The sequence below is a fragment of the Dendrobates tinctorius genome, unplaced genomic scaffold, assembly GCF_039654945.1.
Source record: "Dendrobates tinctorius isolate UK_male_01 unplaced genomic scaffold, ASM3965494v1 ptg000028l, whole genome shotgun sequence".
Lineage (NCBI taxonomy): Eukaryota > Metazoa > Chordata > Amphibia > Anura > Dendrobatidae > Dendrobates > Dendrobates tinctorius.
In genome coordinates this window covers 36,493,539-36,637,717 of record NW_027361696.1, presented here as the reverse complement: position 1 = coordinate 36,637,717, position 144,179 = coordinate 36,493,539, and the positions used below count along the sequence as shown (strand labels likewise).

General features: G+C 45.3%; 1 protein-coding gene across 1 annotated transcript; it reads right to left on the bottom strand.

The window, feature by feature from the left end:
- Nucleotides 1–25,571: 25,571 nt before the first annotated feature.
- LOC141085291 (phospholipase A2 inhibitor and Ly6/PLAUR domain-containing protein-like) lies at nt 25,572–92,361 on the bottom strand. Its single transcript, XM_073570568.1, has 5 exons — nt 91,802–92,361; nt 54,266–54,397; nt 51,206–51,352; nt 49,102–49,245; nt 25,572–26,361 (listed from the first exon to the last, which is right to left on the bottom strand). The coding sequence occupies exons 1-5, from the start codon at nt 91,842–91,844 to the stop codon at nt 26,174–26,176; spliced, it is 654 nt and encodes a 217-aa protein (XP_073426669.1). The 5' UTR covers nt 91,845–92,361; the 3' UTR covers nt 25,572–26,173.
- Between the last annotated feature and the right edge of the window lie 51,818 nt (nt 92,362–144,179).

The window sequence follows — 144,179 nt, the reverse complement described above, 5'->3', positions numbered from 1 at the left end:
ATTTTGGATAACTAGAGGCGGAAGACCTGTGAAGACTCAGACGTCAAGGTTAGATTTCAGAAAGGCAGATTTTAAGGGATTCAGAAAGAGAATTGGAGGGATCCAATGGCTGGATATCCTTAAAGACAAAAATGTCCAGGAAGGATGGGAAATCTTGAAAAATGAAATTCTCAAAGCACAGTTGTTAACAATTCCGAAAAGAGGGAAGAATAGGAAGCATTTAAGGAAACCAGGATGGATGAACACAGAGCTTAAGCACATGCTAAAAAGGAAGCAAAAAATGTTTATAAAATGGAAAGAAGGAGGCATATCTAAAGAAGAATATAATGCTGTCTGCAGAACCTGCAAGGCACAAATCAGATTATCTAAAGCTGAAAATGAATTGAGGCTTGCAAGAGATGTCAAAAGCAATAATAAAGGATTTTGGGGATATGTCAAAAGTAAAAGAAAAGTCAAAGATGCTATAGGATTTTTACAGGATGAAAATGATGAAATGGTAAGACAGGATGTTGAGAAGGCTGAACTTTTAAATTCCTATTTTGCATCTGTTTTCTCTCAGAAAGGAAATGTAACATCAACTGTTATTCACTGTCCTATTAAGGGAATAGAAGAATCCAGGATATCTATAAACAGAAAGATAGTGAGGAAACACTTAGCTAACCTAAATGTATTCAAGTCTCCAGGTCCAGATGAATTACACCCCAGAGTACTGAAGGAGATAGCAGAAGAAATTTTTGAACCCCTCTCCATAATCTTTGAAAATTCTTGGAGAACAGGAGAAGTGCCAGAAGACTGGAGAAGAGCAAATGTTGTTCCTATCTTCAAAAAGGGGAAGAAGGTGGACCCAGGCAACTATAGGCCGGTGAGTCTGACTTCTATACCAGGAAAGATCTTTGAACAAATTATTAAACAACATGTATGTCAATACCTGGATAAGAATGAAGTGATTAAACAGAGTCAGCATGGGTTTGTAACTAATAAGTCATGTCAGACTAATTTAATTTCCTTCTATGATGGTATTACTGATTGGGTGGATCAAGGAAATGCTGTAGATATAGTATATCTTGACTTCAGCAAAGCATTTGACAAAGTCTCTCATACAATCCTTATTGAAAAAATGACTAAGTATGGAATGGACAAGGCAACTGTTAGGTGGATTCATAACTGGCTTAGTGATCGGACCCAAAGAGTGGTCGTAAATGGCTGCACATCCAGTTGGAAGAATGTCTCAAGTGGGGTACCACAGGGCTCTGTCCTGGGCCCTGTATTGTTCAACATCTTTATCAACGATTTAGATGAAGGAATTGAGGGTAAACTGATTAAATTTGCTGATGACACAAAGCTAGGAGGGATAGCTAATACTAGAGAAGAGAGAGAGAGGATTCAAAAAGATTTAAATAAACTGGAGAAGTGGGCAGCAACTAACAGAATGGTTTTTAACAGGGAGAAATGCAAAGTACTACATCTGGGCAATAAAAATGAAAAAAGCATATATAGAATGGGAGGAATAGGGCTAAGTGACAGCACATGTGAAAAAGACTTGGGTATACTAATAGATCACAGACTGAATATGAGTCAACAGTGTGATGCAGCAGCAAAAAAGGCAAATGCAATTCTAGGATGTATTAACAGAAGCATACAGTCTAGATCACGTGAAGTAATTATTTCCCTCTACTCCTCTTTGGTCAGACCTCATCTGGAATATTGTGTCCAATTTTGGGCACCACATTTTAAAAAAGACATCAACAAACTGGAGCAAGTTCAGAAAAGAGCGACCAGAATGGTGACCGGTCTGCAAACCCTGTCTTATGAGGAAAGGTTGCAGGATTTGGGAATGTTTAGTTTGCAAAAGAGAAGACTGAGAGGAGACTTAATAGCTGTCTACAAATATCTAAAGGGCTGTCACATTGTAGAAGGATCAACTTTATTCTCATTTGCACAAGGAAAGACTAGAAGCAATGGGATGAAGCTGAATGGGAGGAGACACAGATTAGATATTAGAAAAAACTTTTTGACAGTTAGAGTGATCAATGAGTGGAACAGGCTGCCACGAGAAGTGGTGAGTTCTCCTTCAATGGAAGTCTTCAAACAGAGGCTGGACAGACATCTAACTGGGATTATTTAGCGAATCCTGCTTTGAGCAGGGGGTTGGACCAGATGGCCCAGGAGGTCCCTTCCAACTCTACGATTCTATGATTCTATGATACATAAAAAGATGAGAAAGGCCAGTAATTGACATTTTAGGTAGATGCCAAATATGAGAGTAAAATGAGAAAACAAATCCAAAACATCACCTTGTCTGAGTTGCCAAGATTTATTTTGCAAGTTATGGTGGAAAATAACTATTTTTGGGCATTAACAAAAGTTCATCTCAATATTTTGTTATATATCCTTTGTGGGCAATGACAGAGGTCAAAGTTTTCTGGAAGTCTTCACAAGGTTGGCACACACTGTAGGTGGTATGTTGGCCCATTCCTCCATGCAGATCTCCTCTAGAGCAGTGATGTTTGGGGCCTGTCGCTGGGCAACACGGACTTTCAAATCCCTACAAAGGTTTTCTATGGGGTTGAGATCTGGAGCCTGGCTAGGCCACTCCGGGACCTTCATATTCTTCTTACGAAGCCACTCATTTGTTGGCCTGGCGGTTGTGCTTGGGATTATTATCATACTGAAAGACCCATACACGTTTTATCTTCAATGCCCTTGCTTATGGAAAGAGGTTTGCACTCGAAATCTCACAATACATGGTTCCATTCATTCTTTCATGCACATGTGAGCAGGTAGGAAGATCCAGTAACGGGTAAGAGGCAGAGCAAGCGTTAACGTGGGGTTTAAATTAATAAGTATACTCCTCGCAGGGAGAAAACAGATAAAACAGTATATAGGAACACAGGGGACGTAACTCAAGGGAAGTGGGTGTGAAGCATATGGTAGGAAGTTCAAGGATAGCAAACTTATCAGTTTGATGACTTCAGAATGCAGTTAGTTCATGATGTGGACGTTGGCACCTTAGCAGTGGCGCAAGGGGTCCGGCATGGTCCTGGATCCTGGCGGCGGCTGTGATTCCTCGTGGTTCGGTGTAGTCCTGGAAAAGATGACGTATTGGTTCCTGGCAGCAAGTGATTCCTTGTGGTCCGGTCGGTGATCGGTGTGTCAGGAAACGAGCCGGACAGAGCATAGTCTTTCCCCCTGTCAGCGTACAGGGACAACGAGCAACTCAATTCAGGTGCAAAGGGAAGCCCCTCACAGTAGGTGTCACTATTCTCCCCTTGGTGCATGCGCAGGCTTATGTCCTGACTGGGAGTCCTGTCACTCACAGTCAGTGATGTCAGCAGGGACCAGGAAGGTCATTGTCGGCAGTCTCTGTTAACAGCTTTTAGCCTCTGCTGGTTTTTGCCCGTTCTGGCAGTTGGCCCCCCTCAGAAGCCCTGACACTGCCCTCCTGCACGATGCACGTTCCCACGGCAACTAACTGATTTGCCGTGCGCTGTGCCCTTTTATCTTAGCCACACACCCTACTCCTAGGTGCAGAGGTCGGTCCAGTGCTTTAAGCTTTCCCTCCTGAAACTTGGGTGACAGCCCCAACAGTTCCGGATCTGTCATGAAGTAAGTAGGTCTGGTCCGGATCTTCTCCTTACATACACAGATCAGTCATCCTGGTCCCTTTGCAGAGAAACACCCCAAAGCATGATGTTGCCACCCCCATGCTTCACAGTAGGTTTGGTGTTCTTTGGATGCAACTCCGCATTCTGTCTCCTCCAAACACCATGAGTTTTGTTTCTACCAAACAGTTCTACTTTGGTTTCATCAGACCATATGACATTCTCCCAATACTCTTCTGGATAATCCAAATGCTCTCTAGCAAACTTCAGAAGGGCCTGGACATGTACTGGCTTAAGCAGGGAGACATGTCTGGCACTACAGGATCTGAGTCCCTGGTGGCGTTGTATGTTACTGATGGTAGCCTTTGTTATGGTGGTCCCAGCTCTATGCAGGTCATTCACTACAGTAGGTCCCCTGTGTGGTTCTGGGATTTTTGCTCACCATTCTTGTGATCATTTTGACCCCAAGGGGTGAGATCTTGGATGGAGTCCCAGATCGAGGGAGAATTTCAGTGGTTTTGTATGTCTTCCATTTTCTTATAATTAATCTCACAGTTGATTTCATCACACCAAACTGCTTACCTATTGCAGATTCAGTCTTCCCAGCCTGGTGCAGGGCTGTAATTTTGTTTCTGGTGCCCTTCGACAGCTCTTTCGTGTTTACGAAAGTGAAGTTTGGAGTGTGATTGTTTGAGATTTTGGACAGTTGTCTGCTATACTGCTAGTAAATTCAAACAAGTGTCATTACTATAGGTAATGAGTGGAGGACAGAGGAGCCTCATAAAGAAGAAGTTACAGGTCTGCAAGTGCTAGAAATCTTGCATGTTTTTAGATGACCAAATACTTATTTTCCACCATAGTTTGCAACATAAATCTTGCTTAATCAGACAAGGTGATTTTATAGATTTGTTTTCTCATTTTGACTCTCATAGTTGTGGTCTACCTATAATGTAAATTACAGACCTCTCTCATCTTTTTAAGTGGGAGAGCTTGCACAAATGGTGGCTGACTAAATACTTTTTTTTTCCTCACTGTAAGCAATAATGTGATATTGTCTCAGCCAGTGGCGTCACAAGACTCTAGGCTGATCCGCCTCATTGCAAAATTTGGACCTGGGCCTCTTTTCATGTTGGTCAGATATATGGGCACTAATACTTTTTTAAATTCTACAAGGACAAGCATTTTGGTCTCCCCTCCCCCATTATGTAGTAATGTATCCCATCCTAGGCCCCTTCCAAGTATATATGTCCACAATCCTGGTATATATGTCTTCAATCTTGGGCCCCTTCATGGTAAACTGTTCCCCGTCCAGGTATATGTGTCTCCTATCCTGGTATGTATGTCCCCCATTCTCAGCCCATCCTGGTATATAGAGTTTGTCCCAAATCCTGGACCGCTTCCTGGTATATACAGTATGTTCCCCATTCTGGGCTCATCCTGGCATAAAGGTGGCTCATTCTGGTATATATGGCCTTCTTATTAGTAAATTTGACCCCCATCCTGGACCCCTTCCTGGTATATATGTCCCCCATCCTGGTATGCATGTCCCACATCCTGGTACATATGTTCCCCATCCTGAGCTCATCCTGTTACATAGGTTCCACATTCTGGTATATATATAATTTTTCCTAGTAAATATGACCACCATCCTGGACCCCTTCCTGGTATATATACTGTATCTCCCATGCTGGTAATTATGTCCCCCATCCTGGTTTATATGTTCCAAATTCTGGTATATATGTCCCTCTTCCTAGTAAATATGACCCCATCCTGGACTCTATCCTGGTATATACAGGTGCATCTCACAAAATTAGAATATCATCAAAAAGTTAATTTATTTCAGTTCTTCAATACAAAAGTGAAACTCATTTATTAAATAGAGTCATTACAAACAAGAGTCATCTATTTCACTTGTTTGTTTCTGGTAATGTTGATGAATATGACTTGCAGTCAATGAAAATTAGAATACTTTATAACACCAGCTTGAAAAAAATGATTTTAAAATCCGAAATATTAGCCTACTGAAGTGTATGTTCAGTAAATGCACTAAATACTTGGTTGGTGCTCCTTTGGCATCAATTACTGCATCAATGCAGAGTGGCATGGAGGTGATCAGCCTGTGGCACCGCTGAGGTGTTATGGAAGCCCGGGTTGCTTTGATATCAGCCTTCAGCCAGTGGCGTACCGTCAATAGTAGCAGACCACGCAGCTGCTATGGGGCCCGAACAGGTGAGGGGGCCCGGATGGGTGAGGTGGCCCTCGATGGCCGCTGAGGTTTGGCAGCTGTGCTGTGCTGACACAGTACTATCTCCTTTAATTAAATGTAAGCGCCAGCCGCTGTATACCCCCTTGAAGCTCCCCTTTCCTTGTTTCCTGGTCAGCAGTTGGCTGAAGTCTCTGGCTGAATTTGCATAAGAACGCCACGCCTCCTGTCAGCCAGAGAGCAGCATGCAGGAAGCAGGAAGCAGAAAGCAGAAAACATTCATGAGCCTCTCTCACTCAGGGAGAGGGTGGACACACACACAAGATGGTGAGCCCAGCTGGGGGTGGATTTTTTTTGTTAAATGTGTTCCCTCACTGTGCTGGCAGCCTGGCACTTTGCACCTTAGGGAGGGGGGCCCGGCTGCATGCACTGTGGAGGGTGGAGGGGGCCCTGCATGCACTGCAGGTGTGTGTGTGTGTGGATTCCTCTGTGCTTCTGTGGCTGGGCCTCTCCTGACGTAATCTCTGCTGCTGTGGCTGCCTCTCCTGACATACTCTGTGCTGCAGTGGCTTCCTCTACTGGCATCCCTTGTGCTGCTGTGGCTGGCTCTCCTGACATCCTCTGTGCTTTTGTGGCCGTCTCTCCTAATATCCTTTGTTTTGCTGTGGCTAGCTCTCCTGACATTCTCTGTGCTTTTGTGGCTGGCTTTCCTGACATCCTCTGTTCTGCTGTGGCAGGCTCTCAAGACATCCTTTGTGATGCTTTAGTAGGCTCTCCTGACATCCTCTGTGCTGCTGTGGATGGCTCTCCTGATATCCTGTATGCCGCTGTGGCTGACTCTCCTAACATCCTCTGTGCTGTTATGGCTGGTTCTCCTGACATCCTTTGTGCTGCTGTGGCAGGCTCTCCTGACATCCTCTGTGATGCTTTGGTAGGCTCTCCTGACATCCTCTGTGCTGCTGTTGGTGGCTCTCCTGATATCCTCTGTGCTGCTGTGGCTGTCTCTCCTTACATCCTCTGTACTTTTATCTCTGGCTTTCCTGACAGCCTCCGTTCTGCTATGGCTGTCTTTCCTGACATACTTTGTTCTGCTGTGGCTAGCTCTCCTGACATCCTCTGTGCTACTGCAGCTGGCTCTCCTGACATCCTCTGTGCTGCTGTGGATAGCTCTCCTGATATCCTGTATGTTGCTGTGGCTGGTTCTCCTCACATCCTTTGTGCTGCTGTGGCTGGCTCTTCTGACATCCTCTGTGCTGCTGTGGTTGTCTCTTCTGAGATCCTCTGTGCTGCTGTGGCTGTCTCTCCTGACATCCTCTGTGCTTTTGTGGCTTACTCTCCTGACATCTTTTGTTCTGCTATAGCTAGCTCTCCTGATATCCTCTGTGCTGCTGTGGTTGTCTCTTCTGAGATCCTCTGTGCTGCTGTGGCTGTCTCTCCTGACATCTTCTGTGCTTTTGTGGCTGACTATCCTGATATCTTTTGCTCTGCTGTGGCTAGCTCTCCTGACATCCTCTGTGCTGCTGTGGCTGGCTCTCCTGACATCCTCTGTGCTCCTGTGGATAGCTCTCCTGATATCCTGTTTGCTGCTGTGGCTGACTCTCCTGACATCCTTGGTGCTGCTGTGGCTGGATGTTTGACCTATAACATGCAAGCCTGGAGCTAAGAGCACCTGTTGATTTTTTTTTCTTTTTTTGGGGGGGGCCCATTCAGACTTTTGCTATGGGGCCCCATGATTTCTATGTACGCCCCTGCCTTCAGCTCATCTGCATTGTTGTGTCTGGTGTCTCTCATCTTCCTCTTGACAATACCATATGGATTCTCTATGGGGTTAAGGTTACACGACTTTTATTCTGACTCCTCCTGATGACTGCGAGTCCCAAGTGTTCTATCTATCAGCTTCTTAGATAATTGTATAACTCGTACTCACAAAACCAGCCGTCCTCAGATAGTTTTAACTCAACTGGCAATGCAACTGTAGAAAGACCAGGAGAAACAATGCTGATTTCTTCCAAAATCTTGTATTAGTTTACAATGGACAGTAGGTAAAAAGGGGTAATTTGTACAGGGGAGTACACATGCATCTTGAGTAATGGCTGCTGTAGGCTAAACTGAAGAAGAAGGGAGGAGGAACCTAATACAGAGCTTAACTACAGGAGGGACATAGGGACAATTTTCACACAGTCTAATTCTACCTAGCAACAACAGGGAATTTTGCTGATTGGAAGAAGAACAAAACAAAGAGAAATATGCATTACAGGTTGTTCCCATTCGTGGGACACAGCACTCCCCGTCTGAAATCGTCAGATTTCATAAGTCCTTGTGCGAGATAAGGAGAATCTATCCCTCGACATTGTGAAACCTGCAATGAGAGGAGAAAAGAAAAACAATGCAACACAATGCAGAAATCAAGTCCATACTTGTAGTAAAAACGTAGAGCTTGAATAAAAAATGAAAAATGAGTCCAATAGAAACCCGTCTTCAGATTAGGGAAGCCGCAACATGCCAACTCTTCCACCAACCCAACAGTAGACGTTCCAGTCCATAAGGGGAAGTTAAAGTTCAGTTGGGTTCTGATAATCCTGTGTCCTAGCACAGCAGTAGCATGCGAAGGTATGCTCCCCACCATGGCAAAGTCCAGTGACTAAGATACATTCATGTGACTCCTGTTCGAAGGAGCCAGCAAACTGAAGCACTTGGAGAGGTTCCTGCAGCTGTAGTCTTCATAGATGCATCGCAAGAAACATAGACTTGTCTCTTGATGACGGTTGAAAGAATCTTTAAAGAACTACGGTGCAGGACTTGGGGTTGCTGTAAGGCCTTTAGGGACTTCTTCCCCGTCTCCCACCTTTTCTGTCTCTGAGATGGTAACATAGTGTTCCTGTTGATGCCCCGAGTAGCGAGCTGTCTCAGTGATGCCCTGCCTTGAACTGCAATGGGTGTTTTGAACCCCAGAGGACCGTGGATGCTGTTTTGAACAGGCGAGGCTCCTCGTTCGATAGGAAGTTCAACACAGGGTGATGCTTGGGAAGTGAACGTGCCTTGTTCGACATCCGGCAGTATGCTGAAGCTGCATTGTGTGGGGCATACGCTAGCACCATCGGTAAAAGGAAGGCTGTTGAGAAAGAGGCTCTCACTCTGAGCACTGAAGTCTAGCATGGATTCGGCTTGACCAGGTTTGTGATGGAGATAGGCGTCAAAGGTTGAGAACTCAGCAGATTCTTGCTGTGAATCCTTTGGCAACTCAGTCTTTGTGGGAAGGGAAGGTGAGGGAGCTACCCAGCTGTTATAGTTGACATTGGTGGGTTTGATGCTCGTGACCCTGATGATCACCTTGTCTTCCTCTGTTGGTGGTGAGTTGTCCTTTGTTGTAGGACCAAGTGTTGTTCTCTCAAGGTTGTAGTCTCGAAGATAACGCAGACTTGAACTGTCAGATGGTTGTTGCTGACATTTAGTGTCATTTGATTTCTCCTTCGTCCAGTAATGGCCTGGGTCTGGCAGGGGGGACAAGTCATGGTGATCTGACATGATAAGCGTTTTGTAAGAGGAGATGTTGCTAGGATCCTGTGTCTGGTCGCTACAGACATTGCCGATGATAACCCAGCCTAGCTCGAGGCGCTGAGCATACGGTTCATTGAGTAGTCCGTGGATTTGTTGACGCATCTTGTGCAGTCGTATAATGTCTCTGCCAAGGAGAATTAGGATGTCTGCCTTGTCGTCCAGGGGTGGCATCTCTTTGGCTATCATTCTGAGGTGAGGATGCTGAAGAGCGACTTCTGGTGTTGGGATTTCCTCACTGTTGAATGGAATTTGGTTACACTTAACAAGCATGGGTAGTGGTATCTCCATGGCGTCCTTCTCAAGAGAAGTTATTATGAGGCCACCGGCCCTTCTTCCAGAGGTTTTTATAACGCCGCTGCAGGTGCCCAAAGTGTAAGGATAGACGTCTCCTTTTAAGTCGAACAAGTCTAAGAGTTCTGACCTAGCCAGTGATTTGTTGCTCTGGTCATCCAGACTAACGTACACCTTGACTGCCTTCTCTGGATGACCCTTGGAATACACCGTTGCTAGGCAAATCTTCGCGCAGGACTTGTCTCGAAGACCTTCTCCGCAGACTTCGGTGCATGAGGAAGATACCGCAACTTGGCTTGTAGCTTGGTCTGAACTCTCCCCGCCATGGCTTGTGGTGGGAGAAGGTGTAGACGCAGAGTCATGCTGTGATGGATGGAGCGCTTGTACGTGGTCTTCGCTGTCGCACTCTAGACACTTGATGGCGATGACACAGTCCTTCTCAAGATGTTCAGTGGAGGCGCAGCACCTGAAGCATACTCCAAACTTCTTCAAGAGCTCCTTTCGTTCTTGAAGGGGTTTCTTCCTGAAGCCAATGCACTTCTTTAGGGGATGTGGCAGTTTGTGAATTGGACACTTGCGGTTCAGATTTTCAACCTTCTCACCTTCACTGCCTTTGTCTGGCGCTGATGTCGGTGTTGGCAGAACTTCTGTCTTTTTTGCAGACACCGGACCACTGCGGTTGCTGTCATGAGAGCACGAACTCTTGTACTTAGGGAATGGTGCAAAGCCGCTAGGTTCTTCATAGCAGAAGCTGGGGTCAGTTTTGCACTCTGCAATTTCCTTGATGAAGTCACAGAAGAAGAAAAATGGAGGAAAAGAGACTTGATTGGCTTTTTTGTACTTTGACCCAATAGTGGCCCACTTCTCTTGTATATTGTATGGCAGCTTAGAAACTATCGCGTTAATGCCCGAGCAGTATCCAGATAGCTGAGACCAGGTAGGTGCATGTCCGCCTTGGCTAACTGGAGCTCTAGGAGTATGTCACTGAGCTCTAGGAATTTTGAACTCTCCTTGCCAGATATTTTGGGGAAATCCTGCAGATGCTTAAACAGTGCATTCTCTATGGCTTCAGGACTGCCGAAGCTACTTTCCAGTCTTTCCCATGCAGCCATGAGTCCAGCTGCTGAATTACTGATGTGGACTGATCTGAGCCTCTTGACCCGCCCCGTGGATTTAGGTCCGAGCCACCTGAATAGCAGATCCAGCTCTTCAGCAGCAGTGATGCCAAGGTCACTAATTGCAGCTTTAAAGGTATATTTCCAACTTCTGTAATTCTCAGGCTGGTCGTCGAACCTTGTGACACCGGTGTTGGTGAGTTCTCGGCGTATCATGAGCCTCGCAAAATCGGCTATGTCTGTTCTTTCTGACTTTGGAGAAACATTTGCTGGCTGAGTGATGCTGTTAGTGTGGGTATTAGCTTCTTGGTTCAACATGGCAAGATATGGAGTGGCGTAGGCATTTAGACCAGCAACCGGTTTGTGACATATGGTCTCTGTTGTATGCGGGACTGGAACCACATAGTTATCAGGGGCATAGTGCCTTGACGGCATGTTAGGTTGCATGTAGACATTGGCGTATGGCATTTGGTGAGGTGTAGGGTCAGGCAGCATATTGACACATGAAGGAGGTTCAGGTTTGAATGTTTGTGGTCCATTGGACTGACCTTGAAAGCTGGAAGCTGCAGGCGGATCAATGTTCTGATGCTCTAGGGAGAGGTCAGTGCTGACGGGAAGGTTGTTGATGTTCAGGGTTTTGTTGGTTTGGCTCAGCACGTAATTTCTCATGCGCTTAAGTGGGTCTTCTGTGTCGAGTTTGTATGAATTGAGGCTGCCTCCTTGGCTCCCACCTAGAGCCTGCTCGAAGACCTTTAGCTTTGCTATGGCTGCTGCATGTTCGTATTCCTTCTGCAGGACTTCTATTTCCGCCTTCTCACGTGCAGATTTGGCTTCCATCTCTGCTTTCTTGCATGCGGATTCAGCTTCTGTCTCTGCTTTCTTGCGTGCGGATTCAGCTTCCATCTCTGCTTTCTTGCGTGCGGATACTGTTTCCTTCTCTGCTTTCTTTTGGGTGAAAATGGCTTGCACTTTCATAGATTCTGCTTCGGCACGCGCTCTTATGAGTTGTTCACTGAGGGTTGAGTACCTTGATGAGCTTGACTTGATTGAGTGTTTTGAGCTCCTAGCAGACCTGGATCTGTGCGATGTCACTTCTGACATTTGTGGGATTTTTACTTCTGTTTTGTTCACAATGTCGCGCACGGTGCTATCTCATTCGGCATTGAGCTGTTGGAAGACCTCGCATTCTTTTAGCGATTCTGGCATATTTAATTTCCGTAGCGTTGAGATGTATTTTTTACAAGTGTCTTTATAAGCCTGGTATGCAGAGTACAATTGTTCAATGGCTCCCTCTGGTGGTAACTCATGAGAGGCATACTGGGAGATGCTGTTAATGTGACTCTGCAGTCTTTGCCATAAGATGGATATATTACAAGAAAGTTCATGTTTAATGATTTCAAGGTTCTCTGTAGCTTTCAGTGACGGCTTAGCAGAGCGCTTGGGTCTGTTAGTGGCTGAGTCCTCATATACAGATATTGCAGACTTTCCTTCAGCCATTGTAACTCACAGGCAGATGAGTTCAGGGTAATATGAGCTGCAAAAAGCTACAGTCTTTGCAGTGAAGGGTGGGGGCTGTTCTGCTCCTGATTGTCAAGGAGACCAATACAAAGTTGCAACAAGCCTGAGCTGGAGAGCACAGAATGATACAAGTCTATGTAAACTGCAGCTTCTCAGTAGCTTATAGATTGATCCTTTCTCTGGATTACAGACTGTGAACTGTTTTTAGTAACAGGATAAATCCTTCACTGTGCAGTTTTCTGAAGTGAAGAGCACAGAATGTCTGCAGCCATGTAAGCTGCTGTTGTTGTGGCTTTACATTAGCCTTATGTTAAACAGTCCTCTTCTTGGATTACAGCTGTTTACTGTTCCTGGTCACAGCAACCCCCTTTTTACTATTCCGACTCCTCCTGATGACTGCGAGTCCCAAGTGTTCTAACTATCAGCTTTTTAGATAATTGTATAACTCGTCCTCACAAAACCAGGCGTCCTCAGATAGTTTTAACTCCACTGGTAATGCAACTGTAGAAAGACCAGGAGAAACAATGCTGATTTCTTCCAAAATCTTGTATTAGTTTACAATGGACAGTAGGTAAAAAGGGGTAATTTGTACAGGGGAGTACACATGTGTCTTGAGTAATGGCTGCTGTAGGCTAAACTGAAGAAGAAGGGAGGAGGAACCTAATACAGAGCTCAACTACAGGAGGGACATAGGGACAATTTTCACACAGTCTAATTCTACCTAGCAACAACAGGGAATTTTGCTGATTGGAGGAAGAACAAAACAAAGAGAAATATGCATTACAGGTTGTTCCCGTTCGTGGGACGCAACAACTTTGTTGGCCAATCAAGCACAGTATTTTTCGCAGTGTGGACAGGTGCCAAGTCCTGCTGGAGAATGAAATTTCCATCTCCTAAAAGCTTGTCGGCAGAGGGAAGCATGAAGTGCTCTAAAATTTCCTGGTAGAAGGCTGCGTTGACTTTGGTCTTGATAAAACACAGTGGACCTACACCAGCAGATGACATGGCTCCCAAAAACCATCACTGATTGTGGAAACTTCACACTAGACTTCAAGCAGCTTGGATTGTGTGCCTCTCCACTCTTCCACCAGACTCTGGGACCTTGATTTCCTAATGAATTGCAAAATTTACTTTCATCTGAAAACAACACCTTCAACCATAGTGCAACAGTCCAGTTCTTTTTCTCCTTGGCCCATGTAAGACGCTTCAGGCATTGTGTATTGGTCATGAGTGGCTTGACACAAGGAATGTGACACTTGTAGCCCATGTCCTGGATATGTCTGTGTGTGGTGGCTCTTGAAGCAATGACTCCAGCAGCAGTCCACTCCTTGTGAATCTCCCCCAAATTTTTAAATGGCCTTTTCTTAACAATCCTTTCAAGGCTGCGGTTATCCTGGTTGCTTGTGCACCTTTTTCTACTACATGTTTTCCTTCCAATCAACTTTCCATTAATATGCTTGGGTACAGCACTCTGTGAAAAGCCAGCTTCTTTAGCAATGACCTTTTGTGGCTTAGGCCTCTTTCACACTTCCGTTTTTGACAATCTGTCAAGATCCGCCAAATTTGAAAAAAAACGGATCTGCCATTTTTCTTTGCGGATCTGTTTTTTTCCCCATTGACTTTCATTATTGGCGGATCCTGACTGATTGCCATCCATTGCATCCGTTTTTTTGAGGATCCGCCACAATGTTAGTGTCTGTCAACATCCTCAAAGTTTTCCAAATGGAGCTTGCAACGTTTTTTTGGCCGGCGGATCCTCCAGACACTGAATTAACCCCAAAATCTGTCTGGGTGCCGGACAAAAAAAAATTCTCTCTCTCACTCTCTCTCTCTCTCCTTCCCGGCCAGCGGTTCCGTTAAATTTCCTCATTTTCAGGATCCGTCTAAAAACGGATCCTGTGCCATCCATTCACATCAGTTGAGAACGGATCCGCTTCTCTGCCTTTTTGGCGGATTTTAACTGATGCAAATAACTGAAGTGTGAAAGAGGCCTTACCCTCTCTGTTGAGTGTGTCAATGACTGTGTAAAGTTTCCGGATGTTCTATGAAGCCTGTTTTGCCCTTGTCCAAGATGGAGTCTGGTACTTCACCCTGTCCTTGAACTTCCTGTCAGTTCTGTTACGTAAGTCCATGTCAGGAAATACTCCTTGCCTGAGTATTTTGTTACTGTTGGCTTCTGAGCTTCCTCCTGGCTTGCTTCTGGAGTTCCTGCTGCTGTTCGTTTACTCTGTGCTCTGCCTCATCACTTCCAGCTGCCTTCAGTCCTCTCTGCTGCTTCCTGATCCTGATGTTGGTTACCTTTTGTCCAAACTTCTAAAGAGAGGCGCTATACATTTCTGCTTCTGCTGTGGTCCGTAAGAATTCCTGACATTTCTATTAGCTGAGCACTATTTCTTGGACTGCTCTTTGCGGGCTGCGGTCCTGGACTTGAGCGGAAGTTTTCAGCCCAAAAGAGGTACACTAAAAAACCTTCTCCTTCTTGTGCTCCACCTGCATATTTCTGGACTTCCATGAAAGGCGTTGGCTCCACTGTCTGTATACTTCTGGACCACCACGTATAAGTGCCGGTCGCACTATTGCTTCATATAACTACTGGACTTGCTTGTATTAGTGGTTGCGCCCTGCTATCATAGCTGCTGTAATTTGAGGATTGTCTCTGTTAGTTTATGTTTTACTCCTTGCTTTGTTAAGCACAGTTTGTTTGTCTCAACTTTGGTCTCAGATTAATTTTATCCCACGTAATCAGATTCCAAAGTACATTCATAATTGTTACAGACTGCCTACTGGACATTTGTCAGATGAGCAGTCGTCCCCATGATGGTGGAGCCTACTGAAACAAACCAAGGGACCTTTATAAATGCTTAGGAAACCTTTGCAGATTTTTATTGTTAATTATTGTAAATTACTGAGATAATGGCTTTTGGGGTTTCATTGGCTGTAAGCCATAATCATCAACATTAGCAGAAATAAGGAAAAAAAAGAAATTGCAGCTCACCCTCAACTGGCGTAGTAGAGCACGGACTGCAACGGACCACTTGTACACAGCATGGAAAAAAAGGAAAAATGTCCAGCTGATATAAAGGCTTTAAATTTTAATCCAAAATTTTTAAAAATGACATCACATCAAGATACCGCAGCAACGCGATTCGAACACTGGCTGTGTTCTTTGTCAGAGCTTCACTTATAATGAACATCCAAGAATTTAAACAAAACGCTACAAGAAAAATGCCTAAAAATAAACCACATGATTTTAAAACTGCCGATAGACATTTAAAAATGCAAGACACAGAACAAATATGGGGAATACGGGGAATAGAATTATTAATAAAGATCACACAAAAATGGAAACAATAATGGAATAACAATTCTCTTCGAAGGTTCAATCCTTGCGGGCTGTACGTATTAAGATTAAACATCCAAAAAGCTTCACGATCTTGAAGATGCTTCCTGATATCTCCTCCTCTTTGACTCATAAAAACGTTGTCAATGGCATATGATTGAAATGAGGAAGTATTTCTTTGGTGCTGTTGTATAAAATGTCTGGAAGCCTGGGACATCGCACGAAAAGAGTCAGAAGTATTATATATATATCATTTAGATGTTCAGAATTACGTTTAAGATTTCTTGTAGTGCAGCCCACATACATTTTGTTACATATGGAAAAGTTAATAATATACACAACATTTTTGCTGTTACAATTTAAATATTGTTTGATAAAGAATTGTATAGTCGTATTTGAGGTTTTTTTACTGTTAATACAAATTTACACATCCTACATCGGTTTTCTCCACATCTATAAAACCCCTTACAATTAAGCCATGTATGTCTATCAGACTTATTTTAAACTGCGGATTTCACAAAATATTCCCTATGGTTTGGACTCTCTTGGCCACCACTGCACAACCCGGTTTCAGAATTTTCAAAAGAATATTATCCTCCTCTAACATAGGAAGATATTTAAAATTATTTTTTAAATGTTTGAAAACTGGGGGCTATATTGCAAAGAGATTATAAGTTTGTTATCCCATTTTTATATTTTTGTTTTTATGGGAGACATTGTCCAATAATTCAACACAATTTTTTGGGGCTACAATTTTTTTGGCTCTGTTTAGCATCCAAACAAGGTATCCTTTATTTTTCAACTTGCTCTCACAGTCTAAAAATTCTGCCTGCAATTTAAAATTGTTGTTACAGTTACGCTTAAGTCGAGTGAACTCGCCTACAGGTATTGACTTTATGGTGTGCATGGGATGGCAGCTAGTTGCGTGCAGAATACTATTTCCAGAAAGTGGTTTACAAAATGTGGAAGTAGTAATACTTTTATCAGCACCTACCAACTGCAAATCTAAAAAAGAAATTGTAGATTTGTGAGCAACAAATGTAAATGAAATACCGTATCGGTTACCATAGATATAATTAACAAAGTCAGGTAAGGGAGTTACATCACCCCTCCAAATAAATAGGAGGTCGTTGATGTATATCCCATACCCAAAAAAATTGGAAACAAAAGGGTTAGTACATGTATATAACCAATTCAACTCCCAATACCACATAACCAGATTTGCAACAGACGGCGAGAACTTGGCCCCCATTGATACTCCCTTGCATTGGAGAAAAATCTCTGTCAAATAGGAAAAAATTGTGTCTCATGAGAAAGAAAACCAAGTCCAAAATATATCCAAATAAATCTTGAGAATACCCACTTAACCGGTATAAATGATATTTTAATGCCTGTAATGCCACCTCATGAGGAATACAAGTGTAGAGCGAAACTACATCACAACTTAGTCAGGAGCAATTAGCATCCCAGGTTAATCGTGACAATTGGTCTACCACGTCACGGGAATCTTTCAGAAATCCTCAGGTTCATTGGATTAAAGGTTATAGCATAGAATCAAGCCATTCCCCACCATTCCCCAGGAGTTATGGGACAATACCCCCCACAAATGCAAAAATAAAAAATGGGATAAAAGACTTGTACTCTCATTGCAATTTAGCTCTCAGTTTTCAGACATTAAAAATATATTTTTTAAATATCTTCCTATGTTAGAGGAGGATAGCATTCTATCAAAAATTCTGAAACCGGGTTGTGCAGTTTTGGCCAAAAGAGCCCAAACCATAGGGAATATTTTGTCCATTCCACAATTTACAAAAAGTCTGGTAGACATATGACACGCGCACCAGGGCCGCGGGGTACTCGGAGCCGGGTCAGACAGTTCTTTTTGGTAAGTCACGGGACCGTGACTCGACTCTGTGGCCCTGGCTGTGCCATAAAATGGGGAATATGTATATGAAATTTAACATGACACCACCTGTGGTGTTTGACAACAGATGGCTGAGGCTGCAAAAGGAGACCGCCGGGGCTGATCGAGAAGCAGCTGGGATGGTTCTGTTCCCCACAGGTGGAGTGGGGCCCCAGGGCTACTGGTTCTGTTTATGTCAGGCTTCTTGTACCTTGTGGTGCAGGACTCAGGGCTCACGAGATCACTGGAGGACACAAGGACTGTAGTTTTCTTTTCCTTTACTTGATGGTTGATAGTACAGACCGGGGCACTGGTAACATATTGTGATGGAGAGCCAGGCAGCCTTGAAGCAATTTTGGATACACCTGGCCTGGTAGGTACAGAGCCCTTCCTTCCTTTTTCCTTGCTGCCTAAGAGCTCACCCTCTTGCTGCTAACTGTCTTTCTCTTTTAAAACAAACCATTGCCCGCATGGCAGGCAGCTCGAGCTCATGACAAGTTCCGCTCCTTTGTGCCGGCTCCAGGCTCTGGTATGCTGCTGTGCCACCGGGTATTAGATTGGGCCAGGAGACCTGCAGTCCCCTGCCCTCCGGATTTAGCTGCCGGGACTTCAGTACCCGTGCAACCTCAGACTCTGGTATCTGGTTCTTAGTGCTCAGCTCTGGGGTGAGTTTAATCACAGCTCCACTCCCCAGGATCTGCTCGGCTTCTCTCTTACTGAAATCTGGTAAGAGAACCCCTCCTGGCTTCCCGGCATGACATTACTCCCTGTGAGGGAGGCAATGTCACGGCAACCGGGCTCCTGGGGTGCCACACAAACATGGCTCAATTGTAAGGGGTTTAATAGATGTGGAGAAAACCGATGTAGGATCTGTAAATTTGTATTAACGGTAAAAAAATTCTAACTCAATTCTTTAGCAAACAATATTTAAATTGTAACAGTGAAAATATTGTGTATATTATTAACTGTTCCATATGTAACAAAATGTGTGTGGGCTGTGTGGTGTCCCCAGGAGTATGGTCGCCACACTGGCATTGCCTTCCTCCAGGATTGAATGGTCTCTCGAGCAGTTTACCATGTCATGCAACACAGTTCCCACTCCAGGCCAGCAGAGGGAGCTCTGAACCAGAATTGGGGGAGGAGTGCTCTCTGAGGGCCAGGAAGGGAAGTTAGGAGTGTAGATGTGTGGAGAGAAACTGGAGGTTGAGCTGGGGATAGAGAGCTCCCTCCCCATGATAGCGCATGATCTGGAGCCTGGTCTCCACGGTTGTATGGATACTGAAGGTCCTGCAACAGAAACCAGAGGAGTAGGAAGCTGTAAATGTTCTATTCCCACCTAAGACTCAGAGGCACAAGAGCGACGGGTGAGCCAAGAGAGATAGATGGCTACAGCTGTCTGCCATATGAGGTAGTTCTACAAGATGATAAGAAGGAGGAACTTCAGTGTTACACAGTGCTGCATGTACCTCAACTAAGCGCTAGGAAGGAGACTACACAACCCATCTGAGAGAGAGGTTCCTGAGTTGCTTCCAGGCTAGCCTGCTCCTGTGCCATTTGTAATCGGGACCCTGGACTGCATTTGCCAAGTAAAGGTAAAGAAACTGCACCCTGTTGTGTCCTTGCCTTCTTCCTATAAACTCTCCGGCACTGCTACATCCTTGTGCTATACACTACACCCTCATCCCCAAAACCTATCTACACTGCCCTGGGACCAACGGCACTGACTGTGGAGGGCTATAACATCACTGCTGCACTCCACCATCTGTCCCAGAGGATCTGTCTGCAGCGTCGGCTTAACACCTCCTTTGCCGAACACCACAGGTGGCGTCACGAATCATTCATAAACTTTATTCCCATCACTCAATCCCCTTTTACATGGGCGCCCAGGGCCACGGACCGGGTCACCGCTGCTGTGACATTCCCCTCTGAAGGACCGGCCCGGTACCGAGTACCCCACAGCCCTGGGAGGGCGACCCAGCTGCACTACAAGAAATCTTAAAAAACACATTTTTGAACATCTAAATGATATATATAATACTTCTGACTCTTTTCGCGCGATGTCCCAGGCTTCCAGACATTTTATACAACAGCACCAAAGAAATACTTCCTCAATTCAAGCATATGCCATCGAGAAAGCTTTTATGGGCCAAAGAGGAGGAGATATCAGGAAACATCTTCGAGATCGTGAAACTTTTTGGATGTTTAATATTAATAGATACAACCTGCAAGGATTGAACCTTCGAAGAGAATTGTTATTCCATTAATTCCATTATTAATTGTTTCCATTTTTGTGTGATTTTTACTAATAATTCTATTCCCTGCATTTATATATATATTTGCTGTGTGTCTTGCGTTTTTAAATGTCTATCGCCAGTTTTAAAATCACGTGGTTTTTTTGTAGTGTTTTGTATAAATTGTTGGATGTTCATTGTAAGTGCAGCTCTGGCAAAAAACACAGCCAGTGTTCGAAACGCGTTGCTGCAGTCTCTTGATGTGATGTCATTTTTAAAAAATTTGGATTAAAATTTAAAGCCTTTATAACAGCTGGACATTTTTCCTTTTTTCCATTAATAGAAATGAACACTTGAAATAGATCACTCTGTTTGTAATGATTCTATATAATATATGAGTTTCACTTTTTGTATTGAAGAACTGAAATAAATTAACTTCTTGATGGTATTCTTATTTTGTGAGAAGCACCTGTATGTCCCCCAAACTGATTTACATATCCCCAACCTGGGCTCATCTTGGTATACAGTATATGTCTCCTATCTTGGTATATATGTCCCCCATCCTGGGTTCATCTTGGTAAAATGTTCCACATTCTGGTGTATATGTCCCTCTTCCTAGTAAATATGCCCCCTATCCAAGACCAAATCCTGGTATATATGTCCCCCATCCTGGACCCCATATTGATGTATATGGACCCCATCCTGGTTTATATGTCACCCATACTGGTTTATATGGCCCCCAACCTGGGCTCATCCTGGTACATAGGTTACACATTCTGGTATATATATATATACAGTATATATATATAGTTCCTAATTCTGGTATATATGTCCCTCTTCCTAGTAAATATGACCCTGGTATATACAGGTGCATCTCACAAAATTAGAATATCATCAAAAAGTTCATTTATTTCAGTTCTTCAATACAATAAGTGAAACTCATATTAGATAGAGTCATTACTGAGTGATCTATTTCACGTGTTTATTTCTGTTAATGTTGATGATTGTGGCTTACAGCCAATGAAAACCCAAAAGTCATTATCTCAGTAAATTAGACCCCAACCTGGGCTCATCCTGGTAGACATGATCCCCATTCTGGTATATATGAACCCCCTCTTGGTCACATCCTAGTATACATTATACATCACTCGTGCTGCCACTGTCTTTTAATACATAAAAAATAAACAATGCTGCAATACACCTTCCTCTGATCCCACGATGTGCAATGTCCTTTACTGAAGCTAAAGCTAAAGTCATCAGGCGATTTCAGCATGCAGGTGACGGCCAGCGCATGATGTCACTGCCATGTGCAGCCGGTGACGTCAGCTGCTGGCCTGTGATTGGCCGGTGGGGTGCATTGCCATGTACGGACATCATTTCAGCTGAAATATGTGTTATTGGGCCTCCAGCACCTCTGGGCCCGGTCACACTTGCCCAATCTGAGACCGCGATCTTTACGCCCCTGGTCTGAGCAGTATATTCAGTCCAATCAGTATATAGCATATAATGATATGTGATGAGTTGCTGCATCTAAGCCCATTAGTTGTGATACTCTAGTGAGCAGGGCCGTCTTGAGCATTTTTTTCAAGCACATCGAAAATACTCGATTAGGTCACAGCTTAGCCGAGCATGCTCGCTCATCACTAGTGGGCAGCCTTCTGGATCGGCAGCTAGCCATACATGATGGCTCAGTGGCTAGAACTGAAACTTTGGACTACTGGGTTCTAAGGTTCAAATTCCACCAAGGACGACATGTGCACAGTTTGTATGTTCTCCCCGTGTTTGTGTGGGATTCCTCCCACACTCCACTGCCAGGGAAAGTAGATTGTGAGCCCCAATGGGGACAAAGATGATAATGTCTGTCGAATTAATGGAGTTATGTGAGTAAAATAAATAAAGTGTCTACAATGTTTCTACTTTATTGATTTATTTAAAAGCATTCTTCATGATGAATGTGAGCTGCGTCATTCCTGTGTGACTCATGAGGTTTGCTCTCAGCGGCGCGGAGCCGTAGACAGACTGGATCACGCGATCTCTGCTGAGAGCGAGTGACTGTGTGCTGCACCTGTGAGAATCACCGCCGTCCACAGTCATGAAATACCCTGATAAAATAAGTCTGAACTTGTCCTTCATGATTCATTTCAGCGGCTCCTGGAAAGCTGTCTGACATTGACTTATATAAATTAATAAAACAAAATCACCACCTTTATCATCAGAGACCTTCCAAGAGCTCAGCCGAGCACCTGTAATGCAGCGGGGAAGGTCTGCTTCACAAGAATATGGGATTACTGTAGAAGAGAATTCCCAAAGCTGAATTCAGTAGACACTATGTATGTACATAGTGACTGCACCAGCAGAATAGTGATTGCAGCTCTGGGGTATAATACAGGATGTAACTCAGGATCAGAAATGTAATGTATGTACACAGTGACAGCACCAGCAGAATAGTGAGTGCAGCTCTGGAGTATAATACAGGATGTAACTCCGGATCAGTAATGTATGTACACAGTGACTGCACCAGCAGAATAGTGAGTGCAGCTCTGGAGTATAATACTGGATGTAACTCAGGATCAGTAATGTAATGTATGTACACAGTGACTGCACCAGCAGAATAGTGAGTGCAGCTCTGGGGTATACTACAGGATGTAACTCAAGATCAGTAATGTAATGTATGTACACAGTGACTGCACCAGCAGAATAGTGAGTGCAGCTCTGGGGTATACTACAGGATGTAACTCAAGATCAGTAATGTAATGTATGTACACAGTGACTGCACCAGCAGAATAGTGAGTGCAGATCTGGAGTATAATACAGGATGTAACTCAGGATCAGTAATGTATGTACACAGTGACTGCACCAGCAGAATAGTGAGTGCAGATCTGGGGTATAATACAGGATGTAACTCAGGATCAGTAATGTATGTACACAGTGACTACACCAGCAGAATAGTGAGTGCAGCTCTGGAGTACAATACAGGATGTAACTCCGGATCAGTAATGTATGTACACAGTGACTGCACCAGCAGAATAGTGAGTGCAGCTCTAGGGTATAACACAGGATGTAACTCAGGATCAGTAATGTAATGTATGTACACAGTGACTGCACCAGCAGAATAGTGAGTGCAGCTATGGGGTATACTACAGGATGTAACTCAGGATCAGTAACGTAATGTATGTACACAGTGACTGCACCAGCAGAATAGTGAGTGCAGCTCTGGAGTATAATACAGGATGCAGCTCAGGACCAGTAATGTAATGTATGTACATGGTCACTGCACCAGCAGAATAGTGAATGCAGCTCTGGGGGATAATACAGGCAGTAACTCAGGACCAGTAATGTAATGTATGTTGTGATGCAGTAACCCCTGTTACAGCTGGAGGGGGGGCTGTATGTGCACCTCAGGATATGCATGTGGGCGTTTCCTTTCATTTTGATGGTGAAACCGGCATGATTGTAAATGGCCAGAATGTGTCGCAGAGGTCCTCTGCATTGTAAGCCCAAAATATGATGTTGTTGTGCTGGGACTTGTAGTACATGAGTTTATTTACCTATAAGGGGGCTTATAGGGCTAGTCGGAGAGCTGGTCGGGATCGACTAGCTACACATACACCGCCCACATATGGGGGGTGGTTTGGGATATATAATGTGACTGAGGTCTGGTCACATGGTCGTGTGTTTTGAACCTGAGTAGTCAGAATGCAAGGTCCTGGAAGGCCTGGGTGTTGGGAGCTGCTAACTTCCTGAAGAGCACATGGTGAGGCCTTGCACCAGGAGGCCGGTATGTTGGGAAGTCCTGGCAGTAGGATCGGATCCCTGAATAGCACCCGGTGAGGCCTGTGTGTTGGATGGTCCCAGAGGGGACAGACATCCTGAATAGCACCTGCTGAGGTCAAGTGTGAGCAGAGTCTGTGGCGGCCCTGCGCTGGGAGAAAGAGATAACAGCTCCTGTAAGATACCTCGACAGACTGTTGGTGCTTGTGATGTTCTCTGAATGTTAATGAATGGTTTTGGCATGCGGTCGCCCACGATCATTGGACAGAGAGGTCCAGCATGTCTAGGGACTGCACGTTAAAGAAATAAGTTGAAATATTATGGATGGTGGTAGGCCTGTGACGTGCAACAGGGCCTACCTTTTTTATGTGCAAAACCATGCCATTAATCCCATGCCAAGCGTTTGTCCCCCTACACACTCAGTAGGCGAAATGCTACAATGTACACAGTGACTGCACCAGCAGAATAGTGAGTGGAGCTCTGTGGTATAATACAGGATGTAACACGGGCTCAGTAATGTAATATATGTAATACAAAGTCCAGAAATAGAAGGCGAGCACCATCACAATAGTCCACACATCCGAACCATCATACGTGTATGAAAGAGACGCAGCCGGCAATACTACTGTTTTACCCTTAGGTGCACATTCATGGAAATTAAGCTAATCCACATAGCAAAAAAGAGTAGAAAAGAGAACAGCACTTACTGGGTAATGTAGTCAAGGCTTTATTATAAAAGCATATCAACGGGAGAACGGGTGCAAAAAGGAAATAGCAACGACGATCGTTTCGCGCTACAAAGGCGCTTCCACATGTTGTAACCTGTGGAAGCGCCTTTGTAGCGCGAAACGATCGTCGTTGCTATTTCCTTTTTGCACCCGTTCACCCGTTGATATGCTTTTATAATAAAGCCTTGACTACATTACCCGGTGAGTGCCGTTCTCTTTTCTACTATTTTTTGCAATGTAATATATGTACACAGTGACAGCACCAGCAGAATAGTGAGTGGAGCTCTGGCGTATAATACAGGATGTAACTCAGGATCAGTAATGTAATGTATGTACACAGTGACTGCACCAGCAGAATAGTGAGTGGAGCTCTGGCGTATAATACAGGATGTAACTCAGGATCAGTAATGTAATGTATGTACACAGTGACTGCACCAGCAGAATAGTGAGTGCAGCTCTGGGGTATAATACAGGATGTAACTCAGGATCAGTAATGTAATGTATGAACACAGTGACTGCACCAGCAGAAGAGTGAGTGCAGCTCTGGAGTATAATACATAATGTAACTCAGGATCAGTAATGTAATGAATGTATATACACAGTGACTGCACCAGAAGAATAGTGAGTGCAGCTCTGGGGTATAATACATGAAAATGGGGGAAATAGTTGGTAGTATGAGAACCTCTTTCCTCTATAAGATGGAATGTGAAGTTGTGTGAGTCACTGCAAGTTGGTGATAGTGAAATATTAATAAGCATTTAAAGGGAATGTGTCTTTTTTGTTTAAATCAAAATTTGATTACAGGGAACCAGTGATGCTGAAAATTGCATCTGACCTGCAGGCAGGATGTTATAGTGCAGGAGAACCTGATTAGTTTGATAAAAATGTTTGTGGGAAAGTTTTATTAAAACTCATATTAAAATCTCTGGAGTTTGTATACTTTTTAGTCCAGTGGAAGGCTCTACTCAGTGATTGACAGTCTGCCCCATATCACTGTGTATGCAGTAATAGCTGTCAATCACAAAGAGGACTGCCCGCTGGACTCATATGCAATAAAATCCTTGAAAGGAGCACCTACGTATATATAAAACAGGGTCCATATTTCCTAACGTGATGTCGCCTCGATGAGTTCTACACAGGTCACAAAGTATGCTCACTGCGCCCTCCCATAGAAGTCAATGAACAAGTACCAGCTATTGCTATCTGGTCCACGTGGCTGCTGTAAAGCATAACCCTCAGTGCTATTGCCAACAGCTGAAACACCTATCCTAAAGTCAAGAACAGAAAAAAAACAAAAAAAACAAACCAAAATAGAGATTGCCAAAAAAATGTTTAGTTTCACTGTCTGATTTTAACTTGTCTAATAATACAGGTGATACATTCCATTTAAAGTGGTTTTCTTGCCATTTCCTGGCTCACCCAGATGGTAGAAAGTGCACAGGGAAAATAAAATTACTGTTACAATTTACGACATTAGTAACTAAAGTCCATTAATTCTGTATTAATGATTAGTCTTTTTAATGAAAAAGCAGCGCAGGAAACATATATATTAAATATTAATCTTTCACATTATGTTTTCAGTGTCCTACATAAGTGACAAATATATGGAGTAGGTTCCGATCAGTACATACATACATTGCTTTGGACAGGGACCGACTGTCAAAAAAGATACAAAAATTTTATTGATTGGCTTCCAAATGAGCATACTGGTAGATTGACTTATGAAAGACCCAATCCCCCATTGGTGGTTGTATCTAGGTCTAAGAAGACTAAGCTTTGGAGATATGGGCCTACAAAATGACGGAATGTGAAATTTTCATTTTCTAGGTACTTTATGAAGCACATGATAAATGAAGTCTTTGAGACCAGATACAATGAGGAATCCAACAAGTCAACATCTCCAATCAATGTCCCTAGTGCGAGTATATCGATAGGATGAGGAGCATAGCCAGGGACAGTGGAAGAGCATCTTGTCTCAGTGGCTTCACGTTATTTCTGTTCTCCATCCCATGCACAGAGACCGAACATCCACGGAAGGCAGCTGCTCCTCGAGATTTTTCCATGCTCTCCGAGGCACAACCGGCCACTCTGATGGTAGATCCTACAAGAGAACATATTAATCAAGCATAATTCTACTTTCTTAAGTCTGATATTACATAATGGAGGAAATGATCTAGGTCACAATACATTAAGCAAACGAAAAAATGGAATACTGACGGAATTTTCACCCATAAAGGCATGTTCCAGTGATAGAGAATCAACATTAGTTTTCATTTTTCTACCAGACAAGGCTGATTGGTAGATCGTTGGGGATCTGATTGCTAGGACTCCACCAATTATCATAACACAGAGCCTGAAGTGCTTGTGTAAATGGAGTTATGGTTGAGCATACGCCTTCGCTCTATTTACTGACAATGGAACACTAATAAAGATAGCCAAATACAATAGTATCTCCATCAGTTCCATATACTGTGAATAGAGTGGTAGAGCTCATTCTCAACCTCTGATCTATTAAAGGGAAGGTGCCATCAAAAAAAATTTTTCCAATAATTGAAAAAATCTAAAGAATTAATGTTTAAATTTTCTTTAAAAATACTATGATTTGTTTATAATTTAGTAAAATATGACAAATAATTTTAAAAGGTTTGGTATTTGCACTTTTAAACACTAGGGGAAGCAGCTACTGCAATTTGACAAAAACCTAGTGTACAACTAGCTCACATTACTGCCCTGCAGTAAATATGGGCTGAGTTTGCTGACATGGGTGTGATCGCGTCACTCCTCTCCTACCCTTCTGGGTGTTTGCTAAGGGATAAGAGAGGATGACATTTAGGAACACAGTGAGCCGCCATTTTGTTGGTGACTGCAAGATTATACTGACAAGTATAATCACCGAGGATGCAGGCAGCAAGGATTCAGAGAGATATATAGTGGAGGGAGCAGGGTGACAGCAGCACAGAGTATTTCAGGAGAACAGTGTGCTGGTCTATGGGGGGGCACCCTGTTCGGTGTGCGGAGCAGGCAGGGATTGTACATAGAGCGCTGTCTTTTATACACATGGCTGGACCATTGGCTTGTCTGGTCGACAAATCCAGGAAACATTTCTGCTGATTGATGGCCTGTTCTGATCCAGACGTTGCATGCAAAGACCCCATTCCCCTCCTCAGATCCTGTCTTCTCTAACCTGTCCTGGCGATGTGTGAAAGCGAGGTGACAGGCGCAGTTTGGGGTTACGCTGGGAAGCAGGCTGGGGGAAATGTAGCCATATAGTGTTAATAAAAATGAGACCCCACTCTTCAGCTGCCTCACCAGCCCTCCCCTGACTGTGTGGTGCCCCTGAGGGTTCAGTTGCCACAGAGGTACTACACCTCCTCCTGAGGTGTGGTGCCCCATCATCCAGGTAAGTTGGAGGCTCCTGACCAAATTCCAAAACCTGCACCCATCATCACAAAGTAGTGTAGCAAAGCCACATTGCGGCTCCCTGCTTGGAGTGTAGCAGAGCACCTTTGGTGGCTCCCTGCTTGGAACACGAAATGTGCTGGGAGGCGGGTGGAGTTAGAATACATAAAAGAGTGGGAAGGTTTAGAAGTTCAGGCAGTCAGTTCAGTCGAGTTGAGTGGAGAGAGTGAGGAGTGAAGATCCCCGGGAGAGAGATGGAGGAAGGAGGTGCTGCAGCAGATCTCAGTGACCTGGGTCTGCTGGCACGGGAAAGGAAAGAAAGAGAAAGACATTGAACAGAAACCTGATCTTCCATGGGACGGAAAGACTAGTACGGAACGTAGGAGTAAAAGGGAACAGAGGACGTGGGTTAGAAGAGAACCCTGCCTAGAAGTTCTAAGCGCAAGGCGGGGCCCGGTCCCCGAGGTTGCTTGGATACTAATGGTCCAACAGCAGACACCGGTGGAGTAGTGGGCTGTAAATGCACTACTCCCATCTAAGACTTGGGGGCACAACAGCAACTTGGATAGTGAGCCGGGACTCAGGAGTAAGGAGTCCTCGAAGCAGGCTACAGCTGTCTGCCGTACAAGTAGAGTTCTTGGGAACATCTGTCAGGAGGAACTCCAGTGTAACTCATTACTAGGAGTACTTCACACCAAAGGTGCTATAAGAGGAGACGTTCAGAAAGGCACATGTTGGCGGAGTGTTGGAAGGGAGCATTCCATTTGACCTGGAGGTTGACTGAGTCCCTGACCCAGAGGACACGGCGCAGAGGCAGGCACCGGTGTGTACTACAGACTGATTAAAGCTTTGGAACTACAAGCCCTGGTGTCCTCCATTTATTTGTGCGCCAACACCCCCTGTACCACTACATGTGGGTACCCGCTTCTACACTGCCTGCGCCTCGCCTCTACCCGTACATCTACACTGCCCTGGGACTACAGCTCCACCTGTGGGGAGCTTCACCATCTTGGCTGCAACACACCACCAGCCCCAGAGGATCTGCATGCAGCGTCGGCTTAACATCTCACTTGCCGAACACCACAGGTGGCGTCACAAACTATTCATTCAAACAATTAAATTTCACCATTTCAATTCCCCCATTACTTGGGCGCCCAGGGTCACGGACCGGGTCTCCGCCGCTGTGACACATCCTGCTGATACCGGCCCGGAATCGAGTACCCCACAGCAGGGCCGCAGCTATAATGAGCCAAGTTGAGCCAGGTGCTGAAGTGGCAGGCAGCAAGGGGCAACATTATGCACTCCTCTACCCGCAGCACCTACAATTTAGCCTCTGCACGCTGGTGCTGCGGTCGTGCAAGAAGCTGTAATTGATGAGATCACAGGAGGGAAGTAGTCAGGGGCCCTCTGATCATGTGACCCATGACTCGTCCCCTCCTGTGACCTCATCACAGGTCCTGTAGTCGCTCCTCTCCTCATCTGTAGCGTCTTCAATCCGGATATCATGTGACCCTGACTCCTCCCCTCCTATGACCTCATCACAGGTCCTGTGTGCATCAGCCCTTGTTTTATGCAGGACTCTGCTGCTGTCTGTCATCGTCCTGGATGAGGGAAGTTTATTTGTGGGGTCGGGGGGTTTACAGGGTGTATGTGGCAGAGCCACAAGTGTGTGAGGTGTATGGAGCAGAGCTGCAAGTGTACGAGGTGTATGGAGCAGAGATGTGTACGTTATGGAGCTGTGTGTGTACATGGAGTGGAGCCGTGTGTGTGTACGAGGTGTGCAGAGCAGAGCCGCGAGTGTGTGGGGTGTGCGGAGCTGTGTGTGTGCGAGGTGTACGGAGCGGAGCCACGTGTGTGCGAGGTGTAAGGAGCAGAGCCGCATGTGTACGGAGCAGAGATGTGTACGGAGCAGAGATGTGTGTGTACACGGAGTGGAGCCATGTGTACGGAGCGGAGCAGCACGTGTGCAAGGTGTACGGAGCGGAGCAGCGTGTGTGCGAGGTGTGCGGAGCTGTGTCTGTGCGAGGTGTATGGAGCGGAGCAGTGTGCACGAGGTGTAAGGAGCAGAGCCGCATGTGTACGAGGTGTAAGGAGCAGAGCCGCGTGTGTACAAGGTGTAAGGAGCAGAGCCGCATGTGTACGAGGTGTAAGGAGCAGAGCCGCATGTGTATGAGGTGTAAGGAGCAGAGCCGCATGTGTATGAGGTGTAAGGAGCAGAGCCGCGTGTGTACGAGGACCGAGGTGCACGGAGCAGAGCTGCACGTGTACGAGGTGTACGGAGCAGAGCCACACGTGTACGAGGTGTACGGAGTGGAGCCGTGTGTGTGTACGAGGTGTACGGAGCAGAGCCTTGAGTGTGTGAGGTGTACAGAGCGGAGCCGCGTGTGTACGAGGTGTACAGAGCGGAGCCGCGTGTGTACGAGGTGTACAGAGCGGCGCCGCGTGTGTACAAGGTGTAAGGAGCGGAGCCGCGTGTGTACGTGGTGCAAGGAGCGGAGCCGCGTGTGTACGAGGTGTAAGGAGCGGAGCCACGTGTGTACGAGGTGTACAGAGCGGAGCCGTGTGTGTGTGCAAGGTGAGCGGAGCCGCGCGTGTGGGAGGTGCACGGAGCAGAGCTGCACGTGTACGTTGTAGAGATGTGTACGGAGTGGAGCTGTGTGAGTGTACGGAGTGGAGCTGTGTGTGTACGAGGTATACGGAGCAGAGATCTGTACGGAGTGGAGCTGTGTGTGTACACGGAGTGGAGCCGTGTGTGTGTACGAGGTGTACGGATCAGAGCCGCGAGTGTGTGGGGTGTGCGGAGCTGTATGTGTGTGCGAGGTGTATGGAGCGGAGCCACGTGTGTGCGAGGTGTAAGGAGCAGAGCCGCATGTGTACAGAGCAGAGATGTGTACGGAGCGAAGCCGCGCGTGTGCGAGGTGTACGGAGTGGAGCCGCGCGTGTGCAAGGTGTACAGAGCAGCTCATGTGAGAGGTGTACAGAGCAGAGCTGCACATGTACGAGGTGTACGGAGCAGAGTCGCGTGTGTGTGAGGTGTATCGAGCGGGAACGCGTGTGTACGAGGTGTATGGAGCAAAGCCGCATGTGTACAAGGTTTACGGAGTGGAGCCATTTGTGTACAAGGTTTGCAGAGCGTGGCCACGTGTGTAAAAGGTGTACGGAGCAGAGCCGCATGTGTACGAGGTTTGCGGAGTGGAGCCATGTGTGTACTGAGTGGAGCCGTGTGTGTGCGAGGTGTACAGAACGGAGCCGTGTGTGTATGAGGCATAAAAAGCAGAACCGTGTGTGTATGATGTATGCGGAGCCATACGTGTACAAGGTGTATGGTGGGGAGCATTCATACCTCCCAGCGGGACAGTCCCGATTTTGAGAGAGATTCTGCCCCACTGCCCCGCCTGGGAGCTTACTTTTCCCGCGGACACAGGAGTACACGGTGGAGCCTCGAGGAGCACTTTATAATTCACACGTGACGTTCCACTGGAAGTGACGTGCTAGAAGCTAACTGGAAATTAGGTAATTTCAGGAGGAGATTGTGACGGAACCATGGAGGCACTTCAGGGAATGCTTCAGATCCATCACCGTATCCTCCCCCAACAGCACGGACAGCAGGATCGCCGTGGAGTCGGGATGCCGGCCAGGTGAGCAGATCATGATATGTCCTGCATCGGGAGGCTCAGGTGGGCACTACAGTGGGAGCCGGGCTGCTGTAGTATCTTTATAGAATCTTTCTTTCTCTCTCTGTTTCTTTCCTTCTTCTTTCTTTCTTTCTTTCTTTCTTTCTGTTATTTCTTTCTTTCCCCTCCTTCTTTCTTTCTCTCTCTCTTCTTTCTCTCCCCTCTTTCTTTCTCTCTGTTCTTTCTTTCTTTCTTTCTTTCTTTCTCTCTCTGTTTTCTTTTGCTCTCTGTTCTTTTGTTCTTTTCCTCAGTACAAGTCAGTGTTCCCACAGTACCAGTCGAATAAGAGGGGTAGGAACTAGGTGGCACTGGTCACATTGAGCCTCGCATACTTTTTACTGGTGTATAATCATATGCCCCGAGCACCCCCATAAAGTGAGCCAGCGCCAGACAGCAGGGTACAAACAAATTACTATTAGTCCAAGTGGACAATTATATAGGTAAAGTTAATGATGTCCCTGTGTCAAGCACTGCGGAGGATCAGAATACACTGAGGAGACCAGAACAGCGGGGTTTGGGTAGAAGAATTATATGGGGACCATTACACTGTATGAAGTAATATATGGTGCCCATTATGCTGTATGAAGAAATATATGGTGCCCATTATACTGTATGAAGTAATATATGGTGCTCATTATACTGTATGCAGAAATATATGGTGCCCATTATGCTGTACGAAGTAATATATGGTGCGCATTATGCTGTATGAAGTAATATATGGTGCCCATTATACTGTATGAAGTAATGTATGGGGCCCATTATGCTGTATGAAATAATATTTGGAGCGCATTATACTGTATGAAGTAATATATGGTGCCCATTATACTGTATGCAGTAATATATGGTGCCCATTATACTGTATGCAGTAATATATGGTGCTCATAATACTGTATGAAGTAATATATGGGGCCAATTATACTGTATGAAGTAATATATGGGGCCCATTATACTGTATGAAGTAATATATGGGGCCCATTATACTGTAAGAAGTAATACATGGGGCCCATTATGCTGTATAAAATAATATTTGGGGCCCATTATACTGTATACAGTAATATATAAGGCTCATTATACTGTATGAGGTAATATATGGTGCCCATTATGCTGTATGAAGTAATATATAGGGCCTATTATACTGTATGAAGTAATATATGGGGCCCATTATACTGTATGCAGTAATATATGGTGCCCATTATGCTGTACGAAGTAATATATGGGGCCCATTATACTGTATGAAGTAATATATTGGGCCCATTATGCTGTATGAAGTAATATATGGTGCCCATTAGGCTGTATGAAGTAATATATGGTGCCCATTATGCTGTATGAAGTAATATATGGTGCCCATTATGCTGTATGAAGTAATATATGGGGCCCATTATACTGTATGAAGTAATATATGGGGCCCATTATACTGTATGCAGTAATATATGGTGCCCATTATGCTGTGCGAAGTAATATATGGGGCCCATTATACTGGATGAAGTAATATATGGGGCCCATTATACTGGATGAAGTAATATATGGGGCCCATTATACTGTATGCAGTAATATATGGTGCCCATTATGCTGTACAAAGTAATATATGGGGCCCATTATACTGTATGAAGTAATATATGGGGCCCATTAAACTGGATGAAGTAATATATGGGGCCCATTATACTGTATGAAGTAATATATGGGGCCCATTATACTGTATGCAGTAATATATGGTGCCCATTATGCTGTACGAAGTGATATATGGGGCCCATTATACTGGATGAAGTTATATATAGGGCCCATTATACTGGATGAAATAATATTTGGGGCCCAATATACTGTATGAAATAATATTTGGGGCCCAATATACTGTATGCAGTAATATATGGGGCCCATAATACTGTATGAAGTAATATATGGTGCCCATTATGCTGTATGAAGTAATATATGGTGCCCATTATGCTGTATGAAGTAATATATGGGGCCCATTATACTGTATGCAGTAATACATTGTGCCCATTATACTGTATGAAGTAATATATGGGGCCCATTATACTGTATGAAGTAATATATGGGGCCCATTATACTGTATGAAGTAATATATGGGGCCCATTATACTGTATGAAATAATATTTGGGGCCCAATATACTGTATGAAATAATATTTTGGGCCCAATATACTGTATGAAATAATATTTGGGGCCCAATATACTGTATGAAATAATATTTGGGGCCCAATATACTGTACGCAGTAAAATATGGGGCCCATAATACTGTATGGAGCATTATGTGGGGATAGGGGATGACTTTGTTTGTTGTGGATCTGACCGCTGGGACCCCCATGATCCTGAGAAACATAGCTTTGAAGAGCACATTGTAAATAGAGCTGTGGTCAGTTATACGCACTGTGGTGCCATTCACATGTGGCTCTTCAAATAACGCCTTAAAGAGAGTGATGAGGAGACGACAAAGTATAGCAAAAATTCACTGATCGGGGTGATGAGTGCTATAGTTTGTGGGCTGGTGGGATTTGTGTGGCAGGGCTGTATTTTTGTCCCAGTCCGGCCCTGTGCCAGGCCTATTATTGCCATTAATGACCCTTGTTCTGGATACTTCTGTGTTGTTATTGTAAGTGCGTGTGATGGCGCTGACATCCTTGTGTTTGGACACCTTTTTTTTCTATTTATCTAAATCAAAATGTCCATTATCGTACTCAGTTTTACAGGATAGATATGAGAATTTACTATGTGTGCGGGGGTGGGAGGGGCGTCATTTTGCTGTTCGCCTCAGGCAGCAGATAGGCTAGGTTCACCCCTGCCCCACAGCCCTGGGAGGGCGACCCAACTGCACCTAACTGGAGGGCATGCTGCCCCCTCTATTACCCCAGACCCATGTGCAGGTGCTCAGCCAGAATCATCCTAGAATGGGTCCCCTTTCTGCAGATAATACTGCCATAGTGTTCTCACATAATGCCACCATATAGTTCACACATAATACCGCCATATATATCGCACATAATACCACCATATAGCTCACACCTAATACCGCTATATAGTTCACACCCAATACCACCATATATTTCACACCTCACACCACCATAGATCACACATAACGCCTTAGTGTTCTCACCTAATGCCGCCATATAGTTCACACCTAATATCGCCATATAGTTCTCACCTAATACCACCATATAGTTCACACTTAATTCAGCCATATAGATCACACATAACGCCATAGTGTTCTCTCATAATACCGCCATATAGTTCACACATAATACCACCATATAGTTAACACATAATGCCGCTTATAGATCTCACATAATACCGCCATATAGATATCACATTATACTGTCATATAATGCTCACATAATACTGCCATATAGATCACACATTATACAATCAGTATCACACATGGAAGGATTAGATACACAGATCAGCAGATAGTATCACACAGGAGAGGATTAGATACAGGGCTCAGCAGTCAGTATCACACAGGATAAGATTAGATACACAGCTCAGCAGTCAGTAACACACAGGATGGATTTAGATACACGGCTCAGCAGACAGTATCACACAGGATAGGATTAGATACCATGGCTCTGCATACTGTTTCACACAAGATAGAATTAGATACACTGCTCAGCAGGCAGTATCACACAGGACATGATTAGGTACACAGCTCAGCAGTCAGTATCACACAGGATAGGATTAGATACACGGCTCAGCATACAGTATTACACAGGATAGGATTAGATACACGGCTCAGCAGTCAGTATCACACAGGAGAGGATTAGATACATGGCTCAGCAGACAGTATCACACAGGATAGGATTAGATACACAGCTCAGCAGACAGTATCACACAGGATAGGATTAGATACACGGCTCAGCAGACAGTATCAAACTGGATAGGATTAGATACATGGCTCTTCAGTCAGTATCACACAGGAGAGGATTAGATACACAGCTCAGCAGACAGTATCACACAGGATAGGATTAGATACACAGCTCAGCAGTCAGTATCACACAGGATAGGATTAGACACACAGCTCAGCAGTCAGTATCACACAGGATAGGATTAGATACACTGCTCAGCAGTCAGTATCACACAGGAGAGGATTAGATACATGGCTCAGCAGTCAGTATCACACAGGAGAGGATTAGATACATGGCTCAGCAGTCAGTATCACACAGGAGAGGATTAGATACACGGCTCAGCAGACAGTATCAAACATGAGAGGATTAGATACATGGCTCAGCAGTCAGTATCACACAGGAGAGGATTAGATACATGGCTCAGCAGTCAGTATCACACAGGAGAGGATTAGATACACGGCTCAGCAGACAGTATCAAACATGAGAGGATTAGATACATGGCTCAGCAGTCAGTATCACACAGGAGAGGATTAGATACACGGCTCAGCAGTCAGTATCACACAGGATAGGATTAGATACACGGCTCAGCAGACAGTATCAAACATGAGAGGATTAGATACACGGCTCAGCAGTCAGTATCACACAGGAGAGGATTAGATACACGGCTCAGCAGTCAGTATCACACAGGAGAGGATTAGATACACGGCTCAGCAGTCAGTATCACACAGGATAGGATTAGATACACGGCTCAACAGTCAGTATCACACAGGATAGAGTTAGATACACAGACAATCCCAGACAATAGGACTGAGCTGTGCAGACTCCTCACCCCCACAGCTGCAGGAGCTGAGACAACTCACTGATGTATGTGTGCGAGTGAGAGGAGCGTTCACACTTCACATTTCAGCTGCTGCTGTGGGCTGCAGAAAAATAGCGCCGATTTTCTCCCTTCTCTGTGATCTGGCAGCCCAGGGGGGCGTGCCCAGTCACAGCAGGGAGCTTCTCAATGCTATGTATAGGGTCAGCAAGTGACTGCTATCTCCTATGCCCAGGGCAGCCATATTTGCAATGTAAAGGGCCTGTCACACTAAGCGATATCGCTAGCAATATCGCTATAACATGTGACGCTGCAGCGATATCGCTACATGTGATACTTACCTACGACCGGCTCCCCCGCTGGTTATCGCTGATCGCGTGAGAACGTCCTGGGCCGTTTCTCGTCATCAGCTTCCTGCTGGGCTTCCTGTGGCGCCGCCGAGCAATGCGTGGAGCCGGGCGGTAGGACGTCACTAGCTCACTAGCGACCACTTAGCGATGCACCAGCGATCCTGACCGCATCATATCGCTGGTCAGGATCGCTGGTGCATTGCCAAGTGTGACAGTACCTTACGGCTATGTGCCCACGTAGCGATTTTGAAGCCGAATAAACCTGAGCAGAATCGCACACCCTGCTCCCGGGAAAACGCATGCGTTTTTTGACGCGTTTTTGCATGCGTTTTCCTAAGTGTTTTTGCCCATATAATTGATGGTATGTGGATTCGCATGCGATTCCGCAAAATTAATTAATATGCTGCGTTTTTAATTGCTAAGCGTTTCCGCAGCGGTTAAAAACGCACCATTGGCACAACATGTGCCTTTGTCATTAATAATCAATTGGATGCTTTTCTTAAGCGTTTCTGCAGCAGAATCGCTTGTCTAAAAGTGCTGCAGAAACGCTTAAACGCTACGTGGGCACACAGCCTAAGTGTCCCTTACACTCCTGCAAAGCAAAATGGCAGCGCCTAGTGGCTGCAAAAAGAATTAATAATAAAAAAAAATATTAAAGTTAAAAAATTTAATTTTGTATTAAAAATATTTGTTTATATAAATGATCATTTTTAAAACAAAAAAAATTGCGTCACCTTCCCTTTAAGACAGATTTTACAAACCCCATTATTAGTGACTGGTTAGCACCCCAATGGATGCAGTGAAAAATTATAATATTGCTGCACAATTTGAATATCCTTTTAAGCCCTTCCAATAGGCTTTTAAGATTGAGCTGAGTACATTCAAAATAGTAAAATTACTCTGTTAATAATAGATGATGGGAACAGCTTAGCTCCTCCTTCTTCCTCTCCCTCTCTGCGCAGTCACCTCTGCACATATCACAGAGCATGCCAACTTTACTCTACCATAAAAGCCAATAAGTTTTTTTTTCTATTAATTATCTTACAATAAGGCCGGGGTCACACTGGCGAGGAATACGGCCGAGTGAGAGGCGCTAAAAGCACGCATTAGACACGGACCAATGATTCTCTATGGGGTCCCTCGCACCAGCCGTATATTTCTCATCCGTATTCCACGGTCCGTGCCAATCGCAGCATGCTGCGATTGTCAGCGTACTACTCCCGTAGTACGCCAATGCAAGTCTATGGGTGCGCAAAAAATACGGATTACACACGGACCACACATGTAACTTGCGAGAAATACGCACCAGGTGTCTTTTAGCAAAGCCGGCAATTCAGTGGGCTATACAGTAAACTCACACTGACAGTTTTAATAAAGAAACGAAAGAATAGATAGAATACATACATATATATATATATATATATATATATATATATTGTAGGGATGTGACTCGCTCAGGTGCAGCGGGAGACAATCATGAGGCAGGTTCTTCCCAAAGTTCATGAGGTTTATTTGCTCCATAAACCATAACTCAGCATATCACCAAAATAGCCTCTAGCTTAGGCACAAAAGAACATAAACGTCCGTGGCTTCAGACTCGGACCGAGAGTCTCAGCACATGCTGGGAGGTGTAGTCCTCCCCATATACAACTAATATACATAGGCCAGGGCAATGTCCAGAGCAGCGCTCTATCTGCAGCCGCAGACACAGGAAGGCTTCTCCTTCCTTGGAACACAGACCACTCTCTGTAGTGTCCCACCTGGACACATGGAAGTCTGTCCACACTCTGACAGACTCCCTCCACTCTCTCTCACATGTGCCAAACACCTCAATTACATAGCCCTGTAACCACACCCACAGGTGATCACATGGCTATGACATCACTAAAGGTTGTATAGACACACACAGGCTTCCCTGACACAGTGTAACAGAAAGATCAGCAGTACCTCTGCTGATCAATACACCCTGGAGCCTGCATCCCAAGGCCACCCACCTTGAGACCCATAATGGTCATTTAGGACCCTGCTCCTGTTGCCACACTGAATGTGCCTGTACACTCGTCCTGGGACACCCACACAGCGCCCCCTAGCTGACATAGTGGTAACTACACCACAATATATAAATATATATATATATGCATTCTATGTGTCTATATCTATTCTTTGGTTTCTGTTAGAAACCCTGTCATAGGGCTCCATTATATGTCCATTTTGCAAGCCTGCGAGAAAATCTCGCCATACGGATTACATACGGATGCTTACATGCGCAAAATACGCGACCACACCTTGTTTACGGATGACATACGGAGCACTGTTTAGGGGCCATTCATCCGTATTACGCATGTAAAATACTGACCGTATTTTGCGTCGGTTAGTGTGACCCCGGCCTAAATATCAAATTAGTAATTCTTCAAGTTCTTAAAAAAGAAGAAATCTTAAGTTTATTTTCAGCCTTTAAACAGTTGAAGCTCGAAGCCTCCAATTATTGAAGTTCTCCATAGGCTGCTCTCTTATATTTATAACCGTGACTTGTACACATGTATCTGAGGTTAAAAAAGTTTTTATTACTCATGTGTTAGATTGTTGTTACACAGGGTGTGACCTGTGAACGTAAGACACAGAAAAAAAAGGTTAAAAAGTTGTGAAATCATTACTTCTAAAATCTGTTGGGAAATCCTTGCAATTACAAACCCTAACTGTGGTAATTAGTAATTATGACATGGTTTCTAGCAATATAAAGGCTTCTGTGAAAAACTAGTATGAGCTCAAGCCAATCATTTGTTCTCACTTACAAGGCACTAGCACCTCCTAGCTGCAGATTTCAATGTTAATAGATGTGGAAGAAGACTTTGGACTTTGCCACCACCATATTGGCTTCACTCAGCCAGACCCTTATTCCGCCCTGTTCAACGATAACCCATAAGATCTGGACATAGTTGGATACATTCGATGCCGCTAACTGTTTTCTACTGTGGTCCACAGAAGGCTCTAATGGACGTGGATTGAAATGGACCCACCATGAGGTTAAAGACAGTGTCCTGTTTGACTATTGGGCATTTTTACTGGATTACTCTATGGCTACCACTGTTGCCTTGAAGCGCAGTGATCTTGGGTTAAAATCCCACCAAGAATAAAATCTGTGAGCAGTTTGTAAGTTCTCCCCGTGTTTGCATGGGTTTCCTCCAAGTTCAACTATTTCCTCCCATACGCCATAGACATACGGATAGGGAATTTAGATTGTGAGACCCAATGGGGACAAAGCCGATGATGATGATGTCTAAAAAAAATGCAGTAGAAATTAATTTATAACTATATAAAGATAATTACTGGAACAATCTTATTATAGCTACTGAGGGCTTGTGGTTACTATAGACCACAGCCCTCACACAGAGTGTATATATACTAAGTGTAGAAGAAGAGTGGCTGTCATTATCCCTTTGTCCAAATTAAGCACCATTTGCCAATTCTCCTAGAACATTTGGCTCTCGGATAAAGGTGAAACCTCCGGGACTTGAGTAAAAAGTTGTCAATTTGACCAGGACCGACGAAAACTAACCAAAACCTCCAGGAAATTAGTTATTTCTGGAATGTTTCTTATGCCCTGGAAATGCGACCAAGAGGTGTAGAAGATATAGAATAGGTAGGAATCAAGTTGGAATGGGCTTGACTATGGCAGAAAATTCAAGCAGTGTGCCACTCAGAGATACCAGCCAATAAATAACAAGTATGAATTGAGCCCCTAAAGAGACAGCTTTGATGCTTGTCCTCAATCTTTCCGATGTTTGATCCAATATTTGTCCTACTGAAATGGGCATGGATATTAGCGCGTAGGCATTGTTACATTGATCCTATCCATATTACTGAATTTTGGACAATACAGGAAACCCCATTGGACATGAATCCCCAATTCTTCTAGGTATAATCAGTGCAACAGTAAGAAACTTACACTTGCAGAGTGATAATGTAAAATCCCCATTAAGCATTACCTGTCTAACCCAGGAAGAAGTGTAGAACCACCTTAGGAAGATTAAAATTGACAAATCACCAGGCCCTGATGGCATTCACCCTCAGGTATTAAGGGAGTTAAGTAATGTGATAGACAGGCCTCTATTCCTTATATTTAAAGACTCTATAGAAACAGGGTCTGTTCCTTTTGATTGGCGGCAAGCAAATGTGGTACCAATATTCAAAAAGGGGTGTAAAAGGGAACCTGGAAACTATAGGCCGGTAAACTTAACATCTGTTGTGGGTAAAATTTTTGAAGGGTTTCTAAGGGATACCATTATGGAATATCTCAATGTTAATAAATGTTTAACTCCATATCAACATGGATTTATGAAGGATCGCTCCTGTCAAACTAACCTGATCAGCTTCTATGAGGATGTAAGCTCTCAAATGGACCAGGGAGAATCATTGGATGTCATTTATCTCGACTTCTCTAAAGCATTTGACACTGTCCCACATAAAAGATTGGTAAGTAAGATGAGAAAGCTTGGGCTAGGGGAAAATGTGTGTAGATGGGTAGGTAGCTGGCTTATTGATAGAAAACAAAGAGTGGTTATTGATGGGGTATACTCAGATTGGGCCAGGGTTACTAGTGGGGTACCACAGGGTTCTGTATTGGGCCCCCTACTATTTAATATATTAATGATCTAGTGGATGGCTTACACAGTAAAATATCAGTATTTGCAGATGATACAAAACTATGTAAGGTAGTTAAAACAAAGGAGGACAGTTTGCAACTACACACAGGTTTGAGTAAATTGGAGAATTGGGCTGAAAAATGGCAAATGAGGTTTAACACAGATAAGTGTAAGGTTATGCACATGGGAAGGAGAAACAGATGCTACAATTACTTACTAAATGGGAAACTGCTGGGGAAATCAGACATGGAAAAAGACTTAGGCATCTTAGTCAATAAGAAGCTAAATTGGAGTGCCCAGTGTCAGGCAGCTGCCAACAAAGCAAATAGGGTCATGGGATGCATTAGAAGAGGTCTGGGGACACGAGATGAAAACATAATTCTCCCTCTGTACAAATCACTCGTCAGACCACACTTGGAGTATTGTGTGCAATTTTGGATGCCGGTGCTCAAGAAAGACATTACTGAACTTGAAAGGGTTCAAAGGCGGGCTACTAAAATGATAAATAGAGTTGGTTCACTACAATACCCAGAAAGGTTATCAAAATTAGGTCTATTTACTCTAGAAAAGAGAAGACTTAGGGGAGACCTAATATATATACAAGTATATCAGAGGGCAATACAGAGATCTCTCCAATGAACTGTTTGTACCGAGGACTGTGACAAGAACAAGGGGGCATTCTCTTCATTTGGAGGAAAGACAATTTCTGCATCAGCATAGAAGAGGGTTCTTCACGGTAAGAGCAGTGAGGCTCTGGAATTCTCTTCCTGAGGAAGTGGTGATGGCCAACTCACTGAATGAATTTAAGAAAGGAATGGATGCTTTTCTTGTGAGTAACAGTATAGAAGGTTACGAATAACATAATATTATAGGTAGATGGTTGACCCAGCTTAGGGGAAGGAATTTTTTTCCCTATGGAGAAAATTGGATTCTACTCTGTGGGTTTTTTGCCTTCCCCAGGATCAACAATGCAGAACAGCTGCACTAAAAATAGGCTGAACTAGATGGACATAAGGTCTTCCTTCAGCCTTCAAAACTGTGATACTATGTTACTATGTTACCTTCTACACCACAGAGAGACCTCTTACCCTGGTTTATTTTGTCTTATTTGACAGCTAATATTATTATGGTCCTCACGTAACACTTTATGGAGAATCATGTATCGGCCGGTGTATTCACTGTATGGTACGTGACCAATGGAGAACTGCAAAAACAGAATGGATTGCTTTCTGCATATTTTTCCTTTTGTGTCTGAACAAATCCTGGCAAACACCTCCTGCAATAGAGGTGATTGGATACAACACGTTCAGGAAGAGAAAGAAAGAGACACAATGAATAAGCCAAGTATGAAATTCACCAATTTTTTATTGTATGAACAAATATTACCACCTTTATCAGCGCCAGCGCTGCATTCCACAAATGTTGTATATTATCTCATGATTCCCCCTGAATACCCCCAAAAATACCTTTTAAAATGCTCCGGTGCTGTATGTAAATCCGGGCGGTCTGGTCCAATGAGCGTGATTGCTGTGGCATCTGTCTTTCCTCTTCACTGCTAATCCACGTCCTTCTGGTTTGACTAATGTGGATGATGAAATTTTGCGCCTGCGAAAGGACATAACCGGCTAACGTAGGTGAACTTTGCTCTACCCTATTGTGAGGAGCATGTAAAACATTACTGTGCATGTACGCATTGGGGCAGACCAAAGTGAGCCTATACAAGCCAGTTCAACCCTTTCGCAGGAGCGAGATTGCGTCGGGTAAGTGGATGATGCAGGATGGGTCATCCACGTCATTCAAAGCCACAGTAGCAAAGAGAAGGCAAAGATTCTGCAGCAATGATTCCCATCAGCCCAGATCATCCGGATTTACATACAAAGTTTGAGCAATTCAAAAGGTATTTTGGGGATAAACAGGAGGAGTAAGGAGATAATATACAAGTTTGTGAAATGCAGCACAGGTGCTCAAAAAGGTGGTGGGCGGCATTGGTTCATACACTAAAAAACTTGTGGCAGGTTCCCTTTAAGCTGCGAGCTGTGAAATCCTCTCACTATCCAGATTCATCAAAAAATGGATGCTGCATTTCCTGCTTTTCTTCATAAAGGATGTGATATTCTCTCCTGATAGACTGCACTATACTATGTGACATGGACAAAAAAAACTGCCTTCTGTAAAATTCTATTAACAGGAAAACAAAGCAGTTAAGATAACTGAATCATTGGATAATAACAATTCATTGTGCCATTTACACCAGACAGGAGAAAACAGTAAGGCTAAGTGCACATGTTGCGGAATTCCTGCGGAAAAACTAGCAATTGGCAAGCGTAATTAGCTTGCAGAATGCTAGCATTTTCCAAGCGATCTGTAGCATCGCTTGGAGAACTGATTGACAGGTTGGTCACACTCGTCAAGCATAGTGTTTGATGAATGTGACCAACTTTTTACTATTGAGGCTGCCTATGCGGCATCAGTAGTAAAAAGATCTAATGTTAAAAATAATTTAAAAAAATAAAAAATCGGGTTATATTCACCTTCCGGCGTCCCGCACAGCCTTCCCGAGCCTCAGCGAAGCTCCCGTTCCCAGTAATGCCTTGCGAGACCTTTGATGACATCGCAGTCTCATGAGGAATAGGGACCGCTACAGTATCGCGAGACCGCAAAGTCATCAAAGGTCTCGCAAGGCATTACTGGGAACGGGAGCATCGCTGAGGCCCGGGAAGGCTGTGCGGGACGCCGGAAGGTGAATATAACCCGATTTTTTTATTTTTTATTCCATTTTTTACAGGGATATGGTACCCACAGCCTGGAGGAGAGTTTCCTCTCCTCCGGACCGTGGGTACCATCCGCAAATGTTTCGCTTACTTTTCGCTTGGTGGTCACAGCCACATGTGGAAAGTAAGCAGAACAATGCATTCCTATGTGGGCGGAATCCCCGCGCTTCTGCAAAAGTAATGAGCATGCTGTGTATTTTTCCGCAATGCGATTCCGCCTCGGGAAAATCCGCAGCATTAGCACAGCATTGCGGAATCCCATAGAAATGCATGGGATGCTGTTTTTTTGTGTTTTCGCGGCAAAAACGTGCGTTAAAACTGCGGCGAAAAAACAAAAAAACTGTGACGTGTGAACGCAGCCTAAAGCTTACCAATAATCTCCATCATATTAACCAACTTTTCAGTTTAAAGGCCAATACACACAACTGTAATACTTCAACAATATGTAGTGTTAGAGAATATAATGAATAAAATGACTGCCCCATATGTTGAAGGAATATAACTACTATAATACTGCTCATATGTTCAGAAATCTAAAAACTACTATAATACTGCCCCTATGTACAAGAATATGACTACTATAGTACTGCAACTACAGTACCTTGTGAAAGTATTCGGCCCACTGGAACTTTTCAACCTTTTCCCACATATTATGCTTCAAACATAAAGATACCAAATGTAAATTTTTGGTGAAGAATCAACAAGTCGGAGACAATTGTGAAGTTGAACGAAATTTATTGGTTATTTTAAATTTTTGTGGAATTTCAAAAACTGCAAAGTGGGGCGTGCAATATTATTCGGCCCCTTTAAAGTAATACTTTGTTGCGCCACCTTTTGCTGCGATTACGTCTGAAAGTCGCTTGGGGTATGTCTCTATCAGTTTTGTACATCGAGAGACCGAAATTCTTGCCCATTCTTCCTTGGCAAACAGCTCGAGCTCAGTGAGGTTTGATGGAGATCGTTTGTGAACAGCAGTTTTCAGCTCTTTCCACAGATTCTCGATTGCTTTCAGGTCTGGACTTTGACTTGGCCATTCTAACACCTGGATACGTTTATTTGTGAACCATTCCATTGTAGATTTTGCTTTATGTTTGGGATCATTGTCTTGTTGGAAGACAAATCTCCATCCCAGTCTCAGGTCTTTTGCAGACTCCAACAGGTTTTCTTCAAGAATGGTCCTGTATTTGGCTCCATCCATCTTCCCATCAATTTTAAACATCTCCCCTGTCCCTGCTGAAGTTAAACAGGCCCAAACCATGATGCTGCAACCACCATGTTTGACAGTGGGAATGGAGTGTTCTGGGTGATGAGCTGTGTTGCCTTTACGCCAAACATATCGTTTGGCATTGTTGCCAAAAAGTTCAATCTTGGTTTCATCTGACCTAAACACCTTCTTCCACATGTTTGGTGTGTCACCCAGGTGGCTTGTTGTAAACTTTAAATGACACTTGGATATCTTTGAGAAATGGCTTTCTTCTTGCCACTCTTCCATAAAGGCCAGATTTGTGCAGTGTACGACTGATTGTTGTCCTATGGACAGACTCTCCCACCTTAGCTGTAGATCTCTACAGTTCAGCCAGAGTGATCATGGGCCTCATGGCTGCATCTCTGATCAGTCTTCTCCTTGTTTGAGCTGAAAGTTTAGAGGGACAGCCGGGTCTTGGTAGATTTGCAGTGGTATGATGCGCCTTCCAATTGAATATGATTGCTTGCACAGTGCTCCTTGGGATGTTTAAAGTTTTGGAAATCATTTTGTATCCAAATCCGGTTTTAAACTTCTCGACAACAGTATCACGGACCTGCCTGTTGTGTTCCTTGGGCTTCATGATGCTCCCTGTGCTTCAAACAGAACCCTGAGACTATCACAGAGCAGGGGCATTTATACGGAGACTTGATTACACACAGGTGGATAATATTTATCATCATTAGTCATTTAGGACAACATTGGATCATTCAGAGATCCACAATGAACTTATGGAGTGAGTTTGTTGCACTGAAAATAAAGGGGCCTAATAATATTGCACACCCCACTTTTTAGTTTTTGAAATTCCACAAAAATTTAAAATAACCAACAAATTTCGTTCAACTTCACAACTGTGTCCCACTTGTTGTTGATTCTTCACCAAAAATTTACATTTGGTATCTTTATGTTTGAAGCATGATATGTGGGAAAAGGTTGAAAAGTTCCAAGGGGCCGAAAACTTTCGCAAGGCACTGTGTGTACAAGAATATAACTACTATGATACTACCCCATATGTGGAAGGAATAAAACTACTATAATACTGCTCATATGTTCAGAAATATAAAAACTACTATAATACTGCCCTTATGTAAGAATATAACCGATATAATACTGCCCACTATTTACAATAATATAACTACTATAATACTGCCCACTATTTACAAGAATATAACTACTATAATACTGCCCCATGAAAAAGAATATAACTACTATAATACTGCTCCTATATACAAGAATATAACTACTATAATACTGCCCCTATATACAAGAATATAACTACTATAATACTGCCCCTATGTACAAGAATATAACTACTATATACTGCCCAAATGTACAAGAATATAACTACTATAATACTGCTCCTATATACAAGAATATAACTACTATAATACTGCTCCTATGTACAAGAATATAACTACTATAAAACTGCCCACTATTTACAAGAATATAACTACTATAATACTGCCCCTATGTAAAAGAATATAACTACTATAAAGCTGCTCCTATATACAAGAATATAACTACTATAATACTGCCCCTATGTACAAGAATATAACTACTATAATACTGCCCCTATGTACAAGAATATAACTACTATAATACTGCCCCTATGTACAAGAATATAACTACTATAATACTACCCCTATGTACAAGAATATAACTACTATAATACTGCCCCTATGTACAAGAATATAACTACTATAATACTGCCCCTATGTACAAGAATGTACCTACTATAATACTGCCCCTATGTACAAGAATATAACTACTATAATACTGCCCCTATGTACAAGAATATAACTACTATAATACTACCCCTATGTACAAGAATATTACTACTATAATACTGCCCCTATGTACAAGAATATAACTACTATAATACTGCCCCTATGTACAAGAATATAACTACTATAATGCTCCTATATACAAGAATATAACTGCTATAATACTGCTCCTATGTACAAGAATATAACTACTATAATACTGCCCACTATTTACAAGAATATAACTACTATAATACTGCCCCTATGTACAAGAATATAACTACTATAATGCTGCCCCATGTACAAGAATATAACTACTATAATGCTGCTCCTATGTACAAGAATATAACTAATATAATACTGCCCCAATGTAAAAGAATGTAACTACTATAATACTGCTCCTATATACAAGAATATAACTACTATAATACTGCCTCCATCTACAAGAATATAACTACTATAATACTGCCCCTATGTACAAGAATATAACTACTATAATACTGCCCCTACATACAAGAATATAACTACTATAATATTGTGCTCATTGCGGAAATAGTTTTGAAGATATGAAATATAAACTACAGTATATATGAGCGACATCTTAAGAAGTAAATTAATATTAAAAAGTTTATGGATTACTTTTAAAGTGAATATTATTATGTCATTTTCTCATGAAAATATTACTCAGTTAGGGCAGATATTACAAAATCCACTGTAGTAATTATATGTGGTGACACATTATGTAGTTACTGTTTGTAAGAAACATTGGGTCTAGTTTTCAAAACTATCTAACTCTGATGAAAAACTTAAAAGACAGTCTTAAACCTCATCCGCTTTAGTACCGGCAACATTATGGGATGGATCATAATAACCTTTCTCATAAGATACATCTTCTTGTTTTACTTGATGCATATAATCTCTGATTCTAGATTAAACAGTTTTTCTCTCCAGTGACATAAATAGTAAATTACGAGACATAAGAAGTAATTCATCTTAATGGATTTCCTGATCATAAGTCCTTTTAGCCAGATGAATAGCATTTCCCTAATGTTCCTTTTCTGTAGGACTTATCATGTGCCAAACGTTTGGACGACTTTATCCTTTTGAAGTTTGCTTTTTTGTACGTGAAGATTGATAAATGTCAAATTGTAACATTAATTAAAAAATAAAATAAAATAAGCATCAAGGGCTTGGATACTTAACTGAATGTCCGGTATCCACCCTTTCCTACAAAACATCAGCCCTACTGTCTCAGTGTACACAGAGAGTTCCTATTTGGCAAAAATTAAAACCAAATCTAAATTTCTAAAACATATGGGATATTTAAAGAATTTTTAAGTATTGAACAGCCAAGAAAGTTCCCTCTGGGGACAAATTTAAGAAAACAATGACAAGTTACAGATCTTGCAAAATGTTCCCAATGATAAAAAAATAAGTCATTGTGTATTGCATAGTTTAATGACATTGGAAAAGAGTAAAGAGTCATTTGGGATTAAAGGGATTAAAGGTGATAAAAGGGGAATTCAAGTTTTTGAATTAATGTTGTAGATCTCTTGCAAATAAATTACTAAAAAATGTGTTTATAACAGGATTATATCAAGTTTATGTCACGACACTTGCTATGTCCCAGGGACAGCTCAGGTGCCATATGGATAGCAGGGGCATTTTGGGCTGTCAGTTTTCTGTGGGTTTCCAGAAAATCGCCAGTCTATTTAACTGGCTGGCAATGTCAGATCATCGCCAATTGTAGCTTCAGCTCAGTGGTGCTTACTCTTTGCTCTGTATTTTCATATTCTGATCTTTTGTTGCTGGATCTTGTATTTTCCTTTCAACTTTCTGCTTATATTTACCCTTTGCCTTTGATATATTCTTACTTTAGTTACCAGACTTCTTACTTTGCCCCTGACTATCTGTTTGTCTTATCCCTCTGCCTTTAACATACCTACCTGGCTTTTCACCTTGGACCTCTTGACCACTTTGCCTCACGGTCAATCCATCAATAGTGAAAAGCTTCACAGTTTACTAATAAATTTTTGTTTTTAAAGGTGCTTTGATCTTTAGTCCTGAGACCCATGGTTTATAGTGCTACATCTAAAAGCATGTTTTTTTTTCTGCTATTTGGAGTATAGCATTGATTCCAGTAGACTGGTGTCATGCATGTTTGGTATCTGGTCTTCATAATTAACAAAGTCTCATAGGCATTGAGTTAAGGATGTTGCAAAAATCTACCCAATTGCTAATGATGATTGATATTCTAAAGAAAAAATATTGGTGGAGGAGGAGAAAGCAAGCAACCCAACCCCAACTGATTAATCTGGAAACCACTTACCTTGTTCTCGGCTGGCAGAATATTGAACACAATGGTTTTCATCTCCTATGCAGTTTACCTGGGTTTTCACATCACAGAATTGAGAACTTTTTGAAAAACATGATGGACAGGTCATCCCGTTATTGGTAGAATTTGGTGGTTTCCCTAAGATTAAAAAAATAAATTAAGTTTAAAATTAAAAAATCAAACTTGTATGTCTAAAGTAATCTACCTGTTTTCATTACAGCTACTAAAATTTTTAAAAAGTCAATAAAAGTTATTCTTCATATTTTTCTTTCCATAATAAAATCTACTTTTAGGCTGTGTGCCCACGTAGCATTTTTTAAGCGTTTCTGCAGCGCTTTTAGACAAGCGATTCTGCTGCAGAATACCATCAATTATATTGGCAAAAATGCTTAGGAAAACGCATGCAAAAACGCTTGACAAATGCTTACAAAAGCGCGTCAAAAAACGCATGCGTTTTCCCAGGAGCAGGGTGTGCGATTCTGCTCAGGTTTATTCTGCTCATGAAATGCTACGTGGGCACATAGCCTCAATCCTTCTTCTATTGCCCTTAACCCTTAATTCTAAACTCCAATTCTCCTAAATTATCTTCATTCCTTAGAAAAGCAGAATAATCCAGAGCATTGAAAAAATATGGTCTACTTTCCCTTAAATACTACCACTATAACACTTGGGAAAAGTAAAGTGGTAGTCAGCTATTTCAGAACCCTACTACATGACAGTGGAACCGCCACCATATCTTTAATATAAACCTAGAGAAACTTCATGGTGGTTTTTACAAGCAGTAAAATTAAGGTGATAGACATGTTCGATATTAATAAGATTTCAAGGATTAGCCTTGGCAATGGACACTTCCAGGACTCAAAATTTAAGAAGAAGTTTTGAATAACAACCTTGAAGGGTCTGGTTCAACATAAGTCTTCAGGACCGGACCAATTTACTGTCTCCTGGCATCCTGCTTGGCAGGTGTCATTAGCTCCTGATTGATGGAGCAGTTGGTCCATCAGCCCAAAATTTTGCAGTCTGCAATGCAGCTATACCTCTCCATCATCAGAGAATCACAGTGGTATTAAAGCTTTCCAGATCCAGTGCTCTCGGACAGCTCAGGAGAAGCGCTTTCAATCTCTGAAATTGAGGGCTTGTAGTGCTACACCTCTAATAGACTGAGGAAAAAAAAGAAAGGTAGTCCACACACTTTCCAGGAAGGACAATTTAGTGTGAAAAGAACTTGCATTTGTATAGGAAAAATGGTAGACCTTGTTTGGTTAGGGTGTAGTGCAGGGAATGTATGGACACACCAGGCTGGTATCCAGGTCAAAAATTGAAGAAGAGTCCAAGAAGACTGGACTCCATGGCCAATTTGAAAATCTTAAAATATAAGTTTGATTGTACAATTAAAAACATAGTGAGAAAAAGCAAAAAAAAAAAAAGATTAAGGATCCATAATCTTATGCGTTTCGGGTTAGCAACCCTTATTCATGGCTTTTACAGCAACGAATAAAGGTTGGTAACCCAAAATGCGTAAGCTTATGGATCCTTTATATATTTTTTTTGCTGTTTCTTATCATGTTTTTAAATATACAGCAAAAGTTAGGTTTTAACATTTTCTCATTTATTGGTGCTGGAGCCCAGTAGTCATCGACCCTTCTTCCACAAATGATAGTTTTCAGCAGTGGCCGTTAACCTAGATAACCTAGCCATTAAGCAGTATAAAGTGAAATAAAAAATATCTCCATCTTGAGAACTGAGAGGATTTTTAAGAAGAATTAAACTGCTCCTCGTTCCAAGCATTTTGCAATTTTTTTCTTTTATGATGATGTTCCAACAGGCAGGCCCAGCTGGGATTTGGAGTTTTGCCACTACTGGAGAAGGATGGCATTATTTCGGTTGTTCCATTCCATGGATTTCAGAATTGATTGCAGTCATGGTTCAGACAAGCTTTTATCTCCAGGTTACCGAGGTGCGTGAGGCATGATCGTGAGAAACCCAACAATTATCTCCGTAAAAATGTAAAGCAACATGCAACTCAATAAATTATTTTACACACTCCAATTACATTTTTATTTCAAGAAAAAAGTATGTTAAAAAGCTTTGTAATTACAGTTGATGGTGAAATTATTGCAAAAGTCCTCAGCACAGCAGGTTGTGGTCACTCTCACACGGAATTCCTTTGTGGTCAGAGTCGCCGGATGACTGCAATTATAGATGCTTCCACAGGATTTCTCCAAGACCGCGCTTTTAATTTCTCCTAAAATAGAACATAGTAAACATAGAACATAGTAAAAGGAAAACACCCATCAGGTTTATTCAGATTATCCATTGTTTACATATGAGTTTTCATTCGTTGCTTTGAAACCAGATTATTTTCTTCAAAGAGTATCATGTCACAAAAGTATATACAAAAGGTACCATATGATCCAACATCTTCCACTCTATAACTCTGAGACAACGCTTATGGCCTAGCAAAGAGTGGAAGCAATCATTTGAAATGACTGAAGCCATAAATAACGTATGTTACGTGTTACAGAACCACTCAGCACCCAGAATATGTTGTGCAGTTATATGTATGTATAATAGGTTTCATGGGAGATGCATGTCCCTAATGCATCAGCCCACAGGCTGTGCCCAGCCACCCCCCCACCTTTGTAATTCCCACAGTAAACATCGGCAGGCTCCGGCCACCTGCGGCTTTTGTAATGCATGTCTGGCCTGCCGCTTTTCTATTGGCCTGCCCTCTGTATCTGTGTGATATATTCTGTGTCCTGTGAGTAAAGTGTTTTCAGACTGGAAATACGTGGAGAAGCAGTGATCTTTTATATGCGCCCATGTAATCAAGGAATTCTAGCCAGCGTCATTCATTCAGACTCCAGCCAACGCAGAGCGGACCTTCGAAAACACGGGGTGGTACTGAAAGAGGTACTCCAGTTTGGCAGACCCCGTTACACTGGTGGCAGCAGTGGGATTTAGCCGGACTTCCCTTGCCGGATGTCTTAGGGGAAATGACTCAGTTTAAAACATGGGACCAGGTACACTTGGGAGAAAACCTAGGCCCCCGGGAGAGACAGCAGGCGGAGGCGTTGTTGAGGCTGCGACAGAGGATGTTTTCAGAGAGACCGGGGTACACTCGCCTGGCACAACACAAGGTTGAGACCCAGGATCAGACCCCCCTACGACAAAACCCCTTCCGCGTCCCTGAGTCTGTACGAGAGGGGATGCGACAAGAGATACAAGAGATGCTGTGTTTAGGGGTCATTGAAGAGTCAGATAGTCCCTGGGCATCCCTCGTAGTGTTAGTGCCCAAGAAGGATGGGACTACACGGTTTTGTGTAGACTATCGTAAGCTCTATGAGAAAACAGTGACGGACGCATACCCCATGCCGCGTGTGGATGAGTTGTTAGATCGGCTGGCGGGGGCAAAGTATTTGACCACCATCGATCTATGCAAAGGCTGCTGGCAGATTCCCCTTAGTCCTGACGCTATTCCCAAGTCGGCATTTGTCACCCCGATCGGCTTATTCCAGTTTCGAATTATGCCATTCAGGATGAAGAATGCCCCGGTGACCTTCCAAAGGCTGGCTGACCGGCTTCTGGATGGTCTCCAGGACTATGCTTGTGCCTACCTGGACGACATCGCCATCTACAGTGCGACATGGGAAGAGCATCTAAATCACCTAGAGACAGTATTGGACAGGATCCACCAGGCCAGAATCACCCTGAACCCAAACAAGTGTCACGTGGGGAAAGCAGAGGTTCAGTATTTAGGGCATTGGGGTGGGAAGTGGGAAACAGCGACCAGAACCAGCCAAGATTGAGGCCATAGCCAAATGGCCCATCCCACGCACTAAAACCCAGGTCATGGCGTTTCTAGGGACAGCAGGGTATTACAGGAAATTTGTTCCCAATTACAGCAGCGTAGCCAAGCCCCTCACTGATCTGACCCATAAGAACGAACCCTGCCAGGTAACCTGGACCTCAGAGTGTGAGGAAGCCTTCCGCCAACTAAAGGACGCCCTCACCAATACCCCTGTATTGGCCACACCCGATCCAACTAACCGTTTCCTTGTTCACACAGACGCATCTATGTTTGGATTGGGGGCAGTACTGAGCCAAGTCGGGCCGGACGGCCAAGAACAGCCGGTAGCTTACCTGAGTCGGAAACTACTGCCCTGTGAAGTAAGCTATGCGGCCATCGAGAAGGAGTGCCTGGGGGTAGTATGGGCACTCAAGAAGTTGCAACCATATTTGTATGGACGACAGTTTTCCCTCCTAACGGACCATAATCCCCTAGTCTGGCTTAATCGGGTCTCCGGAGACAACGCCAGATTGCTGCGGTGGAGTTTAGCCCTACAACCTCTGGACTTCACCATCCACCACAGACCCAGCAAACAAAACGGTAACGCCGATGGACTAAGTCGACAAACAGAACTTGTACCAACCCCATAAACTTTGGTCATCCCCAAACCGATCCGTTGAGGATCAGACTGTGTATGCCGATCGCGTCGCTGAAAAAGGGAGCTGTGTAACGTGTTGCAGAACCACTCAGCACCCAGAATATGTTGTGCAGTTATATGTATGTATAATAGGTTCCGTGGGATATGCATGTCCCTAATGCATCAGCCCATAGGCTGCGCCCAGCCACCCCCCCACCTTTGTAATTCCCTCAGTAAACATCAGCAGGCTCCGGCCACCTGCGGCTTTTGTAATGCATGTCTGGCCTGCCGCTTTTCTATTGGCCTGCCCTCTGTATCTATGTGATATATTCTGTGTCCTGTGAGTAAAATGTTGTCAGACTGGAAATACGTGGAGAAGCAGTGATCTTTTATATGCGCCCATGTAGCCAAGGAATTCTAGCCAGCGTCATTCATTCAGACTCCAGCCATCGCAGAGCGGACCTTTGAAAACACGGGGTGGTACTGAAAGAGGTACTCCAGCTTGGCAGACCCCGTTACAACGTATAATTTTCTGAAGCAACTATTTTTATCTCTCTACTAGAATGAAAATGGCCATCACCACCCTATATGAGATACATATATATATTATTGTCTTACTTCATATTAAGTTGAATAATTTAATTTTTAAAAGAATGTTATTTTTTTAGTAAAAATTAGGACTAAGATCTAAGTAGATTTCTACTGTAACCTTAGATTAAGCTCCTAGTCACCTCTATCATCTTCGAGAGTGGTCTCGGTGAGGGTCACCATGCAACGACTTTGTGGAGTTTTACAAAGCTCATGATGGCCGGAACAACTGTTTGTGTTGATTGCATAGCATACTTCACACTCCAAGGCAGAACCTGAGCAGGAAAGAAAAATCACATCTGAATAAAGTATACAATGGATTGGGTCATGGAGAAAGGCAAATGACTTAGCAATGATTGGTATTTATGACCTGTCCAACAATCCGGACACATTACAACCATCCTAATGAACATGAACATGACCCCAAAATATATTTGGAGCCAATTTCCAATTTTTCTGTGTAATTTTCACCCTGACTTCATTATCATGCATTTTGTATTGTGCTTTAAGCATTTAAATTTCCAAATGATTGATAGAAGTTTAGATACCTTTCATTACCAGGTAGCTTTAGTAGCCAGGACTTTGGTGCCTCCAGACTAATTAGGCCTTTTTATAGAAACAGAAGATAAAAGTCTAACTATAGAACTATGTTAACGTTCTCCAAACACTTAGTACCAAGAAATATTTGGACTTTTCTGATGGTTTATGTAAATGACGGTCCCTTAACCAACAAAGGTCAATAAACCTAAATACAGTTTTTCAACAAGACTTTACCAATGCAAACCCCCTTTAATATGTAGTTGTTATTCTGAGTTAGCATATGACATATTTGACTCTCTGGCTAAAGGTCGATCCAGTGGAATGGTTGAATAATTTTGTAGATATCGCACAAAAATGTACATAGGTTAAAAAAAACAAGTCCATTAAGTTCAACCTTTCTCAGTCAATTTTCTCTTAGGTCACGACAAGTACTTTGCTATTTTGAGGCCACATTTGAAAAGTTTTACATTCTGGGTAAAGGTCTCTCCAGTAGCATAGTTGAATAATTTTTTAGATCTCTTACAAAGTTATAGGTTAAAAAAATCATAGTTCCCTCAAGCTCAACCTTTTTTGATCAATTTTCTCTTAGGTCAGGAAGATGAATCTCCAGGTTAGTGAACAATTTGTGTTTCAAAATAAATAGATTAGAAAATGTCTACGCTTTCTGGATAATTTCAGTTTGTGGTTTTGCAAAAACGCTGTTTCTTAGAAGAGAATATAGAAAATAAACCTTTCAAAAGAATGTTGTCAGTTGGGCTTTCAGGAAGGTTACTCTTTTATAGAATGTTTCGAACAATACGACATCACAACCCAAGAATTTATTGCAAAATAGAAAGTTCATCTAGGATTATTAAAACCTGCTTAAGCTGTCGATGACTCGTTGGGTTGTATGGCACCATGGAATGGCTCAACCTTTTGGCTGTAGCGCTAAATCCCTTCTCACAGACAAGCTGTGAATCAGGGTAGTCAAGGAGTTTGAGGTCAAGAGCCAGGAGGGTACATCATAAACAGAGGGAAGACACAAAGGAATAGTCAGGTGCAGTCCAGAGTAAGAATTCCAAGGTCACAATGTGTAAAGCAAAAGGGGTTATCAAACCAGTACTCAATAGGCAAATCCAGGTCCTGACAACAAAAATCAGAATGACTGAATTCAGAGAACAAAGCACAGAGAAAACACCACACTGAGCTGATAGCAATGACTGGCAGCTATCTGGGACTGACAATTTAGTAAAATAGCTGAGTAATTATTAAGAACAGGGAACACCTAAAGTAAGCTCAGCACCTTCTAGTCTCAGATAGGACAACTGAGCTGTCAATCATGCATCAATAGCTCAGCGTTAGGGATGAGTGTGTCCGTTGAAGTTTGGGTTCTTTTATTCGACTGAACTTTAGTCCAAAGTTTGGTTCGGGTACCCAAACATGAACCCAAACCCGAACCCCATTAAAATTAATAGTGACCCGAATCTTTCTCTCTCTTCCGCTCTCTCTCCCCGTACTCCTAAACTTTAAAACAGACTCCCAGGAGAAGTCCAGTACGAACCCCGAACTTTACAGTTTGGTTTCCCTATCTCCACTCAGCATGTCCCTGCACTTGATTTGACGAGTGAGCTGTCTATCAAAATACTGACAGCTCAGCATGCCCCTGTACAAGCCTGAATGACTGAGCAGTCACTCACTGCATCCAACACACACTGACAGGTAGAATAGTGACAGTGGATTCTTAGAGGAAATGTTGGATCTTTCATGGTTGTGTAAGAACCTTCATGTGTACCAGGTGCATAACTGAAAGATGGTGGTGGTTGGGAAGCATGGTGGCTCAGTGGTTAGCACTGTTCATTTGCAGAGTTTCTTTCCTGAGTTCAAATTTGCAAGAAGTTTGCATGTTCTCTGCATGTTCCCTCCAGGCTCTCTAGTTTCCCTCAGACTCTAAAGATATACTGATTGTGAGCCCCGAAGTGAACAATGATGTCTGTAATGTGCAGTAGAGCATGATGATGGTGTTATATCAGCAAACATAATAAACAAGATACATAGGTATTATAAAGGAGCTCAAGGGCAAGAGACACTGAAAACCTGAGAAATCTGAGACTTGTTCATTGTTTCAACACAGTTATTAAGCAACGGATCCATAACAATAAGAGCTGGATTAAATCAAATGACTAGAAAAAAAATTATTTGGACTCTTTCACCTGTCACAAACCTGGTAATTTTCAATATCATCTTCTTGTAACAAAAAAAAGAAAAAAAGAAGAAAATCACAAAATTCTTGGCAACGTAAACATTGTACCCTTGCCAGGCTGCGGACACGTGCTACGATTTCCCGTGTGTTTGGCAAGGCAGGCAGTCAGGAAAGAAGTCAGCAATTTAGCTGGCATGTGCCAAGAGAAAAACGTTTCCACATGTGTTCTCTGAGTGATACAAACACAACATTGAACCGTAGATTGGTGAAAATGAAGAATACTACAAGTCTGGGTACAAGCAGTCAGTCACGTAGCACAGATCTGAATTACAAGCACTTAACAAGCTTTGATGTTTATTGGCACAAATAACGAAGATGCGATCCAGTAACCGAAATAGAGACCAGAGGGAAAACTTCTCGCAAATTACCGTAGTTGTTCTACAAACTGTATTATCATTAACCTGAAGGATCTTCTGCTAAAGTTGCAAATCTTTTATTACTCTTGATTGTCATTTGATGGAAGGAAAGGGACAATTTTGGGACAATGTATCATGTTTAGAGCCACATGAGTCATTTTTTTTCTACTTTAGAATTAAACCCTATCCAGGCATTGGATCACACAACCAGTGATCATTCTTTAGAAATCTGGTGCTTTTTATTCCTGTTCCCATCTTGTATAAGATAAAAGGAAGATGGCTCCCCTCTTCCTTTTTTTTTTACCCAAAATATGATAATAATGTAGAAAGGACAAGTGTCGATGGTTGCAATTAGTGACAGACGAAGACAACTATGCCCTTCGAGAAAGCATTTGGAGCCAGAGCTATGATGCTACCTGTAGGATTCAATGAAATAAATCTTCCTCCGCTGGAAGAGCATCTGTCATCTGCAAATGATGCACTGTTTAAATCAGGTTTTATGGTAAATGCAATTTTTAAATATCATTTATATTACTTTTTTTATTTATTAATTTAACAATTTGTATTTGAAAAACAAAACGAAAACTTACAATTTTTCACACTGGCCACTAGAGCTATTGTAGACTCATATTTCATATTGTTTCTGGAAATCCACATGGGCATTAGCAGCAGTAGAGCCGCTTAGACTTTTATATTGAGGCATCTAATGAGTATGTGCAAAGGTCATTGTTAAGAGGGAGGGGAGTAGGGTCAGCTGTGACGTCACCCATTGAGATTGGTTTGGTGGACACTGTTACATAATCTGTTTATGTAGGTGTTACTAGACATTGTACAGGATGGGGAGGTGAGCTGTGACATCACCGATTGGGAATGATGGATGATTTGTTATTTAATGTATATAGAGGAGTTATCAGTGATTGTACAGGAGGGGGAGGTGAGCTGTGACAACATCGATTGGGAATGATGGATCATGTGTTATTTACTGTATATAGAGGTGTGGTTAGTTATTACAGGAGCAGGAGAGCTGTGACATCATCTATTGTGAATCCTCTGTTATCTACTGTATATAGAGGTGGTATCACTCATTGAACAGGAATGAGTGAGCTGTGACATAACCTCTTGTAAAACATGGATCATGTGTCAGTTACTGTTATTGAGGTGTTATTAGTCATTGTACAGGAGGAGGAAGAGGTGAGCTGTGATCACCTCTTGTGAATGGTGGATCCTGTGTTATCTACTCTATGTAGAGTTATCAGTCATTGTACAGGAGGAGGAAGAGGTGAGCTGTGAGATCACCTTTTGTGAATAATGGATCATGTGTTATTTACTGTATGTAGAGGTGTTATCAGTCATTGTACAGGAGGGGTGGAGGAGGTGAGCTGTGACATCACTTATTGTGAATGGTGAAACCTGTGTTATGTTATCTACTGTATATAGAGTTGCCATCAGTCATTGTACAGGAGTAGGAGGTGAGCAGTGAAATAACCTATTGTGAATGACGAATCATGTGTTATCTACTGTATATAGAGGTCTTACCAGTTTGTACAGAAAGTAAATGTGTTGAGCTGTGACATCAGCTATTGTGAACACCTGATCAAGTGTTATCTACTGTATATAGAGGTGCTATCAGTCATTGAACAGGAGGATTAGGTGAACTGTGACATCACTTATTGTGAAATCTGGATCATGTGTTATTTACTGCATATAGAGATGTTATCAGTCATTATACAGGAGTAGGGGGAAGTGAGCTGTGACATCACCAATTGTGAAAGGTGGATTCTGTGTTATCTACAGTATATAGTATACAGAGGTGTTATCAGTCATTGTACAGGAGAGGAAGGAGGTAAGCTGTAACATCACCTATTGTGAATGGTGGATCCTATATGATCTACTGTATAAAGAGGTGCTATCTGTCATTGTACAGGAGGGGGATGAGGTGAGCTGTGACATCACCAATTGTGAATGGAGGATCCTTCTTTTTTACCACCTGCTGTAGTAATAATGCTTGTAATTATAGTGAGACTACTGAAAGGTCTTTTGCACAGCATAGTAAGCATGTGTTTAAAATAGCTCTGGTTACTAGTGTGAATATTTTACAAATTCTATTTGTTAAGATTGTGACATAAAAAATATAAAAAACTTTATTATAATATTGGATCCAGTTGGATGGACACCTAGTTTGGATGTGCTGCTGGAGTAAAACAGGATTTTTGGTTGTTAACTGTAAAATCAGTTTCTCAGAGCCTTCATTTGGGGACACAGGAACCATGGGGTGTTTGCTGCTGCCACTAGGAGGCTGTCACTATGCACAAAAAAGTTACCTCCTCCTCTAGGTTAATCAGTTTGTGAGAAAGCAGTAGGAGAAGCCACAAGACAGAGAGAAACAAAACAGACAACTCAAACTGTAACATATAACACAGTAAATAAAAAGCTAATAAACATGGGAGCGTGTTGTGTCCCCCAATGAAGGCTCTGAGAAACAGATTTTACGGTAAGCAACCAAAAATCATGTTTTCTCTATTGCTTCATTGGGGGACATAGGAACAGCAGAAACTCCATTCAGGTCTGAGAACTCAACACTGCCGCCTGCAAGAGCCTAGTTCATGACCCAGTAAGCCTCCAAAATTGCTGTTCTGATCCAGCAAGCAATCATAGCACTAGAGGATAGCAGTTCTCTTCGCCCACCTTCTAGAATAACAAAAAGAGAGTCTGTCTTCCTAAAGGGGGTGGTCCTTGCCAGATAGACCTGCACTGCCCTGACCAGGTCTAACCTGTTTACTAAATGCTCCAGAGGATGAGTCAGAGCAGGACAAAATAAAGGGAGGACAATATCCTCATTTAGGTGAAAAGTGGACACCACCTTGGGAGGGAAGGTGTTACACCCTTACTCACCGCTGCTGGCTCTGGGTCTGCCACTGACTGCGCCACTGTTCCCACACTGCCCTGGGCTTCCCTGCATCCTGATCTGGCTCCCTGTCAGGCACCTGCTTGGGCGCTCCGGTGCGCTCCTCCTCTGCCACCAGGCCGCGCGCTCTGTATACTCACGCATGCGCCTTAGGGCCCGACCGCGTGTGCACCCGCAGGCCTTATTCCCCCATGTGACCTGACCCAGCAGCACTGCCTGTCCAATGGAGGACAGGCACCAGGTTTTTCAGGCCTCCCTCCCATAGTGGAGGCACTTGATTATTGAGTTTTCTTCATACTTAGGTCCGTCTTGCTGCGTAAGCCTTTCCCGGCATATCCATAGCCTGCATCTTAACCCTTTGTCTCCTGTCTCTTCCAATCCTGCCCTGCGTCTTCCTGGTGCCTGGATACCGTCTTCACCTCCGCTCTCCTCAGTCTACATACCATCTCCTCCTCCGCTCTCCTCTGTCTACATTCCATCTCCTCCGCTCTCCTCAGCCTGCAATTCTGAGACGTGCCTGATGGAGGTGATGACCACAAGAAATGCCACCTTCCAAGACAAAAGGGACAGAGGGACCTCTCTGAGAGGTTCAAAGGGAGAACTCCTAAGGGCCTCCAGGACTAGATTGATGTCACAGGGGTCCATGAGTGATCGGTATGGGGGAGCAGAATGCGTTACCAATTGAAAAAAAGTTCTAACCTGAGAGCGGGAGGATACATTTGTCTGGAAAAGAATAGCAAGTGCTGACACCTGGCCCTTTAGCGAACTAAGCAAGAGCAGCAAGTCCATCCTGGAGAAAGGCCAAGATGGAACTGAGAGAAAAGGGCATAGGTGGGATGTGATTAGACTCACACCAATTGAAATAGACATTCCAAGTCCAATAATAGACACTGGAAGACAACGGCTTCCTAGCCTGGATCATGGTGTGAATCACCTGATCTGAAAACCAGGACGCTCTCAGAACCGCGGTTTCAACAGCCACGCCATTAAATTGAGTGACTGAGTATTCTGGTGGCAGATTGGTCCTTGGGAAAGAAGATCCGATCTGTCTGGGAGCCACTAGGGGGTGTCCTCAAGAAGATTGATGATCTCTGCGAACCAAGACCTTCTGGGCCAATCCGGTGCAATCAGAATGACCCCTTCTGCCTTGATCTTCTTCAACAACCTGGGAAGAAGGGGGAGGGAGGAAACAGGGAAGAACAATCTGTGAACAGGGAATTGTCAGAGCATTGGCACCCATTGCAATAGGTTCGCAGGACCTGGAAACGAACCGTGTAACCTTCCTGTTCAGCCGGGATACCATGAGGTCCACATCCATAGTTCCCCATTGCAGTCAAATCTGATGGAAGACTTCCTGATGCAGGGACCACTCTCCCTTCACAAGACCCTCGCAGCTGAGAAAGTCAGTCGCCTAATTGTCCACGCCGGGGATATGCACTGCAGATATTACCGTAACCACGGCCTCCGCCCAGAGGAAAATCTTGGATACCTCAGCCATTGCCAAGGGGCTCTGAGTCCCTCCCTGGTGATTGACAAATGCCAATGCCATGGCATTATCCGTCTGAACTCGGATTGGCAGACCCCTAAGATGTCTTTCCCAGTGACAGAGGGACAGAAGAATGTCCCTTATCTTGAGGATGTTGATCCGCAGACCAATGTCCCTGGACAATCAGGTGGTGAAAGACTGCTCCCCAGCCAAGAAGGATGGTGTCTGTCATCACCACCTGCCAGTGAATGGGAAGAAAGAACTGGCAACAAGCAAAAAGGCAGCAACACTTACCTGCCCAAGTCTAGAACAAATGCACTGCAGGGTGCAGCCAGCCCATATAGCAAGATGTCAGCAACACAGGTGCAAAATACCAGATTAACAGCCACTCTCCACATACCCATTCCTGGAGGGGGTGACTGCCCAGTATACAATTGCACAAAGAGGGTCCGCATAGGGTACCGTTCACACAAAGGGAATGCATGGTGTCTGGTTCACAGCCTATTAGTAACGCCCCTACTATTCGATTAGGCGGGCTGGCCAGCACCCTCTCATTGCATCCCAGTGTGAACACCCCTCATACGAGACCAAATGTGTCTGGGCTCGGCTGCACCCCGAATCATGTAGTGCAAAAAATTTTTTTACCAATTAGTGAGGTATTAGCTGATATTTTGGCCAAAATACTTGAGCCCGTAAACTGCGCCAAAGTTCCTCACGCTTACGGGTCCCTACACTAAACTAAATAGCAAAGCCATTGAAGAAGAAGACTCAGGTCTTCAAAATTTCATATATAACAACAAGCAAAAAGGCAGCAACACTTACCTGCCCAAGTCTAGAACAAATGCACTGCAGGGTGCAGCCAGCCCATATAGCAAGATGTCAGCAACACAGGTGCAAAATACCAGATTAACAGCCACTCTCCACATACCCATTCCTGGAGGGGGTGACTGCCCAGTATACAGAAGAAGAAAGAACTGGCCATGGAAGATGAGAGGGGATGACAGCCACCAATTGAGAGATCATTTGACTCAGAAAGAAAGCTGAATCGGGCAATCCAGAGAGAGAACAGACCAGTTCCACTAAGATAGAATGGCCTGCTGAAGAGGTCTTTAATGGGATTGCGCAAAAGGAATTGCTTCTGACGCTGCCATCATCCTTCCCAGGACTGTCATGGCTGAGTGGAAAGATGGAAGCCGAGGGCCCTGCAGAGAGTGAACTCCCTGCTGGATGATTGCTCTCTTCTCTTTGGGAAGAAACATCCTTGTTTGACAGGAACTGAACAACATGACTAGAAAAATGAGGCGCTGAGTCAGAACAAGGCTAGACTTTGCCTTGTTGACTAGCCATCCAAAACGGGACAGGGTGTTAAGAATGATGGCCAGACTTTCCTGGGCCTGAGAAAGAGATGAAGCCATGATGAGGATGTCGTCGAGGTATGGAATGAGCACTAGGCTCCTGATCCACAGAATGGCCATTAATGCTGCCATGATTTTGGTGAAAACCCTGGGAGCGCTTGCGAGCCCGAATGGCAGAGCAATGAACTGAAAATGGTCCTGCTGCACTGCAACACGCAGGAATCTCTGAAGCCCTGAGAAAATAGGGACTTGAAGGTAGCCATCTTGGATGTCTATGGAGCACAGGGACACCTGCACCTCCATGAAAGCAATTACTGAACAGAGGGATTCCATCTTGAAATGTCGCAGTTGGACCCTTTTGTTCAGTTACTTTTGATCCAGGATGGGACGAACCGCGCCGTCCTTTTTCGGCACCACAAATAGGTTCAAATAAATTCCTGTGAAACGTTCCCGGTCTGGGATGGGAGCAATGACCCCTGAACTGAGAAGAGATGCAATGGACCCAAAGAAACCTAGAACCAGAGAAGCATCTCTTGGACGACGGGATTCAAAGAATCAATGTTGGGGCCACGAAACGAAATCTATTTTGTATCTGGAGGATACCACCTCCCTGACCCATGAGTCCTCCACCAAGGAGAACCAGACATCTCTGAAAAACCGGAGACGGCTGCCCAGCCCAGAAGCTTCCCTGGGATCTTGAGATGAGTTATGCAGAGGAAGATCTGCCAGGTTTATGCTGCCAGGTGTAGGCCTGGCGGATCTACCCTGTGGTTAAAGGGATGCCAGGAAGGAGTGGGTTTAAAGGAAGCCCTTTTCCTATCCTGGCTTGCCTGTGGCCTCTGTTGATTGGAAAAATCCTCCGTTGCAGAGAAAGGGCTGAAATGACCAAAACTGATGCTTCACAGGATGCCGGCGAGGTTTGGACTGAGAAAGGAGGTCTAATTTGGTCTAACTAGGAGCCTTGGGAACCCTGGAAAGGAAAGTTGGTAAGATTTTTTGAAGATAAGTCCACCTGTCATGCCTTAAGCCAAATAGTGCATCGGATAGCCACAATATTGTTGAACGCCTGAGCTGTGCATGAAGCATCAATGGAGGCAGATACCATGTACTTCCCTGCATGAGAAATCTGGTCTGCGAGATTAGCCATTTCCTTCGGCCGAGATCCAGATAGAATGCCCTGATGGAGATGTTTAGCCCATGCAGCTATGGACTTTGACACCCATGTAGTGGCAAAGGCAGGGCACAATGTAGAAACGGCCGCTTCAAAGGCAGACTTTACGAAAGATTCTATGATCCTGTCATTGTCATCCTTGAGAGATGCTCCATTTGTAAGTGGGAGGGCCGTGTTGATGGACAGTCTGGAAACTGGAGGGTCCACAGTTGGAGAAGCAGTTCAGTTCGCAGTGAGCTCAGAGGCGAAGAGATATAGGATGCTGAGGTGCTTCCTTCTTTGGAAGAGTCAGGTCGGCTTCTCCCTTTCCCTGGCAAATACCTCGTCAAATTTTCAATTTGGGGCAAAGACCTTGGGAGCTGGTTTTGACTGTCTAAACGAAACCACCTGCTCTGCGGGTTCCATAGAGGTATCCTTAATGCTAAAGGTCTGGTTGACCGTCACAATGAGGCTCTGGCCCATGTCTCTCATATTAGATGCCTGGTCGGAATCCAGGTCTGACTCATCTGAAACCGCCTAGACTAATTCGGGAGAGGAGGATCAGGAAGAGGCAGAACACTGGGAGAGGCCTGGGGGAGAGATGGAGCGGGAAGAGAACCTGGAACGACGCACCTGCCTGGATCTCTTATGGCCTATGTTGGTAGGTACAGCCGGTGAGTCCTGTGACCCACAAGTAACGGCGGAGGCCGGAAGAGGCAACCTGTCCACACACGAAAGTATGCAACACCTTGGTGAAGTCCACCATGGACTCTGACAGTGAGGAAGCGCACACTAGAATAAGGGCACCGCTCTCCCCTGGGGCAGAAGGGGGCTCCTGTGTAGTGGGTACAGGCGAATTGCTGCAGTCCTGGCAGAGGGGAGAGGAGTGACCTGAAGGGAACTTGCATTTACATGAAGAGCTTACAAAGTATCTGATAAGAGCAGAGGAAAAAGAGGAAGAGGAAGTAGGATGACGAGAACACTCTCCTTTAGGATTAGGCATGATGAGCAGACCCACTAACTGATGCCAGAAGGTTATGGGGAGACAGAAAGAAAATGCAGAGGAGAGTGTCAGTCTGGAGAGCAGAGCTACTCACAGTAAGATGCAAGTGTCCTGAAGACTGCTTCCCAGCTGTAGAGGACTGCACAGCAATTGAAGGCAGAGAAGATGCAGGTCCAGCAGGGAAATGCCACCTTCTGGAACCAAAAGCCAGAAGGAGGATTAAAGGGATCGGCAGAGAAAGCACGCGCTGCAGGGCTGATGCTGAAGAAAAAAGACCGCTTTCTGAGGCCAGAATAGGGGTGGAGCTAACCGCCGGGTCCAGGAGAGGAGTAAGATGGTGACTGCTGCAGAGCTAAGCTGATGAAGCTGGGAGGAGGAGCAGAGCTAGCTGCAGGGGACAGGAAGAGGCAGTGTGTAAGCAACGGGCAGGAAAAGACCCACCCAAAGTGCTGAGAAGATGGGACTTAGATTAGTGATGGTGACCCCAGGACAGGGGTGGCGTTGAGGCCCCCAAAACACTGCCAAAGGTAGCCCAGAGCCCCAATTCCATAGGGAAACAAATCCAATAAGCCCTAGAATTAAAGTGAGGGACTAGGGGGAAAAGAGCACAACATCTTCCTTCTATCGTCATCCTTTCCAGACTCTTCGTATCTTCTTGAATCCTTCCTTGGAACTTCTCCTTGTCACCTCTAGAGATAGTCTGGAGAAGAGAGAGAAAGAGATGTACCTCTCCATCCAGTAAATATCAGATGTCCAAAATTCTTGTAGTGTAGGACGTCTATAACATGCCCGAGGGGCCGTGGAATACTCGATACCGGGCCCGTTAACTTCAATGGGAGATGTCACAGCGGCGATGACCTGGTCATTGGCCCCAGGTGGTCATGTAAAAGGGGTAGAATTTGATGGGGATAAAGTTTATGTAGTGATTCGTAAGCCAGTTGGAGTGATCGACTGTAGTATAGCCGCCACTGCAGATGATCCCTGGGGGAGTAGATGGTGATGGCAGTGCAGATGTTAAAACCCTCTCCAACCAGGGCAGGACCCCCAGAGATGGTGATGAAAGTAGAAGGCATGGAGTAATAAGGCAGGAGACAAGGAAAGTCACTTTAGTCAGGTGCAGTTCAGAGGAGATATTACAATACAACTCTCATCAGGTTGCAGTCTGCTCTGGAGAATGGGAGTTATCTTTCTCTTTGCTATGACTCAGTGTACCTCCTGCTATTCTAATCCCTTCTGGGACCAAGGCTTTCTGGAGTTTAGAACTTCCCAGTATTGTCTTTACTCACTGTGTATTTCGCCTTCAGCAACTTGCAGTTTGAATCCTTTGTGAAGCAGCTCAAGTTCCCACTTGCACTGTCCTTCACTGATTCTAGGTTATTGCTGTATTTCTGAGGGAAAACACCTTTCTGCTGGTTGTGTAATCCCACGCAGTCTCTCAGCTTACCACCCAGCTCTGAAAGCATGGATGATCTAGGGACTGCTTCCCTGCTTTTAGCTCTCACTCCAGGATCAGCCACATGTCATCATGGTGTCCAAGCGTACTTCCTCCTTCTTGTGACGTTCAGGAACCGAGAACGTCCGAGAGTGGACCCTCTGGATCGCGGATCTGGAGCCCCTGGGCCGAGCACACCAGGTGAAGACCGACCCCTATACAGGGATCGTTAGGGGCAGAACCGCAGGGGGCAGAACCGTGACAGCCGGTACCAAGAGGGACGGCTCAAGGACAAAACGGAACAGAGACCAGGGAACTGGGATGGGGTAACCGAGGAAAACAGGCAGTAGTAGAAAGGTAGCAGGACGTTGCTACCAGAGGAAAGGGAGTATGGAGGAACGAGGCACGGAAGGGAGAATGGGAGAAAGGGCTAGGACAGGGAGCCCAGAAGACAGGCAGCAGAGGCACTGGGAGAGAGGACGGAAGAAACCAGGCTGAGGCAGACAGAGGGGAACAGGGAAGATACAGGGCTGACCGGAGGGAACTGAGCAGGACACAGGACAGGCAGAGTTACTATAGGGACACTATAGCGGCCAGAGAGTGCAGGGATTGCCACACAATCATCAGGCGTCTTCCCCATAGGGAGGACACCTGAAGTACCCACTGGCCAGGAAGTGGACGGTAGGCCCCGCCTTCAGCGACGCCCACCGCTAGATGAAGGGAGCGGGCGGGTGCGCGCCCGCGACCTAGGAATAGAGCGTGGGGACGCAGCAGCGCGGAAGACCGGGTGAGAGCACGCGCCGCCGGTGGGGCGGCGGTGGGGAGCGGCATCGGTGGTTACCGCCGCAGAAGAGACATCGGCGGGCCCAGCCACCGATGTCACAGTACCCCCCTCCTTATGTCCCCCCCTTCTAAGAGTGGCCCAAAACTTTTTCAGTATTAGAGGGGCATTAACATTCTCTTGAGGTTCCCAGGACCTTTCCTCAGGGCCAAAACCCCTCCAGTCAATGAGAAAAAGAGTCTTCCCCCTAACTCTTTTCATAGCCAAAATGTCTTTTACTTCAAAGACGTCTGCGGCCCCAATTGGTGAAGGAGAAGCAGTGGCAGTAGGTTGAAACCGATTCAGAATCACAGGTTTCAGGAGCGAGATATGAAAGGCGTTAGGGACTCGTAGTGAAGCCGGCAACCTCAGTTTCTACCCCATCTCATTAATGCGTCCAAGTACTTCGAAAGGCCCGATGTATCGGGGACTTAACTTGTAGGCAGGAACCTTTAGACGGATATGCTTGGTTGACGGCCAAACTTTGTCGCCCGGACGATACGGCGGAAGATCTTTTAGTCTTTTGTCCGCATGCTTCTTAATCCGGGTGCTGGCCTTCACGAGGGCTTCTCTGGTCTCTTTCCAGATCTGCGAAAAAACCATGGCAAGAGTATCTGCTGCGGGAACTCCTGATGACGAAAAGAAGGGTAGCGGAACCCCCGGGCTCTGACCAGAGACTACAAAGAACGGCGACTTGGTGGTGGATTCGCTGGGATGATTATTATGAGCAAACTCTGCCCAAGGTAGGAGAGAGACCCAATTGTCCTGATGGGTATTGGAAAAGTGGCGTAGGTAGGTTGTTAGAACCTGATTAATCCGTTCCACTTGCCCGTTGGTCTGTGGATGATAAGCGGAGGAGAAGTCGAGGGATGTGCCCATAAGCCGACAGAGAGCCCTCCAGAATCGAGAGGTAAATTGGACCCCACAGTCAGATACAATCCGCTGAGGAAGGCCATGTAGCCTGAAGATCTGGTGGATGAAGATCTCGGCCAACCTTGGAGCTGAGGGTAGTCCGGGCAAGGGTATAAAATGGGCCATGTTGGAGAAGCGATCTGCTACGACTAAGATGGTAGTGCATCCAGCAGAGCGGGGCAAGTCCGTTATGAAATCCATTGTGATTTGCCGCCATGGGGCCTCCGGAACCGGTAACGGGTGAAGAAGACCTGGAGGCCGGGTTCTCGGAACTTTGTTTTAAGCACAGGTTGTGTAGGAGGCGACATAGTCCATCACATCCTGGCGAAGGGAGGGCCACCAGTAGTAACGGGAAAGAAGCAGGAGAGTCTTCTTGGTACCAACGTGCCTGGCAACCTTAGAGGAGTGCCCCCAGCACAGCACCTCTGAGCGTTTATTCTGGGGAACGAAGGTTTTGCCTGGTGGAGGGGAAGAGAAATTCACAGGAGCCACGGTGATAACTTTGGCTGGCTTGATAATATAAGAAGGACCCTCATCCCCTTCAGGCGATTTCAAGGACCTGGAGAGGGCACCCGCTTTGATGTTCTTATTGCCGGGACGAAATTGTAGCTTAAAATCAAAATGAGAAAAATATAGAGCCCATCTGGCTTGTCTGGAATTGAGTCTCTAAGCGGACTGCAAATAGGCCAAATTCTTGTGGTCCGTGAAGATAGTAAAGGGGTGCACCGCCCCTTCAAGCAGGTACCGCCATTCCTCCAGAGCCATTTTAATGGCCAGCAATTCCCGGTCTCCAATGGAGTAATTGCACTCTGCCGGTGAAAAGACTTGGAAAAGAACCTACAGGGAGCCAGCCGTCCAGAGGGTGTCTGCTGGGAAAGCACCGCCCCGGCTCCCGTGGAGGAGGCATCCACCTCTAGGACGAAAGGCCTACTGACCATCGGGCGATGTAAGATCGGTGCTGATGAAAAAGAGCGTTTCAAGGCAAGGAAGGCCTCTTCAGCCTCGGAAGACCAGCTGTTAGACTTGGTTCCTTTACGGGTTAAGACCGTAATGGGTTTGGTCACTGTGGAAAAATGAGGCACAAACTGTTGGTACTAATTTGCGAATCCGAGGAAACGCTGGATGGCTTTTATACCAACAGGACGAGGCCACTTGAGCACCGCTGAGAGCTTCTCTGGGTCCATCTTCAGGCCGGAATCCATGATTATATAACCCAAGAAGGGCAACGAGGTTTGCTCAAAGAGACATTTCTCAATCTTGGCGTAGAGGTGATTCTCCCGAAGGTGATGCAGGACCATGCGAACGCTTCTCCGATGAGAGGATAGGTCGGGCGAAAAGATGAGAATGTCATCTAAGTACACCACCACGCAGGAATACAGTAGATCCCGGAACACCTCGTTAACGAATTCCTGAAACACGGCCGGAGCATTGCAGAGACCAAACGGCATGACTAAATATTCATAATGCCCATCCCGGGTATTGAAGGCTGTCTTCCACTCATCCCCTGCACGGATCCGGATTAGATTATAAGCTCCCCGCAGATCCAACTTCGTGAAGACCCGAGCCCCCCTCAACCGGTCGAAGAGTTCAGGGATGAGCGGAAGCGGGTATCGATTTTTAACGGTGATGCTGTTCAGGCCCCGGTAATCAACACACGGTCGGAGTGATCCGTCTTTCTTCCGAACAAAGAAAAAGCCTGCGCCTGCAGGGGACGAGGACTTCCGAATGAACCCTTTGGCCAGGTTTTCTTGAATGTACTCAATCATAGTCATGGTTTCTGCTGGGGATAGAGGATACGTTTTCCCTCTGGGAGGAGTAGCCCCGGGAATCAGGTCGATAGGGCAGTCATAGACCCGGTGCGGAGGCAGTGAATCCGCTTCTTTTTTGCTAAAGACATCAGCATATGCGTGATACAGTGCGGGAAGGCCCGGGAGCTCGACAGGCTTGGGCAGCGGACGAGGAAAGATGATGGACCGCAGGCAACGTTCCTGGCAGGAGTGACCCCAGCGCAGAATCTCTCCAGAGCGCCAGTCAACGACCAGCTCGTGCAGCCTGAGCCAGGGTAATCCAAAGAGAATGGCATGAGATAATTGTGGCAGGACGTTATAGGCGATCCTCTCGAGATGAAGTGCTCCAATTTGCAGGTCTACTTTGGCTGTAACCTGGGTGACGGGGTCAGGGAGAGGTTTGCCGTCAATGGAGGCGATAGCGCGTGGGTTTTTTAGGATAACGACCGGAATCTGGAGCTTGTCAACCTCTTCTTGCCGGATGAAATTACCAGCCGCACCCGAGTCCACATACGCCTCCACAGATCTACGCTCCCGACCTGCAATGATTAAAGCTGAAAGGGTAAGGGGCAGAGAGGAATTCTGATCACCTAGGTAGACCTCTCTTACCTGACCTAGGTGGAGGCGTTTCCCGGTTTCTCAGGACAGGTGCGCACAAAGTGATTGGCCCCTCCACAATACAGACAGAGACCGTTCGTCATCCTTTCCCTGCGTCGCTGTTCGGACAGCCTGATACGATCAACCTGCATGGGCTCGGGAGCGGCACTAGTGGAGGGCGCAAAGGAGCGTGGAATAGGAGCCTGATAGAGCCTAAAGGGCCTTTTCTCCCTAGACGATTCTCGAGCGCGTTCCAAAAACCGCAGATCGATACGAGTGGCCAGGGATATGAGATCCTCTAGAGTGGTAGGGGTATCTCGCCCGGCAAGCTCGTCCTTGATTTTACCTGAGAGACCCCTCCAAAAGGCTTCCACAAGTGCCTCATTATTCCACCCCAGCTCCGACGATAACGTCCAAAAGCGGATGGCGTACTGCCCCACAGTCAGGGAACCTTGGCGGAGGTTAAGGAGGGCCTCCGTGGAGGATGCCACGCGTCCGGGTTCGTCAAATACTTTGCGGAACATTTCCAGAAAGTTCCTGATACTAGAGGCTATAAGGTCATCCCTCTCCCATAAAGGGTTCACCCAGGCCAGGGCCTCTCCCTCAAGGTGGGATACAATGAATGCCACCTTGGCGCGATCTGTGGGGTATTGCTGGGGTAAAAGCTCAAAGTGCAGACTGCACTGGTTTAAGAAGCCCCGACACAACCTAGGATCTCCGCCATACCTGGGAGGCTTTCCCAGACGAGGGGGCGTGGATGAGGCTGCGTCCCGGGGAGACTGCAAGGCAAGCAGTCGATCGTCGATGGACGCCATGTAACCCAAGATGTGAGACTGAGCATCGTGTTGCTGCGCGAGCTCCTGCTGGAGACTAGCTAAGAGGGGAGCGTGCCCTGGGTCAGAGGTCTGCAGGCCAGACAGCCGGGTGTCCATGGATTTCATGAAGGACATAATCCGGGTCTTGTTTTCACGTAGAAAAAGTAGTTCCTTCTGTGTAGCGGCCGCGGTACCGGCGGGATCCATGGCCTGATGATACTGTGACGTTCAGGAACCGAGAACGTCCGAGAGTGGACCCTCTGGATCGCGGATCTGGAGCCCCTGGGCCGAGCACGCCAGGTGAAGATCGGCCCCTATACAAGGATCGTTAGGGGCAGAACCGCAGGGGGCAGAACCGTGACAGCCGGTACCAAGAGGGACGGCTCAAGGACAAAGCAGAACAGAGACCAGGGAACCGGGATGGGGGAACCGAGGAAAACAGGCAGTAGTAGAAAGGTAGCAGGACGTTGCTACCAGAGGAAAGGGAGTACGGAGGAACGAGGCACGGAAGGGAGAATGGGAGAAAGGGCTTGGACAGGGAGCCCAGAAGACAGGCAGCAGAGGCACTGGGAGAGAGGACGGAAGGAACCAGGCTGAGGCAGACAGAGGGGAACAGGGGAAGGTACAGGGCTGACGGGAGGGAAATGAGCAGGACACAGGAAAGGCAGAGTTACTATAGGGACACTATAGCGGCCAGAGAGTGCAGGGATTGCCACACAATCATCAGGCGTCTTCCCCATAGGGAGGACGCCTGAAGTACCCACTGGCCAGGAAGTGGACGGTAGGCCCCGCCTTCAGCGACGCCCACTGCTGCATGAAGGGAGCGTGCGGGTGCGCTCCCGCGACCTAGGAACAGAGCGTGGGGATGCAGCAGTGCGGAAGACCAGGTGAGAGCGCGCGCCGCCGGGGGGGCGGCGGTGGGGAGCGGCATCGGCGGTTACCGCCGCAGAAGAGACATCGGTGGGCTCAGCCACCGATGTCACACTTCTTCACATTCTCAGAACAACCACTCGGCCCCTCCCCCTCCCAGTTAGGGCATGTCTGCAAAGCTTTCAGCTCCAGACAAATGAGAGAGTGAGGCAAATTGTGTGTGTGTCTAGCAGAGAAAGCATAACTCCCATTGCTCACAAAACACATACAGAACAGTACATATTTAACCCTTTTGTGGCGATACAGACGCAGGGCGCCACATCTACGCCTCCTTAAAACCGACAGGCTTTGGTGGGCATATGGGTCGGAGACGGGGGCCAGGATCAAATCCTGATCACTTAAACACTCTTCCGTGTTTGGGGCTGGGGTCCTGCCGACTAGACATATGAGGATACGGGGTGGCAGTACACGCCATACTCATAGTCTCTATGTGGGAGTACAGTTGTGACCGATCACACTGTATCCCTCCAGAGGTAGGGGAGAAGATCAATCTGAAAAAGAAGAGACGTTACTGGAAAATGCCGAAAAATGAGGTAGATATAGGTCTAGTGAAAGACCCGTGTCCACCTCATACTGACACTAAGCTAAAACTGATTAACCTAGTGCCAGTCGGTGGGGTGTATACTGCAGAGGAAGAGCTAACTTTTTTTGTGCATAGTGTCAGTCACCTAGTGGTAGCATCATACACCCAATGAAGCGACAGAGAAATCACTTCTTCAGAAAAGATTATGAGAATAAGGCTTTTTATTCACAATGCGTTTCAAATGACAAATGTAATTTTTTTTTCACTTGTGAATAAAAAGCCCTTTCCTCATCATCATTTCTGAAGAATTTATTCCTTCCAGCAGCGCAGCCACCTACCCTATGTGTTAATCCAACTGGATTCAATATGTTCTGGAGGATTTATCCACCAGCCACGGGGCAGCAGCAGCTGATTTTCTTCATGCCTACATAGTAGTTGTGCCTGTCACAACTCCACCAGGTGAGCACAACCAGCACTCTCCTACTCTCCCTCCACTAGATGAGTGTACCCAGCACTCTCCTACTCTCCCTCCACCAGGTGAGTGTAACCAGCTCTCTCCTACTCTCCCTCCACAAGGTGAGCACAGCCAGCACTCTCCTACTGTTTCTCACTCCTACATACACATTATTATAATATTAAAGGAAAAATACTTTTAGCCCATTATCCTGTTTAAACAATAAGTTAATTTTGATGATACCTTCCCTTTAAAAGAAACTAGCCTGAAAAATATTTTTTGCATAAATTGCCTCCTCCAGTTGTTAGATATAATCTCTTGTGCTTTCTAAAAGTTTCCATAGTTGTAGTAGAAGCAAAATTACGTCAAAATCCTTTAATCCCTGCACGTGCGGGATGTTAATTAGTTTTCTGGAGTCAATGAGGAACAAGCCACTCAGGATAAGAGTCGAAAGTAAGGATGACCAAAGCCCACCTAATCTGGCTCAACTTAAGGTGTCATTTGCTGTCTTCTTTTTTGCAATCCATATCCACTGAAGATTGCTATACTTACCCCAGTCTCTTTGACATACTTGCCATGGGCCAAAAATGTAAGAATGCTGTTGAGCTCGAAATGCATTGTTTTTTTAAGGAAGCTGTTCTCTACTACTTTTTAAAAGTTTTACTTTTTCACTTTTTTAAAGGAGTAAATAAAATTTGAAGTTTTTTTTATATGTGCTGGACACTGGATCCTTTACCTTTCTTGGACATATTTATCAAAAATGTAAGACAACAATTCACTCCATTGGTCAAGTCACACTGGATGGGTTTTAGGCATCATGTTGACTTTTCTCCTCAAGTGCTTCATCTCCTTGACTCTAACAAGGTAAGTTAGAAATGACACATCCTGAGATTGCAATGCTTTATTGATAAGTTCCTTCTTCTACTTATGTAAGCAAAGACACTTTTAGGTAGTGTGGCATGGGACTGGTCATGTGATTGATGGGCGGTATGTATCGAAGAGGTGGGTGGCCCTGTGATGGAAGTATGGGCGTGTTTTGCTCAGCAGATCTACTGCTGAGGGATTTTGCTATACATTGGGAGGCTTCCAGGTGACTTGGAGAGATGGGTGAGTCCAGTCACCTACATACCCACCCAAGGGGTGTGTGTCTGAATACCTAATGAAGCCTGTGTGGAAGTGTATGTTTAAGGACCTGCGGTGATGTCATGATCACGTGACCAGTGCATGTCATGTTACCGCACCTGTGGGTGTGGTTAGAGGCTACCTAATGGAGCCTGTGTGTGGGGCACATGTGGCAGTGCTTGCTAGTCTGAGCCAGAGAAAGGAGGGCTATGAGATACCTCCGGAGTGGACGGTCTGACAACCTTGAGTGTTACTGACCGAGGACAGTGAGAGATGTTGTGAGATACCTCTGAGGATAAAAGGCATCTGGGAACCTGTGTGGCTGACACCAACAGGTAATGGACAGGGATCCATGGTATGCTGACCAGGGTCAGAAAGACTGTGTTTAGTCTATAGAACCTGCGTGCTGGACATGGCACAGCCTGTGTGCCCAAAGGCCTAACGGCGACAAGCCCTGTTAATGGACATTGTTATTTTGTTTTGCCAGATTTAAAGGCTGTTTTACTTTGTGTCTGTGCTGCTGAGGATATGGAGCAATAAACCTAAGTGAACTTTTAAAGAAAATTAGAGTCCTCCTGCATGTTATATCTCTGCCGAGCAAGTACACCCCAACCCGCTAGTGATCGCTACGTCACAGTAGTTTCGAGAGAAAAAACTTTCCATGAAGGTTCCTTTAAAGGTTTTGACCCTAGCAGTTTAATCATCTGAGTTATGTGATGTCATTACATTAAGAATGTTAATTTCTTAAGTCCAAGAAGTTTGTGCACTCCAGTCTCCGCTCATGACTGTATGTACTAAGTTACAGAGTATATTTAGAGCTTTCTTTACAAGGCTATAAAAAGAGGTCATCCAGATTTTCCCTTGAGCTGGTGCAAAGATTTTTTTTATAGTGGTGCAACTCACTCAGGAAAATAGGTAACACACTAAGCACTGCAACTGACCCTGCCAATTCCTGTACAGACTAGAGATCTTGACCCCACAGTCTCTACTGGTTCCTGATTGAGCTGAGAGAGCCCTAACTACAGACTGGACAATGGCAACTTGGACCTATGCTGCTTGTAAGGCTGTTGAGCACTTCACAATCCTCCTAAGGAACTGGAGTGCAGAGCATAATGCAAATTACCTACAGAAGGAAAAATGTGCTGAAATAGAAAGAGATCCCAGAGTGACTAAAGAAAACCACAAAATAAAGGATTAAGTATGTACTGTTAAAGAATATGCCGCCTACTTCCTAAAAATAAAGAGAAGATGGGTCCAGGTTAAAGAACATAAACATCAGAGAGATAAACCCTAGCTGGTGTTTCACTGACTGGCTTAAGCTGCAACCATATGGTCGGACATCCAAATGAGACTATCACCAGCAGAAAATACCAGCAGGAGGAAAGTATATAAAGCTGCACCGAAAGGTGATCAGGGAGACAAAGAATAAATGAAAACACCTATTACCCTAAAAAGACTGAAGCAAGGATAACAGAAGCTAAAAACCTGGAGAAAAGGTGTATCCGCTGTGGCTCAGCAGACAAAGAAGTTGAGCCCAAAGCACAGGTTCAAAGGTTTGAACCCAGGCTCATGACAATCGCTAACTACGGTCTATTGATCAGTCTTGATGACTAGTTCTACTCAATGTTCTATTAAATCATCTCAATGACTAGTTCTACTCAATACTGTGGGCAGCTGTCCTTCACTCTCTCATTCAGCCACCCAGCCCTAGGTATCTTCTTAGTTTCTTTGATGAGAATGTGGTCTATTGTAATAGGAAAATCTAGAAATTCAGGGTTGAGTCATCAAAAAGGAAAAGGACTTTGAGGCCACAGTCTTTGGTGTTTCAAAATGAAATTTGAGAGCTATATTTTCACTATTTATCCCTCTGTGTTTTTTTGCATACAAACTTGTATAGAAACCTATTGTATCTCTAAGCAGTCTCATTCACATTCTCTTTGCAGAGTGATCTCATTGAATGCCACCTTCTATAGAATTCTTTTACAGTATCACCACAGAATGATTCACTGACGGAAGTACGAGTAATAGCCAGAGAACTCATTTCTCGCTTTTAGACTTTCCAAATCAAAATGGTAATTTACTAAATAGGAAGAGAGGGAAATACACTGTTCAAAAAAATAAAGGGAACGCTTAAACAACAGAATATAACTCCAAGTAAATCAAACTTCTGTGAAATCAAACTGTCCACTTAGGCCTGTTTCACACATCCGTCTGTGACCATCAGTCAAAATCCGCCGTTTTGCAAAAAAACGGATCTGCCATTTTGCTTACCGGATCCGTTTTTTTCCCCATTGAGTTGCATTACCGGCGGATCTTGACGGATGGCCATCCGTTGGATCCGTTTTTTTCCCCATTGAGTTGCATTACTGGCGGATCTTGACGGATGGCCATCCGTTGGATGTGTTTTTTTGCGGACACGGCAAATTTTTGGCGTCCACCGACATGCCCGGACGGACCATGCAACGTTTTTTTGTGCTGCAGGATGCGCATTTTATAGTGCGCATGCCTGGGGGAAAGAAGTCAGCCGGAAATTTAACCCTGAAATAATTTCTGGCGGCCGCAAAAATTCTCTCTCTCTCTCGCTCTCTCTCTCTCCTTTCCCGGGCTACGGTTCCTTTAAAATTCTTCCTTCATCGGATCCGTTAGAAAAAACGGTCCGGTGCCGTCCGTTGTCATCAGTACAGCAACGGATCCGCTTTCCGCCATTTTGGCGGATTTCAACTGATGCTAAAAACTGATGTGTGAAACAAGCCTTAGGAAGCAACACTGATTGACAACCAATTTCACATGCTGCTGTGCAAATGGAGTTGACAACAGATGGAAATTATTGGCAATCATCAAGACACACTCAATAAAGGAGTGGTTCTGCAAGTGGGGATCACAGACCACATCTCAGTACCAATGCTTTCTGGCTGATGTTTTGGTCACTTTTGAATGTTGGTTGTGCTTTGACACTGGTGGTAGCATGAGACGGACTCTACATCCCACACAAGTGGCTCAGGTAGTGCAACTCATCCAGGAAGGCACATCAATGCGAGCTGTGGCAAGAAGGATTGCTTTGTCTGTCAGCGTAGTGTCCAGAGGCTGGAGGTGCTACCAGGAGACAGATCAGTACACCAGGAGACGTGGAGGGAGCCATAAGAGGGCAACAACCCAGCAGCAGGACCGCTACCTCAGCCTTTGTGCAAGGAGGAACAATAGAAGCAATGCTAGAGCCCTGCAAAATGACCTCCAGCTGGCCACAAATGTGCATGTGTCTGCACAAATGGTTAGAAACCGACTCCATGAGAATGGTCTGAGTGGCCGACGTCCACAGATGGGGGTTGTGCTCACAGCCCAATACCGTGCGGCCCTCCAAAGAAATGCCTTCCCACACCATTACTGACCCACTGCCAAACCGGTCATGCTGAAGGATGTTGCAGATCGCTCTCCACGGCGTCTCCAGACTCTGTCACATCTGTCACATGTGCTCAGTGTGAACTTGCTTTCATTTGTGAAGAGCACAGGGCACCAGTGGCGAATTTGCCAATCTTGGTGTTCTGTGGCAAATGCAAAGCATCCTTCACAGTGTTGGGCTGTGAGCACAATCCCCATCTGTGGACGTTGGGCACTCAGACCATCCTCATGGAGTCGGTTTCTAACTGTTTGTGCAGACACATGCACATTTGTGGCCTGCTGGAGGTCATTTTGCAGAGGCCTGGCAGTGCTCCTCCTGTTCCTCCTTGCACAAAGGCTGAGGTTGCGGTCCTGCTGCTGGGTTGTTGCCCTCCTATGGCCCCCTCCATGTCTCCTGGTGTACTGGCCTGTCTCCTGGCAGCGCCTCCAACCTCTGGACACTACGCTGATAGACACAGCAAACCTTCTTGTCACAGCTCGCATTGATGTGCCATTGTGGATGAGCTGCACTACCTGAGCCACTTGTGTGGGTTGTAGAGTCCGTCTCATGCTACCATGAATGTGAAAGCACAACCAACATTCAAAAGTGACCAAAACATCAGCCAGAAAGCATTGAGGGTGTCTTGATAATTGCAAATAATTTCCATCTATTGTCTATTCCATTTGCACAACAGCTTGTGAAATTGATTGTCAATCAGTGTTGCTTCCTAAGTGGACAGTTTGATTTCACAGAAGTTTGATTTACTTAGAATTATATTCTGTTGTTTAAGTGTTCCCTGTATTTTTTTGAGCAGTGTACATTGAAATTCACTTTATGTCCATCCAGTAGTTTAAGGATTTGTTTCCCAGGCTCTAGTCGCAATGTATCCTCATGATTCTGGGGACTTACTGTATAATTCGAAGATTATAGTGTCCTCGTCTCTTTCTATATGTGATCTTCAAGGTATGTGAGAATTACATGAGATATTTATCTATTCTATTCCAAATTATTTTTCCTTAACCCCTTCCTGCCATCCGACGTACTATCCCGTCCACGGTACCCGGGCCCGTATGACCGGGGACGGGATAGTACGTCGGCGCGATCAGCGGCGCCCACGTGGTGAGCGCCGCTGATCGCGGCCGGATGTCAGCTGATTATCACAGCTGACACCCGGCACTATGTGTCAGGGGCGGTCACGGACCACCCCCGACACGTTAACCCCTTGCACACCGCGATCAAACACGATCGCGGTGTACCGGGGGTTAAAGGGAAGCATCGGCAGGGAGGGGGCTCCCTCCGTGCTTCCCTGAGCCCCCCACGGCAGCGCAATGTGCAGCGCTGCTGCGGGGGACTCCTTTCCTCCAGGACCCCGAATCCAAGATGGCGACGGGGGCCTTCGGGGGCCTGCGGAAGCTGGCTTCCTCAGTGCCTGCAAAGCGCAGGCATGAGGAAGCCTTCTGCAGTGCCTGTGTCAGATCGCTGATCTGTCACAGTGATCTGTGATGTGACAGATCAGCGATCTGTCACAGGACAGTGATGTCCCACCTGGGGCTATTTAATAAAGTAAAAAAAAAAATAAAAAAAAGTGTAAAAATAATTAAAAAAAAATCGCCAAATAAATTAGAAAAAAAAAAAAAATATTCCCCCAATAAATCCATTTTTTGGAAATAATAAAAAAAAAAACAATAAAAGTACACATATTAGGTATCGCCACATCCGTAACGACCCGCCCTATAAAACTGTCCCATTAGTTAACCCCTTTAGCGAACCCCTTAAAAAATAAAAATAAAAAACGAAGCAAAAAATAATGATTTATTATCATACCGCCAAACAAAAAGTGTAATAACACGCGATCAAAAAGACGCATATAAATAGCCATGGTACCGCTTAAAACGTCATCTTGTCCCGCAAAAAACGAGCTGCCACACAGCATCATCAGCGAAAAAATAAAAAAGTTATAGCTCGCTGAATAAAGCGATGCAAAAATAATTATTTTTTATATAAAATAGTTTTCATTGCATAAAACCGACAAAAACATAAAAAACAACCTAAATGAGGTATCGCTGTAACCGTACTGACCCGAAGAATAAAATCACTTTATCAATTTTACCGCACGCGGAACGGTGTAAACGCACCCCCCCCAAAAGAAATTCATGAAACGCTGGTTTTTGTTCATTTTGCGTCCCAAAAATCGGAATAAAAAGCGATCAAAAAATTTCACGTGCCTGAAAATGGTACCAATAAAAACGTCAACTTGTCCCGCAAAAAATAAGACCTCACATGACTCGGTGGGTCAAAATACGGAAAAATTATAGCTCTCAATATGTGGTGATGCAAAAACTATTTTTACAATAAAAAGCGTCTTTTAGCGTGCGACAGCCGCCAAACATAAAAACCGCCATAAATAGTAAATCAAACCCCCCGTTATCACCCCCTTAGTTAGGGAAAAATAATAAAATTAAAAAAATGTATTTATTTCCATTTTTCCATTAGGGTTAGGGCTAGGGTTAGGGCTAGGGGTGTGTTGGGGTAGGGTTAGGGTTAGGGTAGGGTTAGGGTTAGGGCTAGGGCTAGGGTTAGGGTTAGGGTTAGGGCTAGGGTTAGGGTTAGGGCTAGGGTTAGGGGCGTGTTGGGGTTCGGGTTGGAGTTAGAATTGGGGGTTTCCACTGTTTGGGCACATCAGGGGCTCTCCAAATGCAACATGGCGTCTGATCTCAATTCCAGCCAATTCTGAGTTGAAAAAGTCAAATGGTGCTCCTTCCCTTCCAAGCTCTGCTATGCGCCCAAACAGTGTTTTACCCCCACATGTAGGGTATCAGCCTACTCAGGACAAATTGCAAAACAATTTTTGGGGTCCAATTTCTCCTGTTACCCTTAGGAAAATAAAAAATTGGGGGCAAAAATATCATTTTTGTGGAAAAAAAATGTTTTTTTTATTTTCACGTCCGAGTGTTATAAACTTCTGTGAAGCACTTGGGGGTTCAAAGTGCTCACCACACATCTAGATAAGTTCCGTGGGGGGTCTAGTGTCCAAAATGGGGTCACTTGTGGGGAGTTTCAATAGTTTAGGTACATCAGGGGCTCTCCAAACGCACATGACACCCGCAGACCATTCCATCAAAGTCTGCATTCCAAAACGTCACTGCTTCCCTTCCGAGCCCCGACGTGTGCCCATACAGTAGTTTTCTCCCACATATGGGGTATCAGCATACTCAGGACAAATTGGACAACAACTTTTGGGGTCCAATTTCTCCTGGTACCCTTGGGAAAATAAAAAAATGGTGACTAAAAGATCATGTTTGTGGAAAAAATACGAATTTTTTTATTTTCACGCCCGGGCGTTGTAAACTTTTGTGAAGCACTGGGGGGTTCAAAGTGCTCACCACACATCTAGATAAGTTCCTTGGGGGGTCTAGTATACAAAATGGTGTCATTTGTGGGGGGTTTCCACTGTTTAGGTACATTAGGGGCTCTCCAAAGGCAACATGACACCCGCAGACCATTCCATCAAAGTCTGCATTCCAAAACGTCACTACTTCCCTTCCGAGCCCCGACGTGTGCCCATACAGTAGTTTTCTCCCACATATGGGGTATCAGCATACTCAGGACAAATTGGACAACAACTTTTGGGGTCCAATTTCTCCTGGTACCCTTGGGAAAATAAAAAAATGGTGATTAAAAGATCATATTTGTGGAAAAAATACAAATTTTTTATTTTCACGCCCGGGTGTTATAAACTTCTGTGAAGCACTGGGGGGGTCAAAGTGCTCACCACACATCTAGATAAGTTCCTTAGGGGGTCTAGTTTCCAAAATGGTGTCATTTGTGGGGGGGTTCCACTGTTTTGGTACATCAGGAGTTTTCCAAACGCGACATGGTGTCCGATCTCAATTCCAGCCCAAAACGTCAAATGGCGCTGCTTCCCTTCCGAGCTCTGCCATGCACCCAAATAGTGGTTTACCCCCACATGTGGGGTATCAGCATACTCAGGACAAATTGCACAATAACTTTTAGGGTCCTGTTACCCTTGGAAAAATAAGAATTGAGGGTGAAAAGATCATTTTTGTGGAAAAAATATGATTTTTTAATTGTATGGCTTTATGTTATAAACTTCTGTGAAGCCCATGGGGGTTCAAAGTTCTCACCACACATCTAGATAAGTTCCTTAGGGGGTCTAGTTTCCAAAATGGTGTCATTTGTGGGGGGTTTCCACTGTTTTGGTACATCAGGGGTTTTCCAAACGCGACATCGTGTCCGAGCTCAATTCCAGCCAAAAACGTCAAATGACGCTGCTTCCCTTCCGAGCTCTGCCATGCGCCCAAATAGTGGTTTACCCCCACATGTGGGGTATCAGCGTACTCAGGACAAATTGCACAATAACTTTTAGGGTCCTGTTACCCTTGGGAAAATAAAAATTGGGGTGAAAAGATCATTTTTGTGGAAAAAATATGATTTTTTAATTGTATGGCTTTATGTTATAAACTTCTGTGAAGCCCATGGGGGTTCAAAGTTCTCACCACACATCTAAATAAGTTCCTTAGGGGGTCTAGTTTCCAAAATGGTGTCATTTGTGGGGGGTTTCCACTGTTTTGGTACATCAGGGGTTTTCCAAACGCGACATCGTGTCCGATCTCAATTCCAGCCCAAAACGTCAAATGGCGCTGCTTCCCTTCCGAGCTCTGCCATGCGCCCAAATAGTGGTTTACCCCCACATGTGGGGTATCAGCGTACTCAGGACAAATTGCACAATAACTTTTAGGGTCCTGTTACCCTTGGGAAAATAAAAATTGGGGTGAAAAGATCATTTTTGTGGAAAAAATATGATTTTTTAATTGTACCGCTGTACGTTATAAACTTCTGTAAAGCCCTTGTGGGTTCAAAGTTCTCACCACATATCTAGATAAGTTCCTTGGGGGGTCTAGTTTCCAAAATGGGGTCACTTGTAGGGGGTTTCCACTGTTTAGGTACATCAGGGACTCTCCAAACGTGACATGGCATCCAATCTGAATTCCAGCCAATTTTGCATTGAAAAAGTCAAACGGCGCTCCTTCCTATCTGAGCTCTGCCATGCGCCGAAACAGTCGTTCCCCCCCACATATCAGGTATCTGCGTACTCAGGACAAATTGCACAATAACTTTTGCAGTTCAATTTCTCCTGTTACCCTTGGTAAAATAAAAAAAATTGAACCTGAAGTATTTTTTTTATGAAAAAAAGTTAGATGTTCATTTTTTTTTAAATATTCAAAAAAATTCCTGTGACGCATCTAAAGGGTTAATAAACTTCTTGAATGTGGTTTTGAGCACCTTAAGGGGTGCAGTTTTTAGAATGGTGTCACTTTTGGGTATTTTCTATCATATAGACCCCTCAAAGTGGCTTCAAATGTGATGTGGTCCTAAAAATAAAATGGTGTTGTAAAAATGAGAAATTGCTGGTCAACTTTTAACCCTTATAACTTCCTAACAAAAAAAAATTTTGGTTCCAAAATTGTGCTGATGTAAAGTAAACATGTGGGAAATGTTAGTTATCAAGTTTTTTGTGTGCCGTATCTCTGTGATTTAAGGGCATAAAAATTCAAAGTTGGAAAATCGCGAAATTTTCAAAATTTTCGCCAAATTTCCGTTTTTCTCACAAATAAACGCAAGTTATTTGAATGAAATTTTACCACTATCATGAAGTACAATATGTCACGAGAAAACAATGTCAGAATCACTGGGATCCATGGAAGCATTCCAGAGTTATGACCTCATAAAGGTACAGTGGTCAGAATTGTAAAAATTGGCCCGGTCATGAAGGTGCAAACCACCCTTGGGGGTGAAGGGGTTAAAGGGGTAGTTCCAAATCCAAAATCATTTTCAAGCTAAATCCCTATTTAATGTCATAATTTAAACTGTTTTCTAATATACTGTAATTGTAAATGCCCTATCCTTCGCTAACTATACTATCTAACTGCTTTTTTTCCTACTTATTTTTGATGATGCTTTGTTTGAGAATCCCAGTGCATTCTGGAATACTCAAATGATGCGTTATCAGGGGGCAGAGGCTGTGGTCCTTTGCCCCCTCCCTAGGATGAAGATTTATCAGTGACGCTTGCTTTACAGGCAGGGCTAGTTCCTGCGTGATGTGCACAATGCGATGTGCATAACAACTGTGCGCTCTCTTGCCAGCTTAGATCAGCCACAGCGAGCTGCAAGGAAAACGCACTGTCAGTTTGGGGGTGTCAGAATACTCGGTGTGCAGAGACCAGTGACGATACTTGCGGGGGCAGCGCTGGTTTTTGTATCCCAGAAAGTCTGACAGGCTGCACTGACAGAACACTGTCCTGTCAGCTCACTACAGCTGATCTGAGCTGGCGAGAGAATGCACTGTCATTCTATACATCACACTCAACCCCTGAAACAAGCTTTACCAGTAGCACTTCATTTCACAGAGGGGGCAGATGCTGTGGTGGTGAGCACATCCTTTGCTCACTGATGACCAAGGGATCCCAACCATCCTGGATCCAGCGGGACAGTCCTAATTTTGACACTCCCACCCCCTGACCCGGCCAGAATTTTAGTTCTCCAGGACTGCGAATCAGCCACCACACCCGCCTGTCATTTCAGAAGGGGACATCATCACAGGTCCTGAAGCTGAAGTTGCGCCTCTCCTGCATCTGCTCTGGTTGCTCATATATGGCTGTTCTGTGCACACAGGACCTGTGAAGAGGTCACAGGAGGGGAGGAGTCAGGGGTCACATGATCAGGAGCCTCAGTGTATGCAGGACTGTGCTTTGCTCGTTGTCATGGTGCTGGATGATGGGAAGTTTATGTGTGGGTTCAGGAGGGTTTACAGGGTGGATGTAGCAGAGCCGCTGTGTACGAGAAGGAAGTAATGGAGCTGTGTGTGTACGGGGTGTACAGAGCGGAACCATGTGTGTACGAAGTGTCCGGAGTGGAGCCGTTTGTGTACAAGGTGTATGGAGCGGAGCCGTGCATGTACTTGGTGTATGGAGCAGAGCCGTGTGTGTATAGGGTGTACGGAGTGGAGCCATGTGTGTACGGGGTGTATGAAATGGAGCCCTGTGTGTATGAAGTGTACAGAGCTGAGCCTTGTGTGTACGGAGCGGAGCAGAGCATTGTGTGTACGGGGTGTATGGAGCGGAGCCGCATGAGTACGAGGTGTATGCAGCAGAGCCACATGTGTGCAAGGAGTGGAGCCATGTGTGTACTGAGTGGAGCCTTGTCTGTGAGAGGTGTATGGAGCAGGGCCGAGTGTGTGCGAGGTGTACGGAGTGAAGCCGTGTGTGCGAGGTGTATGGAGCAGAGCCGTGTGTACGAGGCATACAAAGCGGAACCATGTGTGTATGAAGTATGCAGAGCCGTGCGTGTGCGAGGTCGGTGTATGGTGGGGAGCATTCATACCTCCCAACTGGCCCGGATCCAGCAGGACAGTCCAAATTTTGAGTGTCAGCCCCGCTGTCCCAGCCCGGAGCTTACTTTTCCTGTGGACACAAGAGTACACGGCGGAGCCCCGAGGAGCACTTTAAAACATACACGTGACATTCCACCAGAAGTGACTTGCTGGAAGCTGACCGGAAATAAGGTAATTTTGGGAGGAAATTGTGACAGAATCATGGAGGCACTTCAGGGAATGCTTCAGATCTATCACCGTGTCCTCCTCCAACATCACGGACAGCGGGATCACCTTGGAATCGGGGATGCCGGCCAAGTGAGCAGATCATGATATGTCCTGAATCGGGAGGCTCAGGTGGGCATTACAATGGGAGCCGCGCTGCTATAGTATCTTTATAGAATCTTTCTTTCTCTCTCTGTTTCTTTCTCTCTCTCTGTTCTTTCTTTCCCTCTCTAATCTTTCCTTCTTTCTCCGCTCTTTATTTCTTTCCCCTCTTTCTTTCTCTCTGTTCTTTCTTTCTCTCTCCTTTCTTTCTTTTCTCTCTCTGTTCATTCTTTCTTTTATCTCTGTTCTTTCTTTCCCCTCTTTCTTTCTCTCTCTCTGTTCATTATTTCCCCCTCTTTCTTTCTCTCTCTGTTCTTTCTTTCCCTCTCTAATCTTTCTTTCTTTCTCTGTTCTTTCTTTCTTTCCCCTCTTTCTTTCTTTCTCTCTCTCTATTCTTTCTTTCTCTCTCTGTTCTTTTCCTTTCCCCTCTTTCCCTCTCTCTGTTCTTCCTTTCGCTCTCTCTGTTTTTTCTTTCTCTCTGTTCTTTCTTTCTCTCTCTTTGTTCTTTCTCGCTCTGTTCTTTCTCTCGCTGTTCTTTCTTTCTTCTGCTTTCTTTTTCTTTCTCTCTCTCGCTCTGTTCTTTCTTTCTTCCGCTCTTCCGCTCTTTCTATCTCTCAGTCTCTGTTCTTTTTCTCTCTGTTTTCTTTCTTTCTCTCTCTGTTCTTTCTTTCTCTCTCTGTTCTTTCTCTCCTTTCCTTCTCTCTCTGCTCTTTCTTTCTTTTCCTCAGTACCAGTCAGTGTGCCCATAGTACCAGCCACTGTTCCCTCAGTACCAGTCAGTGTGATCAGCAGTGCTAAATGGATGCGATTGGGGCGTGGATATGGGTGTGACTAGTTGTGAAATGGGTGTGGTCAGGGGCGTGGCCTAACATTTGACACAGCACAGCCTCTGTCCCTCTTTCCCTTCTTCAAAAGTTGGGCGATATGGATGACCCTTCATTTCAGTATCTCTACATGCACTTGGATTCTCAAATGAAGCATCCACAAAAAGGAAGTAGATACAAAAACAGATAGTATAGTGAGGGATTTATAGGGAATTTCAATTACAGTAAATTAGAAAATAGTTTAGATTATGGCATTAAATAGATAGGGATTTAGATTGAAAATGAATGTGAATTTTGAACTACTTCTTTAACCCCTCTCTGACATCAAGCATGATAATATGCCGATGTCAGACACCCTCCCCTTGATGTGGGCTCCAGAGCTGAGCTCATATCTTTTCCGCCACTTGTCAGCTGTTTTGAACAGCTGACATGTGCCTCTAACAGTCATGGGTGGAATCGTGACCCACACACGGCTTTTAACTAGTTAAATGCCGCTGTCAAAATTCTGACAGCAGCATTTAACACGTGCTTCCATGAAACGCGCCAGAAATCCGCCCACCGGTGACCCCGTCACATGATCGTGGGTCACCGATTGGTTGGCTTGACAACCAGAGGTCTCCAGCAGACCTCTATGATTATCACTCCCGGATTGCTATGATTGCTGCGCTGTGGTCAATGCTCATACCAAGTCAGCAATTCTGCTACTTACAGGTGATCTGATCATCGCCTGTATGTAGCAGAGACGATCGGGTTATGGCAGTTTCTAGTCTCCCAAGCATGACAAAAGTAAAAAAAAAAATAAAAAATAAAAAAAATTAAAAGTTCAAATCACCCTCCTTTTTCCCCATTCAAAATAAAATAAAAAAATCAAATAAAAAAAGGCAAAATGCCAGAATTACGTTTTTTTGGTCACCGCAACATTGCATTAAAAAAATGCAATAATGGGTGATCAAAAGATCATATCTATGCCAAAATGGTATCATTAAAAAAGTCAGCTAGACACGCAAAATATAAGCCTTCAACCAGTTCGAGATCGCAGAAAATGAAGACACTATGGGTATCGGAGAATGGTGCCATTTTTTTTTTCTTTTTTAACAAAATTTGGATTTTTTTTTCATGGCTTAGATAAAAAAGAACCAAGACATGTTTGGTGTCTATGAAATCATAATGACCTAGAGAATCATAACGGCAGCTCAGTTTTAGCATTTAGTGAACAATTTTTTTTGCAATTTCACAGGACATGGATTTTTTTCCCCGTTTTTGAGTACACAAAATGTTAAAACCAATGGTGTTGTTCAAAAGTACAACTCGTCATGCAAAGAAAAACAAGCCCTCACATGGCCATATTGACTGAAAAATAAAAAAAAGTTATGGCTCTGGGAAGTAGGGGAGCAAAAAACGAAAGCAAAAATACCTTTGGTAATTAAAGGGTTAACTTTTCACACTTGAATCCTACACATTACCCTCTGTAGTGTCTTTTATGTTTATAATTCATACATTAGACGTGAAACCTGGTTTCGGGAAACCAGTCATCTTTGCCTTGAGACTCCAGAATTTTCCATAAAATTGTACAAAGAGACATGTCGCCTCTGTTGTTCACTTTCCATGATGTTTGCTGCCTCACCCTGTCATTATATGTATTTCTTAGAGGTGTAACATGAGGCTTCTGGACAACAATGCAAACTCTGTGACAGGCCCTCCTTCTGCTTTGTGCCATTTGCAAGAACATAACTCAAACTAGAGTCTCCTCCAGAAAGGAAAGTAACTGGTTTGATAGGTGATTTCAATATTCTTAAGGTACCTATACAGAAAAGACTAAGGCTGAACCCACCAGCTGATATCAGAGGGATATCTATAGGGATCTCTTCTTTATAGCTAGACAGCTTATAAAAAAAGCTTTGATTTACAGGCTTTGCACTAGCCATTCCATCTAACAGATCCAAAGGGGGTCTCTAATATTCACCATTTAACCCCAATAGAGGAATCTGGACTTACACAGGTGCCTTTGGGTTGGCTCCACAGAGTGGTTTCTGGCTAATGGAGCAAGTTGGCAGAGGATAGTCAGAAAGCCAAGTCAATAGCAAGCCAGGAACAGAATAGTCAAGATTTGGGTTGAGGTTAGAAACAGGAATCAAACTAGCAGAGCAGTAGCAGTAGCTAGTGTAGGTGAACTTATAACCTCTGATCTGTCACCTGCAGAGGCAGAATCAGAAGGGGCTGGCACAAATGTGGATGCAACAGTTAGAGGGGGAGAAGGACCTGAATATGAATTTTAGTGGCTTGTCATTTGGTTGTATGGGAGATAAGCAACCACCAATGAAGTCTAGCAGGGGCTCACTCAAAGAGGATGTTGGAAATATCATCTTAATTAGTCGTTGGGAAAGATAGTTTTTATTCAAACTATTGTTTAGCTTACAACTATGTAATGTGAACGGGGACCTTTAATTATGTTGCTTAGCTCTGACCTTGAGGTAAAGAAGCTGTAATAACAATAAGTACAATAGGGTTTTATTCGAGTTACAGTGGGGAGACCAAAGGAAATGATACTCGCCTGGTTTGGTTGTGTGACAACAACCACTGAAAAGGCTCAAGGCTGCTGCAGACCTACTAATGAAAAACTACTGAAATGGAATTAAAGGGTTAATTCTGTGCTGCTGGCAAATCATGGATGGAGGATAAGAGCGGTATCCAGGAACGCTGTTTACTGTCAACATGTTTCGAAGTTACAAGCTTCTTCATCAGGACAAACCACATGGTCCTGATGAAGAAGTTTATAACTTCAAAACAATGACAATAAACCGTATTCCTGGATACCACTCTTGTCCTCCATCCTTGATTGACCGGTCAAGGTCAAGAAACAAAACAAGAACACTACCTTCCTATGTAAAATATAAAAATATCCTCAGTTACAGGAAGCAAGTGGTTGCTCCTCTCTAGATTTTTGGTGATGGAGGATGATATCCCACAGAGGTCCAGGAAGTTCGGAGCTGCATGGTGGGGACCTCGTAAAACAGAGATTTCTTAGATATCGAAGAAAAAAATATAGTCACCAATCATGGCTGTATAATGCTAATGAAGCAAGTAGGAGACCTCTCACATTAGACATCATATGAATGATGTACATGATGCCGACAAGGCAGAATGAGCGAAGACCATCCAATTGTTGGAGGAAGGTCAGAGGGAAAAGGATATAATGGAACTTTGTGGAACACTAAAAGTTTTTTGTCAATGACTATATGGAAAAGAATAGTGTGTAGAGATGTGGGAGTGTAGAGAGGGTCCCTATCATCCCTATCAGTTAGTATGTATCCCCTAAAATGTTATATGATTACTGATACCTCTTTAAATCAGCGATGGTGGGATACACCTGTGATCTTTTCCCTGATTCACATGCATGCATCTTCTCATATCATTCCGAGTCCTCAGGATATATTTATGTTCTCTTAAAGGGCACCATAGCAGATGACATTTCAGGATCTTACTAGTATGTAACTATATATATATCCAGCCACAACCTGCCTGCTGGCAACCCCTCAAAACCTTCCCCACTAAGGTTTGTCTACAGGCACAAACATGTAAAAATGCCAAAGATAAAAATACTTCAAAGATACAAAGAGGCCCCAATATCTTACTCAATACACCAGTTATGTAACAGGTCTCAGGTCTGTGATACCAGCTGTACATACAGATGTAGACATCACCATTTGGGATTTTATTTAAGGAAACCGACTGCATTATCCTAACTGTAGAGATGGCCGAATGCCAACTTTGATGTAGCAGAACTTAATTTTTTACATAAGGCAGAGCTGTCTTTATCTGACACTGTGATGTCACATCATAGTGCTTAGATAATCTCGATTGCTATTTCCAGTAGTAATAATTAGTTCACTGTATAACAAAATTCCCCAAAAACCAACATAAAATTCAACATTCAGAGCACAATTCATCATTATATTTGCACCGTTTTTTTGTTGCTTTTTTGTTGTCCTGCTCAATTTTTGTGTTTGTTTGCACATTATTAATCTTTCTATTTCCATATTTTTATAGTCACTTTTAGGTGTCCATCTGATTTTTTTTAGCCGCTGTGGGCAGAGTTTAGGGTTCCCAGATGTTTTGCTGTTGAGCCATCATTTAATACACAAAAAAGACCAAGAAAATGTGAGTTTATTTTTTAATAAAGCCTTTTTTAATAAAGCAAATTAAACACTAAATTATGCATTATAATAGGATTGATGGTGCTGCTCATATATAGGGAAAGCAGCGCATAGGGTTACTAGGTCCAATATAGGTAATATGTACAAATATCATTAAAAGGTATAATGTAAAAAGGAACAGGGTGATACAAGTATACTCCTAAAGTATAGAGCGTGTCAGATTAATAAATTATTAGATCCATCAATGTAAACTTACATGAAGACCAGATGCCAGCATGTCCATCTTTCCCCAACGCATGTTTTGCCCCCTGATAAAGAAAGGGCGAAACGTGCATAATATACTCGCATTTTCTTGGGGGGTTGCCCATTTTATAATGTGTATTAGTATCAGATGTTTAAGTAATTTTACTTATTTCTAATAAGTCATCATTTGCAACTTTTAGGAAAGTTGCAAAATTTGTCACACATGTCCTCCGAAGTGATTTCGTGCGCACCTGAATTGTTTTCAACAGTTTTTGTAACATTTTAGAGTAACATGGCTATTTTTGTTCTAAAAGGTAGCAAAACAGGTTAAAAGGCATCAATAAAAAAACATTTTTGTTTCATTTAAATTCGTTACCCATGTGAATTTTGCAGCAAATGTCACATGACGAAAAGAGATTTTTTAAAAAATATTTTTTGATTTCATATATTGTTTTAATTTTTATTTAAAATTTAATTTCACGCGATTATTTTTTTTATTTGCATTTTTTTTTCCAGATTTTACCCAAACTTCTCCCAAGTAAAGATATAGCAGAGCTGAACCTGTAACTTCTGTCGTGATATGTGATGTTATATAGGAGGGAAAGTAAACTGCATTATTTAAGTTCTATAGATGCAGATGTGCTGAGTTTGTTTGATTTGTTAAGAAATTGAAAAACTGCAAATTTGAGCTTATCTAATCTACTGTTAACCGAAGCATAAATGACACAAGAATTACACACCCAGATCTGCTATTCCTTGCTAACTCTCAATGGATAGAACAGTTATTTTAATATTAAAAAAAACTAAATAAATTACAAAGTTTTCATTTTTGGCCTGATTTTACCCAAATCTCACCCACGGGATACAATTAGAGGACTGATTAGAATGTAACTGAAGTCATATAATAATACGTAATCTCATCAAGGTGTGCCTCATTACCTGCCGTTAGTAAAGCAGAACAGATAGCGAGGATGAAGATCATGGTGCTTCCTTCCTTCGGAGATGAACCTGATGCCGAGTGCCAAGAGTAACTCAATGACTAAAGGATCTTAGGATGAGTTCACAGAACTTTAAGACAAAGTTTCCATCTGTTCTTGTCTTGCTTCACCTTGTGTTTCCCCCAACAAACCAGCTTCTTCAACCACAATGTAGCTATTTTCTTCTTTTATCCCCCAAGCGAAAGTCGTGGATGCTCTTCTTCTGTGAGATCCAACTGGCGAAGTCTCACTTTCTTGTAATAATTTAAGATATGCTAAGGTTAAGAGGCTACATGACATGTGTTTTTGGTAAGCAGATGTCCTGTCAAGTCTTCTTTTTAAAATGTAAAGATCAAGGTCATATGGTCAGCCAGGGTGGAGGACAGCTCAGCAAATTAATCAGATGATATTCAAGTCCTACAAAGCAAGTGCACAGTGAGCAAAAGAGGAAATACTCAAGACTTCAAAAGGAGCAGAAAGGACGGTGCTGCTGCGTAGGAGATAATCACAGTACTTCTGGTCTCTGCTTTAGGAGATATACACACCCCTTGTCTGACAGGAGAGGGCTACTTGTGCCAAAAAAATGCACGTCTGGGCAGGCTCATGCGGTGTAGCATTAACTAAGCATTTAACAGTGACTAATCAGTCTCCAGGCTAAAGTTCAGCTATATAGGAAATAAGAGGAGCAGAGAAAAATAAATATTTCTTTTTATTGATATATTGTATTATATTTTGATTCAGGATAAGACTGGCAAACTGGGGAGAAGGTGAATCATCAGGTGGGCCCATCTGATTGAATGCCAATGAGCTCAGCTAAAACAGGTGATTTAATATTTACAAATAAAAACAACATTCATTAAATGATCCATCCAGTTTAATATTATATAAAAAAATAAGTCAATTTCTCTACTTGGAACAGGTTATCTTTGCATATGGCTGAACAGTGAGCCCCTTAGGGTCAATGTTACTGATGGACGCTTGTCATTCTAGTCAAACACTGTTATGGATTATTACATTATTTTTTTAATACATTATATATTTTGCATTAATCACAGAAAACTGACTCTGACAAAATTGTTTTTACTGAATTTACATGAATTTTGCAGGTTAAGTTTATTTTTGTGACTGGAGATAAGTGCATCCGAACAATAAATTTTGAGGTTCAAACCAGACACCTACTGTCCAGTATTGAATTCCGAACATGGACTTTTCCCGGACATCCATATTAGTGTTCAGAGTTCGAATGCTGAGAGAGAGATTTATTCTGTGGGGGTAATCTGCTTCCTTTAAGAGCCCCCCTAGACCTTACTATGACTATTTTGCATTACCATTGATTTTTGGTACCAGAAACAAACTTTGTGTTAGGGTTGCGGATCGCACTAAATATAAAATATAAGTGCGATCGCAACCCAGGGTCCACCGTGCACAGATGGAAAACTGCTGCTTAGTAATGGCGGATTAGTAAGTGAACACCGGCGGGTTAACCACTGACCCGGTGTGCACTGGAGCGAACTCTGTTACTCCACAGAGCCGCTGAAAGAAACATCAGAGCCTGTTAACACCACAGGACTAGGCAGAAGGTCACAGGACTCGGCCTTTAGACCGCTGGACTGGAGTCCCTCTAGACCGCTAGCGCTCAGCACCACGACTGCAATGCCAGCAAGAGTCACTATGAAAGCTACCATGTGCAAGTATGCACAGTGCTGCTGTCACTTGCCGCGGTTCGATAGTGCCCAGCATTGGGTGACACCATCGGACGCTAGTGTGATAGTGCTAGGAGCACTGTGGCAGAAGCATAGCCACCTTTTGGCACTGACTCAAATACCCTAACTCATGCGTATCAAAGGAGGGGGTAATTTAATGAGTCATTCACCAGATTCATGCATCCATCATCACACATACCAACAAGATTATGAGTCTATACTAGCGCATGGCCATGCGGCCATGCAACTCTTTTATAGCAGCGTCCTTCCGTGACCTTCCTAGTGGTCCAATGAGAGCAGCAATAGGACCTGAGCATGTGACCTCAGACCTCCAATGAGAGGACTACCCACGGGCATGCTTAGTGGACCGAAAGAAGGACTTAGTCCCAGGAGCTGTTCGCTGCTGGCTATTGCAGGTTACAATAGCTGAACCCTGATTAGTAGCAGTAACCAAGCCAACAGCAACAGACTGAGCAAGACACAGAGAACGTCTTTGCTGTGCAGGCTCCACTGTGGCCGGAGAGGAATGGGAGACCCCAGATGGCAAGGCTCAGGGTTCCTGCTATGCAGAGACAGGAACTTAACACTTTGGACTCAAGTTCGGTCAGACTCTACGAATCCACAGGTCCACTCATCGCTTTTGGAGACTAAATCGAAAATGTAATATCTAGTGAAATCAATTTTTATGCTCTGAAGACTTTGCAAACCCCTGATAACAATAAATTGAGGGGTTAAAAATAAATAAACACACCTCACCCGTAATCTACAAAAGCTGACATAAATATATACATAAACTTTTTTAAATATATAATATAACCACAAATTATACAAATATATACAAGACTAAACTAACCAACACCCCACACTCAAGCCCACCATTTCCATCCCCCGCACTGACCTGAGAGCTGGTCCTGCTTCTCATGCCTCAGTCCATGTCCAACGTCCATAGGCCAGATCAGGCAGTGCCAGTTTTTCCCCCAAACACCCCAGTGTCCCATAATCCCACAAGATAAACCCATCCCACCTTTTCCCACCACCCAACCTACCACCTTTCCCCAAATCCTGATTCCTATATACAATGTATACAGAAATGAACAATACAATAACCACAAATCACAAAGCCCAAGTTCGGCACCTGCAGTCATACATCACTGTAGACTGATCAAGTAAAGCAAAAGTCTACAATGTCAGCAGCAGCCCACCACCAGGAAAGGAGTTGGCCAGACTAGGGCACACAAAAAAACCCTCCAGAGATGAGCGGCCCTGCAAGTGCCCTGTCTCATACACCAGAGAGCACACCTTTAACAGGTCACCGAGCATGGTCCTAAACACATCATCCACTGGGAGGATTTTCCGTTGCATCAATAATAAGCACTGTGCATTCCAAGTGTGATACCTTGAGTTCCAAGTGTGGTACCACATTGCTCCTGAGGACAGTTCCTGTCCTCAGAGCTCCTACTCTTCAGATTGTCCCTCACACACAGTTACCCATGGAAGCAGCGCCAAGCCCAGTCCCAAAACTTTGAGGAGATCCAGAAAGAATTCAGAAGATGCAAAACCACCCCAAGATTCCGACTTGGGCAAACCCTGAGCTCCAAAGGCCTCTGGAAACAGGTCAACAGAACAATAAAGTCAAGGAGTTTCCTTGGCAGAGTCCTGATCTCCCACATTCCCAGATCCCACCAGCGAGTTACCTTCAGAATCAAGGTAGCGTAAGACGGAAGATGTCAATGTGATGTGCAAAGATACTTCACTTGCCCTCCTGTCTCCCATTCCTGGAAGAAAGGCTGAAACCATCTCATACAGGAGAATACCTACAGAGCAGCCATCTCTTTCCAGAGGTTTGCAATATTGATCTTAATGAAGGTATCCACAAGGAAAACCACAGGGTTGACCATACCCAACCCTCCTAGTCTCCTCATATGGTAAGTAACCTCCTTCTTAACCAGGTTCAGTCTATTCCCCCATAACAGTTGGAAGAACAAACTGTAAAACCGAGTCCAGAGAGACTTCGGCAAGATGCACATACTGCCCAGATAAATCAGTAAAGGGAGCAGGTAAGTTTTGTTCAAATTTACCCTTTAGGGTCAAAGACCAACACTTCCATTGGTTCACCTTCTGAGTGGCAATCACTAGATAGCTGTCGCAACTTTGTTTGGGGTAATCCCCCTGGCGAAATTCGATGCCAAGGACTTTTGCAGAGACTTTTGGTCCTGGAAGGTGTCCTTAATGGTCTTATAGATTTCAGATGTTAAACCATCTGGACTGGGCGATTTTCTTTTTTTTGGCCAAGCCCGTCAATCACCAACTTAACTTCCTAGTCCCTGATTATCTCTGTCAAAACATCAAGAGATGGATCTACCTCTGGTTCAGGGACGGCTTCAGTCAGGAAAGCCGATATCTCATCCCAATCAAGATCCCTCTTCCCCAAGAAGTGCGAGTAGAAGGATCTGACAACCTCCAGGATCCTTTATTTGGATTGCCACAGGGACCCTGTAGTGTCGACCAGTCCAGTAACCACTTTAATATTCACTGACATCTTGCAGTTTCTGTAAGGGTCGGGCGAGCGGTACTTCCTGTAATCCCTCTCCAAAACCAAAGATGCATGTCAATCGAACTGACACTTCATAAGCAAAGATTTCATTCTGGAGATCTCCTCGTGGCTACCTCCAGTTGAGACAAGATGCTTGAGTTTCCTCCTCAGAGCCTGATACAGGTTGTACCTGTTCAGACTCCTGAGGCTCGAGAGCTGGCGGAAGAATCTTGTCACTCTTTTCTTGATTACCTCCCACCACTCTGACTTACTACTACAAAGATCCAGTAAGCATACCTGGCTCTGAAGAAAATCCTCAAAGGACTGTTTTATCTCTGCTTATTCGAAGAGAGATGAATTGAGCCTCCAAAAGCCTCTTCCCATCCAGAAAGTCTCTGTAACATTCAGAGTAAACAAAATTAAACAGTGGTCAGAGAACTCCTCCTCAACAACAGACACTGCTGAAGAGACAGCTTCCTCCTTTAAATAAAACCTATGCATTCTGGACTTTCAGCTACCTCTATAATAGGTGAACCCCTCGTGGCCTGGGGTATGCCAAATGTGGACATCCACCAGGCGAGCCTCACTGTCAGTATCTAGTCCTAGAATCTGTTTTTTCTTGCCCTTAGACTTGCCCTTAGCTGACATGGATCTTGATGTTTCACAAGTCAGCCATCTTGCTTCCTGCCAAAGCTGTATATAAAGCCAGCACCTGTTCTGTTTCATTGCTTGAGTATTATATTTTGGACTTTGTGCCTTTGCAGTCCCAAGCCTGGACTTACTATGCCTGTTGGTCCTCTCTTAACGGTGGAGTCCTCCGTCAACCTGCACGTCTGGATCCCTGCTTGCTGACCGAGTGATTGCTGAACACTTGACTTCAGGAACCTCTGCCTGACTACACCTGCGGTGAAGTAAGAACTCCAGCCAGCTAGTGTGTTCCTCCGCTCTGCAAGAGTCTGTGTCTTGTGCCCGCATTGCTCAGTGACTTTGAATGCTGTGTCGCAGAGTATCAACTCTGCTATTACCATTTATCAGATTGACTGAACATTTATCTGGACTTGTATGCTATATTGCATTCAGATCATTAATACAATATTGCTTGCGCAACCCACTGTGTCTGCAGTCTCTTTGACCTAGCCACTGGTGTCCAGTTATCTCCACTAGTATCGTGACACTCACTATGTATTCTATTAATGGTGATGCTATCATAAGTCAGCTTTTCTCTGGAACCTCTTCTATCTCAGGGCCTCGTGACAGTATTGAAGTCCCCTCCAAAGACAACCTGCCGACTTTTAAAAAGGTAGGGCTTCATCCTCATAAAAAGACACTTCCGGTCCCACTTAGATTGGGGACCATAGATGTTAATGAGCTGGAGTACTTGTCCCTTCATGAGGACATCTAAGATCAGGTACCTCCCCATTTCTAACTCAATATCCTGTGGGATTCCACCGGTGCTGTAAAAAGGACCGCCACTCTGCTATACGGCTTGGCCACAAGAGACCAATTGGAGGTTCCATGTCTCCACTCTATCTTAGCTTTAAACACATCTGTGATGTTTGGCAGCCTGGTCTCTTGCAAAAAGAAAATGTCAGCTTCAACCCGGGTGAGAATATCAAAGGCCTCAAATCTGGCTGTATTTGACTTTAAGCTGGCAACATTAATGGATGCCAGCATCAAAGAAGTGGATACCGCCATCATTGGTGATTGAGGTAGATGGCTTTCTTCTTCCCACTCTCCTTATCCTCTACCTCTGATTAGGTATCCTTCCTACTCTTTAACAACACAGAGGTGTCCATTCCCACGTGTGTTTTTTGTGTCGTCCAAGTCTCCGGACTCTGTGCCAGTCCCTCCCTCCAAGGACCTTACATTCCCAGAATAAGAAGACTCAGCACCCCCTGTAAGCCCCGCCGAAGCCAGAACCTCACCCTCAGCTTCCTCCTCTGAGGAAGAGATGTTCTCACAGGCTTGGAACCGGATAGAAAGACCAACCAGAGGGGAGTCAGTTTTTCCTTCATTAGGTACATTGGTTAGAGCGGGAGAATATGTTTTATCTCCCTTCTTTTTCTTCTTTTTGGTGCCGACCTTACACTTTTCCTCTAGCCACAGCCTATTATTTTCATCCATACTTTCATAATGGGAGGAATCGGAGGCAGAAGTGCTTTCCTCCCTGTGGATCCTCCTGAGCTCCTCATCCAACTCACCATCCCTCAGGGCCTCAGCAGCAAGGCTGGGGTCCAGGGCAGGGGCTACCTTAGTAGCCTGGGGCTCACCCAGCTCCCTCTCCTGTCTGCACTTGTCTAGACGTCTCAGCTGGGCAGGTGTCTTTTTATTGCTTTTCCTCCTTGGCCCCTCAGCTCCCTCACCCCTGCTAGTCCCTTTCCCAGCAGGATCAGCCTCACAGCTTTCTCCCACCGGGGTTACAGATGCATTATTGAAGGAGCGAGGACAAAGGCTGAATGGGTGAACTAAGTCTCCACACAGGTGGCTGTTATGATTGAGTCACCGTAGGAGGCAAAAACAGAAATGCCAGCTAAGTCCTGAAAACCAGAGAAGTTGGCAACTATCAGATTGCAGACCCCTGAACCTATCAACACAACTAGCAGTAGCCGTGGGAGGTTCCTACGATGACCTAGACCCCTCGATCACAGCCGGAGAGATACATAGGCCTAAAGAAGGAAAGGGGAAATCTAACTGCCCCAGAGCAGACCCCAAAACAATAGGCAGCCCCCCACATATAATGACGGTGAAGCAAGATGAAAACACTTACACAGACAGAAAGACAGGCTGAGCAAAGACGGGGCCCAAAAACTACCTAGACAGGAACGGATAGGAAGGCTGCTGTCTGCAATCTGCCAAAACCCTATAATAGCCAACAAGCTGATATAAAAAACGGCCCTGAAGCAACTAAGCTTCAAAAACTAAATCAGCACTCAGGTACATTCAGAAGACAGAGCTCATGGAACACTGCGCACTCCAGCAGGGAGTGGCAGAATCCAAAAAGCAAGAAAAACAAAAACAAATCTTCGATGCAAAAGGCAAAACAGCAAACTTAGCTTTAGGAGAGCAGAAATCAGACTGGTGTCCAAGAGTCCACAGAGAAATCACCCGCAGGGCAGAAAGGGCGTAGGCTGCCTTAAATCCAGTCAGTGACTCCACTCAGCCAATCGTCCTCATTAGTCCCAGGTGCCTGATAATCAGGCTCACTACCTTCATTCACTAGAGTAGGGAGTTCACTAGGCCTCAGTGACGGAGGGGAAAATGAACTCACAACAGGTGGCATCTAATCTCCACACAAGATGCAGCACGATGGCCGATATCCACACACAATGCACATTTCTGCACAGTGCAGTTTCATAATTCGACCAGAAAAGCTCAAGCCCCTCTGGCTGAACAAAGCTGATATCAAACTCATGTGTGGAATAGGGATGCATCAAGGCATATATGTCAATTGCATTGAAGCCCATCTTCAGCAGGAGCTCCACAACCTTAGACCTTGGAGGACACACATCACTGCCCCTCCACCAAAGAAGGACCACATTCCTACGCACACTATCCGGCCTTAGCTGTTGAGAGGGACCAAACTGTATACCCAACTTTTTGCTCTCGGAAGGCCCCAAGGCCATGCCTCTCTATCCAGAAGGATAGAACAACCTCTCAACCTTCTATCATTATTGATCTCTCCCCCTTCTTTAGAGCCTCCAGGAGATGTCGCTGCAGCATGCCATCACCAGAGTCCGAAGACAAGGAGGATGCCCTATATTCCCCGGAGGTGACAGTGGCATAACTCCTGATGGGTTCTGCCACCACCGAGGGGAGTACCGGACCAATGACCACATCAACATCAACAGTACCACTATTACCCACCTCCATGACCCCCTCACCCTCCACCAAATCAGCAAACCACACCACCAGAGAGTTTTCCTCATTCATATCCACCACCACATTCATTCCTGCTGGACCAGTGACAACAGGGGGTGACATTTTGACCTCTACATCATCAGGCACAAGGGGCTCAGTCTCCTCCACAGAACAGGAGACAACATCACACCTTGTGTTACGTGTGCTCTCCGCATTTTCAGTTGATAATTTCTGCTGCTTCACAGTTACTACCAGTTGCCGCTGATCCTTCGCTACTATGAGGCACCGCTGATCATTAGTATCAAGAACTTGCTGAACAGCACCACAGTATTATGGAGTGACTGTTCACCCAATGCTGGGCCACCCTCACTGTTCAGCCTCTCGGCTGACGCACCTCCTGCTACATCCCCACTACTACAAGCAGAGAAAGAGTGCCATGCCGGATACACAGCAGAACCCAGGCTGGGCTGGGCATCGTGGCTTATACAGCGAGCTGACGCTGCAGCTGACTCAGTGGTACAAGGAGGAGGACATAAACATAGCTTACCGCTTCCTGCGGCTTTGGCTTGATGTTCTTTGCCTTTTTCTTGTAGCCCTCAGGTGCCTCCTCTGGTAAATCATCACCAAGATGGAAATTCTGAAGGCACATTTGGGACTCCAGGAGTTTAATCTCTGCCATTTGCGCCCCTCTGTGGTCACTGTTTTCATTGTCCTTCAAAAGAGCCAGCACTACTGCGGCCAGATGTTAATGTTGCCTGTTTTGCAGGGAGCTCGCTGCACATGGCCTGTGTGTGACTTTGCATGCTGCCAGGTGGGGCTTTCTGCTGGCAATCATCCTCCTCCTCATCATCATCATCCACCTGGCTCTCAGGCTGCAGCCGCATCTGCCTTTGCTGTCTGTTATCAGCCTTTTCTCTAAATATGTCCTCATTCCTTAATTTTTTCTTGAAGGGACCACTCTTCTCTCTGAAAAAAAGCTTTTCTGACTTCCAGCTCATTAAGTTCATGTTTGAGCCTCTGTCACGATATGTCTGGCTCTGCGTGATGCGACCCGATGATCGGTCGGTCACAAAACAATAAGACAGACAAGGGGACACCGAGAAAACAATTATAACGTGGGCCCTATAATAGGGAACGGGGAAGTGGACACATCCTGCACTTTCCTAAGGAAGAGCCCTGAACTCTCCTCACATTCCCTATACAGGTTCTTTCAACCTGTCACCGACCAGGATACCTCAGTCCCTCACTTGCCCTGCACCTATTCCTTACTAGGGAAATAGTAAGTGCGGACACTGGTCCTCATCGCTGTACTAATAAAACACCAGGGAAAATAAGACAGGGAAAAACAAACAACACTTAGCTTGCTCTGCAGTCATGCACTGGACCGCAGAGTAAGGCACTCGGACACAGCTTCCAGCAGAAACACCAAGGCTCCAGATAAGCTACAACAACACTGCTCCAGATAGCTCCTCTCTTCAGCAAGGTTGGTTAGTGAATGACCAGTATTACCAACAATGAGCTACAGCACCTGATGACCTTTTATAGGAAGGAGGGGGGGTGGTCACCACCTGCTGGCTAATTAAACATGTAGTAACACCAGCGGCCACCGGGGGCAAAAACCCATATTAACCCCCGAGGGCCTGAAAGGAGAAAGGTTTATAAAAGAGAATCCAGACACTGCCACAGATCCAAGAATGGATTGTGACAGCCTCCTTACCTCCTCCCGGAGCCTTCTGATGATCTTGCTCACTTCTTCATACTCATGGAGGTGGCTCATGATCCGAGAGCCATAGGTGGACACAGACTCCCAGGGTCTCTGCAGCCCCCAACCTTCCTCAGTGATATCAGCCTCTCCTCCGTGAGCACTCATATTTCCTTGAAAGGACCGCCATCTTGCATGGTTACAGGTATCTCCTCCATGTTGGAAGCCTTGCAGCTTCTCTTGGTCTCCGCAGACCTGGGGGGAGTAGAAGCCACATTGCTGCAACTCCTGGAGGATTGTCTCACCTCCAAGTCCTCTGATGTCAAGGCCGGTTGCTGGTTTCTTCTGTCCCCCGCCGGCCTGGTCCGGGGAACAGAAGCCTGGGACTTGGCTCCTTTGTTCATCCCAGGAAACCCACTCCCCCCTGGGAAGGAGAGAGAGCAGGTCCCCAGGTGAAGAGGTGTTGGTTCTCTGGAGCTCAGGAGCACACAGCAGGATCAACAGCGAACACACCCACAATCACCACAGCGAGAAACAGTTGAGCAGAACTGTACTCACTCTTCTGTTGGTGCAGTCACTGTGTACATACATTATATTACTGATCCTGAGTTACATCCTGTATTATACCCCAGAGCAGCACTCACTATTCTGATGGTGCAGTCACTGTGTACATACATTACATTACTGATCCTGAGTTACAACCTGTATTATACTCCGGAGCTGCACTCACCATTCTGCTGGTGTAGTCAATGTGTACACACATTAGATTAGAGATCCTGAGTAATATGCTGTAATATACTCCCGATACTTTTTTTGTCATCATTCCGAATTATTCTTTGTCTTCATAAGAGTTGAGCGAAACGGGTCGGTCAATTTCAAAAGTCGCCGACTCTCGCAAAAGTCGGGTTTCATGAAACGAAACCCGACCATAGCGTGAGGTCGGCCACGAGGTCGGCGACCAGAGCACCAAAGTCACGTTGCAAAAGATGCTTCCAGCCCCCTTTTTCAGCCAATGATGGAGAACGCACACTGTGGGCAACGCGATGACATAGGCAGCGGTCACCACCATCTTTGAGAAGGGCATGCAAGTGATTGGCTTGCTTTGTGTGGCGTCACAGGGGCTATAAAAGGGCATGCATGCCGACCGCCATCTTACTTCTGCTGATCTCAGAATAGGGAGAGCTGCTGCTGCTGATTCTGTAGGGAGAGCATTAGGTAGGGAAGAAGATACAAAAACTGCTTCTGCTGCTAGCGATTTTGCCTGTACAACACACTAGTTAGTGTGCAGTGCAAGGGGAGGCTATATTTTGGTGCATCAGCTCTGTTGGTTATTAGGCTGCCTTATAAGGCTCCCTGATAGCTGCATTGCTGTTTTCACACTGCTGTGCAAACTGCTTTTTTAAAAGCAAAAATACTTTTCATCCTCTTTTTTGCCAAGTTACCAAGCGTTCATTTTTCCATACTTTTGTGTGCAGCAGTCCTGCTTATTAGGCTGCCTGCAGCCATACTGGGGCCTGAGAGCATCATTGTCAGCTTGCTAAAATCTCTAGGGAGATTCAAATTCTCCCCAGTCCTATATAGACATTTTATACACCATCCAATTTCAGCCTGTTATATTGAGGTGTAATCTGCACTGGGCCTGAGATAATAGTTCAGTGTCCTCAAGTCTGTAGGGAGATTCAAAGTCTCCCCAGTCCTATATAGACATTTTATACACCATCCAATTTCAGCCTGTTATATTGAGGTGTAATCTACACTGGGCCTGAGATAATAGTTCAGTGTCCTCAAGTCTGTAGGGAGATTCAAATTCTCCCCAGTCCTATATAGACATTTTATACACCATCCAATTTCAGCCTGTTATATTGAGGTGTAATCTACACTGGGCCTCAGATATTAGTTCAGTGTCCTCAAGTCTGTAGGGAGATTCAAATTTTCCCCAGTCCTATATAGACATTTTATACACCATCCAATTTCAGCCTGTTATATTGAGGTGTAATCTACACTGGGCCTGAGATATTAGTTCAGTGTCCTCAAGTCTGTAGGGAGATTCAAATTCTCCCCAGTCCTATATAGACATTTTATGCACCATCCAATTTCAGCCTGCTATATTGAGGTGTAATCTACACTGGGCCTGAGATAATAGTTCAGTGTCCACTAGTCTGTAGGGAGATTCAAATTCTCCCCAATACTATATACGCCTTGTACCGTGCTTTACAGTACCATATTGCTGGTGGTATTTTGGGTACATTTTCCCAAAAATGAGGAAGTGTGTTGGAGGAGGCCGTGGAAGTGGGCGGGGGTTGCCAGCTGGTAATGATGTTGTTGTTGGTGGTGGTGGATCTGCTGGTAGTGGCAAAAGCACAATAGCACCTAATGCAGGAGGTGTTGAGCTTGCGTCATCGTCTGGCTCCACAAGACCTCGAAGGCTCCCTTTTCTGTAAGTAGGTAAATCGCTTTTAAAGCTGGAGCTTCAGGAACAAGTTTGGCTTACATTGCTGACACAGCCTCCAGCTCTATCGCCTCCTCTTCTGAACTTTCAAAAAATAAAAGCACTGAGTCATCATTGGAGGCTCATGGTCAGGAACCCACCTTTCCTTGTGTCCTTCACCCCTACCAAAAGTAAAGGATGCGGCAGGCCACACTACAGATTACTCCATGGAGCTCTTTTCACATACCATGCCTGGGTTATCAAGTCAAATCGTGAATTATCCAGTCCAAGAAGAATCTGACATGGAGTGCACTGATGCACAGCCACTGCTAGATTTATCTGCTGGTACATTCACTCAGAGCACTACATTGTCCTCGCAGTGTACTGAGCAAGAATCTGACCCTGATGAAACTCAGGTGCCCCGTCCCGCATACTATACCACCTTACATGGTGACACAGAGGAAGGTGCACATGAAATTGAAGAGGAAGTGATGGATGACCCAGTTGTTGACCCAGATTGGCATCCATTGGGGGAAGAGGGTGCCGCTGCCAATAGCTCAGAAGAGGAGGAGCAGCATGCGCAGCAGGCATCGACATCGCAACAGCTGTTATCTTGAAGGCCCGAAGCAGTCCAAAAACGGGTTACAAAAACCGAAAGAGTTGCAGGACAGCTAGGCCAGACAGTCAAGGCCTCAAAATGCCTTCCATAGTAGGAAGAGTGCAGTGTGGCACTTTTTTGAACAAAATCCTAATGATCAGGCAAAGCTTATTTGTAGGAAGTGCGCAAAGACCTTTAGCCGAGGGAAAAATCTGAGAAATTTGAATACCAGTTGCATGCTTAGACATTTAACCACCATGCACTTGCAAGCGTGGACGGACTACCAAACCTCACGTACCACATGTGCACCTGCTCCGAATGAAGGTAGTCAGCAACGCTACATCGCTTCCCCCACTGTAAGCCCACCGGTTAGCACACCACCAGCAGCAAATGTTGAGGTGTCGTCGCAAGAGCAAAGCATTTATGGAATAACAATGTTATTGCTACGAAAGACTGAATCTAGGCCATCAGCAACACCACCAACACCATCAACATCACCAACCCTCTCTCAGTCCACCATGTCCACCGCTAGTTCCACCATTTGCAGCTCTCAAATCCAGCTCACCCTACCAGAGACTCTGAGTAGGACAAGAAAGTACTCATCCTCTCATCTGCGTACACTGGCTTTGAACGCCCACATTGCCAAACTAATCTCGTTAGAGATGATGCCCTACCGGTAGTGGTAAGTGTCAGCAGGCTGTGTTGAAGAGGATGTGTTTGGGCGACAGACACACCGCGGAGGTACTGGCCGACTACTTGCAGCGACAAACTGAGTCATGGCTGGGCAGTCTACATCTTGAAGCAGGCAAGGTAGTTAGTGATAACGGCCGGAATTTTGTGGCAGCCATAGCCCTTTCAAAACTCCGACATATACCATGCCTGGCTCACACCTTGAACCTGGTGGTGCAGTGCTTCCTCAAAAATTATCTGGAGTTAACTGGCCTGCACCAGAAGGTCCGAAGACTGTGCTCGCACATCCGCTGGTCGCCCGTACACTCCAGTTATATGCAGAAGCTGCAGCGATTGCTCCACCTTCCCAACCACCACCTCATTATCGACATTGCAACAAGGTGGAAATCCACCCTGCACATGGTTGAGAGGCTCTGCAAACAGAGGCAGGCTGTAATGCATTTGTGGGAGGATACACGGCCAGGCACTTTGAGGGCAGACATGGAGTTGTCGGGTTTGCAGTGGTCAAAGCTGAAAGTCCTCTGTAAAGTCCTTCAGTGTTTTGAGGAATGCACACGACTGGTAGGTGCAGACGACGCCATCATAAGCATGAGCATCCCACTTATGCGTTTGCTCATGCAAATTTTACGCACATTAAGGAGCAGGCGTCTGCAGCCGAGGAGGATGAGGAAGAGGAGGAGGGAAGACTTGATGACAGTCAGCCATTGTCTGCTCCGGGACCTCTCCTGGACGAGGTAGAGGAATAAGAGGAAGAGGAGGAGGAGGATGATGATGGGGATGATTATTTAGGGGAGGAGGATGCTTCTCGTGGGGCAAGAGAAAATGTTGGCGTGGCAAGGTCTGGAACAGGGTTTGTGTGTGACTGGAGGGATGTGGATTCGCCAGAAAGTGCTCCTTCACCCTGCACTCGCAGTGCATCATTGACACCTGGAACATTGGCCCACATGTCAGGTTATGCCTTGCAGATCCTAAAAAGGGACCCCCGCATTGCCAAAATGATGAACGATGATGACTACTGGTTGGCCGACATCGTGGATCCAACAAGCCAAATTCCAAAACATGCCACAGGAGAACCTTGACCTAATATTGGCTAACAAACAAGCAATTCTGGTAAACCGTTTGTTTGAGGCATTCCCAGCACACAGCAGCGGTGATGGTTCTCCAATGAGTCGTAGGGGGCACCATGGAAGAGTTGTTCATGGTGCACACATCAGAAGTGGCGTTGGAGACAGGGGTTTCATGACCATGTTGTAGACTGATTTTTCAAGTCCTGCTCACACGACTGGTAATACTGCATCGATTGAAAGTGACAGGAGACAGCAGTTGTCAACTATGGTTACAAACTACTTCTCGTCCCATATCGATGTTCTCCCTCACAGGTCATTCCCCTTTGACTATTGGGCCTCTAAACTGGACGACTGGTCTGAATTGGCACAATATGCCTTACAGGAGCTCGCTTGCCCTGCTGCTAGTGTGCTATCGGAAAGAGTCTTCAGTGCTGCTGGCTCAGTCCTGACAGAAGAAAGGACCCGTCTGTCAACCAAAAATGTTGATGTTCTAACCTTCATTAAAATGAACCATGCATGGGTTTCAAAGGATTTTGTCCCACCTTCCCCTGATGACACATAGGTTGCCAGAAAAATTGCTCGCTTTTGTCCTCCTCTTCCTCGGACTTCTCCAATTCCTCCATTTGCAGCTGCTGAATGTCCAACATCAACATATGCCATTTTTTAAACCTCCTTATCTGGGCTGCCTCCCCCCCATGGCCGGGGTCATCACCTAGCGCACGCAACCGTGCGAGTGCCACTGCCCTGGACAGGTGGGTGGGCCGACTCTTGGGCGCTGGCACTACCAAAAAACGAACAAATTGTTAGGCAACTCACCAAACCCTGACTAATGCACTGGCAGGATACAGCAAAGCCCCAGTGATAAAGGCTGGGGCAGCACAGGTGCATTCCACTGATAAAGACAGCCAGTTAACCCATCAGGGTCTGGCTGCCTAGTGGGAAATGCACACTAATAAGGCTTGCATAAGACATAAGTCACACTGATAAGTGTGATGCATAGTGTCTGAGCAGCCTATCAATGACGCCAAAATAGGCGGGCCGCTCAGCACTGTATACATGCATCACACCAAATACCAAGCCAACATGAAGACACTATGCATCACACTTATCAGTGTGACTTATGTCTTATGCAAGCCTTATTAGTGTGCATTTCCCACTAGGCAGCCAGACCCTGATGGGTTAACTGGCTGTCTTTATCAGTGGAATGCACCTGTGCTGCCCCAGCCTTTATCACTGGGGCTTTGCTGTATCCTGCCAGTGCATTAGTCAGGGTTTGGTGAGTTGCCTAACAATTTGTTCGTTTTTTGTAAAATTTTTGGAAAATTTATTTTTTCTTGTGTTCGCCATTTAGCTTTAGTGTTAGGGACTCACAATATCTGGGGACCCTTGACGATGGGTTGTGAGCTTATCTGCTTTGGCCAAAATAGTAACCAATACCCCATATTTTTTATCATTTATCTTTTTGCACTTTTTATCATTTCTACAGGATGCAGCTTAGCCCTTCATGTTGGCTTGGTATTTGGTGTGATGCATGTATACAGTGCTGAGCGGCCCGCCTATTTTGGCGTCATTGATAGGCTGCTCAGACACTATGCATCACACTTATCAGTGTGACTTATGTCTTATGCATGCCTTATTAGTGTGCATTTCCCACTAGGCAGCCAGACCCTGATGGGTTAACTGGCTGTCTTTATCAGTGGAATGCACCTGTGCTGCCCCAGCCTTTATCACTGGGGCTTTGCTGTATCCTGCCAGTGCATTAGTCAGGGTTTGGTGAGTTGCCTAACAATTTGTTCGTTTTTTGTAAATTTTTGGAAAATTTATTTTTTCTTGTGTTCGCCATTTAGCTTTAGTGTTAGGGACTCACAATATCTGGGGACCCTTGACGATGGGTTGTGAGCTTATCTGCTTTGGCCAAAATAGTAACCAATACCCCATATTTTTTATCATTTATCTTTTTGCACTTTTTATCATTTCTACAGGATGCAGCTTAGCCCTTCATGTTGGCTTGGTATTTGGTGTGATGCATGTATACAGTGCTGAGCGGCCCGCCTATTTTGGCGTCATTGATAGGCTGCTCAGACACTATGCATCACACTTATCAGTGTGACTTACGTCTTATGCAAGCCTTATTAGTGTGCATTTCCCACTAGGCAGCCAGACCCTGATGGGTTAACTGGCTGTCTTTATCAGTGGAATGCACCTGTGCTGCCCCAGCCTTTATCACTGGGGCTTTGCTGTATCCTGCCAGTGCATTAGTCAGGGTTTGGTGAGTTGCCTAACAATTTGTTCGTTTTTTGTAAAATTTTTGGAAAATTTATTTTTTCTTGTGTTCGCCATTTAGCTTTAGTGTTAGGGACTCACAATATCTGGGGACCCTTGACGATGGGTTGTGAGCTTATCTGCTTTGGCCAAAATAGTAACCAATACCCCATATTTTTTATCATTTATCTTTTTGCACTTTTTATCATTTCTACAGGATGCAGCTTAGCCCTTCATGTTGGCTTGGTATTTGGTGTGATGCATGTATACAGTGCTGAGCGGCCCGCCTATTTTGGCGTCATTGATAGGCTGCTCAGACACTATGCATCACACTTATCAGTGTGACTTATGTCTTATGCAAGCCTTATTAGTGTGCATTTCCCACTAGGCAGCCAGACCCTGATGGGTTAACTGGCTGTCTTTATCAGTGGAATGCACCTGTGCTGCCCCAGCCTTTATCACTGGGGCTTTGCTGTATCCTGCCAGTGCATTAGTCAGGGTTTGGTGAGTTGCCTAACAATTTGTTCGTTTTTTGTAAATTTTTGGAAAATTTATTTTTTCTTGTGTTCGCGCTGGCACTACCACAAGGTCCCTCATAGTGCAATCAAGTGTCTCTGACGGTGGAGGTGCACACCCGCGGTCAAACACACCGGCGTACTATGAGGGGCCCAGTGCCAATACCGACGCCCACGAGTGGGCCCCCCTTGCTTGGGTAGGGCCCCAGCATTTACAATATTTACCTCTCCCTGCTCCTCCGCTGTGTAGTCTAGGCTGTCAAATCCTTCCCTGGGACTGCCACTACAAATTTGGTGAACTGATAGATGATGGTTAAGACGTAGCTATGCCCTGTCCTGCTAGCCGGGTTCTAGCTTCCGATGATCAATGGCTTCCATTTCTTATGGACATCGACTCACAATGAGATGCAGTGGTGGTTTATCATCAGCTTTCACAGTTTTCCTACTCTCAGACGTGTGACATTCCTGCCCACATTTTTAAATGTGCCCTCTCATGCCAATCCAATAGAATCGCCTACAGCCTGTGGCTTGTGTCTTTTGCACTCCAAAGTTACCTGACAGATCATGATAGGCAGTGAGGACCATGTCTACATCTCTCCCTGTGATCAGAATTTGATGGAGATGAGTAACGGTGATGGGATCACTGGTACTGCGATACAGCAACCCTTTCTTCACAAAGAACTGCTTTCGCTGTCTCCACACACAAAGTAATTCAGGGTCAGCATCGCCTCTGAGAATTCTCCCGAGAGTTTTTCTCCTGATTAGTAATTCCTAAATTTCTGCAATCACTCGACTTTATGTCTGTACTTTTATCCATCTCGTTTCCTCTTGCGGAGAGTCTGGACTGTCTTACTGAGACAGAAATATATATAAATATTTAAAAATACAGTGTATACTGGTGTACGCTTCAAAAACATTTCCTTTTTTCTACTTTTTAGATTGTTGTCTAATCCATACTGAGGCTGTGAGTGTCTTTGTCGGACTCACAAATAAACACGAAGATTTTAAATGTGTAAACTATGCTACATGTATACCTGTTATCCGGTGATACTGTACCCTTTCTCAATTCCGCAATCTTGTCGAATTCATACTGAGTCTGAGACCGTCTGAGTCTGCCTCCTGATTACAGATGAGTGGTGTTTGAGTGGAACTGTTGGCCAAGTTCAAATTCTAGCTGTTTTGGGCGGTGTTAGATCCGTTCGTCGAACTACAACACTTTGATTAAAATTTGGCTGTTCGAGTTTCTGTTCGAGAACGTTTCGTTAAACAAAAGCATATTTTTTTTTCACATTAATAATGGTTTTCATTGATAATAGACAGTTTTAGGGCATAGTAGCGGTGTCTGGTAGCCAGCGGTGTAGTACACCTGTGAAGGAGCTACACCGTGTGTGTTTCTAATAATTTTTTACCTCATATTGTCCTGAAAATCCTTTTGGGCCTAGTAACTGTGTCTGCTACTCAGCAGAGGAGCCCACCCGTAAACCGAGCTATGCCGCCTGTATATGAAAGAACCAGTTTTTGACTGCATTTACATCACTTAATACTTTGGGCCTAGTAATTGTGTATGCTACTCAGCAGAGTTGGCCACCCGTGGACCAAGCTATGCCGCCTGTTTATGTAAGAACTGTGGGCTACTCAGCAGAGGAGCCCAACTGTTAAACAAGCTACAGCACCTGTGGTTTGGACACTTAATTTTTTCACATTCTTTCTGGAATGTCGTTTAGGCCTAACTCCGGAATTACGGTTGACCTGCACTTACTGGGAAATGCTTGTTCGCGGAGAAGAATTGTAATCCCAGATCCCCATCACTAACGGGGTTCAGCATGTTATACGCACCTGTAAGCGATACCCGCTGGTCCTTTCATTTTAGCACACGTGCAGCCCCGGACATGTAAGGGCATGACAGACCTGTTATTGGCCGATCTCACATGCCAGAGCCTCGCGTGTCCCTCTAGTAAGCTGGACGCGGACCGCGGGGGCATGCCTGAGTCTCGTTCGATAACTGAATTAAGCTTGCAATCTGTGCAGCTTTTTTGTGGATGGCATGGTTGAGGATGCTCGTGTTGAGTCCAATTAAGCTGCAGGCTCCACTCCTGGTGGTGCCCTTCTGGACATTCAAAAATCATAAAAAAACCCTAAATGCAATACTTTATTATTAAAAGACCCAGAAAGGTCACACCACAAAGTGAACAAGACCAAACAAAAACCGTGTCCAATGACATCCAATTACATAAACACACATATTAATGTGTCCCTTATGCTTTTATTCCTTTTGGGGATTAGGGTCCTCCTTATTGTAGGTGGTCTTTGTCTAATGTTAGGGGTCCCTTTAGTATCGGGGAAGGGATCCCCTAGTGGCTGCAGGGTTCAATAGGGTCCCTAGGGACAGCCATCGTTGAGCGGGGGCGCCACAACGTCCCCCCTAGGGTGCCAACCTCCGCGGCAAGGAAGGAGTGAGCGTTAGACTGTATTAGGGACTCCTAGAATTCCCCATTACATGTGTTTATGTAATTGGATGTCATTGGACACGGTTTTTGTTTGGTCTTGTTCACTTTGTGGTGTGACCTTTCTGGGTCTTTTAATAATAAAGTATTGCATTTAGGGTTTTTTTATGATTTTTGGTTTGAGACCCTTTGATATTGACACTGATTTTTCCTTCTGGACATTCCTTTAAGGTTCAGCTTTGCAACCATACTGCCCCCAGAAACCAAACACTTTTCCTGACAGTGACATTCTGACATCACATCTGTACGCCCTCTGCCTAAACAGTCCAAGTGCAGAAAGATGGAAGATGGGGACGACAAGGAGTCCAGAGTACAGGGATTCCCTAGCGACGAGAATTATTTAATTGTTTTAAAGGTTGGGAGCAATTTTTGGGGAGCACGATACTCTGGAGAATGATATCTGGGGCCCACCATACACTGGAGCATTCCAAAGGTGGACATCAGTCACTGGAGCAGCATTTACAGGGCCCAATATACACTGGAGCATTAGAAATGGGGCCCATTAAATATGGAGCATTATTTGGGCCCATAAGACACTGGAGCTTCATCCATGGTGAACAACATATACTGTAGCATTATGTGGAGCTCATCAAATACTGTATCGAACATTATATGGGACCAATGATTCTGTGTGGAGAAATATATGGGCCTCATTACTCTGTATGGTGCACTGGCCATAATACTGTATGGAGGAATATACTGTCTGTTTTTGGAGCTATTGGAGAATTTAAAATGGATATCAGTCATGTGATGTAAGAATTGAAGTATTTTTCATTGTACTGTACCGCTATTTCTCTGCCGTATCAAAGGATCATGAATTGTGTACTGTGTTAAAGGAGCCCAGTGACACTCTTTGGCCCTGGGCCCATGAAATTCTGGAGCCAGCACTACCCCCCCCTCAACTTTAGCCAAATAACCCCCAGTTTTCAATGCCTAACTTTTACTATAAAGTAAATTAAGGTTGACAAGCTTAAGTAATAAAAATTGATGTTTTTGGCATTAAAATGGGCACTGTAGGAGTGTTTACTGTCCTCCACTCCCTGCCGACTTTTCTTCCCCATTGACTTACATTGGGTTTCGTGTGTCAGCCGGCCTTCGACTTTTCACGATAATCGGCCGATTTCGTTCGACCCGACTTTTGCGAAAGTCGGGTTTCGTGAAACCCGACTCGACCCGAAAAAAGGCAAAGTCGCTCATCTCTAGTCTTCATGTTTGCTGCAGAGATCTTCACCTTTCTCAAATCCAATCATGTTGAATCTGTACAAAGTTACAATTAAAGGAGTGAACTCTGCTACATCTATTAAATTAGGTAAAGCAAAGGAATGTAAGCATAAGACAAAACTTCCGACTTATTATGTCACTAACTGGATTTTCTCTATTTCAAAACAGGTATAACTGGTTTAGAATGACCATAAAGCCTGCAAACAATATTTGAAGGTGCAGTAACTTGGTCTGAACAACCTACTATTTGGTCATAACATAGACAAAGGAATACAGGATAATTCTCCTTTATGCTGTAGTAGTAGGGTTATTCAAACAATCACAATAGAATATAATACACTTATTGCTCTGGTACACGGTCTCCTCCTATACTGTACCCTGACATGGCCGTTTTTATCTTCTGCCCTCTATATCAGGAGGAAACCAGATCTCAAGGCTACTGTATAGCCCAGATCAAAAAAAGAGCAGAAATAACTCAGTAGATAAAATCACTTTTATTCAATCAATATTAAAATATGATAAATCATGATTACAAAAAAGGTATAAGAAAAAAAGAACAACAGACTGCCATGACTAAGAATATTGCTGCATGGCTAAGGACCGCATGGCTACTGACCATGGATAAAACAAAAAGGTATATGTGGCGCCCCCAGGAGTATGGTCGCCACACTGGCTTTGCCTTCCTCCAGGGGAGGGTAATGCCAGGCTTGGAGGCAATGATGGGTCTCTCTCGCAGTCAATCCATACATGCAACACAGTTCCACTCCAGGCCAGCAGGGGGAACTCTGAACCAGGATTAAGGGGAGGAGTGCTCCCTGAGGGCCAAGAGGAAGAAGTAGTCAGTCAGTCTGCGGAGGGTGAAGTGTGCAGACGTGTGGAAAGAGGCTGAGCTTGAGCTCAGGCTGGAGAGCTCCCTCGCGGTGAGAGCGCATGAGCTGGAGCCTGGTCTCCACGGTTGTACAGATACTAACGGTCCAGCAACAGACACCAGAGGAGTAGGAGGCCGTACATGCCCTGCTCTCATCTAAGACTTGAGGGCACAACAGCAGCTTGGATAGAGAGCCGGGACTCAGAAGAGAGGAGTCCCCGAGATAGGCTACAGCTGTCTGCCGTGCAAGTAAGGTTCTTGGGAACATCTGACAGGAGGAACTCCAGTGAACTGAGTACTAGGAGATCTTCACATATAGAGGCGCTAGGAAGGAGACTGCATAGCCCTTCTGCTGAGAGAGAATCCCTGAGTTGCTTCCAGGCTAACCTGCTCCAATATCATCTGTAATCAGGACCCTGGACTGCAGTTATCAAGTAAAGGTACAGAAATTGCACTCCACTGTGTCTTGTCTGCTTTCTAACCTTCCGGCATTGCTACATCCCCCTGACACCGTCCCGGTACCGAGTACCCCACAGCCCTGGGAGGGGGACCCAAATTGGCATCACGAACAGGATTACGGAGCCCGGTACCCCTTGGGTCCTGTGTGCCATAGACTGTGTTTAAAGACTGTGTGTGAAATTGGCACCAGAAACCGCCATTGCCGCGCTGCTTGGTGCGCACAGGAAGAAAGAGGCAGGCCTTCGTGGGCGGAGCCTGCCACAGAGCGCGAAGCAGTGAAGTGCCGCGTGGGAAGAGAGGACAGCGCGTGAGAAGAGGAGGATCTGAGGCCTACAGCCCGGAGCGTCGGGCCTGTGAAGATGCCGCCGGTGAGCTCACACAACCCCCGACTCTGGCTAACGTTAACTAAGGGGGAGAGAATGTCCGCGCCACAAGGCGATGCAGCGGCGGATGCCGCGACCAACCCCGCAGCACCGCAAGGAAGAGCGCCTGCAAAAGCGGTCCCCAAAATGCCGCTGTCTATTCCCTACATACCGGGAGCAGCCTGGCTACCGCAGTACTCGGGTGAGTTGCATACCCTGAGTGAATTTAAAGAGAGACTGTGCAGTTTGTTTAAAGTTTACCCTATGTCTGAAAGCCAGAAAGTGAATATCCTGATTGGACAGCTAACGGGTGCAGCGCAGAGAGAGGTGAAAGCCTGGCCGGACACTGATAAAGAGACTGTTGCAAAGATCCTGGCCAAGCTCAGAGGCACCTTTGACACCCGCACTGCAGCTGAAATCAAGTTGAGGTTCTTTGGCTGTAAACAAAAGGCACAGGACAGTATCAGGGACTATGTTCTCAACCTGCAGGAGGCGCTGCGAGCAGTTAAGCAAGTTGATCCTGAGAGTGTAAAAGAGGAAGATAAACTGAAAAAGGAGCAGTTCATAGAGGGACTCCTGTCCAGTACCCACCGAGGACAGTCGCGCATCCTAAACCTGCAAGACCCTGATCTGGACTTTTCTGATTTTAAGGACAGGGCTATACGGGTACTGCAGGAACCTGCTGACAGCCGTCCAGCGCCCCTGAGGAGCCCAGCAATCACCTACCACCAGGAAGCCACGTCTTTTCCTTCCCTCCCTGTGGAGGCTGATGCCCAGACTCTGGATAAAGATCCAACTGAGGAGCTGCGTCTTCAGGTCCAGGAGTTGACCAAAGGAATGGTTGCACTTACTAAAACCGTGCAGTCCCTGCAGGTGTCTTCCAAAGAAAAGGTCCAGCTTGCTTCCAGTCCAGAGGACGTCCCGTGGCTCCGGAGGAGGAGAGCCCCGGCCTTTTGAGGAAGGAACAACGATCGCTATGACCAGGACGGACGTCCCATCTGTCGTCACTGTTACAAGGCAGGTCATCTTGCAAGGTACTGTCCTTTAAACGAGCAACCCCTGGGGCAGAGGGACAACCCCCAGGAGTAGGATCCCAAGGCCCAAGGAACTGGCAAGCCAAGTATGTGGGAGGGAGGCCGATCCTTCCTGTGGTGATTGATGGCATCCCCATGAACGCTTTGCTGGACACTGGCTCCCAGGTGACCACTATGCCGTATATTTTGTATAAGAGATATTGGGCTGATTCTGAACTCACCCGTGGCCCAACTGATGAGCTAACAGTAGTTGCCAGTAACGGTCAGACTTTGCCGCAGATTGGATGTAAAGAGGTTACTGTTAAAGTGGGTCGGGTAGAGCTGAAATCTCAGGGCCTGGTAGTTGTTGATATTGATCGATGTGAATGTAATCCCATGATGACTCTTGGTACCAATGTAATTGAAAACTGTCTGTCCGAGGTTATTGTCTTGTTGCAACAGGTGACTGAGACTGCTGGTTCCGGAGAACAACGAGTCCTGCAGAAGGAAATCCGAGCCCTGATGCAAAGACAGCAGGTAGAACTCTCTGGTGGAGAAATTGGCAGTGTCAGAGTGAGTGATCCCTTCCCCATTGCAATACCCCCCAGATGTGAAATGTTGATATGGTGTCGGGCAGCTATAGGTCTCAGAGGGAGAGATTACCAGGCATTGGTAGAACCAGTATATTCTGATAGCAGGCCCACTGTCCTGACAGCCAGAGGGGTGGTTGATGTGCGTAAGGGGAGAGTACCTGTACGACTTTTGAATTGTGGGGAAGAGGAGGCCACCATACCTCGGTACGCCACAGTTGCTAAACTGCTCACTGTTAATAACAACTCATTGCAGGCAGCAGAGCCCTTGGTCTCATCCGATCAGGTGGAGGACAATGGCTCCATGAAGCAGCCAGAGGAGTGGTGCCAGCAACTGCAGGTGGGAATTGACTCTACACCTTCATACCAGAGAAATGGGGTTTACAGAGTGACACAAGAGTATGAGCGGGTATTCTGCAAACACCCACTAGATTTTGGGCAGGCAAAAGGGGTTCAACATCATATCCCCACTGGAGACCATCCACCCATAAAGGAGAGGTACAGACCTATACCCCCGACACAGTACCAATGTGCTAAGAGTATGTTGAAAGAGATGAAGGAAGCAGGGGTTATCAGAGACAGTTGTAGCCCATGGGCAGCTCCCATAGTGTTTGTAAAGAAAAAGGATGGTACCATGAGAATGTGTGTTGATTACAGGAAAATTAACAGCATTACACATAAAGATGCCTACCCATTACCTAGACCTGAAGAGTCCTTAGCTGCACTTAAAACTGCTAACTACTTTTCCACCTTGGATCTCACTAGTGGGTATTGGCAGGTTCCCGTGGCAGAGGCAGACAAGGAGAAAACCGCATTTACCACTCCAATGGGTCTCTGTGAGTTCAATTATATGCCGTTTGGGCTCTGCACTGCTCCAGGAACATTTCAACGGCTGATGGAGTGCTGCCTGGAACACATGAACTTTGACACAGTCCTGTTGTACCTGGATGATGTCATTGTTTTCTCGAAGACCTATGAAGATCATCTGGAACACCTGGCTGAAGTTTTTGAGGCTCTGTCCAAATGCCACCTCCTGAAGCCCAAGGTACAGTACCTCAGTCATGTGGTCAGTGCAGAAGGTGTCGCACCAGATCCTGACGAGGTCACAGTCATCCAGGACTGGACAAAGCCCAGCAACCTCCATGAAGTACGCCAATTCCTTGGACTGGTAGGCTACTACCGAAGATTCATCAAAGGCTTTGCTGAAATAGCCACCCTTATGCAAAATCTTCTGGTGGGGCAGTCCAAGAAGAACAAACAGAAAAATTCCACCTTTGAATGGACTGAGGAGTTGGAAAGGTCCTTCACTAGATTGAAGATGGCTCTCACAGGTGACGAAGTTCTGGCCTACCCAGACTATGAGAAACCCTTTGTGCTGTACACCGATGCCAGCAATATGGGACTAGGAGCAGTACTGTCACAGGTACAGAATGGAAAAGAAAGAGTGATCTCGTACGCCAGCAGGAAGCTGCGCCCCACTGAAAGGAACCCTGACAACTACAGTTCTTTCAAGCTGGAGTTCCTTGCCATAGTCTGGGCTGTCACCGAAAGGTTCAAGCATTACTTAGCCTCTGCCAAGTTTACGATCTTTACGGACAACAATCCGTTGACCCACTTGGACACTGCAAAGCTAGGTGCACTGGAGCAGCGATGGATGGCTCGGCTGTCTAATTATGAGTTCACTATCAAGTACCGAGCAGGGCACAAGGATGCCAATGCTGATGCGCTGTCCAGGATGCCTAACCTACCAGATGCTGGAGAAGACCCTGAGGCTCTTGAAGAAATAGAGCTACCTCCCTTCCACAGGCCACTGGCGGCTCAACGCGCTCATGGAGCGAGGAACAGACGGTCTGGCATGAAGGAGGTCACTCTGAATCCGTTGCCCCATCATGATTGGGCAGAAATTCAAGATAGTGACCCTGCAGTCCGCCTGGTGAAGGAGCTATTGTCGCGAGTTGACTCACATCCGGAGTCATATGCTCCTGAAGAAACTCAGCAGTTGTGGAAGGAGAGAGGCCGGCTGTTTATCTATGAGGGAAAGCTGTGTTGGAGGAGTATCAATGCCCGCACTCATGAGCTGGTTTGGCAGGTGGTAGTCCCGAAGCGAGAGGCATCAATGGTCCTGGAAGCACACCACAATGGAGCTGGACACTTCGGATGGAAGAAGTTGGAAATATTGCTCCGGGAGAGGTTCTACTGGGCTGGTATGAGGAAGGCCATTGAGAGGTGGTGCCGGGAGTGTGGACAGTGCAACCTGTGCAGAAAGGATCGGGACAGACAGCGAGCTCCTCTACAGCCAATCATCACCAAACAGTCACTTGAGTTGGTAGCCCTGGACCATGTGAAGCTGGTTCCAAGCCGGTCAGGCTACATCTACGCCCTTACCATCGTGGACCACTACTCAAGATTCCTGGTAGTTGTGCCTGTCAAAGATTTAACTGCCAGGACAGCGGCCAGAGCATTCCAACAACATTTTTGTAGACCACATGGGTATCCTGAGAGAGTGATTACTGATCAAGGTCCAGCTTTTGAGGCAGAAGTGTTCCATGAATTCTGTAGCTTGTATGGTTGTAAAAAGATTCGGATGACACCGTATCACCCACAGACCAACAGCATGTGTGAGAAGATGAACCAGATGGTGATGGACCTCCTGAAGACTTTGCCCCTGGAGGAGAGAAATCTGTGGCCAGAGAATTTGCCAGATCTGGTAGATCTCTACAACCATATTCCCGTGAACTCCACCAACTGTACCCCAGCTTACTTAATGAGAGCAAGACCTGATAAGCTGCCTATTGATCTGGACATGGGAGTCCTGACCCCTGGAGTAACGTCACCAGATGCTGACTGGGACATGGAAAGGCAGCAACGGTACAGAAGAGTTCAAGAATGTGTGGAGAAAAGTTTAGCCCAGGCAAGACAAAAGCAGGAGAAGCTGTATAATCAAAATGCATCTGCCGTTCCTTTGTCGCTGGGAGAGCAAGTCCTGAAAAGAAAGAGAAGATTGCACAAGTTGAATGATAAGTGGGAAGCTGAACCTTATACCGTTATGCCTTCAAATTTTAATAATACTAAGGTATGCCTTGTTAGTAAAGATGGAGGAGAGACCTCAGCAGCGGTATCGAGGGATCATTTGAATGTCCTGACCAGTTAAAAGAAAGAAAAGAAGAACCAAATAACATCCAACCCATAGAGGAAGAAGAGAAGGTCAGCACAATACTTGGAGAATTTCCTGCGAATTGAACTAAAGTGAATGATGCTGTAGTGGTACCAGTGTTGGATTTCCCCAAGTGGTAGCACAGGAAAACGTGACTCAAGAAAATCCTGAGGATCAGGAAAATCAGGCAGCAGATGCCACACCAGCAGTGGAGCCAGAGAACCCTCGCCCTGCCAGTGATGAACCTGTTGTGCCCCTGGTGAGTCCAAGAGTTCCTAGACGATCTAGTATCCCTGTGTTACGTAGAACCACCAGTTGTGTATCCAGAGCATTACCCACTACACCGGTAGTTAGAACCAGACCGTCAGTAAGGGCCACTGCAACACCAGTGTTGTTCAGATCTACTCGTATCACCCAAGGCATACTACCAGTTAGATTCTGCATATAGAGTAATATGACTGTTGAAATGTATATATGTAACTGTTCTCAAGCTTTTGTACCTACAGGTAACCTGTGAGACTTTCCTTTAAATTTTCCAGCTTTGTTTCCTTGTTTATGGACATTGTACCACAGGACTTGTGTGGTCAAAAACTTTCTTTGTAAATATTTCACCATTTGCCCAGGAATGGACCATGGACATTGATGATTGGACTTGCCATCATAGGACCATTTTTGAAGCACTTGGGTTTTGTAAGTTTTTCATTTTTTTAATCTTGTACAATTCTTATTGTTTAACTGTTATGTATTGTTCATGTTTTTCTTTGTTCAGCTGACTTTCACTAGGGGGGAATGTGGTGCCCCCAGGAGTATGGTCGCCACACTCACTTTGCCTTCCTCCAGGGGAGGGTAATGCCAGGCTTGGAGGCAATGATGGGTCTCTCTCGCAGTCAATCCATACATGCAACACAGTTCCACTCCAGACCAGCAGGGGGAACTCTGAACCAGGATTAAGGGGAGGAGTGCTCTCTGAGGGCCAAGAGGAAGGAGTAGTCAGTCAGTCTACGGAGGGTGAAGTGTGCAGATGTGTGGAAAGAGCGCGGAGGTTGAGCTCCGGCTGGAGAGCTCCCTCGCGGTGAGAGAGCATGAGCTGGAGCCTGGTCTCCACAGTTGTATGGATACTAACGGTCGTGCAACAGACACCAAAGGAGTAGGAGGCCGTACATGCCCTGTTCCCATCTAAGACTTGAGGGCACAACACCAGCTTGGATAGAGAGCCGGGACTCAGAAGAGAGGAGTCCCCGAGATAGGCTACAGCTGTCTGCCATGCAAGTAAGGTTCTTGGGAACATCTGACAGGAGGAACTCCAGTGAACTGAGTACTAGGAGATCTTCACATATAGAGGCGCTAGGAAGGAGACTGCACAGCCCTTCTGCTGAGAGAGAATCCCTGAGTTGCTTCCAGGCTAACCTGCTCCAATACCATCTGTAATCAGGACCCTGGACTGCAGTTATCAAGTAAAGGTACAGAAATTGCACCCTGCTGTGTCTTGTCTGCTTTCTACCCTTCCAGCACTGCTACATCCTCCTGACACCGTCCCGGTACTGGGTACCCCACAGTCCTGGGAGGGCGACCCTTATAGATAACCTACAAGTAGAAACAATCTGAATACCCACCCTTCAGTACTAGATAATGGCCACAATCGCCAAAAAAAATTGCACATGAGGTAACAGATATGACTACAATAATAGCTGAGCACAATCATGTATCCTGACATTCATAATTAGCATACTATCATAATGACCCGCAACTGTGAGGGCTATATATTGCCAGGGTTGTTGCGCTGTATCAGCTGATGGAAACCAAACCACCTAATGAAATTGATCCATGAAGGAAGCCACAAGGGCCATTACCTGGATCCTGGCAGCGTATTAAACATGTGAAGTGGGAGCCCGTCCTCCTGCCCCGACGCGCACGTTTCGCCCTGCTTCTTCGGGGTGTGTGTCTAGGCAGAGGGTGTGTGGGGTTAAAATATGAGCCTTATCTAATCAGTGAAGGTTCTCAATTTGCGTCTAATTGATCCAGCTCAGGATGACCAAACGGCGCATGCGTCGGCAGTACAGCGCTCATAATAAAAAAGACATCCAACCGCGGTAATGGTAACTCACCCACAATCCCCCACGTTCAGTCACGTGATGGGGAGTGGATGAAGTCAGCATCTGAGACCGCAATTGACCTGTGAGGAGCGTGCCGGCCAGAGCATGCGCACAGTGATCCATGCAGCTGATAGTGTCTGACACACAGAGTTTAATAAGGGAGAAAGGGATCATCCAGATGGAAAACTAAATACTAGGGGGTCAGATATTATAAAAGTCTATTAATCACTCCTTAATGTAATAATATGTCAAGGTGAATAGAAAGTAAATAAGGTGCCAAGTGCCACAGTGCAAAGATAATACTGAAAAAATGATACAATATCATAAATCCTGAACTAGGCATTTCCGAGAGTTATGCTGAATATGTGAAATAAAGTGACTAGTGCCATAAATCCAATCAAAAACTCATTGGACCCATATTATCAAAAAAGGACATTCCAGAATATGACTCTGATAATGTCATATTATATGGTGAAATCTCTGCATAACAATGTGACATATTGCTATACATACATAGATACAATTATTGTGCCACAAGAAGTTCTATACAAAAATAAGTAGATGAAAAAAAATTTAAAAAAAAGAAGGAAAAAAAATATTATTACACAAAAAAAATCACTAAATCCCCGAAAAAAATCCCAAAAACCAATATGACGAAGATGAGTACATAAAACTACAGGCATAAAAAGGTCTTTAAATGGCCGTCCAGCATCTTGAAGTTTCTGTATTTGTATTTTTGGGACAGCCACCTGTTGTATCCGACCACAGAACAATCATCCAATCTTCAGTCCGTCAGAACCCGAAAATTCACCACGGCAATGGCTCATGTCAAATATGCAAAACAGAAAAAGAAAATATAAGTAACATAACAGTGAATAATAACGACACTAAAAAAATTACTAAAATTTAAAAAAAAAATGTAAAAAAATCACCCTACGCCCACAAAAGTCAAGAATTTGCCAAACCAAACTAAAATGCTATAATCCCATTACAAAAAAGCTCCAAATCCTGAACTCTCATTAAGACCTTGTGGGTTCAATGTACCCAACCTGTATATCCATCTGCATTCTAATTTTGCCAGTTCTTTACCCAAATCCCCACCCCTAAAATTCAAAGAGATAGTATCAATGCCATTGATTTTTAACAGATGTGACTTGCATTCATGATATTTCTTAACTATGCTGATGTAGATGGCAGAAGATAAAATCAATCAGGGGGGAAATGTATAGAAGGAGACATTGTACAGAAGAAGAAAGTGAATTGTACACTTACATTAGTTTAATGATAGCTTATAGAGGTTGCATTTGTCAGGAGCACAAAGACGAGGGAGGGGTCTGCAGCACTGAGGAGATGCAGGGTGCGCTTAGTTAATGTAGTTTTAGCAATGTAAGAATAGAACTGTTCGTTCTGCTATGTTTGGAGGTGACTGAGATGAAAAATGACCAAAAGTTACATGAAAGAAACATTAAGTTGGACTAAGTCTCTACATTGACAATAAATCCTGTATACATTTACTGTGCTTTGTGAAAAATGATGTGATTGTAGCAATAAGTTATAACCCTTTAAAATCTTTCAACATCTTTTATACATCATCATTTTAAAATTGTATCTTTTCTTAAAAATCATTGATTTTTCTGAGCAATTTTCTTTATAGTGCACCAGGCATGGAATAATGTAGTATTTTTTATAATCTATAATAATTTAGTCCTCACCATACAGATACAGCCATGATTTCTGTTAAGACCAGGAGCAGAAGTACCATAGAAAACTAAATCAGGGAGTGGTCTGATTAAAAGTATAGAAACTGACACTCAAAAGAATTGACATATCAACTTCTTAGCCTATAATATTTTCTTTTCATAATATACATTCGGAGTAGTTTTTATGCACTGTGAAGAACTGAAGTTGTGGGTTATAAAAGTCACCTAGGCATGATAACGATTAAACTATTTTTTTTCCATACATCCATGGTTGGACAACAAATCCAGGAAGGTGGCCAACATACAATGTCTTCAGTCCACAAGTTCCCAATCTGAGATTGGTAGTAAAATTAGTCACGTACCAGGCGATACCCACTGTCTCACAACTTTTGGTTGGCCCACAGCTTTTGGTATCACCAGCCGGTATAGTGTGCAGTCACAGCCTATGTTCCTCCAGATGATGGATATCACAACCAACAGCTAATGGATACTCCTCCAGCCAACAATCACTCTCCAAAACTCCATAGATCATCCATCCATCCCAGCTTAGATCCTTTCCCTTCGAAGTCCCTCAGACAACTGCCTGATTCAACCCATGTGCCTTTTTCTCCCTCCCACTTAAACAATTTTCTTTAGCTCACAGAACAAATCATATTAGATCACATTTGGCTGTATGTTATACCTCCTGTGATGATGGCTCCCTTGGTTCTACTATCCCTATCCACACAATGAGCCTAGGAGTGGCAGTACAATGGTGTGAGACCTTGAGATACAGAGGGGATTGATAGGGTGATTGTGTTACATTTACCCTTAGCTATGCATAAGATCCAGCCTACTCATCTTCCTCTGCTTACTGTCAATGAATGGAAACATTGATTCCTGAGGATGAACTAATGAGTAAGCAAATCATTACTAAAACTCAGCAAGAATATATATATATATATATATATATATATATATATATATATATATGAGTGTATGCGTGTGTATAAGCCACGCCCACTCCACATAGCAACCAATCACTAAGCATCTTTCATTTCACCAGAACAGTTTAAAAGAAGCTGAGCTGTGATTGGTTGCTATGAGCAACAGTTTTCCTTGTAGACAGTTGTGGTAACTGAGGCCTATTATTCTTATCATTTCTATGGTGTTATCGTCCTTCTGTAAAGCTGGAAATAACACAATTTATTATCTTGCCGACACAGACCACCCTCTGACACAGACTGTAGAGGAGCCCAGTATAACAAAGGATAGGATTAGATACACAGCTTAGCAGACAGTATCACACAGGATAGGATTAGAGACATGGCTCAGCAGATAATAATACACTGGAGAGGATTAGATACACGGCTCAGCAGACAGTGTCACAAAGGATAGGATTAAGCACACAGCTCAGCAGTTGGTATCACACACGATAGGATTAGATACACAGCTCAGCAACAGGATGTGAAAAAGGAGAGGACATTTTCATTCCAAGAATTCCACTGATTTGCCTTTTGATTTTAAACGCCTCTAATTTCCTCTTCGACTTGCATTTGCAATGTCCATTAACAATGCTGAGGGACAGTCCTTGAAAGCAGTAGGAATCGATTTGCAATCTCCATGCTTTTCTCATGGTCAACTTTACGTGGCCTGTTCAAGAGTTGGAACTGCCAAAAATCTGTTCATCTTTGCACCGAAATGAAAAACCAAAAATATTGTTTATCAAAAGGCTCTTGAATGAGTTGAAAATAAAATACTATCAATACTTAGGTAATCTTTTAGTTAATTTGTGTTGCAAATCTGTAACAGTCATGCAGTCACAGCTGGCAGGAAAGACCATGTGCAGTCACAGCCGGCAGGAAAGACCGCGTCTTGCGGCCTGTGCTGGAGAAGGAGTGCGGGCGCCCTCTGATGGCGCCGCACCGCATCTCCAGCACAGGCCGCAAGCCACGGTCTTTCCTGCCGGCTGCCCGCCTACCAGGACCCCCCGCCGCCGCCGCTCGACCTGCCGCTGCTGGCCATGCCACTGGACCCCCCGCCGGACCCGCCGCTGCCTGCCCACTATGTGCATACACACACATACGTACACACACACGTACGTACACGTACACACACACACAAACGTACACACACACACACCAACACACACACGTACTCACACACACGTACACACACACAGGTACACACACACGTACACACACAGGTACTCTCACACACACATGTACACACACACAGCCCACACACACACTTCCCTCCTGATACGACAGCATCGGGCACACCTCTAGTAATCATTATAATTTGTTATAACTAACCACAGTTAGTTACTATGCCCAGGCAACGCCGGGCTCTTCAGCTAGTATATAATAAAACACAATAATATTGATGCAACTGGTGCTCCATGTTGGAAAAAGTCTCAATCTTGTAGAGGTTTGGACTCCGCTCTGCGTCCATTTGTCCTGTAGTCTTTAGTAAGGTACCATATCCTCACAGTATAGAAACTGACACTCAAAATAATTGACATATCAACATCTTAGCCTATAATATTTTCTTTTCACAGTATACATTTGGAGTAGTTTTTATACACTAAGATTTTTTTAAAAACATCTACTACTGTCGAATAATCCAGAACATCTGATAATACAAAAATGTAATGAAATGTAAAAAGAAAGCAGCCCCAAAGTGATCCAATATGATTGATGCAGTATATAAATCAAGATGAAAAAGAAAAAAACATATATATAATGCATATATATTTATATTACTATGTAAGTTGTCATCAATTGTATATCAACAACAGAACAAATGTAAACCACTGCCATCTATTGTATTATTTGTAATACGTGGATTTACTATGGAAAATTAGTAACAACACATGGAAATAAGAGTGAAAGTAAAGTAAATAGTCTGCTCTGCTTTATGTGTACAAGTAAAAATATTCCAAGCACAAAATACTGTGTTATTCTGCCTCGAGTGATGTTTAGACAAGTCTATAATAGAAGACAAATTGCATGTTTTTGTGCAGCATAAAACATCTGCTGTAATTTTTTACAACTGCTCCCATTTATATTATATACATTCTCATCACTCGAAGTGTCTAACTTTTATGATAGAACCATGAACCACAAGGTCTAAATGTTCCTATTGTGCAGATCTGTCCTACAGATAGATCTATAGGCCATCAGTATACATTTCATTTTAGGAATTGTATACTTAAAATTTGAGTCAATTTGTAAATACCAGTATATTTTACAGTAGGTACTCGTACTTATTCTAAGCTGCTTTATTTTTTGTACCCCAGAGCTGCACTAATTATTCTGCTGGTGGAGTCACTGTGTACATACATTACATTACTGATCCTGAGTTACATTCTGTATTATACCCCAGAGCTGCACTCACTATTCTGCTGGTGTAGTCACTGTGTACGTACATTACATTACTGATCCTGAGTTACATTCTGTAGATCTTTTATTATAAAAATGAAAACCATAACAATAATAATAACAAAAACATAGCAAAAATATCAGCCAAAAAATAATCAGAATAATGAACACTGGTCCGGTCAGGCCGCTCATTCTCTCCTCACACACATATTATACATATATACAGAATTATATCTAAAAATAACTACTTTCACCAAACAAAATAACAACAAACAATAGATAAAATAAACAAAAGCCGACATAAATATATACATAAATGCTTTTTTTTTATTATATATACAGTATAAAATAACCAAACTATACAAATACATGCAAGACTAAACTAACCACCACCTCACACTCAAGCCCACCATTCTCAACCCCTGCACTGACCTGAGAGCTGGTCCTGCGTCTCATGCCTCAGTCCATGTCCAACGTCCATAGACTAGATCAGGCAGTGCCAGTTTTTCCTCCAAACACCCTAGTGTCCCATAGTCCCACAAGATAAACCCACCTCCCCCCCTTTTCCCACCACCCAACCTAACACCTACACTCAAATCTATATTTCTATATACAATATGTATGGAAACAAACACTACAATAACCGCAAATCACAAAGCCCTAGTCTGGCACCTGCAGCCCTACATCACTGTATGCCGATCACATAAAACAAAAATCTACAGTGTCAGCAGCAGCCCACCACCGAGAAAGGAGACTACTAGACTAGGACACATTAAAAGAAAAGCCCCATCAGAGGAGAGTGGCCCTAAATGTGCCCAGTCTCATACTCCAGAGGGCACACCTTCACCTGGTCAACAAGTATGGTCCTAAACACTTTGTCCACTGGGAGGATTTTCCGTTGTGTTGATACTAAGCACCGTGCGTTCCACGTCTGTTACCCAACCAATGCACTAACTAGATCCTGACCACCAAAGTCTATGAATGCTCCATAGGCACATTCCGCATAGGAGAGACCGGTCAGCCAAGACCAGCCAATGGAGGCACCCACCCTGTTGTACACCTCTATCTTGAAGGGGCAACGAAGCAGGAAGGGGTCCATGCTTTCCAGCATGGTACCACATTGCTCCTGAGGACAGTTGCTGTCCTCAGAGCTCCTACACTTCAGATTGTCCCTCACACACGGTTTCCCATGGAGGCAGTGCCAAGCCAAGTCCCAAAACGTCAAGGGGATCCTGATAGAATTCAGAAGATGCAAACCCACCCCAAGATCCCAACTTGGGCAATCCTTGAGCACCAGAGGCCTCTGGAAATGGGTCAACAGAACCCTATTGTCAAGGAGTTTATTTGGCAGAGTCCTGATCTCCCACATTCCCAGACCCCACCGGCGAAGTACCTTCGAAACCAAGGTAGTGTAAGCTGGAAGATGTCCATGCGGTGTGCGAAGATCCTTCACTTGCTCTCCTGTCTCCCATTCCTGGAAGAAAAGAGAATACCCACAGAGGAGACCTGTTTTTCCAGAGGTTTTCAATATTGATCTTATTGCATGTATCCACAAGGAATACCATAGGGTTGACCACACCCAACCCTCCTATTCTCCTCCTATGGTAAATAACCTCCCTTGACCAGGTTCAGTCTATTCCCCCATAACAGTTGGAAGAACAAACTGTAGATCCAAGTCCAGAGAGACTCCGGCAAGATGAACACACTGCCCAGATAAATCAGTAAAGAGAGCAGGTAAGTTTAGATTAGGTTTACCCTTTCCCATAGGGTCAAAGACCAACCCTTCCATTGGTTCACCTTCTGAGTGGCGATCTCTAGCCTCCTGTCTCAATTTTGTTTGGGATAATCCCCCTTGCCAAATTCGATGCCAAGGACTTTTGCAGAGACTTTGGGTCTTGGAAGGGTGTCCGGGAGATCAAAACCAAGATCTCCTCCCAGCCAGAGACTCACACACTTATCCCGGTTGATCTTGGACCCGGATGCCTCCAAGTAGCAATCTACCTCTGACATCAGCCACCCTGTCTCCTCGTAAGGGGAAACAAAAGCAGTGACATCATATGCCTTCCACCCTCATAGTGGCTTCCGGTGCTGCCCGGTCCATCCCGATCCCGTCCAACGGTCCATGCTCCACCCTCCTAAGCAGTGGGTCAATCGCAAACACGCACAGCAGCAGGCTCAAGGGACAACCCTGGAGAACACCAGATCCAACCTCAAAAGAGCTGCCAATCCAACCGTTTACAAGCGGGAAACTCTCTGCCCCACAATACAAGTTCTAAAGCCAGTCAACAAACATCCCCGGCACGCCATATCTCAAAAGGACAAACCAGAGGTACTTGTGATTTACCCAATCAAACGCTTTTGCCTGGTCCAGGGACAACATGTACTACTTCCAGTGACCAGTAGTGTTGAGCATTCCGATACCTCAAATATCGGGTATCGGCCGATATTCGCGGTATCGGAATTCCGATACTGAGTTCCGATACTTTTAGCATATCGAATACCGGAATCGGAAGTTCCCATAATGCTATGAGCCAGTTTCATTTGATTCAGCCAATGAGGAATCCTAAGAAGTGTGGGCACATCCTGTTAGGCATGTAGGCATGTTAACTAATGGCATGGCTGTGATTGGCTGCTGAAATGATGTCATGATGCACTATAAAAGCTACCGCCGCCATTTTGGGTTCACTCTGCTGTGAATTCAGTTAGGGACAGAACGCTGCTCTTGTGACTCTGAGGGACAGTTAGAAATATTGATTTGCTAGATTGTGCTTTACCCAGGCTAGTTTAGCAACCCCTGGGAGAAGCTTTCTTTTGCCTTGCAGCGCTGTTCACAACTGTCTGCAAGGTCTGTGTGGGTGCAGCTCACGCTGTAGTGTGTCCTGCAGCCACTTCTGGTTGTAGGCCGCTCAAGATGCGTCACTGCCTCATACATATTTATTTTTGTTTTATTGCTGCTCATTTTTCATTAATTCTCCTATTAGTGTGCATCCATCCGTATCCATCTACATTGGTTGCAAACACTATATAGGAGTAGACAGCGGAGCCTTTCTGCAGCCTTTCAGTGCTAGTGCACAGTTCTCTGCACTGCTCACAGCTGTCTGTGAGGTCTCTGTGTGTGAGTGCAGCTCACGCTGTAGTGTGTTCTGCAGCCACCTCTGGTTGTAGTCCGCTCAGCGTGCGTCACTGCCTCATACATTGTTCTTTTTTGCTGTAGTGTTTCTTATTTTTCCTGAATTTCTCCTATTAGTGTGCTTCCATCTGTATCCAGCTAGATTGGTTGCAAACACTATATAGGAGTAGATAGAGGAGACTTTTTTCTGGCTTGTGCCCTGCAGCCCCAGCCAGATTAGTATTAGCCTATTTTTTTAAGCCTCATCTATTGCATTGTAGGTTACCTTCCTGCATTGTAATAGCTCCAAAAAGTTTGTGATGCTATCGCTTTCACATCTTTGGTCACATCCTTTTTGTTTTTGGAAAAAAAACACGTAAATAAAGTTCACCAAACACTCCACTTGACAGTCGTGTAGGCCACATTAGCTCATATTAAAGTGTAGTCCACACACTTTATAAAATTAGTGTTTCTTATACCTGTTAGCAGCTGTTCAGGAATAAGCAAACTAAGCCCCCCCTTTGTACTTTTCTGCCTAGCTTTATCAGTCTACCAAGATGAAGAAGGCAGGGAGTAAGGCACGTGGTGGTGGGCATGGAGTTTCAGCAGGGAGAGGACGTGGGGATTCTGTGCCTGCTGCGGGCACCAGTGACTCAGCATCCCCCAGTTTTATCAGGGAACAGTCCTTTATGTGCAGCTTTGTAGGACCTCGCCATACCCCACTGCTGCGCAGGGGCTGGCTGATAAATTTTAGCCTGGGGAGCAAGCACAATGCAGTGGCCCACTATGAAGCGGGCCGCAGCCCATCTTAAGGTTTGGGTCTTCTGTAGTAGCACTTGAGTATAGCACATGTGCGACAGAGGTACACCTAACAACCCATTTCATAAAAATGGATTAGGAACAATAAGGGTGTGTGCACACGTTGCGGATTCTGCTGCGGATTTTTCCGTGCATATTTGTCCAAATCTGCAGGTCAAAAGACCTGCGGTTTATCTGCGGATCAAGGCTATGTGCACACTGTGTGGATTCTGCTGCGGATCCGCAGCGTTTCAGGCTCTGCGGATCCGCAGCAGATTTAGGTGCGTTATACAGTACCATTGTTTTCAATGGTAAACTGAAAAACGCTGTGCACATGCTGCAGATTTTTCCGCGTGGATTTGCTGCAGGTTCAAATCTGCAGCATGTCATTTCGTTGTGCGGATTCCGCTGCGGTTTCACACCTTCTCCATTGTATAGGTGTGAAACCGCAGGGATAAACCGCAGGCTAATCTGCAGGTAAACCACAGGTCTTTTGACCTGAGATTTTACCTGCAGATTTTTACAAATCCGCGCAGAAAAAATCCACAGGACCAAAATCTACGTGTGCACATAACCTTAGTGCAGTTTAGTCTGCGGTTTGACACCTGTCATGGAATCCGCACAAAGGATTGACATGCTGCGGTTTTGAAAACCACAGCAAATTAGCACGGAAAATTCCGCACCATTTTTCTTTTAACATAGACTAAAATGGTACTGTACAACGCAGCAGAATCCGCAACGTGTGCACACACCCTAAATGCTTATCGATAGAAAACAGGCTCTGTTAGTGTATCACCACTGAAAATATAAGTGAGGCTGGTTTCACACTTGCGTTTTTTTGTGCTGTATTTTAGTGCTAAAAAACGCATGCGGTTTTTTTCCTATATTTTGCATGGGATGCGCTTATCTGCGCATACACATGCGTTTGTATGCGTTTTTCCGCGCATGCGTTTTTTTGTGGTGTGCGCTCGGGCGCACAAAATGCATCCTGTTGCATTTTTTGGGCGTCCGACTTGCCTCAAAAAAACGCATGTGCGCGCAATGCGTTTTTTTACAGCAAGACACCCATTATAAGTCTATGGGTGCCCATATGTGCGCATTGGCATGCTCATGTATGCGTTTTTCTGCGCATGCGTTTTTTTGTTGACCATTAGTTAGACAATGGAATTTAGGGGTTTGGGTTAGAGTTAGGGTTAGTTAAGGAGGTTTAGGGTTAGGGTTTGGGTTAGGGTTAGTATGGTTTGGTTAAGGGTTAGGGTTTAGGGTTAGTTAGGGTTTTAGGTTAGGGTTAGGGTTTGGGTAGGATTTGGTTAAGGGTTAGGGTTAGTATGGTTTGGTTAAGGGTTAGGGTTAGGGTCAGGGTATGGTTTGGTTAAGGGTTAGGGTTAGGGTTAGCGTCAGGGTTAGGGTCAGGGTTAGGGTTAGTAAAGTCATGGTTTGGGTTAGTGTGAGGGGCCAACTAATGTTGGAAAAAACGCAAACGCGGTAAAAACGCATACAAACGCATAAAAACTGCATTTTTTTCATGCATGCTCATAAAAATGCTTGAAAAAAACACAGCATTTGTATGCGTTTGTATGCGTTTTTTCTATGCGTTTTTTTGCGGGAATAACGCGCTGCAAAACAAAGCAAGTGTGAAAGTAGCCTAAGTGCTCAATTAAGTGTGTCAGCCAGGGGTCCACGGCATACCATAAATTGATATCAGCACAAATCCTGCCTTGCTGCAGGTCCAGCTCTCTGAACCCTTGGCACACTACACCACCACTATCAGTACATGCTAATACTACCGTAATTTTACTAAATTATTGGTAGTGGTTGTAGAAGTGCCTATACAACGAGCCGATATCTCAGCGCAGTGATATATATACTGTATATTTATAAAAAAAAATTAAGTGACCACCATATCAAATCCCTGTCATGGGCAGCCCAATCTCCAGACCTGAACCCCATTGAAAACCTCTGGAATGTAATCAAGAGGATGATGGATAGTCACAAGCCATCAGACAAAGAAGAACTGCTTACATTTTTTTACCAGGAGTGGCATAAAGTCACCCAAAAGCAGTGTGAAAGACTGGTGGCAAGCATGCCAAGACGCATGAAAGCTGTGATTAAAAATCATGGTTATTCCACAAAATATTGATTTCTGAACTCTTCCTGAGGTAAAACATTAGTATTGTTGTTTCTAAATGATTACAAACTTGTTTTCTTAGCATTATTTGAGGTCTGCAAGCACTGCATTTTTTTTCTAATTTTGACCATTTCTCATTTTCAGAATAAAAATACAAAATTTAGTGCTTGGAAATTCGGAGACCTGTTGTCAGTAGTTAATAGAATAAAAGAGCAATTTACATTTTACTCAAAAGTATACCTATAAAGAAATTAATCAGACAAACTGAAAATTTCAAAGTGGTCTCTTGATTTTTGCTGGAGCTGTATATATTATATATATATATTGTTTACAATCAGCTATAGTGTGCTATGCGCTAAAGTATTGAAGCACCCTCATTGATAGCACCCATTTGTCAAATAGGGATAATATTGGACGTGGACACCACTTACTGCAGGGCTCAGGCACTGGGCAGCAGGGACTGGAGTAGGAGTGGGACTCAGACTGGCCTGTGGGCTGTGGCACACTGTAACCTAGAGGGTCACATTCATATTACAGAGGGTCACAGCCACATTATAGAGGGTAACATTCATATTACAGAGGTTGAAATCCACATTGCAGAGGGTCACATCCACATTACAGAGAGTCACATCCACATTACAGAGCAGACCTGAGCAAAGTGCGACCCGGAGGCCACATCTGGAACGAGACAGCTGTGAGGCTGGAAATCAGAGGTCCACAGGCTGCACAAAGCCTGCCTGGCCTATCGCTGTTTCCATGTGCGCTGCGACACTGCTGACTCCTTTAGTGGAGGAGGGGCCTCTGGAAACTTCCTCCACCAGTGTGTGAAACAGCTGACACGATGAAATGATGTCATCGCGTCAGCTGTTTACTCCAGAGAGTCCGCGCACCGGCGGCAGGGAGAGAAGCACAGTGACAGGTAAGGGGACGAGGTGAGTATGTGGTGTTTTTTTTCCTTATGTGTATGGGCCATTTGGGTGGGCATGGGGAGGCTATGGGGGTGACAACATGGTGCTGCACACCTGGAGTGGGTGACGACATGGTGCTGCACACCTGGGGTGGGTGACGACATGGTGCTGCACACCTGGGGTGGGTGACGACATGGTGCTGCACACCTGGGGTGGGTGACGACATGGTGCTGCACACCTGGGGTGGATGACGACATGGTGCTGCACACCCGGGGTTGGTGACGACATGGTGCTGCACACCTGGGGTGAGATGAGGGGGTGATATGATTCTGCTGCTGCACATGGTGTATATAGGGAGGCTGTGTGGGGCTCATGCCGCATATGGGGTAGGCTGTGTGGGGCTCTACACAGAGAGAGAGAGAAAGAAAGATTAGAGAGAGAAAGAAAGAAAGAACAGAGAGAGCAAGAAAGGAAGAGGGGAAAGAAAGAGAGAACAGAGAGAGAAAGAAAAAAGAAAGATTAGATAGAGAAATAAAGAAAGAACAGAGAGCGAGAAAGAAAGATTCTATAAAGATACTATAGCAGCCCGGCTCCCATTGTAATGCTCACCTGAGCCTCCCAGTGCAGGACATATCATGGCCAACATCCCCGAGTCCAAGGAGATCCCGCTGTCCGTGTTGTTGTCGGAGGACACAATGATGGATCTGAACCATTCCCTGAAGTGCCTCCATGGTTCCGTCACATTCTCCTCCCAAAATTACCTCATTTCTGGTCAGCTTCTAGCACGTATTTTCCGGTGGAACGTCACGTGCAAATTTTAAAGTGCTCCTCGGGGCTCCGCCGTGTACTCCTGTGTACAGGGCAGACTCTCAAAATCGGGACTGTCCCGCTGGATCCAGGATGGTTGGGAGGTATAAATGCTCCCCACCATACACCTTGTACACGCATGGCTCTGCACACCTCATACACACATGGTTCCACTTTCTATGCCTCATACACACACGGCTCCACTTTGTACACCTCGCACATGTGGCGCCCCTGAGGCTCAGCCGCCACAGAGGCACTGCACCTCCTCCTGAGGTGTGGTGCCCCATCATCCAGGTAAGTTGGAGGCTCCTGACCACGCTCCAACACCTGTATCCCACACAACACAGTAGTTCAGCAAAGCCACATTGCGGCTCCCTGCATGGAGTGTAGCAGAGCACCTTTGGTGGCTCCCTGCTTGGAACACGAAACGTGCTGGGAGGCGGGTGGAGTTGAGAATACATAAAAGAACGGGAAGGTTTAGAATGTCAGTCAGTCAGTGGGTCAGTCTGAGGGAGGAAGTCACTCAGAGAGGAGTGAAGAAAGGAGATCCCTGGAAGAGGGATGGAGGAAGGAGTGCTGCATCTGCCTCAGTGATCTAAGACAGCTGGCACGGGAAAGGAAAGAAGGAGAAAGACATTGAACTGAAGCCTGAGCTTCCAGAAGAAAGAAAGACAAGTACGGAACGTAGGAGTAAAAGGGAACACAGAGGACATGTGTTAGAGGAAGAACCCTGCCTAGAAGTTCTAAGTGCAAGGCCGGGGCCCGGTCCCCGAGGTTGTATGGACACTAATGGTTCTGCAGCAGACACCGGTGGAGTAGTGGGCTGTAAATGCACTACTCCCATCTAAGACTTGGGGGCACAACAGCAACTTGGATAGTGAGCCGGGACTCAGGAGTAAGGTAGTCCCCGAAGCAGGCTACAGCTGTCTGCCGTACAAGTAGAGTTCTTGGGAACATCGGTCAGGAGGCACTCCAGTGTAATTCAGTACTGGGAGTACTTCACACTTAAAGGCGCTATAGAGGAGACGTTCAGAAAGGCACATGTTGGCGGAGTGTTGGAAGGGAGCATTCCATCTTGCCTGGAGGTTGACTGAGTCCCTGACCCGGAGGACATGGCACGGAGGCAGGCACCTGTGTGTACTACAGACTGAGTAAAGCTTTGGAACTACAAGCCCTGGTGTCCTCCATTCATTCTTGCGCCAACGCACCCAGCACCGCTACATCTGGGTACCAGCATCTACACTGCCTGCGCCTCTCAGCTACCCCCTACATCTACACTGCCCTGGGAGTACAGCTCCACCTGTGGGGAGCTTCACCATCTTGACTGCAACACACCACCAGTCTCAGAGGATCTGCATGCAGTGTCGGCCTAACATCTCACTTGCCGAACACCACAGGTGGCGTCACGAACTATTCCATTAACTACATTCTACCATTCAACTTGCCCTGTTAATTGGGCGCCTAGGGCTATGGACCGGGTCACCGCTGCTGTGACACATATCCCGCCGGCACCGGCCCGGTACCGAGTACCCCACGGCCCTGGGAGGGCGACCCACACACACACGGCTCCACTCAGTACACACATGGCTTCACTCCATAAACCTCATACACATGCGGCTCTGCTCCGTACACCTAATACACATGCGGCTTTGTTCCATACACCTCGTACACAGGCGGCTCCGCTACATACACACGCGGCTCCACCACATACACACATGGCTCTGCTCCGCTCCACACACACACGGCTCAGCTCAGTACAACCCATACACACGGCTCCGCTCCATACACCCTGTACACACACGGCTCCACTCCATACACCCCATACACACCCTGCTCTGCTCCGCTCTGTACACACACGACTCAGCTCCATACTCTTTCTAGACACAGGGCTCCGCTCAATACACTTCGTACAAATGCGGCTCCGCTCCGTACACCTTGTTTACACGCGGCTCTGCTCCATACACCTCATACACACGTGCTCCGCTCCGTACACACACGGCGCCGCTCCATACACACACGGCTCCACGCTGTACACCCCGTACACACACACACAACTCTGCTCCGCTCTGTACACACACAGCTCAGCTCCGTACACTTTCTAAACACAGGGCTCCACTCAATACACTTCGTACACACACGCGGCTCCGCTCCGTACACCTCGTACACACATGCGGCTCCGCTCCGTACACCTCGTACACACACTGCTCCGCTCCATACACACGGCTCCACTCCGTACACCCCGTAAACACATGACTCTGCTCCGCTCTGTACACACATGGCTCAGCTCCGTACACTTTCTACACACAGGGCTCCGCTCAATACACTTCGTACACACGTGCGGCTCTGCTCCGTACACCTCGTACACACACGCGGCTCCGCTCCATACACTTTCCACACACAAGGCTCCGCTCAATACACTTCATACACACATGCGGCTCCGCTCCGTACACTTTCCACACACAGGGCTCCGCTCAATACACTTCGGAGCGGAGCCGCGTGTGTGTACGAAGTGTATTGAGCAGAGCCCTGTGTGTAGAAAGTGTACGGAGCTGAGCCGTGTGTGTACAGAGCGGAGCAGAGTCGTGTATGTACGGGGTGTACGGAGTGGAGCCGTGTGTGTTTGGAGCGGAGCCGTGTATGTATGGAGTAGAGCCGCGTGTGTGTACGAGGTGTACAGAGCGGAGCCGCGTGTGTGTACGAGGTGTACGGAGCTGAGCCATGTGTGTACAGAGCAGAGTCGTGTATGTACGGGGTGTACGGAGTCGAGCCGTGTATGTACGGAGCGGAGCCGCGTGTGTGTACGAGGTGTACGGAGCGAAGCCACGTGTGTGTACTAGGTGTACGGAGCGGAGCCGCATGTGTGTACGAAGTGTATTGAGCGGAGCCCTGTGTGTAGAAAGTGTACGTACACACACGCGGCTCCGCTCCGTACACTTTCTACACACAGGGCTCCGCTCAATACACTTCGTACACACATGCGGCTCCGCTCCGTACATCTCGTACACACACGCGGCTCTGCTCCGTACACCTCGTACACACACGCGGCTCCGCACATCTTGTACACACACGTGGCTCCGCTCCGTACACCTCGTACACACACGCGGCTCCGCACATCTCGTACACACACGTGGCTCCGCTCCCTACACCTCGTACACACACGCGGCTCCGCTCCATACACTTTCTACACACAGGGCTCCGCTCAATACACTTCGGAGCGGAGCCGCGTGTGTGTGCGAAGTGTATTGAGCGGAGCCCTGTGTGTAGAAAGTGTACGGAGCGGAGCCGCGTGTGTGTACGTACGCTTTCTACACACAGGGCTCCGCTCAATACACTTCGAACACACACGCGGCTCCGCTCTGTATACCTCGTACACACGTGGCTCCACTCCATACACCTCATACACACACGTGGCTCCACTCCGTACACACACGTGGCTCCACTCCGTACACTTTCTACACACAAGGGTCCGCTCAATACAACTCGTACAAACATGGCTCTGCTCCGTACACCTCGTACACACACGGCTGTGCTCCGTACACCTCGTACACACACGGCGCCGCTCTGTACACCTCGTACACACACGGCACCTCTCTGTACACCCCGTACACACACAGCTCCGCTCTGTACACCTCGTGCACACACGACTCCGCTATGTGCACCTCGTATACACGCAGCTCCAACCGCTCTGTACACCTCATACAAACACAGCTCTGCTACATCCACCCTGTAAACCCCTCCTGACCCCACATATACACTTGCCCTCATCCAGCACTGTGAAAAGCAGCACAGCAGAGTCCTGCAGCATACACTCACTGAGAGGCCACTGATCATGTGACCCCTGACTCCTCCCCTCCTGTGACTTCATCACAGGTCCTGTGCACTGTACACAGAAAAAATTGGACATAGTGGCTGGGCGCAGCAGAATGTAACAGGGGCCACCACCTCCGCCCCCACGTGGCTACCTACTGCTCCGATTCCAGCGCGCCACTGGCTGCCACGGCAACGCGGTCTCAGCCTGCAGTCAGTGCAGTGACTGAGTCCCACCCACCGGCCCCACGCTGTCTGTGTCTGTCTGCTCTGTGTGTGGCCGGTGCCGGCCATTCACTCCAGTCCTCTCGAGTCTCGACTACTGCGGACCGGGCTGGCTATGTTTTCTACCATGTTGTAATGGACTCGCTGTGGTTGCGGGGCGGGCGGGCGAGCGGCCCTGTCTGACGCTAATTAACCGGCCCGGGGGGCAAATGCCTCTCTGCCACCCGGCCCAGCCCACCCCTGCTGCTGCGGGACGAACAAATTGAAGCCGTTGTTGGATGGATGGCAGCTAACGCATCGACTTCAATTACTTCCACATCCTCTCAGGGCCAGAGCACTGAAGAGCAACCATCTGTCTCTTCACCACCTGCCAAATTGTCCAGGCAGTCACAGAGCCCTGGACAGGAGCCATCTCTACTTCTGTTCTCTGAATCTCTTGGCTTGGAAACAGGGGACCAGCCAAGCAGCATTCTAGAATGTGAAGAAGAGGGAGTATGCAGTGATGTGCAACTGCTTTGTCCCTCTGAATCTGAAGAGGCGGGTGGGTCAGTGCCTTTGGTCAGCACACCTCAGTACGCATCAGATGATGAGACTCGGGTGCCACTTTCTGGTGCGTACTGTGCTGGCGAGACTACCCAGGAGAAGCAGGTGTTTGAAGAGGGGAGTGTAGATGATGAGGTCCTTGACCCATCATGGCGTGAGGAACAGGAAGGTGGTGGGAGCAGCTCTGAGGAAGAGATTCCCCGAACGGCCAAAACCGGAGGGAGAGGGAGCGGGCAGACTTGGTTGCCTGTAGCCTCCACTTCGGCACCCATTAGGAGCATTCCTCTTCCAAAACCCAAAACGGGCGCTCCCAGGTCTTGCAGCGCGTGGTCCTTTTTTGACACAGTTGCAGATGACATTTGCTTTGTCAAATGCAAGCTGTGTAATCAGAAAGTCAAAAGAGGCAAAAGTGTCAGCAACCTCAATACCACAAATATGTGGAAACATGTGCGGACCAAGCACGTGGTGGAGTTACAAAGACACACTGAAGATATAGGCCAACCTACAGCACCACCTACCACCTCTTCAGCTCGTGTTGTAGCCTCTTTCACCAGCTCACACACAGCTTGTTCGGCTTCCTCACAGGATCGCCATGGAAGAACCTCTGGCTCTGTTGTCCAGAGACCCAGTGACATTCCACCCACAGCACCACGTTCCCTGTCATCCTCACACTCCCAGGCCACTCTACAGCCATTGGTAGCACAGGCATGGGAGAAAAGGCAGCCATACTTGGCAAACCATCCCTGAGCACAGGCTCTGAATGCTGGCATTGCAAAACTACTGGCCCTTAAAATGCTCTCATTCAGGCTGGTGGAGACTGACCTGACACCTTCCGTTACTTCATGGCATTGGCAGTCCCACAATACACTGTGCCCAGCCACTTTTATTTCAGCAGGCAAGCCATCCCTGCCCTGCAAAAGCATGTGGAGGGAAAAATTAAACATGTGCTACTAAACGCCGTCAGTAGCAAGGTCCACCTGACCACCGATGCGTGGACCAATAACCATGGACACCCTGGTGCATTCCATCATGTTCTCCTTTACACCCGAGAGCAGTGCTGCTAGTGCTTTACAAAGCAGCTCTGTGCGTCGAGGCAGTGGAGGAAGCTCTGCACAAAGAGGGAGCAGAAGCAGCGCCTCAACACAAGGCAAGACCAGTATGGCCAAAATGTGGCAAAGTTTTGTGTGCCCGCCACAAATGTCTACACCATCACAGACGGCTCCAGTCAGCAGGAGGCAACGTTTCCGTCAGATGGTGACAGACTACATGTCTTGCCCTGTCAATGTACTCCCAGACGGCTCTTCCCCCTTCAAGTATTCGGTCTCTAAGCTGGATACCTGGCCAGAGCTTAGCCAGTATGCATTGGAGGTACTGGCTTGCCCTGCTGCTAGTGTATTATCGGAACGCGTCTTTAGTGCCGCAGGTGGTGTACTAACAGACCGTCGCATGCGACTATCCTCCGATAACATTGACCGGCTTACTTTTCTGAAAATGAACAAGGCCTGGATCTCGCCTGAATTTGCCAGTCCTCTTCCAGATTAAATTATTGGTTGGTAACAGTATACAGGTCTCCTGTTGTGTTAATGTTTCTACCACCTGAACTGTAATCCCTGGGCTCCAACACGATCAGTTGTTGCTCAGAAGTGCTGTCTGCACAGAGAAAAACACTAGATCCTGTGTTAGTAGGGTTCAGTAACGCCAGCTGCTCCCCTGCTGTGTGTCCGGCAATATCTCCTGCTCCCTCCACATTCAAACTACATCAGATTTTAAACTTGCTCCAAGTAGGCCTCAGTCTACACCATGATTGATCCTGGGCTCCAACACGACCAGTTGTTGCTCAGAAGTGCCGTCTGCACAGAGAAAAACACTAGCTCCTGTGTTAGTGGGGTTCAGTAACGCCAGCTGCTCCCCTGCTGTGTGTCCGGCAATATCTCCTGCTCCCTCCACATTCAAACTACATCAGATTTTAAACTTGCTCCAAGTACGCCTCAGCCTACACCATGATTGATCCTGGGCTCCAACACAGCCAGTTGTTGCTCAGAAGTGCTGTCTGCACAGGAAAAAACACTAGCTCCTGTGCTAGTGGGGTTCAGTAATGCCAGCTGCTCCCCAGCTGTGTGTCCGGCAATATCTCCTGCTCCCTCCACATTCAAACTACATCAGATTTTAAACTTGCTCCAAGTAGGCCTCAGCCTACACCATGATTGATCCTGTGCTCCAACACTGCCAGTTGTTGCTCAGAAGGGCCGTCTGCACAGAGAAAAACACTAGCTCCTGTGTAAGTGGGGTTCAGTAAAGCCATCTGCTCCCCTGCTGTGTGTCCGGCAATATCTCCTGCTCCCTCCACATTCACCCGACATCAGATAGTAAACTTGCTCCAATTAGGCCTCAGCCTACTCCTTGATTAACCCTGGGCTCCAACACCACCAGTTGCTGCTCAGAAGTGCCGTCTGCACAGAAAAAAACACTAGCTCCTGTGTTAGTGGGGTTCAGTAACGCCAGCTGCTCCCCTGCTGTGTGTCCGGCAATGTCTCCTGCTCCCTCCACATTCAAACTACATCAGATATTAAACTTGCTCCAAGTAGGCCTCAGCCTACACCATGATTGATCCTGGGCTCCAACACCACCAGTTGTTGCTCAGAAGTGCCGTCTGCACAGAAAAAAACACTAGCTCCTGTGTTAGTGGGGTTCAGCAATGCCAGCTGCTCCCCTGCTGTGTGTCCGGCAATGTCTCCTGCGCCCTCCACATTAAACTACATCAGATATTAAACTTGCTCCAAGTAGGCATCAGCCTACACCATGATTGATCCTGGGCTCCAACACCGTCAGTTGTTGCTGAGAAGTGCTGTCTGCACAGAGAAAACATTAGCTCCTGTGTTAGTGGGGTTCAGTAACGCCAGCTGCTCCCCTGCTGTGTGTACGGCAATTTCTCCTGCTCTGTCCACATTCACACTTTTAAACTTGCTCCAATTAGGCCTCTGGCTCCACTCTGTCTCTGGTATTTACCCTGGGCTCCAACACCGCCAGTTGCTGCTCAGAAGTGCCGTCTGCACAATCGACACTTGCTCCTGTGCTACTGGGGTTCAGTAACGTCAGCTGATCCCCTGCTGTGTGTCCGGCAATTTCTCCTGCTCTGTCCACACTCACACAACTACAGATTTTAAACTTGCTCCAATTAGGCCTCTGCCTCCACTCTGTTTGTACTATTAACCCTGGGCTCCAACACCGCCAGTTGCTGCTCAGAAGTGCCGTCTGCACAGTCAACATATGCTCCAGTGTTATTGGGGTTCAGTAATGTCAGCTGATCCCCAGCTGTGAGTCCGACAATTTCTCCTGCTCTGTCCACACTCACACAACTACAGATTTTAAACTTGCTCCAATTAGGCCTCTGCCTCCACTCTGTTTGTACTATTGACCCTGGGTTCCAGCACCGTCAGCTGGTTCCCGACAGTGTCTTTGGCACGGGTACTCCCTCCTGCCCAGCCTGGTTCCAGCACACCAGCTGTTTCCGGGTAGTGTCAACGTCACTTTGCCTCCAAAACTTTGTCCTGTCTTGTTGCGGTCGGGTTAGCCGACTCTATGGTGCCTGCAGTTTAGGTGTTTCCTATGTGGGCTGCGGGATCTGGCAATAAAGGCTGGTTCCATAGTGCCAATAGGGCAAGCACTCCCTGTAGGACTGTGGGTTTTGGCAACTGCGGCCAGCTCGCGGCCTTGCAACTTTGTTTTTCATGGGTACCTTCTGCTACCCATCCGGGTTCCAGTACCATCAGCTGGTTCTCGGCAGTGCCTTTTGCTTAGGTGCCTTGCCTCCATTTCGGTATCTGAGTTCCAGCAACATCTGCTGGTCCTTGGTAGTGCTTTCTAGCACAGGTACCTCCTGCTTAGTAACCGGGTTCCAGTACCATCAGCTGGTCCTCGGTAGTGCCATTGGCTCTTGTAGCTTCTGCTACCCATCCGGGTTCCAGCACCGTCAGCTGGTCCTCAGTAGTTCCATTGCCTCTTGTTCCTTCTGCTGCCCCTCAGGGTTCCAGCACCGTCAGCTGGTTCTCGGCAGTGCCTTTGGCTTAGGTGCCTCCATCTCGGTATCCGAGTTCCTGCAACATCTGCTGGTCCTTGGCAGTGTGTTATGATGAGTCACCGAAGGAGGAAAAAACAAAATACCAGCTAAGTCCAGAAAAACCAGAGAGGTTGGCAGCTATCGGATTGCAGACCCCGGACCTATCCACAACAACTAGCAGTAGGCGTGGGGGGTTCCTATGGTGCTCTAGACCCCTCGATCACAGCCGGAGAACTACATAGCCTAAAGACAGAAAGGGGAAAAACTAAACTGCCCTAGAGCAGACCCCAAAGCAATAGGCAGCCCCCAACATATAATGACGGTGAAGCAAGATGAAAACACTAACACAGATAGAAAGATAGGTTGAACAAATGATGGGGCCCAAGCTAACTACATAGGACAGGATAGGAAAGCTGCTGTCTGCCATCCGCAAAAACCCTATCAAAATGAGCCAACCGACTGATAGGAAAAACAGGCCCTGAAGTCGCTAGGCTTCAAAAGACTACATCAGCACTCAGGTATATTCTGAAGACAGAGCAAAAGATCAACAGATCAGAGACAAAAATGGAATTCAGCTCACCCCTGGCCGGGAATGGCAGAAATCCCAAAAAACAAGGCAAAACAAAAACAAAACTGAAGAGTACAAAGCAGAGCAGAAAAACTTAGCTTTGAGATGCAGGAATCAGACTGGTCTCCAAGAATCCAGCAGGAATATCACCAGCCAGGAAGAAGGGCGTCGGCAGCCTTATATCCAGTCCTCAATTTCAGCCACCCAGTCATCATCTAGCTGCTCAGGTGTTTTGTAATCAGCCTCACTACCTTCCTTCACCAGAGGAGGGAGTTCATCAGACCTCAATGGTGAAGGGAAAAATGAACTCACAACAGTACCTCCCCCTTGAGGAGGGGTCACCGAACCCTCATCCATGCCACCAGGGCGATCCAGGTGAGCCCGATAAAAGGCACGCACCAATCTTTCGGCATGAATATCAGAGGCAGAGACCCAGGAATTATCCTCCTGACCATAACCCTTCCACTTAACCAAATACTGGAGTCTCCGTCTAGCCAGACGGGAATCCAGTATCTTCTCTACCTCATATTCCATGTTACCTTCAACCAATATAGGGTCAGGAGGTGCCACCACAGGAACTACTGGTTCAACAAACCTCTTCAACAAGGACTTATGAAACACATTATGAATTTTAAATGTGACAGGAAGAGCCAACCGAAAAGAGACCGGATTAATAATCTCCAAAATCTTGTACGGTCCAATAAATCT

What these genes read in the sequence shown, in the direction of transcription:
- LOC141085291 (XM_073570568.1), bottom strand. Translation starts at nt 91,844, where the DNA reads ATGATCTTCATCCTCGCTATCTGTTCTGCTTTACTAACGGCAG. An exon ending in TTCTGCTTTACTAACGGCAG is followed by an intron (nt 54,398 to 91,801) that starts GTAATGAGGCAC and finishes TTTCCTGCTCAG; the next exon opens with GTTCTGCCTTGGAGTGTGAA. An exon ending in TTCTGCCAGCCGAGAACAAG is followed by an intron (nt 26,362 to 49,101) that starts GTAAGTGGTTTC and finishes GTTCTCTTGTAG; the next exon opens with GATCTACCATCAGAGTGGCC.